Source organism: Xenopus laevis, chromosome 4S (assembly GCF_017654675.1).
Source record: "Xenopus laevis strain J_2021 chromosome 4S, Xenopus_laevis_v10.1, whole genome shotgun sequence".
Classification (NCBI taxonomy): Eukaryota; Metazoa; Chordata; class Amphibia; order Anura; family Pipidae; genus Xenopus; species Xenopus laevis.
Window position 1 is genome coordinate 102,749,278 of NC_054378.1, and position 144,179 is coordinate 102,893,456.

Consider the following 144,179-nt stretch of genomic DNA (forward strand, 5'->3'; position numbering starts at 1 on the left):
ACACATACATTGAATTTTGAGGCTATGATTTACAAAGGATTCAGTCTGTCTTTAAAGCAACCTTGCTTGCTTGGGGGTGAAAATTTTTTTTCTGTTTTTTACTTTTAAAAAAACTGACTGCAGCTGTGCTTTATAATGATTCCAAGTATCTTACATACCTAGTTATATATCTCTAAAAAGAATGTTTTGCAGCCTAAACGCAATGAACTTAGTGAGATAAGAATCTCCATTACAGACTGTGTTATGTCCATTTTCAACACCATTATACAATGTAGTAGATGACCATCTCCAATCATGAGATATCAGGGGTATAAAATACTCAGAGTCATTATTCAACATAGGGTGTCATTGTATAGAGATACATTGCCTCATTATAGTCAAATAGAGATACTCAGTATCATTTTAAAGTGCAGTGTCTAAAGACTGTCATCAGCATGAGCATTATTATACTGTGGTATTGTATTGGCCGATTCAATATGACGGGATGTTATATATTGTTAAGAGGTAGCAGGTAAGATGTATTTGGTGCAAAATTGTCATTATTTTCCGAGAGAATCTTCTCCCCCATGCAATCAAGCTGTTTCACGTAAGCAGTGGGTAATGGTGCGACTGCAAGATGACAGAAAGGGCTAGTGACCCAAACGGATCAAGAAATCACAAGTTTGAAGAAAGAAATGATGGGGAAAAAATCAATGGGAAAAAAATAAGATTTCTTAAAAAAAAGACAAAAAAAAGTTCAAAACACATTTAAAAAAAAAAATCCCCGAAACGATAGAATGAACCAATGAAAAAAAAATGCATGAAACCCTCTATGTACCCGTTCATTTTACTAAACCATTTAAATAATGAAAAAAAAGGCGGAAAAAAAAACCATTTAAAAAAAAACTGAAGCTAAAGGACAAGAAAATCTGGGGAAACCAATGGGGACTGGGGCCAGAATATATCACAAAAGGGACTAGATTTTTGAGACAAAAAGAAATTTAAAAAAAAAAATCGAACAAACTGGGAATATGTATGACCAGGAGTGTGGAGCAGGGGGTTAACTTTTTTTCTTTTTCCTTTGTTTGCATTTAGTTTCTTTTTTGTTGTTGTTTTTTTTATACTAAATTTATTAGGGGAGGTGTAAAGACACAGAAAATTCCAGGTCAGGCTTTTTTAACCTTTCTGGGCTAGGGTGCTCCAACATTAGGCTCTTTATAAGAATACCAGCTTTGCATACCAATTATATGTTTTCCTTTCCTTCATGCCAGCTACATAAAAGAACAGTAAAGTACACACATATGTTTATACCTACGCATAAATTCTGCCTAAATTAAGATATATGTATATAGAGACACAAATACATAATTATTTTATTTTTATATTCATTAGAATTGTATATTCAGTGCAAAAAAAGATTTATCTCATATGGTTATCTTCAGATAAAGATTGAATCTGATTTTATGCTTTACTATTAAATATTTTCTGTATCATATTCCCCTTCTAATATATTACAGAACTATAAAATAATAGATATTAAGTGACACCTGCTGGTCTGTGAATTTCACAGATCAATATAAGTAGGAACCACTGTATAGTTTTATTTCAGAAAAAGCCTTCTCCATAGATAGAAAGAAGAAGAAGAAGTAGGCCTTGATCATGCAGTGGTAGCGTTTATGTAGACCTTTAGCCTTATCATATACAAATCAAACAAGCCAGTAGCCCCCACTCTTATGTAGAAATGCAAATCTATAGAGATAAAATGTTCTACAGAAGCAATTGCTTCTACTTCACTGTTTAAAGGTGTAATGTCATGAACTTGCCAAAAATGAGTAGAAGACATCAAAGACAAGCCAACCCAGTGATTATCATGTTGTTGAATTGGTAGTTCTTATATGTACCCTTATCAGCAACAGTTGGTAACTGCCCACTCAATGATCTGTATGTTCCTCGCCCATTTGTTGAATGGGTAGTGTTTGTAATTTATGAATTAAAAGAAGTTGGGGATTGGGAGATGTTCATAGCATTGAGGAAGCATTCGAATCCTCAACTTGCTGATTCTACTTAAATTCCAAGTCGATTCAGGCTAAAACCTGACATTTATTCAACATAAAATTAATATAATATAGGATATATTGATAGATTTAACCTTTAATATCTGTGGTGAGCTTTAGGGTCAGGGCACACGCTTAGATTTGGGGAGATTTGTCGCCAGATGACTAATCTCCCCGAATCTAAGCGTGTGCCCTGAACCTTAGGGTGAAGACACACAGAACTATTAGTAGCAGCTTTTTTTTGTGGCTACAAAATGCCCTGCCATAGACAATACTGGGAATTGCCTCTGCTAAAACACATGTAGCATCTTAGCAAAGACAATTATCACTATTGTCTATTTTGTAGTCGTGACAAGTAGCTGTTACTATGAGCTCTGGTGTATCTTCACCCTTAGAAAAATGGTCGAGCAACAAGAAGAGTAGAAAGAGTAGAGGAATATTTTCTATTTTGTTATACCAAAAGGTTACATCTCTATTTATTTTCAGAATGAGAGAAAAGTTTCAACAAAAGGTTCTGGGGCAACAGCAGTATAAGTGGCAATGGTAATGCCCCAATAAACCCTTATAAAAACCATTATAAAAATTGAGGGTTTATTTCTTTTTTAAGATTTGGTTTGGCCCATAATTGCTCTAAAATTTGATCCAAATTTTTGTTTTTATTACGACGGTAAATACTGTGTCTCAATTTAAAGAGGGATTAAAGAAAACATATAATTCTTATAATATTGTATAAGCACTACATAAGCTTATTGTGTACGCAGAACATTCCTACATGCAAGTACAGGACCATCAGAAATGTACTAGCAAATATGCATCCATGCATAGTCTACATAATACAAAAATATTAATTAATTAAGTAAAATCACAGTGCCCTCTATAAAGAAAGTAAAGCAATAATTTAAGCAATTATATATTTCTTAATGCTGGAGCTTGCCAACATCATTGAATTGTCTCCAGGTCCCTGTCATATTCCAAACCCTTACCTGTTAAAGGGATATAGTTATCACAAAACAACCCTTCATATAGTTAAGTCTTTTAAAGGCCAGTAGTTATGCTTGCTTTAAATTAAGCTGTAAATCAGCCAATGGTTATCTCCTGGCAATAGTGTAACTGATCCATACCAGACACTTGTTCTGGACATGAGTACCATAAAGGGATTTTTTTTGCTAGAAATAAAATAAAAATGGTGGTCACATGAGTGCCAAGAAACAAACCCCCACATAAATAACCCCCCCTGTACATGGAACTTTCTGTGTACATAATGCGCTATGATTTACAATCGCTTTATGGGCAAGACTGCAAATTAAACATAGGGTGCATTTGCCTTAAAGAATTAAGTAGCAGAAAATAAAATCAACATACATGTATAGATTGGATCCATTTTCCTTTAATATGGATATTTGATGGGTGCAAATAATATTGACTATTTATTTATAGATGCTAAATCTTATACTGAACATTCTTTAAGACAATTTAAGTCTATGTTTCTGCAGTTTGGGTCAAGTCAACTGCACTTTTCGTCTCCTACAAGCTAACAAACAAACAAAATGGCTTTCCTAGGTACCACACACAACTGATTGTCAAATTTACATTGTATCTCAAACCTTCAAATCACACTAAATCATTGCTGGGTCCATAGATACAACACATCTAAAGTTCCTGGGCAGCAAAACGTAGTGAAGAAAGCATATATAAATATAATAACCAAAGTGGCCTGCTTAAGGCCAGGGGTATAATTATATTGGCACCAGTAGCTTCCAAGTGGAAGACACATTTATTTTCGGCATCTGTCCTTGGGATAGGACATCTCCCAGGAAAAAAACGCTGTAAATGTGATGCTGGGAGTTTAATTCCATATCAGACAGCGAGACCCAAGTAGACTCCTTGTTCCAAGTAGATGTTGCAAAGAGTCTATATAAAGTGCCAAAATTCTATTGGTTCCCATTACTTTTTCTGTAAATGACATATGTCTACACAGACACCCACAGACATATCTATCATTTAGTAGGTGATTGTTTTACGGTCTATGATAAGCAAGTGAGGCCTGGGTGGTTAATGGTTGGGAAACACTTGAGACAGAGCATCACATCTATATCTCTGATCTGTAGTTTTGCCATCATCAGCGTTTCTATCTAATTTACCTAAACAGTCATAATTTACATTTTTTTCCTCCTGACAAAAAGAGGTTTCTCCATCGTTCAAAGGATACATTGATATACAGTTACATTTTCCCTTATTTTTCTCATAAAACCTGGGGAATATGAGTGTGATATTGAACCATTATCTAACCCACTCAGTAAATGCCATATATCTGGTTATAAAAGCCTGGCCTGTCTGTATTTTAGTGTCTATATATATATATATATATTTGTATAATATGGTTTCAAACCTCCATGGAAGGAAGTGAATGATGAGCACTGATTGATCGACATCCAACAAGAACATTTCTGAGCCAAACATTAGGGATTTTCCTGATTCTGTTTCATTTTCTAGATTTCTTTTTTTTTTTACTTTTCATTTTTTTTCCCCTTTTTTAATAAAATAACCTCAAGATATATAAATAAATGTAAATATGTAACTGATGTCCTGGAGAGAAGTATGGGTATGGTGATTTATTTCATTTGCTGGATGGTGGGACAGAACATGATTGTTATAAAAAAAATTTTTTGTTTCCGCTAAACACTGTGACATCCAAACAAGAGATGCGTTTAAAAGTATCCATTGGCCTTGCTGTACCTGTACTGTGTATACCTGTTGTCGTGTCTGTGTGTTTGTGACTTTTACTGTTTATACACCGTGACCATTTCGCTTAGAGGGGAAGCCAATTGGAAGCTGGTTCTGACACTGCCAGTGCTGCTATTTGACCTTCAAGGGTATTACACTAATTGGTACTGCGACACAGCCACTGTGTAAGGCAGGGAATTCAAACATTCAGCCTGCCAGTTGTTGGGGAATAGAAATCCCAACATCAGCAGCAGATGAGTTTTGCATTGTGGATATACAAACTGTACGAGGGTGTGTGGCGTCTTCAGTGCCCCTGTGTGTTAGCTCTGAGGAATAGAAGCTCTGTTCAGGCAGAAGGTAGCTGGAGAAGAAGGAAGCTCCATTAAGTTCAGCGAGTGCTTATGGTTGAGGAGCCAGCAGAAGGGTAAAGCAAGTGTTGCAAGGTCATTTATTGCCTTCTAGCTGCATTGCCTCCATACACTCTCTGCACCTTTTTAACTAGTCTCGGTGTATATACATACCCAGTAATATGGTGCTAAGCCCAAGCATTAACCCCTTTCTAGCCTTCCTTTTGCCTGCATTGCTAATAAGTCAGTCCATATACCCTGCGGCAGTCAATCCCCCCATTATACACAAGCACACAATTTTTTTTCCCTCTCGTTTCCCTGCCTGTCTCCTTCCCCCACTCAATCTGTCCCACTCCATCAGTCCCTATCTCTTCAGCGCTCTCTCTGTCCTTCCTCTCTCCTTTCTTTCCCTTCCTATGGTTCTTTCCTTTCTCCCACCCTCTCTCTCTGTCTTTCCCCTCCTATTTCTCTGTCTATCTCTCCCAACCTCCTCCCTCTCCACTTGTGCTCAGCCGTTCTCTCTCTCCCGCACTGCAGGCCTGTTTATCCCCTGCAGTCCACTATCACAGTGAGAAATGTACTGCACCTAGCTTCTCATGTCTGCCTGCAGCAGGATCTACTATGTGGGGGCAACTCAGTGTCCACCCACCTGCAGCGTCCGCTTCCATCAGTGTGCAACACACATCCTATATGCGTCTGCAACAGACAGCGATACAGATTGTATGGGCCATACGGGGATGTGTAAAGCAACTGAATGCAAGGCTGTTCATAATCCATATCTACTTTTGTGGCTGGACACCATTACGTTTATATTACACAGAAGAAGCCTAATTTTTTTTAATTTTTGTTCACCTATAATTATATTCATGCTCTCTATGAAGACGAGAATAACTGAAATGGATTATCCTTGCTATGAAAGTGACGTTATCTTTCTGAAACAGCCATTTAAAAAAAAAAAAAACAATTCTTTACCATGACAAATATTAAGGGTGGTTCATTGAACCTCAAAAGCTGATATATCATTGCTGAACTCTTTCTATGCATACTGTATGTAAAATATATTTCAACTCACTGATTAAGTTCCATGATCATAAAAAGCCACAAGGCTGAAGGCTTTTATACAGGACACACATGTGCATTGTCTATAACTTACAAAAGTGCAGCTACAGGTTTCATTGAGCCATTTAAAACACAATTCATCAGTAATCGTCAAACACGGTTGGTTACAACACAGAATGCACAATAACAATCTATTGTTTGAGCACATCGAACCCTTGTAAACTCCGATTAGAGTGTTCTATTGCAGCACACTTTCTAAGGTTTAGGGTCATTTATACAGTAAGGAGTAACTGTGTATCACATAGGTGTACTAGTCTAGTGGCACTATAGTTGACAAGTTCATTGGCAGTGCCTTAATCCTAATGTGTGTTAATATGCCTTATTGAGTAGCACCTTATTATAGGGGCACTACAGTGGCCTCTTTCATGCAATTCCTGACCAGATATATATTAGACAGGTTTAAAAATATCTGTGTTATGCAAACAATCAGATCAGCCCAATTTAAGTGATGAATGAGAAAATACAGAAGAGGTCCACATTGGCTCTTTATTGCACTTCCCTAGGCACCTGCTATGATCCGATCTCTGGACCAAAGACCAAATAATGAGCCACCGTCTGGGTAGCCATATCAGACAAAGTTCAACTTCGCTCAGTAACCTTGCTAAATTCTCAGATCTATTCCTGTATGCTTTCATTTAGATATGATTAGACTTTTTGCAGGGAGAAGAACTTAAAAAATCACCTTTTCAGCATTTAGTTCTTCCTTACATTTGTATTTATACAGCACAGATTCTAAAATGTACAGATTTTTTTATAGATGTTACAAAGTATGAAAATACAATATGTTTGCAAAGCATATTCTGATGAGAAGGTTTTAGCGCAGGATCAAGTTGCATCGTACAGAAGAGAACTGCTTGGTCTGAACAAGACAGAAAAGAAGAAACCTTTTCCTGCTCAAAGGAATGGAGGGTGAGTCCAGGTCCCAGTGAAATGACAAAGTTGTCTCCTCTCTGAAAGCTTACAAAGCAAACAGCCTGTTTGCACTTTTGAAGAAGAGCAGTTGAGGTTACTTGGGGCAGGTTTCTTTGGCGTTATGTGGTACATCGTACCAGAGGCCACCCCTTTAGACTAAAAGAAAAGAACTTTCATTTGAAGCAACGTAGGGGGTTCTTCACAGTCAACACAGTGAGGTTGTGGAATGCACTGCCGGGTGATGTTGTGATGGCTGATTCAGTTAATGCCTTTAAGAATGGCTTGGATGATTTCTTGGACAGACATAATATCAAAGGCTATTGTGATACTAAACTCTATAGTTACTACAGATATGGGTATATGGAATTTATGTGAATGTACGGAGCAGTCAGTGTGAGTGTATGGATGGATGCTAGGATGCTGGAGGGGTTGAACTTGATGGACTTTTTTCAAACCTTTCATTTGTTTTGTTCATTCAAAATAGTTAAAGCAAAAATCAGATTGGTTGCTAGGCCAAATTCGAATTATATTGCTTCATAAGCCCAAGAAAAGAACAAGCAATAGACATTAGAAATATAGTAATGAGCTATAAAGCTAAGGAGGACATTCCTTGGGTTGCAAAGACACATTTGGACAAATACTAAAAACTGTAGCACCTCTTGTGGTGGTGGTGGTGACTAAATGATGGAATCCAGGAAATAAACACTGGATACAGACAGAGTTGTACTGGGCTGATGGGGCACCAGGAAAAACCCTGTTGGGCCCCGCTGATCCAGAATCTCTTCCGCTGAAGTCCTGGTGCTGCTGCCTGAGCTCCCCCTGGCCCGGAAAGTGACTCCAAAAAAAGATACCAAGGTATGTGTTGGGGGAAAGGGAGGTGGAGGGGTTTGCACTGCCAGGTAGACTTCATCGCTGGGATGGTGGACGTAGGGGGTGTTGGGGCCCTAAGGTGGCAGCCCCAGTGGGCTTCAGACCACCTAGTCCAACACTGGAATATAGAGCCTGGTGGCTGGGATGGTGGGCGTAGGGGGTGTTGGGGCCCTAAGGTGGCAGCCCCAGTGGGCTTCAGACCACCTAGTCCAACACTGGGATATAGAGCCTGGTTCTTTATAAATATTAAAATGTATATGGGAATGTACTGTACAGCAAAAAAAAACCAGAAGGATGAACTAAACATGTAGCTTACAGCAACCAAGCAGATGGTCATCCTAATAATGTAATTTAAACCAACTAATGAAATGGATGCTTTCATTATGCTAACTGCAAACTAATTGGTAACTATAGGGCAAAAGCAAGGGCAAAATTTCCCATGTTAGCACTTATCCTTAGGGCTATGAAACACTGGCAGATAGACCTTCCATTTGTAGTCCAACTGCTATTGCTAAACTATATTTTCTGGCATCAATTCCTATTTGGAAGTTTGAATTTACAAAGTTACAAAGAGCAAAGGGGGTAATAGTCAGCCTTATATGCCTAAAAATGGAGGGGGAGGGAATCTTAATTGCTGATGACGTTGGATTAAGTTGGTTTTAGCGAATAGCCATTGATTATCATTGTTACTGTATATCTCATCTGTTGAAGGCGTAAGGGAGCATTTTAACTAATTCCAGGCACTGCTGGAACTGTGCCTGAAACTGTTAGCGACACTCTAACCCCATTCAGAAAGCAGCTGTTAGCCTCCTCCCGATATATATATTGATAACATCATAGATGAGGAACATTATAATAAATAGTATATAGTATATTTTTTTTCTTCTTTACTTATAAAGTGCATACTTTGCAATGCTTAATAGAGATTATACACAATTCATATCAGTCCCTTCTGCAGTGGATTGTATCATTTAAGGTCCCTGTAACATCAATACATTCTATGATCAGTTTTATCAGGGAACAGACCTTTATGTTTTTGGGGTATGGGAGGAAACACACACAAACACAGGAAGAACATACAAACTACTTGCAGACAGTGCCTTGTTTCTTTGGCTGAAATCAATTCTAGTTTTCCTGTTTTACAATATTGTTTAGTATGCAGGGTCGGACTGAGCATGGCGGGACACTGGGCCGGCCCAGACCCACTCCCCTATCAGGTCAAACGAAATAAAAATATGTGCAGCGATGTGTGCGCTGTGCATGGACGTTTGCGCATGCGTGCGCCAATCCAGTCTCGTGCATGCGCATAGGGCCCCTCGAGGTTAGGAACCCAGTGGGCCCCAAATGTGCCAGTCCGACCATGTTAGTCTGCAAATAAAAGTAGTCCAGCTTGCACTCCTTCAGACACTGATAGTGTTGCACTGGGATGGTGGGATACCGGAAATATAAACCTGGGGGCCTCTAGACATTTTTGGGGCCTGAAAAATTATTTGCTGTGGGGCCCAGCAATATCTAGGTACACCACTGGGACCCACCAACCCAGGCATGATCTACAGCTCAGGCCGCTCCCTTGTTGGGACCCAACCCCGCTCTCCTGCCTGGACTGTCCCCTCTACTCAATGACAGGAGATGGAAGGTAAAAGGTATGGGGCACATGGAGGGGGAGGGAAGATGTCAGCAGGAGGGCCCTTGAAGTCAGCCCCAATGGGGCCCAGACACCCCAGTCTGACCTTGGATGAACTGCAACAAAAAATATTCCATTGGTTGGAGTGCAACACTTGGAAACCTGCAGCTTGGACATCCCTGATATCAGCGATTACGTCTGCATTTCCAGGGGCCCAAATTCTCCAGCTCTGGCCCTGTTAATACTAAATAAAACATGTCCACACCTGCTAGTTTGTGCAGATATATTATGGGAGTGTGATTTCAAAGCAGGTTTGAGTTTATGTGATGAATCCAGCAACAAGGCTGCCCTCTGCTGGCTAAAATTGTCTCTGCAAGGTTAGACTCTCAGACCTCTAATCAGCAGAATGATCCTTTATCCTCTTTGGATTATTATCATGATTTTAAAATGAATCCAACTGGATGCAATTACCCCGATGAGTAAATCATCTGCCTTCAAATCCCAGAGCAGAGTTGGCAATATTATGCAGCTCACAATTAGCGAGCACGCCAGCGGAAAATCTGCAGTGTTAATCTGGCCACACTGAGATATAGAGGCAAATGAAAATAAATCTAGGAACAACAGTAGGACTTGATTCATATCATACCTGTTATTAAGGCTGGTTAAATACACATGCAGCAAGCGGTTTTTAAGTGCTGTTGATACTCAGTAATCCTCAAGTACATTTATATCACTAATATGGTAGCAAATATAATAACAGCTTGCCTGCAGTCTATCGTACATTCTACAGTGTTTCTGAATTACTCTGTGATTTGCATAGACAACATGTATGTGATAAAATGATAGAGCCCAGGCAGCTGAAGGGTTAAAGAGGGCCTAATATGATAACTGAAATGTTTATTCGAGGTCAGTGATGGCCAATTAATTATATCTAGTGGGACATTTATTCGCATACAGCCTGTTCAAAAATCTCTTGGAGGACCACATCGGGTACTGTTGCCCTGCACTGGAAAAATGCAAGTGTTTGCTTCAGGGATACAACTATAGTTTATATAAACAAACTGCTGTGCAGCCATTAGGGCAGCCATTCAAAGCTGAAATAGGAAAAAAGGCACAGGATACACAGCAGATAACAGATAAGCTCTGTAGTATACAATGGGATTCCTCAGAACTTATCTGTTATGTACTTTGTATCCTGTGCCTTTTTTCCTATTTCAGCTTTGAATGGCTGCACAGCAACTTGTTTATATAAACTATAGTTGTATCCCTGAAGCAAACACACGCGTTTTACCAGTGCAGGGCAACAGTACATTGCATTATAGTTCCTTTAAAACACTTTAATTTTTTAGTGTTACTGTTCCTTTAATCAGTATTGGATTCCTGACCTGTAACTCCCAAAACCTTGTTGTTTTGTAGTTACTGGTATTATCTCTTATATCAAGAACCCAGTTATCCAGAAAGCTCCAAAATACAGAAATGTCATTACCCATTCAGTCAAGTTTCAACAAATAGTTCTATATTTGGTATTGTCCTCTACTAAAACAGTGCCAGGCACTCAATGGTAACTAAGCTAGCTCAGATCCATGTTGCAATATATCTGTCACTCTGCCAATGAGCTTTGATGTATATGATCATCTGCCAATCAAAGCTGAGTGCATATCTCAACATATGTTACAGTAGTAGAGGAATACCCTTATAGAAGAGGGGGATGGTGTCAGCACAGCTTTTTCAAATGGTATGCGTCCAATTCCTTAATAGTTGCTCTGTGCTGCAACTGCTGCAAATGATCCAAGTATAAGAGAAGGAAGAGGAACTCCAGCAGTATTACTGCAAACAACTTTTTATTCCAGGCAGTGGTAAACACAACATGTTTCGGGTTCAATACCCTTTATCAAGATCACTTTATAAAGGGTATTTCATATACTTATTTTATTGTACCAGCCTAGAGGTTTGTGTTTAGCCTAGAGGACATTCAAAGTTGGCCACAGCAGATGACTGTCTATGGATGTTAATATGGCGTCTTTTGAGTCTTGGTGGAACTGCACATGCTCAGTGTGCATCGGGCTGCTGTTTACAAGTGAAGCTTAGAGGTCAACAAATATATATATATATATATATATATATATATATATATATATATATATATATATATATATATATATATATATATAGGCACTCACGATAATAAAGATAATGTGCCTGGGTGCCAATAAATTAATCCTAAATCCTATGAATATGATCCGCACAATCAGGTTTTAAGAATAATAAAAATGTATTGTTCAATCACAGACTAATATATATATATAATATATATATATATATATAGGGGCATGGAATGGGGGCCGACACAGAAGCCCAAAACATAAGATGTAGCATTTTTAGCTTGATTCTTTTAAGTCGTAGGTTTTAGGGATGTCGCGGACTGTTCGCCCGCGAACTAGTTTGCGCGAACATCGGGTGTTCGCGTCCGCCGAATGTTCGCGAACGTCGCGCGACGTTCGCCAATTTGGGTTCGCCTTAGCTGGCGCTTATTTTTGCCCTCTCACCCCAGACCAGCAGATACATGGCAGCCAATCAGGAAGCTCTCCCTCCTGGACCACCCCCACACCCCCTGGACCACTCCCCTTCCATATATAAACTGAAGCCCTGCAGCGTTTTTTCATTCTGCCTGTGTGTGCTTGGAAGAGCTAGTGTAGGGAGAGAGCTGTTGAGTGATTTGAGGGACAGTTGATAGTAACTTTGCTGGCTAGTAATCTACTTGATACTGCTCTGTATTGTAGGGACAGAACTCTGCAGGGATTTGAGGGACATTTTAGGTTAGGTAGCTTTGCTGGCTAGTAATCTACCTTCTACTGCAGTGCTCTGTATGTAGCTGCTGTGGGCACTGCTGCTGATCTCTCATCTGCTGACTGCTGCCTGTAACCCAATAGTCCTTGTAAGGACTGCTTTTATTTTCTTTTTTTACTTTGCTACTATAAAAGCCCAGTGCTATTAGTCTAGCTGTGTTGGGGAGTGGGACTGGTGTGCTGCTCCTAGTAGTTCAGCACCAACCAGAGTAATTTTTTTTTTTTAATATATATATATATATTTTTTTATTTTACTTATCTCACTGTTCTTTAACGTGTCCAGTGCTGTTTGCTGTTCTTCATAGTAGTGCACCAATAGTAGTGCACTTGCAGGCATTATTTGCCCAGTGTGTTCTTCAAACAACTGCCAGCTAGCTGTGTGAGCTTGTTCACATTCTGTCTAAATATCAATAATAATACCGTCTCCAGAAACACCACCTGAGTGACGTTTTTCAATCAGCAATAATATATTCCGTATCCACTGCTGTAGTGTATACGTTGACCTTGCAGGCATTGTTTCAATTTGTTTGCCCAGTGTGTTCTTCATTTTCAAACAACTGCCACCTAGCTGTGTGAGCTTGTTCACATTCTGTCTAAATATCAATAATAATACCGTCTCCAGAAACACCACCTGAGTGACGTTTTTCAAGCAGCAATAATATATTCCGTATCCACTACTGTATACGTTGCTCTTGCAGGCATTGTTTGCCCAGTCTTTAACCAAGTGCCACCTAGCTGTGTGAGCTTTTTCACATTCCGTGTCCAGAAACATCACCTGAGTGACGTAGTGTGATTTCTGCCCTTTACAGCACAAAACGCAGCGCTGTGTCAACAATGTATTTTTCAGAAACATTTTTGCCCTTGATCCCCCTCTGGCATGCCACTGTCCAGGTCGTTGCACCCTTTAAACAACTTTGAAATCATTTTTCTGGCCAGAAATGTCTTTTCTAGCTTTTAAAATTCCCCTTCCCATTGAAGTCTATGGGGTTCGCGACGTTCGCGAACCGTTCGCATTTTTGTCCGGAAGTTCACGAACATGTTCGCGAACATTTTTTCCGACGTTCGCTACATCCCTAGTAGGTTTTCTTTATGGATTCAGCTGAATCCCAATCTGGCAAAAAGTTTAATTCTAAATCCCACATTCAGTGCATTCCAATCCAAGATAAAACAAAACCATCCAGTAACAAATTAGACTTCACACTTATATCTAGGAGAATGACTATGTTGTTGCAGGGGGATGAACCAACCTGTATAAACAAGACAAAGCTGGGCAAATTGATGGCTAGGCAGTCCAACGCTACTAGATTAATGACTGGCTGTTTCTACATCTGCCAGCAACAGACACTGAAATGAAGATGCAGTGGTGTGTACATAGTCACTGGAAATCAAAGCTCAACAGGAAGGACAAGTAAACTGCTTCACTGGGGAGACGGGCCGGCAGCTCATTCCAAGGCTTCTCTTGCTGCAGTTAAATGCTAATACTGGAGCCAAGTTTGTGCTTATTTCAGTACTCCAGCACTTATTAGCAGATTCTGGAAAGCTGATATAATTGGGCTCATTTGCCAACCCAGACACAGCATGCACAGTGCAAAAAAATACTTTAATCAGCCATTTATTTGCATTGTGCATGCTGTGTCTAGGTGTGCACAAATAGCCACTAACCTCTGCACTCCATTTTGGAACGTAGAGACCTTCGGCAACCTTCTCTAATACAGAGCTGAGTTAATCACCGCTATATAAGGAAGGGGGAGGCGCGTAGGCAGATTTTTCATCCAGCCATCAGTACAAAGGGGCGCAAGTGCTCCTAAAATGAGCACTTAATGTTACCCTCTTGTCCCCCTGGCATCATAAATGACCCCTAAATTCAGTGACTGTCACCAAATTTTGCTTAATGTGCTTTAATATCTGAAAGAATCCTGAATTCATATGATAACAGAACCATCAGCAATTCATTAGGCAGCATGTCCAAAAAGGCAGCTATATCCTTGTAATTTTTTCTAGACAAGGAAGTTACAGGTGGATCTTTGGATGCTGCTGCAGTTGGGCAGCTAAACGATTACAATATACCGCTCATTTAAATGACGAAAAACTACTTGTGTTTCTGAAAGCCTGCCTATAGCTGCCTTTGACTAGAAGCCACCATCTAGCCTCCAATAGGGTCAAGTTCCTTACAGCTGACGTGCCAATGGATAAAGGACACCTGCTAGCTTCTGTCTAAAAGGCAGTTTTTGAGAAAGTTTTGAGAAAGTTAGTAAGGGGCATTATATTATTATACCACGGCACTTCCCTGAGGAAGTGCCTGGTATAGAGGCACGAAACGCGTAGGATTTTCTTTGCACACCCACTGCCGGATTGATATTATTTAAAGCGACTTCAGTGTGAATTGGTCTGCACTCAGAATGGGAGATTATTGCTGCTAATATTGGAATCTTCGGGTGAGTTACCGAAGTCTCGAGAGCTTCAACCAGCCTGAAGACGCTGAGTCCTGGTGCACCCCGCTATCAGCGCTTCTTATTGTGAGACGCTAGGGGTATTATATGGCCTGATCTATTGCCAGAATAACCTTATTCTGCAATGACAGTAACAAGTGATTTCTATAATCAAATCCTCTGGCTTGTGTCAACTGCTGTAGCAAAAAAAAAATCCCTATTTTTGGCAGCCTCCCAGTTCAGTTGCTGGCAGATCTCAGCAATTTGCCTTTAACAGGGAAGTGACTCACAGTTACATTTAAAGTGCTGAGACACAGTTTGTGTAGCAGATGAGCTAGAACTGGCTAATCAGACAAGCTCTCCAAGAGAAAGCTATTCTGATCATCAATTAGCAAGCTGCCCAGAACATGCACATTTCAAGGAAAAAACGTAACAATTTTGTAAACTGCAAATAAGTAATAAATAATGCTCTTTTGCCAGGAGCCTACAAACCATCAATCAGTGTTCAGGCATGCATTCCCTTGCAGCTTCTCCCTTGGACCAAAAAAAATTACCCTTTCTCCATATCTGCCATTAAATTCATGGCTCTCCTCTATATCTGCCAATTTCCAAGCCCCCTCCAACAATGTATCCTATATGTCTCTCTATGAGAAAATATATGTGCTTCCAAGAACCAACTGTAAAAGGACATAATACATCCTGTTCCTCCATTTCTCCAATCAAGGTCCCATGCCGTCGGTTGGTCCTTCCTTCTTCATCCCCTGTTGGTTTGAGGGTGAAATAAGCTTCACTAGCGGATAATTAGGAACCCAAAAAAAACCAACGACTTATCTTGGTGTTGTCATACGTTGTTTCGCTACCTTGAAGGTCTGTGAGGGCATTAGAAGAAATTGATTTATAGGTACTGTGTGTGATTTGGTCCTCTATACACATCGGTGGTAAAGAAGAAGACTGCAAAAGATGCAGGAGTTAGATACCCCCTGCAACACACAATGAAAGGCATCTGCTGGCTAGATTTTCGGATTGGTGAAACATATACGGAAATCTTGAAAATGCCTTCAATCAGTATTAAGAGGTAAAATATAATTACTTGATGTCCTGATGTTTTCTCCTTAATTCCTATGAATTTGTCAACATCAATGGCCTTGCTTGCACAAAATTTCAATTATCAGAGAAACAGCCTTTCTGACATTATCCCTCGACTGTGACATAGTGGTGAGACTTCAGTAAAGGAGCAGAGATTCTTTTTTTTTTTTAAATATTTTTATTTATGAGACTTTTCATACAATAAAATAGTTGCAGAGTATAAACAAGCATAGAAAGTGTATAGTGTAGAAATAAAAAAGTGTAGTATATAGAAAGTGTAGTATACATAGCTCAGGAATGGTACAGTACATCCAATAGAACTTTTTAATCGCAGAGATTCATTTTTATAAATTGTATTGGTTTTTGCAAATCCAAAGAATGAAGTTGTATTGGGAGCTATACTATGGCTACACTGTGCCATACCGCTTGTTCTGCATATTGCAGTACTCTGTGTCATTGTGCTTTGTTCTAATTTGTTGTTTTTATGGTTACTAGGCACATCTATAAGACTAAAGCAAAGCTAATTTCTCAGCCTCATGGACTCAGGTTGGTGATTGAAATTAAAAGCTAGAGCACTCACACCTTTTGTCATTCACTACAGAGGTTGAAAGCCATACTACGATATTGTAAAATCACACTGAATAGTGATGTGTGATCAACACCCTTGGAAGCATGGTCCTATTACTTTTTATTTAAACACATTCTGTGTAACATTGCCCTTAATGGGTTTGTGATTAACCACCGTGATGCTCAAAATTGTGCCTCTAGCATTTTTATACTGATGCTACCAAGTGCAAACCCTACATTCTCCTATGAGTATATAATCTTCCTCACCTGAACTGCATCAATTATACTGTATACAGTATATCCCCTCTGTTGGCCAGCATCGTCTCATTTCCCTAAAACAAATCATAAAGAAGAATAGAATGGATGTCAGATGCCAAATTTTGACCCAAACAAATAAAAAAAGACATTTATATTATGAAAAATAGGAACACCCAGTGTTTTGGGTTTTTTTTTAATAGAAAATAAGTGTTATTTGTGCTGGTGGATCCAATATGTTTTAATAAGTGTAATAAGTAAGTAATAAATAAATAATAAGTGTGGTGGATTCATTCTGTCAGTGTGTTAGCACAATATAGGTAGAATGGAGCGTCTTGTATGCACAGCGCTGCGAAATATGCTGGCACTATATAAATACATGTTAATAATAATAATAATAATTATGACAATCCATATTTTCCCAGTCTCATATGGCACTGAAAGAAATAGGGGTGGTTCACTTTAAGTCGACTTTTATTATGTTATAGAATGGCCAATTTGAAGCAACTTGTCAATTAGTCTTCATAATTTATTTTATATAGTTTTATTTGCCTTTTTCTTCTGATTCTTTCCAGCTTTTAAAGGGGGGGGGTCACTGACCCCATCTAAAAACAAATGCTCTGAAAGGATACAAATGTATTTGTATTTCTGCTTTTTATTACTCGTTTTTCTGTTCATGCCCTCTCCTACTAATATTCCTGTCTCTTAATGAAATCACTGCACGGTTGCTCGGGTTATTAGGACCCTAGCAACCAGATTGCAGAACTTGCAAACTGGAGAGCTGTTGCATAAAAAGCTAAATAACTATAAAACAACACAAATAATAAAAATATTCTCTATTTTTTGTAATTTTAAGGGTTTTTATGTCCTAGAAAAATCACAGTAAAAAAACCTTTTTCGAAAAAGTCAGTTAAGTGCTAGCTGTAAATAAAAAGTCACCAGAAAAAACATATATGTAAAACTATATAAATATATAAAGATAAAAGCACATGTAATCCTCTATATTAAGAATGTACAGAATGCTTACATTTGAATTTCATTGCAGAATGAATGCTGAGTATAGAAAAAAAAAACCTCCCAATGTCAGTGGCGTCTAATTACATTCATGGGAAGATGACACTACTCATATTCAGGATTAAAACCTATAAAAAGGGGGTACAAATACAGTGGCAAGCGTTAAAGGGGTTGTTCCCCTTTGAGACAACTTTTAGTAGGATGTAGAGAGTGATATTCTGAGACAGTGTGCAAGTGGTTTTCATTTTTTACTATTGAAAGTTTCTGAGTTATTTAGCTTTTATTCAGCAGCTCTTCCATTTGCATTTTAAGCAATCTGGTAACAAGGGTCCAAATTCCCCTAGCAACTATGCATTGACTTAAATAAGAGTCTGGAATATGAATAGGAGAGGCCTGAAGCATAGGCCGGTGCCTAGGGCGGCAAAAAAATAGGGGCGGCATGCCGCCCAGCCGCATTATGGGGACGTGTGCATCCCCATTCAATTACAGCAGCTGCGTCGGCGTTTTTTCGCCGGTGCGCTGGCAAGGGGAGGTGGGGTGGGCGCTAGGACCGCGCGGCCGCCTGGTCGGACCGCGCGGCCTAGGGGCGCCCCTCATTGAAATCCGCCGCTGTAAATATGCAAAGACAATATTATGATAGGTATAGAAAAGGATATTTTCTGGTGTTAGTATCTCTTTAAAAGGTGAACCGTTTTAAGAGCAATATATACTTCCTTAAAGGGGTTGTTCACCTTAAAACAACTAGTTGTTTTCAGATAGATCACCAGAAATAACGACTTTTTCCAATTACTTTCTATTTTCTATGTGTGATCATTTTTCTAATATTGAAGTGTAAAGTGTGATTTTTCACCTTCTATAGCAGCTCTGGGAGGGGGGGTCACCGACCCTGTAAACTGTTCTGAATTGATACATTTAGTTGATACATTTCTTATCTTTGTCCCTGCTGAGCAGAATCTCTGGGTTTCATTACAGGTAGCTGTTAGAATTGATACAATAGTTGCTAATACTCCAGAGCTGCTGCTGAGAAAAGTATCAACTAAAGCTGGCCATAGATGTTGAGATTTTTAAAAGATCAAATCCTCATCATGAGACCACGATCTTCTCAGAACAATCGTACGAATTTACCATCACCTAAAAAGACCAATTTGCCAGGAAAACAAAGGGGAGCTGCCTGCTTGGCCCTGCAAACATAGATAGATTGCACTGGGACTGACAAAGATTTTTTGACCTGGCCGATCAATTTCCTGACAGATGTCGGCCGAAAAATCGTAAGATGTACAATCGTTCGAATCCCACTAACCGCACAATAATTTCGAAGGATTGGTCGGACTTCCCTAAAATCGGTCGTTTGGCAAGAAGAATCGTCGCGTCTATGGGGAGCTTAAGGGGGATATTTATCAAGGGTCGAATTTCCAATTGAAAAAACTTTTAAATTTGAATTCAAAAAGACCAACCGAAATTAAGTCGTAGGTTTTTTTTTTGGTCGAATAGGTCAGTTTTCGATCTAATAGGTCCTTATTCATCCGAATTCAATTCGTATGAATTGAATGAATAGCGCATTCGATCGAATTCGATTTAAAGTTTTTCCCCAAAAAAACTTAGATTTTTCAAAGTCCACCAATTGACTCCAAATAAGTTCAAGGAGGTCCCCCATAGGCTAAAACAGCAATTCGGCAGGTTTTAGATGGCGAATGGTCGAATTTTTAAAGAGACAGTACATGATACATTTTCGATATTCTTATTTTTTGTCAAATTCGAATCTAATTTGGAGTATTTACTAGTCGAAGTACACAAAAAATAGCTCGAAATTCTAATTTTTTTCATTCGAAAATTCACCTTGACCTTTGATAAATATGCCCCTTAATGTTGCAAAATTGTAACAGTTTAGAATCTGCCCCTGAATTACTGAGCTGCCAGACTCAAACACCAGAACATTCAACTTTAAACTTAGATTTTGGAAAAACAGTAAAAAATAAATAATGGAAAGTAATTGAAAAAAGTCTTTATTTCTGGGGAATCATCTAAAAACAGGTGGAAGGCAAATAACCCCTTTAAATTATCTTAGCATAAACAATTTTGTATACAAGGTAAATGATGATGTCACTTCCGGTTTGCAGCAACATCGCTTCCGGTTTGATAGTAGTCGGCGGGCTGCGTTGAGGATAAGGCAGTTGCGGGTCCGGTTCAGGGTAGCGGATCAAAGTGGGAAAATCACCCGCTATGCTAGGTATTTATGCACCGCCGACATTTGTTAGCAACTTTTTTCAAGAATGAACACACTTAGGGGCAGATTTATCAAGGGTCGAAGTGAATTCGAGGGAATTTTCGAAGTAAAAAAATTCAAAATTCTAAGTAATTTTTTTGGATACTTCGACCATCGAATAGGATACTATGACTTTGACTTCGATTCGTAGTAAAATCGTTCAAATATACGACCATTCGATAATCGAAGTACTGTCTCTTCGACTTCAATACTTCGCCAAATTAAACCTGCCGAAGTCTATGTTAGCCTATGGGGACCTTCTAGAGCATTTTTCTAAGTTTTTGGAAGTCAAAGTAAAATTGTTCAATCGATCGCTGAAATCCTTCGAATCGTTCGATTCGAAGGATTTAATCGTTCAATCAAACGATTTTACTTCGACCGCAGGATACCCAAATTCGATGAAAAAAACTTTCAATTCGATGGTCGAATCAAAAAATAAATCAAAAGCTAGCATGTGTTTGTGTATATTTCGAGTGTGGACCCAGAATTTTTTTCTTCTTCCAGTGTGGCCCAAAAGGTTGGACACCCCTGCTGTAAAGCATCCATAGCAGCGTTCACTCTCTCTGACAATGGTTGCAGTCAGCACAGCTGTCAAAGTAGACCCAGAGCAAAGCTTAATAGTGCTGCTGGCTCTTTAAATTCACATTTTCAATTATTTTCTCAAATTCTTTATATACAGTAGTTATATTATAGCAGCACGTCTGCTTGTCTATTTTTTTATTAGACTTCATATTCTGCTATTTTCCACCCTGCAACGGAAATGTAATCCATTTGTTGGGGTCACTGACCCTATCAATCAACTGCTTGCCTGCTTATCTTTCTGCTCATCTTTTATTCCTTTTCCATTTTGACTTCCAAGCAGTTGCCTGGTTGCAAGAGAACTCAACATAAACCCAAAAATGTCTTATTCATGCCTATTGCCTCCATCATTCCCATTAACAAAATTGTCACCCATGTTTTCTCATGGCTTCCTCCCAAAATATGAAGTCACCTTGATTTTTTTCATGTTTGATTTTCATGAAACTATATAAAATATGTATAGAGTGATCTGCAGTACAGATATACAGAATGCCATTTGATCCTTTTGACATTGAAGGGTTTATGTATTCTGAGCATTCAGTTTCCACAGTATCACAGCTGTAATGTAAGAGTGTCACGGTCGGCACCCTAATCCAGAACCAATGCTAAGCACCCTGGTCTCGGCTCTTTCTTCAGCCTTTAACAGCCGCCTTTCACCTCGGGAGGAGCCCTCGGCTAATCGGATGCCGCCAGGTCTTAATAAGAGAGGTGCCAAGCGATGGGTTTTGGACAGGCAAAGGGGTACGACTATAGAGCAAAGTCTTTGGGCAGAAGGTCAACGTACAAGGCGTTCGGCAACAGTACTCAGATCAGGCCGGGTCGAGGCAGGCAGAGTATAAACGTAGTGAGGCAGGCAGAGTATAAACGTAGTCAGGCAGGCAAGGGTCAAAACCAGTGGATCAATCAGAGGGATTATAAAATAGGCGAAGTCGAAATTCAGGCAGGGGTCAGGATATAGAAGTCAGGATCGTCAGAAAACCAGGCCGGGGTCACAACAGGTATCAGAATCAAGAATTACAGATAGCACAACGCTCAAAACAGCACCAGGAACAAATCCTATAACGGGCAGTGAGAAGGGGTACATTGGCCCTTTAAATTCCCTGAACCAGGTCCGGACTGAGAATTAAAATAGGCCCTGGCATTTCAGGTTCACAGAGGCCCAATCAACCCACACAGCCCAAACAGCCCCCACCAGCCCACTAAATACTGACTTTCTATGGCACTTTATCGCAGCCCCTCTGGCATTTGCCAGAACCCACAGATTGCCAGTCCGGGCCTGCCCTGAACCTTTCGCGCCATCACGCATGCGCCCATAAATACAGTAGAGGCGCGTCCCCGCCGCACCGCTGGACCACTAGTGTAAGCCGTTACAAAGAGTTTATTAGGAATGCTCACACAGAACATACAGTACAAACAGAACATTACAGGGTGGGGATTCAGCCAAATCTTAGCAGTATTTGCAGGATTTAGATTTACAAAAAGTGCAACTAAGTTCCTGAACTTACTCCAAATGGATTTTAAAAGAAACACACGTGCCTTTTTTTCACAAACAGGTTCAGGAACTCGCTCGTGCTTTCTAGAACTGATTATAACTTGAAAAATGGCTGTGGTCATGCCTGAAACATCATTTATTGTCAGAGATCTGAGCCTTATGATACCAATAAAGGCTTTTGAAATTTGGAATCTTGGATGGTGCTTTAGGACCGCAACTAATCTAGAACTGATTGGATTGCTCAAATCCAGGGTGTTCAGCTGAACCTAATCCATACCCATGGGGGCAGATTTACTAAGGTTCGAATGGTAAATTTGAATTTTGTTTTTTTTTGTCAAAACTCAGAATTACGAGCACCGACTAAAATCTGAATTTGATTTATGACACCTAGACCCTGGAAATAGTTCTAATTCGAATATTCGCCACCTAAAACCTGCCGAGTTCATGTAGAAGTCAATGGCAGAGGTCCCTTGAACTATTTGAAGATGTTAATAGTAGTGATGTGCTAAATATTTCTCAATTTTCGCTCTGAAAATGACGGCCCATAGACTCCAATGGGAGAAAAATTTCGGAGGAAATCTCGCTCCGAATTCGATTCGAGTTTTCAAGTTGGGACTATTCAATCGAATTTTAGATGTTCACATTTTTTCATAAATACCATGCCATTCGAATTGGGAATAAAATCTAATTTATTAGAGTTTAAAAAAATTCATATTACTCGCCCTTTGATAAATAACACCCTTAGGGGCAGATTTATCAAGGGTCGAAGTGAAAATTCAAAGTAAAAAAATTCAAATTTCAGGCTATTTTTTGGAGAATAGTCCAAATTTGATTAGAATTTGGAAAAAACCCCGAAAATTTTAATATCGAAATTTATCATGTACGGTCTCTTTAAAACTTTGACCGACTATTTGCCATCTAAAACCTGCCAAATTGTTGTTTTAGCCTATGGAGGACCTCCTAGAACCTATATGGAGTCAATCAAAATGTTTTTTGAAAATACTTTGAATCTAATTCGAACGAATACGATCTCACTTCGGGTTGAACGATCGAATACTGCTTATTCACCCGCAAAAAAAAAAAGATTTTTTTAATTTCGGTTGGTCTTTTTTATTTGAATTTTGAAGTTATGGGAGTTTACAAAAACCTCCCATTACTTTAAAATTCGACCCTTGATAAATCTGTCCCTCAAAGTTAGATGATTTAAAAGTGACAACTAAATGCAATAATTAATTTGCTCGCTATGCAATTTTTGCATCGGGGTTCAGTATGCTGCCAAATGCAAAAATGATGGATTCTGCAGATCCCTAGAAAGGAATAGATGTGTGGCTTTTGGCCCAGTGCACTACTTAGGCATTTCTGGGTGATGAACAGACACACTATTAAGCAACAAATTCCTTAACCTCATTCATCCCACTGAAAAATGTGGCAGTTAAACACCAGTTGAAACACCAGCAAAATCTCTTGTGCCTGTGTCATAAGACATTGAAAACAACAACCTGACAAAAAACAAGTTTAATAGATGAACAAAGCGCCAGACAGCACTGCAGCAGCTAAAAACAAAACTTACTGCCTTCCTCTGTTAGAACAAGAGGATGATAGGTTTTTGCCCTATGACCAATGAGATGGCGGGACCACACAAATCTGTTTGACCAGATATATCATCCCATCACTCTTTACTTCTCTGAATTGCAGTTTTGGGATGTTTCAGTAATATAATACATTTCTGAGTTCTCTACCTCAATGGGGATTGGGCAGTGCAAAAGAGGACCGCTCATCTATATACAATTGCAGCTCCCTTCAACCTGGTGCTCAATCTTCAGCGTCCCCACTGGATCTGTACATCAAAAAAAGAGCAATTGGATGGCACTCTGGTTAAAAATCTGGCACTCTGGTTAAAAACACGTTTTGGGTACAACTCCCTTAATCATAGGCAATCAGTGCAACAGAGGGGTCCATTGTAGCGCCCCTTTGCCCTACACCCAACCGGGTAGGTATGGCAAGTCCCTTTAATTAATAAACTAGTTGAGTGAGACCTTTAACAGTTAGGGGCGCTGCTACAATGAGGCGAGTTGGTAACTTTAAGAGAGGAATTTCCGTTCATTAAACCATAAATGTGTCTCTTTTACTATGGAGAGTGCAATTGCGCTCTTTGCACCAGCCATGCAGCCCCCTCCTGAACCCGCTTCTGCTCAAAAAAGAATTGCCCTTGTTTACAGTCACTTCTAGTTCTCCTCGTCTGTTTCCATAACATAAATAGCATGAAAACCCTTTTTTGTGTGTCAAAAATACAGGAAACAAGTCATAATTTGAAAACTATTGCTCAAGCAGAGACCAGTGGTATATAAGAAAACTGGGGTCAATTGTACTTTATATCAGTTTTGTATTCCAAGGAAGTATAATCATTCAAATATATGTCAGACAAAGTGGAGCCAACCTGCTGTTTTATCAGTATAAGTAAGATATCACACTGCTATACTAAGATGAATGTATACCATGTATTGTGTATTTATATAAATAGATTCTTTAAAAAAGGATATGGATTTTTTCTTTATTTTATATAATCACATGATGGATGTACATGCTGATGATACTGGTGTGTAGTACAAAGTGATCGTGAATGTTACTGTATGCCATGATATATGTACAATAAAGGTTATGATGTTACAAAAAAATGTTTCCAGAGGAAAATGGCTTGGTGGCACACTAAACATCAGCATCAATGTGTCTTTCATTCTGTAACCCTATTCTTTGGCTGCAGAGATTTACCCATTCCCAGACTGCTCCGTGCCTGTTACTCATCACAGGTCACAAAATATGAGCAGATGTGGCTGCTGGAATAATTTGCCTGGACCAATATGCCTCTCCCACTCCACCCGACTCTTGAAACCCAACTACCAGCCAGTAAGCATTGCTAACTCCTATTGAACTTATGGCCAGGATTCTAAACTGCCAGCCTGCTCTATCAACTACATTTACTTTCAGACCGAAAAGCTTGACTTATTTGCTTAAAACAAATCTTCAAAACATTAAAGGACTTGTAAGCCTACATTTTCCTACCATGTATATATGTGGGGCACATCTCCCCCACCCAAGCCACATCATTTGCACTGCATATACACCCTCCATTTGCCAGTGCCATCACATTTTCCTAAAATAAATAGCAGCTTTTTCAGCAGCCATTTTCCCTCTGACATCAGTAACATTAACATGTGCAAACAGGACATGTATGCTGTAACGTTCATGCAATGCAGAATGCAGGTTTACACACGCACAACATACTTTAATAAAAGGTTCTGCTGGGGTTAAGCCCAGTAATGGATAAGCTGAGGTCAGGAGAGGTGGTTAGGAGAAAAAATAGGATCAGATTTTCTATGGGAACCAGTAAGGTTATCTCTTCATTGGCTGTTAGACTGTGTGTGTGTTTAGCTTCTGAGCTGAGAAGAACTGAGCATGCTCATAAGTCATCAGCCAAAGCAAATTTCTGAGGGAGGGGGCTGAGTGGGTTAGAGGAGGAGAAGGATTTCTTAGTGATTAAAGAGATGCTGTTAAACTTTTAACAACTTGAGTGGCAGTTATCTAAAGAGGCAGTCCATTGATTACATTTTTGTGGGTGTGGTTTACATGTCCTTTAAGAGAGGACTGCTGAACTGAAGAAGAATGTGAGAGCAGTGGAAGACTAACTTAAGCATCAACTCAATGCACTTTGAAGATAGGTAGCGCAGAAGGACACAGACCCCCAAAAGTACTGTATTCACTGAAGCTTGGCTCAAAGACCTCTACGATTTCTGCTGCCTCGTTTGTTGGAAGGGTGATTATTGTTATTAGGATGCCAGGTTTAAAGCAGTCAGGAAGAGGGGGAAGCTAATACTGTATATTCTGCGTTGTTTCTGAAATAATCAAGTTTATCTTCACTATCCCTCTCTCAACATCTGTTTCTCTTCATTCTGTCTTCATGCAGGAGTCAGATATTAGTTAGATCCAATATATCTTACTAGACATTAAGCCCGTTAAATTAACGGGCGCTAGAGGTCCGTGGGGCACATGCGCAGTAGCGCAATCCCACGGACACAGGGACTGGACGCAGAGACACTTCAACTTTATTATATAGGATGGGGAGGTTTCCTTTTCCTAACAGATGTATTATAGTTCACTCAAATAACTGATTCCAGTACAAACAAAATCTAACAAAATAACTGCCTTTTGCACAAATTCTTCATGTAGAGAGACAGGATTTCTGGTGATTTTAATAAATTGAGCTCTAATAAAGTGAAGCCCCTCTTATAAGATATAATGTATCTAACGGTCAATTGATATCTAACATCCAACTCCGCATGAAGAGAGAATGAAGAGAAACAGATGCTGAGAGAGGGATAGTGAATATAAACTTGACTATTTCAGAAACAGTACAGAATTTTTAATTCTTATTCTATGATATGACGGATGATGAAGCTTATATTAAATTTTCTTTGCGATAGTTCCCCTTTAAGTAAGGAGGCTTAGAGAAACACAGATACTGCACTTGCCAGAATGATGAAGAACATGGATGATGCTGAGTAAGAAGAAGTCAATCATTCGTCATGGGCAGGATGCAGAGAAGAACAGACCTTTTATACACTAAGATATATTCTCAAAGGTATTTACAAGGGGTTGCCTACTGGTATGATAAAGGAGGAAAAAAATTGGCTGGCTGTCAAGGAATTACATTATACATACGGCATTCCCAGGGTTAGTGGGGGAGGACGGCTCTGAGATTGATGATTCTCTCAGTTTGTGGGATGTTTCAGGGAAATCTATGAAAGAATATACTGTATACCCCAGACAATATGTTTTCTTTAAGTTACTTGCCAGAATAGGAATACTGTATCTTAGAGTAGGTTGAACACCAGCTTTCCATCTGACCATTCCCCAGGTCCAAAAGGCATGGCAACAGTATTATAATGATCATGCAGCTTTATAGCTTTTATCTGGACCCTTCATTAATCCTGTTACACGGCTCATTTCTCTTTTACAAACAGGGTAACATAATTAATGAAGTGTAAGTCATATGCCAATGTCCCTAACCTAAAATATTAGAAAAAATCTTGGCCAAGAAACTTAAAAGAAGAGGTGGGCCTAAAATCAGTAATAAATAAATAATAACAGTTTGCACAGTACCAGAGTTGTGGTATCGTTAGATCATCATCATTATCATTTATTTATATAGCGCTGTCAAGATACGCAGTGCTTTACTGCAGTTATAGCAAACAGGGAATAAATGGTGGATAACAAACAAGGATTACAGAGTACAATAGGGTTAGAAGGACCTAGAGATTAGAGTTTACAAACTAAAGGTTAGGGTCCAATTGAGACATTGTTGTATATAAACACTTTGTCATTTTTGATACAGCAATGATTAATTAAGGTACATCGAATAAGCCTCTTTAAACAGGTGGGTCTTTAAGGAGCGCTTGAAAGTTTGGAAGGAAGGAGAAAGTCTGACAGCTTGTGGCAGAGAGTTCCAGAGAAAAGCAGAAGCCCGAGAGAAGTCTTGTAGACGAGTATGGGCAGAAGTGATCAGAGGAGAAGTGAGGCGAAGATCAGAAGCAGAGCGAAGGTTTCATGAAGGAGTGTATTTGGAGATTAGAGATGAAATATAGGGAGGGGTTTCATTATTAAGGGCCTTGAATGTGAGTGTAAGTAATTTGAATTTGATTCTAGAAGAGATTGGGAGCCAGTGAAGGGACATACATATGGGAGCAGCTGATGTTGAGCGGCGAGCCAGATGAATGAGTCTAGCGGCCACGTTTAGAACAGATTGGAGTTGTGAAAGGTGACTTGTTGGAATACCTGTGAGGAGTAAGTTGCAGTAATCAAGGTGGGAGATGATGAGAGACTGAATCAGTGTTTTAGTTGATTCTGAACTGAGGTATGGTCGTATTCGAGCAATGTTATGCAGTCAAAACTTCCTACCTGGTTTTCCAAATAAGGAAAACAGGGCTGGATTCCCTTGATTGACATGGCGACCGGCCAATCGCCTACTGATGTCATGGCCCCGCCCCCTGCCCGGTCTCAGCCGTATGGAAAAGTGGCAACCCTATACAAGGCTGATTATTAAATTCTGATGCTAGTTGCACTGGTTTCTGTGCTGCCATGTATTAATTATCTAAATTAATTACTAATCAGCCTTATATTGTGACATTTATATTCTATATGTACTGTATATTGTGAGTTGGTCCCTTAGCTCAGTAAGTGACAGCAGCACAGAGCATGTGCAGTGAATCAGCAGATGGGGAGCTACTGGGGCATCTTTGGAGGCACAGATCTTCTCTACTAATTGGCTGTGGTTGCCTTGGGCTGGTAAAGAAGCCCAAACATAATGTACAACATTTTGTCCCTATTATTTTTTTTTTTTAATTAAGCTTAATTTCTCCTTTAATGCTGGATCTATTCCTTATGCTACAATGATTTGTAGTGGCATGTCTTCAGTGGTCACAGAAATTAATTAACCCATCAGAAAAAGGGAGCAAGGCTTGCCACTGTTCTTTGGTCTAACTAGTGAGCCAATAGTTATTATTCAGGGTCTACCTTTGGGGAGAGTCGTCGAAAATGTTCTCTTTATGCAAATGACTCAAAGTGCTCCCCAACTAAGTGTCTAAATTTGACTTATATTCTGGGTTATATGTAAAATGAACAGTAAATCAGTAATATTCCCAAGAGACCCCGTCCTGGAGGGAAGTCCACCGCTACTGATCAGTTGCAAGTGGTGAAATCACCAGGGGGGTTTTAGGTACCTTCTCTTTCTTTTCTTTCCTCTCTTTTGTTCTTATTTTCCTTCCTAAATCATGTTTGAAGGTTTCTAATACTGCATAACAATAAGTGAAACATCTCCTGCAAGCACCAGCCTATCCTGCCACCTGGCAAAGATACAAATAATATACTGCAGGCCCTGAAATGAAGCTCCCATACTGCAACTGCAATTTCTGTAATATGCAAGGAACTTTATGGAAAATGTTTACAGCAAACGATTTAAGGATTATGTACATACTGGGTGACATTACCTTTAAATACAGCAGTGCCAGATGAACCATATGAATTACAGTACATCTATTATACAGTAGAAAATTGTTCACTTTAGGCAAATACTACAATATACAGAAACATTATTGTAAAGCTGATTCCTTGTCCTGTATCTATTTACACTAATTTCTTTTTATATGACCATGAAGAATGGAGCTTATTTATTAAAAAGTCTCCCCAGTATTAAACACAGTTGAGTTTGATCGGGCCAGTATTAGCCACAGGCTATATAACTGCAGCTGGAATATTTTAGTTCCCATTTATTAGTTATGAATTATTTCATTTATTTTATGATTTATTGTGGATGGATGATGAAAGCCTCATGCCGTAATCTCTGATTGCATCCTGATTACTTTCGCTTCCATGCAGTAAATAAATCAGTAGTTATGCAAATTGTACAGACACCCGAATCAGTCACAGTTTGGGGCCAAAAATGAATATTATTGCCTTCATTTTACAAAAGCCACACAACCTGCTCCCACCACATATATAGGTATTTGGCTGTGTGAATGCCTGAAGCTGGACTAATATGCATGTTGTCCTGTAAGTGCATTAATGCTGACTAATCCGCAGAGGAGAATTCCTTAACTGCCTGGGGATCAGAGGCCACACTCACCTCTATCCTACTAACAACTCTATACAGATATTAATGTCAATTCATGAATGTGGGCTTTATTCTCAGTTTAAAGCAGATGTTCACACTCAAAAAATTATTTCAAAATAGTACACCACAAATAATGACTTTTTTCTATTGGTTTCAAGATTTACCGTTACTTAAATTTATTTTTTAATTAAATAAATTACCACTCTCATATTTCCCAGTAGCAGCTTAGCAACACAGATCACTGACTTTCTAAATGTTTACAATTTAACACATTAACCAGTGAATATATTACCCAGAAGCAGCTTCAGTTCTTACTGAGCATGGCCCCTGGGCTTTAAGGTGGCCATCGTTAATATCGTACAAAAAAAAACTTTTGTACAATATTTGGTGCAAGTATGGTGGGAGATGAGCCGGCCGATATAGGCAAAAGACTTGGCTTATCATCTAATTCAGGTAAATGATCTATTATACAGTATGCTTGGGACCTGGTTTTCTGGATAAGGGGTATTTCTGTAATTTGGATCACCATACATTAAGTCTACTAATAAAAACATTAAAACATTCAATAAACCCAAAAGGATTGTTTTGACCCAAATTAGTTACCGATACATCAAGTATCTGAAGCTATGGTATCAAGCTACTGTTTCATTATAACTATGTAAACATGTAAGGCTATACATTATTGGAATAATAAACTATCAACTTGGTTTTACTTGCCTGGTGGAAGAATTCTTTTATCTGACTGCCCGCCCTTCAGTTTCCTGGTTTGATCCACTCTCTTTGCTGAAAGCTCAGGGCGGTGCACCTGGGCCTCTTCCCTTATGTGGTGAGTTACTATGTGACCTGGGACCTTCTTTTTATGTACAGTACATCTTCACTGTTTCATTTTTACAGAGAAAAATTAATAATTAAAAAAATATATATATTTGCTTATAATAAACTGTAGGATATGGCTTTCCCATAATTAAGAGCTTTACGGGTAGCAGGTATCCAGATAAGGGACCCCATACTTGTATATCAACAGCATAGAAGCTCATGGAAGGCTAAGTACTGCTGCAAGTACAACATGTTATACTCCTCCCCTGTTCATGTTTAAAAGCTAAATTTTAGAAAAAAGGTAGGAAATAAAAATTATAAGGTAATGGAAAAAAGTTATTAGTTGTGTTGTACTATTTTAAAAGTTAGATTTTGTGAAGATGTGATTAAAATGAAACCATTTTAAATGGGAAATAACCCCTTATCTTTCAACTGCATTCTGCCATGCACAGGGCCCACTGCCCCACCCCAACTGCCCCATGATGCTGATCACTGACACGGCCAAACCACTGCACAGCTCTGCAATTCCCAAGCAGGTACAGAGCATTATGTGACTTTTATGCAGTGCATGTTCCAGTTGGGTCAACTTATAATGGCACAGTAAGCCCAAAGGTAAGGAAGAAAATTACCGGCACTCAGGACTTAATGCAAGCGGGCTAAGCCCCACGTGTTTATTGCGGAGTAACGTTTTGGGGGCACGCCCCTTCGTCAGGGTGTGCTGATGGTCTTTTTCTTTTGGACAGTACGGTAAGCCCAACCCCATTCTTTGTGATTCAAGAAGGGACTGAATAATGACATGCAACCATCAAGTTCAACCCATTTGTGTAAATTAAATTTAACTTACTGCTAGTTGTTATATCAAACTTTTTAATATGTGAGTATATGTTTCTAGATTCCTGAAAAAAGAAAAAAAGATTTGCCAGTTTCCTAAAACTCCAGAAGGGTCATTTATAACTGCAAGAGCAGTTGTGCTAGGCCGAGGTCATTTGTGCGAAAAATCTCATCATTAATGGAGCTTGCATCAACATTTGCTCTTTGTACTTCCAATACTGTATAGTTGTGTTTGGCAGCACTACCTGCCTTCTGTTCTGAATTATCATGCAGGGGAACCCTGAAGCTGTAAAAGAAAAGGCTGCACTAAATCTGAGGTCCTTAAATGACATTAACTGGGCTGGAACATTTTTCAGTGCATTTGAACATGATCCGTAAATGACCCCTCAGATCTCTTTAGTCAGCCTTAATTTGTTCAAATAAGCATCTAAATAAACATTATGTTAATAATAAAGTGTTCCTATTTAATATGTGAGTCTATCTGTGCAGTAATTCTATTTCCTATTCTTGAGTTATTTCATTTTGGGATAATGCAAAGTTTTGTTGTAGCCTTAAAGTGATATGGACACTAAAAAAAAATATTTTCAAAATATTAATCTACATTAAAAGTTGCCTATAGGCAGGGCTGGATTTACACAGCGGGCACCCCTAGGCCCGCTGTCATTTGTCTCCCCTGTCCCCTCCCTTTTATTCCCTAAATTTTCATCATCGGGACCGGAGCAATGAAGATTGGCGCATGGGAGATTTAAAAAACAATCGTATCTCCTGCTCATCCCCAGTATTTCTGAACAAATGTGGGTGTGGTTGGGCAGCATGCCACCCCCTAAAATCCTGCCACCCTAGGCCCGGCCTTGGTGGCCTCTCCACAAACCCAGGCCTGCCTATAGGTCATATTGATAATTTTTTGCTGTTAGTTCTGCTTTTATAAGTAATTGTTACTTGAAGTTTCTAAATCAGACTGTTTTGCCAACTCGACTGTACCTTCTTAACCTGTCAGAGTTGCTAATGCTAACGGACTACTGCTGCACAAATATGGCAGCCTCCTCATAGAGGAACAGGGTAGTAATAAAGGTAATGTAAAAGCATCAGGCAAATATTTTTATGGCACAATTTTAAATCGCATTCAAATGTTATGATGGATAATAAAAAAAATGGTTATTTTCTGATGTCAGCTGGACAGGCATTTACTGATAATGTTGCATATAATTTTTCGGAATGTGTATGATAGAGAGGACAATGCTCACCAATATGTTTGTGCCATGGATGTTGACTAGCTAGTTGAGGGAATAAGGGAAATTTTAAAACATCATCTGTTGATAAATCCTGTTCGCAAAGTGCATCAGCATTTCCTGCAGTTGGCCCAAAAAAACAGAACAATACAAAGTAGGCCATACTGTTTATGCATACCTCTCAACCTTTAATAAATGGAAAGAGGAACAAAAAGATCTACCGATCTGAGTTTTACTAATGAAGGTGAACTTGCCTTTTAAGCTGTGAGACAGTTTTCCCAAGAGACCTGTCTATCATATTAGTTTCAATTGTATCATTGCTTATTTTAAATTGTAACAAGTGCAGATGTTGAGTATTCTGGGCTCTCTGCCAAAAAGCATCTTTCTTAATTTTCAGAAACTTTGTAACTTTTCCTGGCATTAGTGCAGATCAAAGAGAAACTTGGGACATTTTAATAAAAATCTGGGACTGCGGCTGAGCTGGCAAAATTGGGACTGTCCCGCAGGAAACGGGACAGTTGGGAGGTATGGGTCATGGTTACTGCTAGTGTCCCAGTCAGGAGCATTTACCCCTTTAAGCACTAGTATTACTTTCCCTTACTAGCAGTGCTTTACAGAATAATTGCTTGAAAATACCGGAATAGACATTCTAGAGCAAGAATCAGAAACTAGAGAAACATCATACATTTACAATAGTGATGCATCAAATCCACTATTTTGGGATTCGGCCGAGTACCGAACGGAATTTGAATACTAATTTGCATATGCAAAACAGGGACAGGAAGGGTGAAAGAGAACCACATGCTCAGGGTCGACTGGGCCGGTGGGACACCAGGGAAAAAACTGCCAGATCTGCAATTTCCAGGCTCCTTCATGCTGTGGTGGTCCAGAAAACGTAGTGGGCGCACACACGCATGCACACGGCGGCTCTCCTTCCTGCCGCGGCCAACTGGAAAATGCAGTGCGCGCCTGCACACGAGCGTGCTTGGCGGCAGGGGGGGCCGGGTGGGTCTGGAGGAGGGCCCTGGATAGCAGCACCGGTTGGCCCAGGGCCCCCCAGTCCGACCCTGCATTCTAATTTTTTTTACTTCCTTGTTTGTGTGAGGGACTGTCATGTGATTGTAAGGATTCTGATTTGGTTCAGCCAGACACAATGATTCTGGCAAATCCTAATCCTGCTGAAAAAGACTGAATCCTGGTCGAATATTGAACCAAATCCTGGATTTCCAGTGCACTAGATCTGCTATAAAAAGAGGGGCAAATGGTTGTTTTCATTATTCTGGCAAATATAGCTGCCCTAGAGTTGATGCCCACTTGCAGATTCACACATACAGATTGTTGCACATAGTACTTATTGTGGGGCGCCAATATATGTGTTTGGAAGAGGTTACATTCAAAATGTCCACAGATTCTAAAATGATTTTTAAATATTGTTGCAAGTGAAAAGCAGCATCTCTTCATGGCTTTCTGTACTCTGGCTCTAAAGCTACAAACAGTGTGGCACAAGCCTGTTCTCCACATACACTTCAGAGTCAGCTCAAAAAATTCCCCCAACTTTAAATCACAGGTACACGTACCATCAGTGGTCCATCCTCCACCAGAAGTAACGTCATAGAAATTTTCCATACAGCACCTTATATTAAAAAAATGGCTTTATTCAAGTTTTCATGGTAGAATCTGGTCAGCAACGTTTCAGGCCTTTGTGTGGCCTTTTATCAAGCTTGATTCGCCACAAATTCGCGCCTGGTGAAAAAATTCGCCCATCACTACTTGCTCAGAATGACATTAGGCAAAAAACAAAAACCTACGTTTGGGTCTGCTTAAAAGGACAGCCTTATGTGCAACCAGGGCCACCACAACCCACCCACCCCAGATCCCAGGCACACTACAGTTAAAAAAACACACAGACATCAGAGCTAAAAATGGTTAACCCCCCCCCCCACACACACACACATTATAAAAAGCCAATGATGGTGAGGGCCCCCTTATAAGTTAAAAAAAAAACTGTGGCGCCAGGGCCCCCATAAATTTTTCTTAAAAAACATTGGTGGTCAGGGCCCCCCCTACAAGTTAAACAAAATAATTGGTAACCAGTGTCCCCCTATTAGTTAAAAAAAAGCATTGGCATCAGGACCCCCCATGAAAAGTTTTTTTTTTTTTTAAAAAAAAAACATTGGTGGCAGGGACCTATATCGTATTAAAATAATACATTGGTGGCCAGGGGTTTAAAAAAATAAAACACATTGGTGTTCAGTAGAACTGAACTTGTGACTTCAGGACTTCAAATTCGGCTCCTTTCAGGGGCGTAACTACCGGGGGAGCAGGGGGTGCAAATGGGCCAGGGCCCGCACCCCCGCAGGGCCCCCCCGGGAAGATCGTGCGTGCTGCAGCCGGCTGGAGTCGGCTGCAGTGGCAGAGTATAATCGCGCACACGAGGGTGGGGGTGGGCCCGTCTGCACGGCTCGCACCAGGGCCCGCCCCCACCAAGTTACGTTACTGGCTCCTTTCTTTTCGGCTTCAGGTCTTTCCTCAGCTTTGGGACTTCAATTTCAGCTCCTTTGGTGGCTTCGGTTCCTTGGGACTTTGGCTCTTCAGCATTTGCCTGCAGGCCGGGATTTGTGGAAGGGCCACCAAGGCCCGGGCCTAGGGTGGCAGGATTTTAGGGGGTAGCATGCTGCCCAACCACACCCACATTGGTTCCGAAACATTGGGGAGGCGCAGGAGATACAATAGTTTTTAAAATTTCCTGTACATCAATCCCTAACACATGACATCCGCATGTTTACATCGCGTAACATTAGCGAGCACGACATAGGCGTGTTTAAATACAGCCCTGAGTACCCTGTGTCCCTTGATGGCGGACATTGGTGGCCCTGTGGGCAACTGCACCGGTTTACTGCCACAATATTATAAAACGTGTATAAAGTATTTAGTCTTTGCCACAGAGGTGGTGTATAACCCATACCTCCCAACTGTCCCTTTTTCGGAGGGACAGTCCCTCTTTTGACAGCTCAACCCGCAGTCCCTCATTTGTACTGGAAAGTCCCTCTTTTCTCTGCACTGAACAGCCAGAAAAAGAAACAAAGTTTCTCACTTAATTGGCTTTTAGCAGAGAGCCCAGAACAGCCAACAGGTGCAAATAAGATACTTTGTAACAATTTTGAGACACAAAAACACAGTTTAGATAAGGAGAAATATTTTCAAACTTTCATAACCTGCCAAATTTTGTAAAACAAACATGGTAATTAGGGGGTGTGGCCACAGAAAGTGGTGTGGCCAAAAAATTGCTGCGCTACGTGCGGGAAAAAAAATGTTGTCCCTCTTTTTACTTCCAAAATGTTGGGAGGTATGTATAACCCATTATCCAATATAAAATGCAAATTCACTTTGCACAAAAAGCCGATTTTATAGGTTATGTGTGTAAGCCAGGGACAAATTAGGTTTTCAAGTTTAAACTATCTTGTTTGTTTCCATCCTTATTCAACTACAACTCCCAGAATGCTGCAACAGCTGGAACAAAACCATTAAACCCTTCCGCTTCTTCGTACCAAAGAGGATATCGGCAGCTCTATGATCGGAAAATCTTCTCTCTGGTACTTACGCTTCAACTCTATAGTAGGAGCGTAAGTACGTAAGCCGTAGAACGCGCCTTCTTTCGGCTTCACTGTAGCCTTGGGTAAATGGGTACATTTGCGACAGTTCTGGCAAATTTGCTGACGTGTGACTGGTTTTGCTTTTTGGCCGGTCTTTGCAAAGTGCCGGTTGCCGCGAGTAGACTGAATTAAGGCCTAGGTGAAATCCGCTGACATCAAGCGGAGGATCCGGCGGGGAGTCTTGAAACACGAGGTAAGTGCAGAGCGGGGAGCAGCGGGTGCGTGTCACGGTATATTGACTGCGAAGAGGCCTCTGTTGAAACGGGGGAGATTGAAGCCTGGAGGATCGTACTGGGGCCTGCTCTATGGGCGCCATAATTGAAGCGCAATATATTAGATCTTATTATTGTCTGGGCCAGAGCCTGGTTTATAAGTGGCAAATAGCACGAAACCATGAGACGAGTCAGAGTTGTAGTTCAAGTACTGTCATAACTCAACTGAGCCTTAATCCACCATACTGAGAGAGTAGTAGTTGCACTCAGTACAACAGATCTCATCTGTGAGGCCACTTACCTCTTCTTTCCCCGTCAGAATCGATAAGATCTATTTCTTTTAGCAGCAGCTCAGAATCTGCCTTTGTAGCTGGAACGTAGAGAAGCCTGTGGGTGAGTCCAAGTGCAGAGTTGTACAGGAAGCCCTTGCTAATTGTTACTGAGGACTGATTGGGAACTCAGTGGCAACAAACTGTAGGGTTTTTTTGGGGCAATTAAAGGGGAGATGCAGATTAGTGCTAAGCCTTTGTCTCTTGATTTCCCAGTATGTTCTGCATCCAATCAGCTTTTCCATTTTCGCCTATGATGTACCTTGAATTTGCAGCAGAATTCAGTCCTGCATAGACATTAATTTAGGGGCGCTGCTTCTCGGCCAATCAGGTCTTCTCCTCAGGTTTCTGCCTGGCTGGTGGATTATTTAATAATGTATTGAATACTTCTTTAGTCTATCCCCTGTATTACTGCAGTGTCCCCAGCTTGCAACAGCAGCCCTACAGGACCAGTGTCTACTAGGGTTGTGGCCTGGCCGGTAAAAATGATGGTTGAGCCCAATAGGGTTAAAAGATAAATATACAGTATAGGAAGACCCCTTTTTTTTCATTAAAAGGTGTGAACCCTAATGTCTACACATCTGTATCTCCTATATGTAGCGTTTAAATGGAAAGGATCCCATATCTGCCATTTTAAGGCAAATTACAGTACAGGTATGGGATCTATTATCTGTAAACCCAGTATCCAGAAAGCTCTGATGGCCGTCTCCCATAGACTCCATTTTATTCAGATAATTCACTTTATTTTTTCTCTGTAATAATTAAACCATGCCTTGTACTTGATCCCAGCTAAATTCATCTTTACTGAAGACAAAGCAGTGTTTATTTCTTAGTAGAATTAAAGATACTGACACCAGAAATTAAACTTTTTTTTTTTTTTTACATCTATCAAAATATTGTCTTTGTACGCTATCTATAATTTTTCCATAAAAGTATTGGCAGATTATTTTACATTACCCATCTGATCCCCCATGTTCCTCTATGAGGGGGCTGCCATATTTGAGCTCCAGCATTAGAAACTCTAACTGCCAGGTTAGGAAGGGACAGTCAGGTAGGCAAAACAGTCGGGTTTAGAAACTTCAAGTGACAATTACTTACAAAAGCAGAACTATCCGTGAAAATTTTTTAGTGTCCGTGTCACTTTAAAGTACAGAGATTGAAATTAGAGAAAGAAAACCCCCCGGTCCCGAATATTCTGTATAACCGGTCCCTTACCTGTATTACTAGTGCACAGCATAGTGGCCTCTCAGATTGTCCGTTCAATTCAAGACCAGGCCACTGTCTGAAAGGAGAGTAAGTTCTTCCCATGTTAGTGTGGGTTTCCTCACACCCCCCGCAACATACAGGCAGGTTAGTTGGCCATGTATCTGAATGTGACGGGGATCTTGGATTGTAAACTCCATTGTGCTGGGACTGATGTGTTATTGGAGACTAAAACCCTATTTAGTTACACCAGCGATATCTCTGACACGTATTTGCATTCCTTCCTTCAGGCCTAACAACATGGCAAAATTTCAGGCTCCAGTAATAAATGACAACGCATTGGGATGGGGCCCGTGCGCCATACCTGATCAATTCAAAGACATGCCCTACCAGCCTTTCAGCAAAGGAGATCGTCTGGGCAAGGTACTTTTATTTTAAATGCCATCTGAATCCTATAGAAAAACGGTTAAGTGCTAACGTCAGCTTGCTGGCATAGTATGAGGCTCTGTGCTCACACACAAATCAAGGGCACACGTACATGTTACACCAACCAATGGATATCCAGAGCTCTCGCACTACTTCCTGTTACTACTAGAGCTGCATTATTTCCTGTCAGGTGATCAGTAAATGGCACATTGAACACAACACAGTGGTGGCTCAAAAGATGCTAGAGGGCAATATATATATAGGGGGACATATATGCCTGTTTGTTAGGACTAGCAGAGTCTTAATACGGTATTTGTACAGCACAGTCCGTTTTCACCCATGATCTACCATGTCTTCTCTCTCTCTTTCTCTCTCTCTCTCTCTTTCTCTCTCTCTTTCTCTCTTTCTCTCTCTCTCTTTCTCTCTCTCTGTCTCTCTCTGTCGCTCTGTGTCTCTCTCTTCGTCTCTCTCTTCGTCTCTCTTTCTTCGTCTCTCTTTCTTTGTCTCTCTCTTCGTCTCTCTCATGTGTATTTCTTGTTTTCATTGATAAGGTTGCAGACTGGACTGGGGCCACATACCAGGACAAGAGATATACCAGTAAGTGTGCTACTCTCCCATATGATAACCATGTGCTTAATGATAAGCCTTCTTAGAGCTTTTCTCCTGCTTCAGTGTTTCTTTAACCATTTATTGACTCCTTATGATTGTGCAGTGTGCTGTCAGCAGTTGCTTTCTCTTGAACATGCTATGGACATTGTCTTATTACAGTCCGTTTGAGACGTTCTAGAGATCCAGCTTGCTTTTAGTTAGGAGAGCTGAGCTAAAATCAAATATCAACTCCATCATTTTGATTAAGGATCTCTAAAACTGTACAAATCGCAAAACGGTTTGTTTTTAGGGATTCACAGAGATTTGTTTAACATTGTATTCCGGTTTTTCATTTTTTCTCTGCTGGCCTGTCGGGCACAGGAGATGTGGTAAAGCTCTGTTCTCCAGCAGCCGGGGCAGTGGCCTGTGTTCTTTGAGGGTCTTCGATCTTCAAGTGGAAAATCTGGAGACTATTTTGTGGAAAGGATTATTCTACATTGGAGTATCAGAAGTCTGATACTATCCAACACCTTTCATGCCAAGAGTACCAACCAATATGTCAGTCGGGTCTTTTTATAGTAGTCTGCAGTGAGTGGTTTTGATCAGTCAAGACACCTTATCTGAAAATCCTGTACCCCCACCCCAAGTAGACTCCCCACCCTCCTTCCCCCAGGCTAACTTCCCCCCGGAGAAATGCTCCAAACTTTATACTTACCCCTTATTGCAGATTCTGGCAGCGGACTTCATGGCATCCATCTTCCGGGTCTTCGGTAAGCTGACTGGGAGAATGCGCAGTTGTCGAAAACTGGCAAATTGCTCCGACATAACCAATCTCCCAGTCAGCTTACCGAGGAAGATGGATGCTGTGAAGTCCGCTGACAGAATCTGCGACGAGGTAAAGGGTTGGATTCTCCTTTAACATAGCCCTGTTTCAGTATGCCCAATCTCCAACAAAGAGGAAACCATCTCTACCAATGACTGTTCCTTAAGATTCAAGAATCTTTTGGTAAATGGTTGAATTCTCCTTTAAGGCAGCCACCTTAGGGTTAAAAGGTCTGAATGGAAAGCACGCTTCTAACAAATCAACACAGTTGGAATGGTATAATTTTGCTTAAAGTAAATTAACTAATTTGTATGTATAATATCTGCCTATGCATTTAGTTTGTATCCTTAACCCGATTCTTTTTGATTTTATAGATAAATACTCTTCCCAGTTTGGAGGTGGCAGCCAGTATGCATATTTCCACGATGAGGATGAAACCAGCTTCCAACTTGTGGATACCACAAAGATGCAGAAGACTGCATACCAGAGGAACAGGATGCGATTTGCACAGGTAAATAGGAGGGATTTTATATTCCAGTTTAAGGGGTTGTTCACCTTCCAAACGGCTTTTTCAGTTGTTGTTTTCAGATAGTTCACTATAATCAGGCTTTTTTTAATTGCTTTTGTTTTTTACTGTTTTCCCAAAATTTAAGTTTAATGTTCTTGTCTCTAGTGTCTCAGTGGCAGCTCAGTGATGCAGGAGCCGATTCTGAACTGTTACAATTTGCTACACTTCTTTGATACATTTCTCGGCAGCATCTGTGGAATATTAGCAACTATTGTATCCATTCTAACAGCTGCCTGTAATGAAACTGGGAGAATCTGCTCAGCAGGGACAAAGATAAGAAATGTATCAACTAAATGTATTAATTTAAAACAGCTAAAGAGTCAATGCCCCCCCCCCATAGCTGGTTTAGAAGGTGAATAATTAAAACTTGCAGTTCAATGTTATAAAAACAGTCACAAATAGAAAGTAATTGGGAAAAGTATTGTTTTTCTGGTGATCTATCAGAAACCAACTGAACTGAAAAATGTGTTTCAATTTGAACAACGCCTTTAATAGTTATCCCTGTGACATTCAATTTAGTAGTTTCTTCATAAACCAAATCTGCATCATATTTGGCATCTGCAGAAACATGTTTCAGGCCTGGTGGGCCATTGCAAATACGATTACTATTCTATGACATATCTTATATCATGTTATAAGAAATTTTAGAACCTTGAGAGAAATGATTACATAAGCACTATATGTCGGGGATTAAATTCTGTATGTTTTCCTCCATTCCTGCAGAGGAATCTCCGTCGGGACAAAGACAGGCGCAATATGCTTCAGTTTAACATGCAGACGCTGCCCAAGAGCGCCAAGCAGAAGGAGAGGTGAAGTTGTTCTCTAGCTACATGCTGCCATTTTAGGCTTTACTTTCATGTGGTGTGACAAGACTATGCTCACGACCATTCCAATTTTCAGGGATCGCCTAAGACTTCAGAAGAAATTCCAGAAACAATTTGGTGTACGTCAGAAGTGGGATCAGAGATCTCAGGTACCTGCCACAGCATCATTCATTTTTTCTCTTTGCTGTTTTATTCTATTACATACAAGTAACGTGTTACCTTTTTTTTCAGGCCCAGTTGAAGCCCCGTGATTCCTCTGTAGAGGTGCGGAGTGACTGGGAAGTAAAGGAGGAGATGGACTTCCCACGGCTAATGAAGATGCGTTATATGGAGGTGGCTGATCCAACAGACATGTGAGTAATTGGTTTGATTTATTCCAACAAATTAAAGGGGACGTTTCTTTTTGTTCTGTCTTTTGGATGGGCAGCAACCTAAGCAGCTGGTTTATATCTGCTTCTCTCCAAAGAGATATTTTTGGCTGAACTATAAAGACTAGTTGGCAGCTGAATATCAATGTATAGATCACACTAAAATGTACTCCTATGGCAGTCTTCCACATTGACAAGGCACAGCAGAAATAGTGGCCACATCAGTCTCCTTATTTATTGTGCTTTGTAGGAAATTTTCAGAAGGTTTTTGTGCTAAGGCATAATCATATATTCAGAAGTTGCAAGAACTGTGTCAGTTACACAATCGTGCTGCTCTGTAGGAGGCCGCCTAAATGCAATATTAATGTTGCTTGCTAACCTACATAAAATGCTAATTATTTCTTGGAAATCTTGCACCAAGAGTGTAAATCTTGTCATTCCTCATGCCAGAGAGTGCTGTGGGGCCGTGGAATACTATGACAAAGCATTTGATCGAATTACCACCAGAAACGAAAGACCTTTGAGGAGTATTAAAAGAATATTCCACACAGTGACTACCACTGATGATCCTGTTATTCGCAAGGTGAGGTGCCATGTGGCTTGGCATTTGTTTCTCCACTGAATTGATATCTAGTAAGTCTTCTCACATATTAATCACCTAATGACCTGTCTCTTGTATTCTTTCCCCATAGCTGGCCAAAACCCAGGGCAATGTCTTTGCTACTGATGCCATACTTGCCACGCTTATGTGTTGCACACGTTCAGTCAATTCCTGGGACATTGTGGTCCAGAGAGTGGGGTCGAAGATCTTCTTCGATAAGAGAGACAATTCAGACTTTGGTAAGTGGGCAAGAGTAGGCAGCTTTGGGCTTGATGTATCCAATGAACAGGGCTAGTGTAATAGCTTGCAGGTACTGAAATTTGCTAATAGTCTACATCCATGTCTCTGAAGCTTCCCCCTTTCTTAGTGTTCTATGAGAACTGAGCTGAGTGTGTAGAGAGCAAACTTCTCCATAGTGGAGAATCCCCAGTAAGACTGGTATGCAGTATTTTGCATCTTTGTGGTATCTGCTGTGGATCCTCACTGCTGTAGGGTTGCTGTGCCGCTAATACAGAAAGTTCTTTACTCCAGATAGCTTTTTTACCTTTACTATGCCAATTAGGGGTGTAGAGGAAAATCTCGTGACTTTTTGTCACAAAACAAGGAAGTAAAAAATGTTTTCCCCTTCCCACACTTATTTGCATATGCAAATTAGGATTCGCTTCAGTTTTTGGCCGAATCCAAAATAGTGGATTCGGTGCATCCCTAAGAATAATGCAGATGTCATAAGGGGGTGCATCCAGGTAACTTTTTTTTTTTTTTTTCCCTGGGTGAATCCAGGTAACTTTTCCTGGGTTAATTAAAAACAAGTTGCACTTAATGGATGCTAACTATTGGCTATGACCTGATCTTGAGTTATATATAGTTAAGAGTGAGCTAGGAAAAATAGCTGCTATAAAAACACAGTGATCTGCAGGCATAGCCAATCACTGCTTTTTCTGGACAACTTGGATATTGTCTTGTTCAGGTTGTAAAGCTATAGAAACTACATTTTCATTGCATGTCATATATACATTACCGAGTGTAGCAAGAAAAACAAAGCCAAGACCTGCTATACATATTTATTTGTGTGTCTCTAGATTTGCTCACAGTGAGTGAAACTGCCAATGAGCCTCCTCAGGATGAAGTGAACTCCTTAAACTCCCCCCGGAATCTGGCCATGGAGGCCACTTACATCAACCACAATTTCTCTCAACAGTGTCTACGAATGGTGAGTGTTTGGCAATGGAGTGTTTAAATAATGTAGGGTCTGTAGGCCATTCGTCGTGTGTAAATGATGTGCTCAGGCTGGTATTTTTTTTCATAGTATGATTTAATTTGCCTGTAGTTGGCTGGAAGCATTCTGTACAGCAGGCTGATCATTATAAATAGGCTGTGCTAAGGTCTATGAGATGATGCAGGCTCCTGTGAAATTGTGTGAAGTTTATATTATGATAAACTATTAAGCACACTTATCACATAATTAATTATAGTATATAAAACAATCGATTATTGGGAATCTCAAAGTCTGGGAATTTAATCTTTTTAATTAATGTATGATTTCTAATTTTTAATTTATTATACTTCAAGTAACAGTGTTGAAAGTCCTGTGGGCAAGTAGTGAATTAATTGGTGGTTAAACATATTTAATAGTGAATTAATGACTTATCCTACACAGTGAATTTATGTAAATTAAGAAAATTCTTTCTTTCTTTCTAACTCCAAGTTAAAGTAATTGTTACGCTGACTTGTGTCAGACCCCAATTATAATCAAGGAGGTAGAATTCTAATTGGTTGGACCAGGGGTGATACACAAATCCGTATCTTCTAAAATGTGTGAAGTTCTAATGGGGCTTTTTTTCTCCTAATTTTTCAATACAGAGCAGATGCCTTTAAGTAAAACCTCTGTTATTTTTTAGTTGTACAGTGTTATCTAAAATTGTAATGAAATATAAGTAACTAGTGTTTGATTTCACAAGGATTTCTGCATTTTCTATATATGTTCGCCTATAGTAAAGCGTTAATTTTAAAATCTATATTCCTCAAACTCAAGCCATTACAAAGCACTATGGAGTGAGAAAGTAAAATACCGGTTTCACCTGTATAACTAAGAGTGAATGTATTTTTCCTTTTCTCTTATAGGGAAAAGAGAAGCACACATTTCCCAACCCAAATCCCTTCATAGAGGATGACGTGGACAAAAATGAAGTGGCATCTGTTGCATATAGGTGGGTGGTCGTTTATGAAATATATTTGTAGTATTTGTTGTCGCATGTTTTAATATAAAATGTAGTAATATACATTACTCCTAACAGGCACATGACATGAACCTGTGTATTTTATCTGCTTATACAGTTGACTGTAATAGGAGATAGTTTCTTTAATAACTGGCAGTTTGGCTTACTGTATAACTGGCAGTTTGATTGGCTTACTGTATAGACAGAGTAAGGTTTAGTTTAGAACAATGGTTGCAAAACTGTTGGGCTGCCTCCTGATAATGTCTGCCCAGAATATTATTTTGCAGCTGCATTAAGTGAATACATTTGTAAATCTCTAACCTTCTTATGAGCTAAGAGGCCCCCTGGCCAAAAGGAAATCCGTAAAATTGAAACAGAGGGTTAAAAAGATTAATGATTACAAATTATCATTCTATTTAACGTTAAATGTGAGTTCTCTGACGTTGGTACAAAGTTTACTTCACCTTTAATCCGTGATTTAATTAGTTCCTTTTGCTTTATGTAGGTACCGGCGATGGAAGCTTGGAGATGATATTGACTTGGTGGTGCGATGCGAACATGATGGAGTGATGACTGGGGCTAATGGAGAGGTGTCATTTATCAATATCAAGACTCTAAATGAGTGGGATTCCAAGGTGAGTTAGACTAAAGCCATACACCACGAATAATTCCACTTAACTACATTACTCTGTGGGCTTTATATATTGTGCTTTTCTTTTTTTTTGATAGGATGCTCAGAGCATCCAAATCATTATACAACGCTCTTGTAGAACTGCAGCAACAACTGAACTTTTTTATGTTCATTCTAGTATTGTAATGGTGTGGACTGGCGACAGAAACTGGACTCCCAGAGAGGGGCAGTGATTGCCACTGAGCTTAAGAATAACAGCTACAAACTGGCCCGTTGGACTTGCTGTGCTCTGCTGGCTGGATCAGAATACCTGAAACTAGGGTAAGAGCAACTGGGCTTCCAGTGAACTTATGTTTTTATATTTAAATTATCTGTCCTTCAGTGAGACCTTACCAGCTTGGAGCGTTGCACAACAATATGTAAAACATTAATAAAAGCCATTTTTATTGGTCTGCACAACCGTTGTGTACTGTTTCTTGCTGTAAAACGACAGTAGTTCTCACTTATATCTGTGTTTCTCATCCTAGCTATGTATCCCGTTACAATGTAAAGGATTCCACTCGCCACGTGGTCCTGGGCACTCAGCAGTTTAAGCCCAACGAGTTTGCCAATCAGATTAATCTGAGCATGGAAAATGCATGGGGCATCCTTCGCTGTGTGGTGGACATCTGCATGAAGCTGGATGAGGGAAAGTACCTGATACTGAAGGATCCAAACAAGGTAAGACTTATTAACTTCTCTCACTGCCACAGTTTGTAGCAGGGCTGTTGGGCAACATTACATGACCTCTGATGCATAGCCGCTGTAGGCCTCCAGTTCAGCACAGTGGAGTACACAGTCATGATGCTTCTCTACTGCTGCCTCCAACAATGTCTTTTGCAAACTCACAGCATCTCCTGTTTTCTTTTATCTCTGTAGCAAGTTATTCGTATCTATAGCCTACCTGATGGCACTTTCAGCTCCGATGAGGAGGAAGACGACGATGATGAGGATGAGGAAGTTGAAGGTACTTGGTGGGATGGGAAGCTACAACTGCTTAGAACTACTTGCATAAAGGAACAATAACATCAAAAAAAAATTACATTTGTTAGAATACATCGGAAAAAAAAACACCAAGACAAATGAAACGTTAAAATAGCAAAGTCTTTATTAAGAAATAACTTACCGAAACTCGGCTTGCCCTGCTCTTCAGAAAGCGATCGGGCAATCCATTGTGCGGCGCTCGATTTTTCCTTATCGGAGATAGCGAGATAGCCAGGGAGGAGAAATCGAGCGCCACACGATGGATTGTCACCGCGTTGCCTTTTCTGAAGAGGAGCGGAAGCGGAGTTTTGGTTTTTTTTTTCGATTTATACTAACGAATATTTTAAAAACATTTTTCGATGTATCTTGTGCTTTAAAGGAGAAAAAAACTGTAATGGCTGGGAGGAGCCAAAATGTTAGGCAGCCCCTAAGTGATTATAATTGCTCATCTGAGACCCTGGACTTGGGGCTCTTGCTTACTGCAAACTGCACTGGCCCAAGGTACTAGTGTGATGTCATTGTCTCTAGTGATAACATTTGGCATTTGTCAGTGATTATATCTCTGTCTAGGACAGAACAGCCACCATATAGATGTATATAAATAAACGCATTGCAAAAGCTCTAATGATGTTAAACTCCTTAACTGGATTTTATTTAGGGGTGCATATCGGAGTTTTGCTTATTGGAAGGGGGAATATGCAACTTATTGAGAAACTGCTAAATGAGACTATTTTGTAACTGCTGTTTTAGACGCTTGTCTATTGCGTGTGTACCTGTTGTTTGTTCCATCATACAGTTACTTTCTGTTTTCTCTATTGAAATGTAATTAGTATCAATGTAAACTAATTTTGTCTTGGTTACGTGAGCATTGAGAAAATTCTGAAAAAAATCTTCCCTGGATAGTATTGTGTAATATATTTGCTGGTTAGCAACTGTATACACCCAGAGACACGTACTCCATTGTTATATTCTGCATCTACTGATAGAGGCCTCTGGCGTGATATTCATTTCTTTTTTTTTTTTTGTTTTTTCCCCCACAGAGGAGGAAAGTTGAAAAGCTCTGATGGCTCCAACGTCTATTTCCTTCATACAATTCCTCATGGATCCTCCATAATTTCCTGTTAAACGAGAAACTAATAAAGATTATTCAACTCCTATTACTTATTCTGGTGAATTTTATATGTATTTCAAAATATATTGTATAAGAGGTTGCAGCATTTTGTATAAAAGAGAAATTGTATGTCGCTGTGGCCCAGCTTGGTGGTAACTAAATGGGTGGACCGCGATGTTATAAGGGGTGGAGCCACGGGTTGTGCCTCAAAAGAGGGCGGCCACATCACGAGAGGCGCAGAAGACGAAGAAAAGGTAAGTTTCCACCCAAGGGCCAAGGGCATTAAGGGTATTACAAATTACCAGTAGCTACATTTGTAATATCGGCCCAGGCAGGTGTTTTACAAATCTCCTCTTCTTCGGGGCGACTTATCTCTCTGAACTGCCTTCCTGCCTGCTAGAATGTAAATTGCCGGCGGGGAGCACTTTGTTTCCAAAGTCGCCCGAAGTTTTCTCGTTGGCCAACTTCGGGCGTCTTCGTGAAACGAATCGCTCCGTGTGCCATCCCACTGGCAATTTACATTCTAGCTGGCAGGGAGGCAGTTCGGGAGATTTGTCGCCCCGACGACGAGATTTGTCGCCGGGCGACTAATCTCCCCGAATCGCAGCGTGTGTCTCTGCCCTTAAGATCTTCCTCCTTTAACACAGGCCTCCTCTTCTTCACTGGGACATCCTGACAAACATGCCGGCATCAGAGTCACTTCACATACACACAACAGCTTTACTCAAATATTTTCTCAGTCTCATCAAACACAAGACATAATCAGTAAAGATGGTCAGTATAGACAGTCAACATTAGAGATATCATATTATTGTCCTTTCAGCATAATACTCCTGTTAGTGGAGCCACACAAGCAATATGATCACAAAGCTTGATGAGACAAAAGCAATCAATATATGTTATTATAAGCAATAAGTTTAGTTCCCTCATACAACCTATGGAAAGCAATATAGTCATTATATTCTACTCTACTTTTAGTATTTTAAAGAATGCCCTTTTTCTAGCAACTTTGCAATTGGCCTTTATACCTTATTTTTTTATAATTTTGTAATCATTTGCTTTTTTTCATTGCCTCTTTCCAGCTTTCAAATGGGGGTCACTGGGGTTACTGCCTTCACTCCTCATATCCCATCAATAACTCAGTCATGCCACTTTCACCTACAGACTGTTTCTAAAATAAGACCATCCATCTCACAAGATTCCACCAAATTCTAATTCACTCTCCGTGTCATGTATTGATTACGGCAACTCCCTATTGATTGGCCTTCCCCTTTACAGACTGCCACCACTGTGGTCCATAATAAATAAACATGCACCTCACCATCCTTCTTCTGCCACTCCCTACACTTGATAATATTTGTTCCACATCATATATCTGTAAATCTACTGCCAAGTATTCACCACACTCTCCATTATGCTCTTCTAATGATCTGATTGTTACTCCCTATAGGGGTAGAACTAGGGATCCCTGAGCTTGAGCTGCACCTCTTCCCTTTCAGCCTTAATTAGAATTTATGCCAATCTTTCAGCCTCCTAACAATCTTTTAAAACAAATAACTATAGGGCATATCTCCCAAATTTTGGAAATAAAAAAGCAGGACAGAGCAGCAAATTTTTTGACCACGCCCATTGTTGTGGCCACACCTCCTAATTACCATGTTCATTTTACAACATTTGGCAAGTTATAAAATTTGAACATATTCCTGTGTTTTTCACCCCAGTTTCGCTAATGAAGGTGAATTGCCCTTTAAGCTTTTCCCAAGGGACGTCCTTATCTAAATTATTACAATTACTTATTTGCTTATCTCTAAATTGTTACAAGGTATCCTAACTGCCCCTGGTAGCTGTTCTGGGCTATAATCCAAAAGCCAATGAAGTTTTTTTCTGGCTGTTCAGTGCAGAGAAACAAGCCCGGATTTGTGGCGAGGCCACATAGGCCCGGGCCTAGGGCGGCAAGACTGTAGTGGCACGCCGCCCAGCCACCTGCCTGTGCACACACACAGGGGGTTGCGCATGACATTTTATGGTCACTAGAACTCAGCGGTGCGCCATTAGCGGGCTCTAGGACCCTGCAGCGCAGAGCTGCCTCGGGGCGCCGTCCCGAAGGCATAAATCCGGCACTGCTAGGGTGGTCCCTGGAAGGATGGCGCTAAGTGCCCGGGGACTGAAGCTCGGCCGTCGATGCAAACTGTTACCTGGTGCCGCGCTTGTACTTCTGCCTGGTGGTGTGGAGCTTCAGTGGTCTGCAGGGGGACAATGTTGAGGTATGTGTTGTGGGCAGAGAGGGAATGTGTGTGGGTGTCTGCTGCTAAGAGGTGGCTATGTGACTGATAGGGAATTAAGTGGGAAAGTGGGGGAATGTGGCAAAGAGAGGAAAGTAAGTGCGGAATGTGGCAATAAGTGGACATAAATGGCTCATGTGGAAGGAAGAGGACAATAAGTGGGTTAAATGGGAGAGATGAGTGATTAGCGTTGGAATGAATGGGACATGTCAGAGATAGATGAGCATGAGTGGGGATTAATGATAGAGATGGAGACTGAAAGGGGTGGAAGAGCAGCGAAATGAACGCAAGTTTATGGGTGCATAAGTAGGGTATGTGGGATAGAAAGGCAGAGACTTCACTTATGAATCTGTGCATATGCACCTGGGGTAGACGGGGGGGGGGGCAGACAGACTGCGGCCTAGGGGCGTCCGAAATAGAAATCAGGTCCTGCAGAGAAAGTCAGGACTTTTTAGTACAAACGTGGGACTGCGGGTTGAGCTGTCAAAAGCTGGACTGTCCTGCTGAAAACAGGACAGTTGGGAGGTATGCATAGGGGGAGTAGCCCCTACGACTGCACTGGGGCCTTGTAAGGACATAACGTGCACAAGAGGATTTAATAAGAGAGCAGTGTTTTTTCTTTAATGTTTAATGACTTCCCCACCTCCTTTCATGGGTCTCTTGGCTCTCTCCCAAACCACATCAACAGATCTTCCTTCCACAATATGACTCCTTCTCACTACCCCTTGGGCAAACGTTTGTCCATGTCACACATATCTGGTGCCTTGGCTACGTGGCAAATTCTAGGATGCCCACTGGAGACTGACCTGGTCCATCTTCTAGTGAGCATGCTCCTAGTATAGGATGACCTAGCAAATCAGAGCAATAGAACAAGTAGCCAATCAGAGTTCACAGTTCAAATTTTAGCATTGCCATCTGCCAACTCCAGTTGTAGCAGCACCCGTGTAGGAATACAAGTTCCATCTAAGCCATGTGCTCCTACAAAAGATTTGAGGCCAACAAATTATGGTGAACTCCAGAAGAGGAGGAGATATTTTTGGTTGGGGAGACTACCGATACATGGCTTTGCATGGCAGAAAGTCTAATACTTGTGCTTGGGCATAGAAAAGAAATGAGAAGGAATATTTGTTCATATATTCAACTTATTTCTGGTTTTGAATTAGTTAAGATATCCACTTGTTTACAATCCAAACAGTCTGTCTATTGCACATGTCAATATAAACCAGTGAGATCATTGCTATATATTGAATGAGACCATTGCTTTATATTGAATGAGATCATTGGTATTTATTGATGCATGCAACAGACCGTATAGTTAGAGTTTTCCCATAATTGCTGTAATGGTGCCTTTACAGCACTGAATTGGCTTACCCACAATTCCAGATGATCCCATTTGACTTTCCTTTTCAAGATTAATTTTAAAAATGAGACCCAATGGTGAATAAGAATGTCCTTGGGTAAATATCTTCTATATTCTCCACATTATCTCACTCTAGGATCTAACAAAAGGCAAGGAGTATTTTAGCGGCACTCAATTTATCCCTGATTTGATCTCCTCATGACTGATGTTCTTGCGCTGCAGCTAATTGCTGGGCCTCCCCAGGGGGCAATGGATTTGCTCTCTGCACTAGAGATTTAAGATATGAAGGAATATGCTGAGGAGCAATTACTCAGAAGTCTTATCCACAAGGCCGATTAGCCAGCTGGGGACAGATTATATTTATATTGAGGAGAAAAGAGCTTTCTTTAGTTGAAGTATAGATCACAGGCCAAAATCAATAGAGTTTGACTTTGCTATCTCAGATGTCTTCAGAGAAGCATCTTCTCAGGCATTTAACATGATCAGAATAGGCGGAAGATGTAAAGCATTGAATTACTGTATTTGATCAGCCGTTTGGTCTACTACTTCCCACCATACAATGAATTACTTTAAAAAATGTTATCATTTGACAGGATAGAGGGATACAGGAACTGATCATGGGTGGGTCCAAGCAAGTGCTGAATTACATGTGTGCTTAGAAAATGTCTTGGGTGCTCTAGTGTCTGACCCATGAGAACATTGGGCTTATCAACACCTACCAATGCTCTCTTGGCAACTAATGTCCTATATTATATGAGAAATTGATTTATTCTATAAAAATCATTAATGGGAAGAGCAAGAGACCAAACATAGTTTGTCTGTTGGAACTAGGGTTGCCACCTTTTCTGGAAAAAATATCAGCCTTCCTATATATTTAGCTTTTTTCCCTGTTAATAACATTGGGATCAACCATCATATCGGCCAGGTGGCAACCCTAGTTGGAACCTAAAAGGTTCCCACAAGGCCCAAGAGCCTAACCACAGGGAAGATATGGTAAGCCCAAAAAGAAACCATGAATCCAAGATGAGTCCTCACAAGACTGTATGAGGATACTGTTGTGCTGCACTGAAAAAAATTGGTGGATTTGCTTCAGAAGCACAACTATAGTTTATCTTACTAAGTTGCAGTTTAACCATGGGGGCAGCCCTTTAATCTGCAAATAGTCTACTGAGCCCAGGTTTGCAGAAGTCACTGTAGAATGAAAACAGCAGATCTGCAACAACAGCAACACACTCTTGTGTATTTGCGGATACAATGTAAAATGACAAGATAAAACCTACAGTATAAAGAAGTCAATGTAATATGTCAGCAGGTCTATATTAGATAAACGAAGATCTCAAGTGATCATGTGATTAAAAAGCAGATAAGCCCAAATCTATATGAGGTCCTTTGGGATGTTGTTTTGCCAGTTTAAAAATCCAATAGTTTCCCTATGGCAATGTCTCTCAGACCTGTGTCCCCCTTATTGTGACGCTTACAGAAATGTTTAACGTGAAATCGGAATCTTTTCTAGTTATATTATTTATCCTTTTGTATATACTTGAATTAGGCAGTGTCATTATTAAAAGAGACAAGTGAAGCCAGTACTGACAAAGCACACGTGATGCCACGTTATTTATGTCATTGTGTTGATTTTGGCACCACGTCTTTGGTGTTTAGATGCTTTATTAGGGATGGGAGAATTTGATCCATTTTGTTTCTCCAAAAATTCACCGCCGACGCCCATTAAAGTCTATGGCGCGGCAAAATTTTTTTGACGTGTGTCTTTTTTTTTTTTTTTGATACACAAAGCCATTCAAGTCTATGGGCGTCATTTCCACTGCTAAACAATTTGCCCATCCCTATTTATAATTATTTCATAGGTATTTACCTCCTCTCTGGCTCCTCGTGGGAAGTGGAATAGTCCAGTGCGTTGGGAATTTTGGTTTCTCCAAGAATCTGTTGTGGACAGTGGTTGTTTTCATATTTTGAGATATCCTCTACTTTTGTATACCCGGATTAATGGATCCTGGAGCTGTTTTCAGGACAGACCTGTGTTCTGATGTTAATGTTGAAGTAAATACCTTCAGAATAACTTTTGAGTACAGTTTCACCTAAGGTGTTACTTTGTGGCTGGGCTACTTGGGCCTTTGCTAGGGGAAGTGGATTGTGTGGGACAGTCTAGATAAAAGCAACACTCTTGATTTCTTGTAGTAGTGCCAGTATTTGTCTTTGGCATTAACATGGGCTCAGTAGACCCAGGTAACAGCACATTCCATTTAAAAATGTAGTAAACCCATTCTTTTATACTGGATGTGCTATGGATTCCTAAAAATAATGCCTGCATGCAGTACATGAGCCAATGGGAAATATGCCTGGGAGGAAAGGGTGGTGACCAGCTCCAGTGTTTTCATTAGCTACCCCACCTGTTTTCATTCCAATTTTAGCTTTGACAGAAGAAAAAAAACATCAACAAGCAAAAATTCAATGGGCTTCCCCTGCACTTCTATGGCATCTCCATAGATTTGTATCAATGAGATAAAATTCACATTTGGTGGATTACATACCTCAAAAATCATGGAATTTGGGATTACAAAACTTTCACCATCTTGGAAAGTGTCTGTGACACTCACATGCTCAGTGGGCTCTGAGCAGCTGTTGAGAAGCTAAGCTTAGGGGTTGTCACAAATATCAAGCAGAAAATGAGGTTGGTCTGTAATATAAGCTGATGCTACAGGGCTGATTATTAAATTCTGATGCTAATTGCACTGGTTTCTGTGCTGCCATGTAGTAATTATCTATATTAATTACTAATCAGCCTTAAATTGTGACATTTATATTCTATGTGTACTTAGGGACCCCTTGGCCCGCCCCCAATCCGCTGAAAACGTAACTGTTCTCTTCCTTTTGGCCATTGCTGCAATGTAGCTCTGCCCCCTTTTACATCACGGCCCGCCCCCTTTTGTTCACACCCCCACCACTGGCCGGTAGAAAAGGTGGCAACCCTATGTGTACTGTATATTGTGAGTGGGTCCCTAAACTCAGTAAGTGACAGCAGCACAGAGCATGTGCAGTGAATCAGCAGAAAAGAAGATGGGGAGCTACTTGGGCATCTTTGGAGACACAGATCTTTACTGCTAAAGGGCTATGGTTGCCTTGAGCTGGTACGGAAGCCCAAAACATAATGATAATGTACAACATTTCTATCTACTTCTTTAGTTAGGCATTAGTTCTCATTTAACAAACATCGGCTTCAACTTTCCAGAGATGGGAAACAAAGAAGACAATGGCAAAGGGAATAAAGAAGAACAAAGTTTTCCTGAACTTGCACATATGAAATCATCCATGGCCGGTTAGGGGTGAAGAGAATTAGGTTTGTCCTATGTTTCTCTATTTTATAGGCAAACTTCGGTTGTAAAATGCAAGCTTTCACATATATAAACTATGCCTGGAGCAGGGACCTATGAAGTCCAGGAAGGTCACAATTATAATCGAATAATTGATATTGATCTATTGGCTAAGGCAGAACAACACTGTTAATTCTCAATTCCAGGTCAAACTAAGTCTGGGAGCATCACCAGAATGAAAAGTCCTGGTGGTGCCAAATAAGGGCTGTGATTGGCTATTTGGAAGCCGTTGTGTGGATTGGCAGCTTACAAGTGGCTCTCTAGCAGTTCACACGGTTTTTATGCAACCAAAACTTGCCTCCAAGCCAGGAATTTAAAAATAAGCTGCTTTGGGGCCACTGGGAGCAAAATACAAGGGGTTGGTGAGCAACACTGTTTCCGTATTTGGACAACATATGCCCAGTAAAACATCAAGTACTGACTCACAATATCTGTCACTATATTAATGAAACGCACTAAATACATGGAATAAATATACACGTACACATGCTCACCTTTTGAAAACTTGTATTTATAGAGAAGAGACCAAAGCAATAACCTCTGCTGATCCCTCCCCACCCCTTTCACAAGTCAATAAAAAGTGCATCCATCTGGCATACACTTATGTTATAAAAAGGGAAAGCACTTATCTGTGTAACGTATTCCTATAATCGTCAATCATTTCAGTGTTGAAGGGCCTGCAATCATTTGTAAGGTAACAGATTAATATACTGCAGGCTGATCTGGCAGTTAAGGGTTACAAAGCGAAAAAATAAAAAAACGTAACAGACCTCTGCTGAATAACCAGCGATACAAAATAATGCAGAATATGTCCCTTTAAATGAGGATTTCTCCCATAGTACCAAACCCAAAATATAGCATAGAGTCCTGCAGACACATACATTGGAGAAAAAGTAGATATTGTGCAGTCAGTAGGAAAGTCATTATTGTTATGTACGTAATACCAATAAAATAAAATCTACACAAACAATTGTCACCTTTTTGACCTTTTGCAGAAAATAGCTTTTAAAACGTATGAAAATATAAATTAAAAAGGTGCACAAAAAGCAGGAAAAAAAAAAGCAGAGAGACTCGGGGTAATTAATCTATTTTGGACACTTTGTTTCCAGTAAGGACCACAATTAGTTGTGCAGTAGAACTGTAGTTCCTTCTGAAAGCAAAGGGATTAAGGAATGACTGAACCCCCCCCCCAGTCATCTGTAAGGAATAGAATAATGTTAAGGCAGAGTCTTTCCTAAAGATGGGAGAAGGGTGAATATTTTGGTACTGCCGAACAGTCTGGCAGCAAGAGCATTAGAGATACACACTTCTTCCTCTTCTGGCCCCTTCATTCATGGTCTGCTCCAAGCGGAGGTGCAGCCTCAGTCCCAAAGAGAGTCCAGCTTTGTGATTAAGTGTGAGACTGTGAGATTTAGAACATCAGAGCCGTCAGTGTGAGAAGAAAAACAAAGAGTTCTCCCTGAGAAAGGAAGGGTTCTTTAACCTTAAAGGACCAGTAACATCAAAAAATTCAAGTGTTGCCCTGCACTGGTAAAACTGCTGTGTTTGCTTCAGAAACTCTACTATTGTTTATATAAATAAACTGCTGTGTAGCAATGGGGGCAGCCATTCAAAAGAGAAAATGCTCAGATTACACATCAGATAAACTCTGTAGAACATAATGGTATGATCTGTTATCTACTATTTAACCTGTGCCATATAGGCTTTTTTCAATTGATGCCATTGCTACACAGCAGCTTATTTATATGAACTATAGTAATGTTTCTAAAGCAAACATCAGTTTTACCAGTGCAGAGCAACACTACATGATATTTTCATTACTTTAAAACCCTTTATTTGTTTGGCGTTACTGTTCCTTTAATGTAAGCACTGGATTGCAGCTATAGGTTATCTACTACACCTTACTTCTGGTTTAATCTGCCATTTGCAATACTAGATCATTTACAATTTTCAGGCCAGTAGCAAATAGCATAGCTATACCATTATGGTCATTTATACGCAAGACATGAAACATTCTGGGAAGTTGGGGGGTACCAAAAGCTGAATGAATGTTTTACCGTATAGCTCTGGAGACAATTTTTAAGAGCAGCTACAGATTACAAGGGAACGTATGAATGCATAGAAAAGAGACATCTGTAAACTCAAGTGTTTTGCACAGCTCATAGCACCCGCGACAGGCGACTCTCCCAGATGAAATACCAAGTGAGCATATTCACATTCTCCGTCGGGCTGATGTGCGGTAGTGACAGTTGCCGAAGTCGGTCATTAGTATAGGTTAGTACAGAGACAGGTCTTGTTCGTGTTAAATTACGAAGATAATCCCATCCATTTTACATATTTGACAGAGGCAACAGGAGCTGAATGGAACACAATTGGAACAATGGAAGGTGAAAAAGAAGACACTTTCAGTAAGAAAGGGCCATCAATCATTAAAGTCTTCTCAGCAATGAGCAGAACTGCAGAAACAGAATTATTTGTAAGACTGCTGATAAAGTAAGGGACTGTCTCTGCTTTTCCACCATCCACAGAACAGCAGTTGAACTTAGGTTGTCCTTTAATGCACCTGCTTTAAGGTATGTGCGTGCAGCAGCCTGTAGTGCAAAACAAGCCTCCCGTGCCCTTATCCTTAGCGTCCCCTAAGGAGAGATCCCTTCCCATCTTCCAAGTTAACTGGACAGTAGAGGTAGAGGCTACATAACAAACAGCCAAACACTATCCTGTTCCTCTTGCAAGGCCTTGCTTAATGGAGCCTTTGTTCTCCTGAGACTGGAAACCGCATCATACAGGAAGGCCAAATCTGTGCTTCTTTTTCTTAACCGGCTTGGAATTGGTAAGTCTGCGCAAGTCATCCTCCCCATCTGACTCTTCCATTTCATCATCTGCTGATATTAGAATCTAGACGGGCAATAAAGCGGAAGGAAACACTGATTGTTATTTTTTTGCCTCTGAAGGTAAATTAACATGCATGAACCCATTGTAATTGTAAGTATGTTTTCTTATCTTCCAGAAAAAAAGGGCGTGATCCACAATTATATTGTAATATACTCATTATAAGGAACAGTATTTCTGGATAAAGAGCAGATGCATGATTGTGTATACATTCTTCTATAGAATCAGTGAGTGTTTGATGTGATGATCTTTTAAAAGGTACTGGGTAAAGATCTTTTCTCCAAGGCCAAATGGGGACAATGTGTGTTTGCCAAGGGTCAGCCATGACAGATGGCAAGGAGGGGAGTCAAAAAAATCAGTCTTTTATCTGCAGTGTTATCAACTGGATGAACTGTACCTTGTAACACCCTTTTTTTTTTTTCTTAATTAAACTATCTCCTGGAAAGAGCAGATTTGGGGAGATTAGTCGCCCCTATCGACAAATCTCCTCTTCTTTGGGCGACAATCTCCCCGAACTGCCTCCCCCCTGCCCTCTGCCAGCTAAAATGAAAATCGCCTGCGGCAATGCACATGCAGCTCTTCGTTTTCCGAAGTCACTCCAAAGTTGCCTCACGAGGAAACTTTGGGTAACTTCGGAAAACGAAGCGCCACGTGTGCATTGCCGCAGACGATTTTCATTTTAGCCGGCGGAGGGCAGGCAGTTCGGGGAGATTGTCAATGGGGCGACTAATCTCCCCGAATCTGCTCGTGTGGCCTGACCCTTAAGGCTTGTTTCTTAAGCAGTCCTTTTTAGGCAGAAACATAAATAAAAAAATTAAATAAAAAACAGTAGCTTTGGAATTGGTTACTCTTATGCAGTTTATAAACAAATGAACCTGTTACAGGCAAAAAAAAAAATCAGTTTTCCAGGCAGCAAACTTAAAAGGGAAAATATAGGTTTGAAATTAGATGTGCATCTTGGTATGAGAGTGGTGTTTATGCTACAAGGCATGTTTCTATCTACATCAATCTGCTTACTATTATATCTATAAACTTACTTCGGATTCTGATTCGTCATATGAAGCCGTCCGCCGGTATCGGACCGTGGTGCCATTCCGAGAGTCTGGGCTGCCCTCCCTTTCTTCCGTCTTGGCCTTTGTCTTGCCTTTCTTCATTAGAAAATTGTCCACGACCCAAAACATTAATGCCTGTCAATATTACATGGACTGTTATTCACATTTAGGCCCAACAGCACACTATACTAACTCAACTGCATGTACCAAGCAAAATAAGAAACTTACATTAACAAAAAATGGAACAATCAGCATGACAGTTGCAAGCTCCAGTTGAGGATTTTTTATAGGTTTTACCTTGGCAACCTGTGGATGAAAAAAAATAAAATGTAGGAGTTTTCCACTTATCATAAACAAAGCATTAATATAACTACTTTATTACTATTATCTCCATCTATTTTTCCATACTTCTACATGTCAACTGGCCAATTAGAATGCTGTCATTTAAATGAGAAGTGTTCTCAGCCTCTGCACACGTATGGCACATACACTATAGTACAAAAGTGCACTTAAAGGAACAGTTCAGTGTAAAAATAAAAACTGGGTAAATTGACAGGCTGTGCAAAATAAAAAATGTTTCTAATATATTAAGTTTAAAGGCTGGAGTGACTGGATATATAGCAATAAAAAAAGCCGATACTTCCTTATGCATCAAACGGGGTGATCCCAAGCTTTATTCCATGGTGCTCTCAACACTGTTCACAAGATAACTGGATATCTAACATAACAGAACACAACTTCCTGAGTTAGTCAGCGACTTTAAGGGGGGGAGGGTCACGAGACATAACTGTTCAGTAAGTTTGCAATTGATCCTCAGCATTCAGCTCAGATTCAAAAGCAACAGTTATAACCCATGTGCCCCCCTCAAGTCATTTATTGGTTACCAGGCAGTAACAAATCAGTGGAAACCAAGAGAGTAGCAAAGCAGGAAGTAGTGTTCTGGCTATTATGTTAGACATCCAGTCACTCCAGCCTTTATACATTACATTTTTGGCTAACTAACTATATTAGAAACATTTTTTATTTTGCACAGCCTATCTATTTACACAGTTTTTTATTTTTACACTGAACAATTCAATTAATTTGAGGAACAATTTGTGAAAAATGTTTTCGGGGGGGAGAAGTCTCCCCTCTTCATATTTGAGCCCCCAGATGCCTTAGCACAATGGGTTCTTACCTCTTTGAGATGCGGGATGAGCAAGACAAGGACGATGGCTGTTTTCTCGAACATCATAATGACAATGTAGAGGGCACACTGCCCAACCCAGGCTTTGCACTGCACAGGATCACCTATTGGTAGAGTAAAGTGGCTTTAAATAAATGTCATTTATTTCATGTCATGGTAGCCTATAATCTGCTAATTAGTGAATAAGTGACAGCTATTAGTTACTGTCAGAAAGACAAGCAGGGCACACCCCACTAAAATCTGCATATCAAATCGTTTACCATCATATTCTTATTTGTTGTATAAACAATTTCTGAGAATGTACCATATTCGCCGAATCGCAGGGACTCCCACTGCCTCCACTCCACGATGCAACTCACCACTCGAACACCAATATAGATAAGCAACATCCCCAATGTAGCGTCCAGGAGAAAGTTAATAAGATATCTGGTTGGAAAAAGAGTAAATTAGACAGTTACAATGTTAGAAAATGAACATTATCCAAATACAGTAAGAAGTTTACATGAAGGTAGCGATGGCCAGTAGCGATTGCCTGAAAATTCCACGGATTGCTGAATCCGACCATCTATCACCATTTTAATGGAATTCATATGACAGTTAGCTATTAATAGATATAGTTGTTTACTAGCATACAAATCAAATACTCTGGACATCAACACAGGAGGAGGACTCCAGAATGCTAGACAGAAATAGGGACAAAAACTTGTGGAAGCGGAACACCAGCAAAACAAAGTCATTTTTTTTTCTTTAAAGCAGTAACTCTTCTTTCTTTAACACAAAGGGGAATTCACAAAATTGGTGATTAATGAAAATTTAGTAAAAATGTTAAATAATAATTACGCCACCTAATTCACAGACAGGTTGTCACAGAGAGAGTTTACACCAAAAAGTCTATGCAATAATGAAAACGACACAGAAGAAGGTTGATAGCTAAAAGTCCAAATAAGAGAACATTTTTTTGGCACACAATCTTGCCGTTTTTATTACACAAATTTGGTGCAATTACAACAAATCTATAACACTATAAGGTACAGTTGTGTTCAGAATAATATCAGTCTGGCATCACTAACCTGATCAGTCACTGTTTTTGGTAGAAATTATGTTATATTTTATATTTACATTGCAATTATTTACTAGTAGGTGTAGTAGAGTAATAGAAACCAACAGACCCAACCAAAATGTCATGCATGCTGCTGATTCTGTGTAAATGAATCATTCATTGAGGCTTGTTCCAAATAATAGCAGTGCTCGAAATAATAATAGCTTGTTCCAAATAATAGCAGTGTGGAGTTCAATTAGTGAGATTATTCAGTCTGTGAAAAAGTTACTGACCTTATTTAAGGAAGGAAGGAGCAAATGAGTGTGTGTTGGTTACAGCTAAAATGATCTCAAATGCTTAAAGCATGGCAAATGGTAACCAAAACCTGAACGTTGAAGAAAACGGAAAAAGACTATTCGAATGGATAGAAGAATAGCCATAATGTTAAAGACTCAGCTAATGATCAGCTCCATGAAGATCAAAGAAGGTCTAAAATTACCTGTGAGTAATGTTACAATTAGAAGACGCCTATGTGAAGCCAAACTATCGTCAAGAAGCCCCTGCAAAGTTCCATTATTGGAAAAAAGACATGCTGAAGAGCTTACAATTTTCCAGAGAACACATTGACTGGCCTAAAGAGAAATGGTGCAACATTTTGTGGACTGATGAAAGTAAGATCAAAAAACTTGTGGGGTGACATCAAAAATGCTGTTTGAAGCAAAAGCAAGAAATGCAGGAGAATTGTGGAATGTAACAGGTGCCAGAAGTTGGTGGACTCCATGTAACACAGATGTGCAGCAGTTCTCAGAAACACTGATTATACAACCAAATATTAGTTCAGTCATTCAAAGGAAAGCAGAATCTTTTCAGTTTATACAGTGAATGTTGGAGTTTATAAAGAAGAATACAGACACTGCTATTTTTTTTTTTTTTTTTTGGAACAGCCTAATATTCCCTTTTCTTCACTTTCTGTAAAGCAATAACACAAATTTTATACATTTTCTTCATGTTTTGGAATAGAATGTGCAGTGTTCCCAATGCATTTGCTTGTATGGGAATAAAAGCTATTATAAGGATTTTGAGCTTTATTCACTTTTTTTTAAACACACTGCTATTATTCTGAACACAACTGTACCATCTGTGACTCTGTCGTACTTGAAAAACGTTTACAATTAGTTAACCGGCACTTTCAGAACGGTGTACTTACTAATACTTTTGTAAAATCCCCCAAAGAGTTACTATTGGACCAACCTTCTTATAGCAGCAATGCATTATAAATGACATATAGTTACATACCTCCCGAGCAGTCTTACAGCACTGAAATACCTGCTCAAGCACACTTTTTCACCCCAAAATCTCATTAAAGCAGACCAACTGCCCCCCCTAGAGTATAGAGTAGTCATAAACCACTGACCCCATGCCACTTCCCCATAGGGACGGTAAGAGGTAAATAATAAAGAGCCACATACAGAGCTTTAGTGAGGGCTACATTTGACAAGGCTCTGGCTGGACAATCCTTAGCTAGTAAAACAATGGGACTCGGAGGATTGATCTGTCAGTGAATTAACTGCAAAAAAAGGCAAAAGGGCATTTTATCCTATGAAACAGAATAACAATCATATTTGCTAGAAGACATACATAGAGCAAGGGTCTTCCCCAGTAAGGTCCGACAAGTAGACATTTGCAAAATGGATAAACAGCATCCCTATAGCTTGCTTGGATGTGTCCAAGAACCTACAAAAGAGAAAACATTGTGTTAAAGTAATTGTAATATTCAGTGTTCTGTAGGTCCAACAAAACACACAGTATCTTCTATAGGGCTGTTTGCCCATAGCAACTGCACTTACACAATTTAACCCCTGTATGTATCTTAGGAGATCTTCATAGCACTACAAAAGTTTGTAGTACTGCTACAGTCTTAATATTTCACAAAGAAATCCTATGGGATTAAGAATGGATGCCTTTTTGTTATCCAAACCATTTCTGAGTAGCCGAACTACAAGTCACACTGAATCTATGTGGATTCCTGTTCTGGCAGTCAGTGTCTGTTTTTTTCTCTCAATGTGGAAAAACAAGTCTACAACTGAATTGTTACAATCATAACGGCTTGAGTTCCTATTCATTATTACAATGACTGTTTGGTACTGTATAGACCAGTGATCCCCAACCAGTAGCTCGTGAGTAACATGTTGCTCTCCAACCCCTTGGATGTTGCTCTCAGTGTCCTCAAAGCAGGTGATTATTTTTGAATTCCAAGCTTGAAAGCAAGTTTTAATTGCATAAAAACTAAGTATAGTGCCAAGTAGAGCCTCTTGTAGGCTGCCAGTCCACATAGGGGCTACCAAATAGCCCATCACATCCATTATTTGGCACCCCAAGGGACTTTTTTATGCTTGTGTTGCTCCCAAACTCTTTTTATATTTGAATGTGGCTCATGGTTTAAAAAGGTTGGGGACTATGGGGGTCTCTAGATTTTGAAACAATGTAACAGAAGCTAACTCATTAACAGAGCTGTCTTGCTGGAGGAGACTGGCTTTTGCGACACTGTTTAAAAAGTAACAACCAAGAGTTGAGCAACTGCTACTTTCGATATCATTTACAAATAACTTTTAAGCACTGACAATTTTTAATACATTAATATTGGAAAGTTGCTTATAATTGTGTGTTTTTTTAGCAAGCAAATTTTTTTGGGTTGACATGTCCTTTAACCTTTTTTTCTCCTCAGGGAACCCCGATAACATATTAATTAAAAATGTAACCATTACATATTTCTTCTCAAACTCTTTCAGTGGATTTCCTTTGTTTCAACCCTTAATTCAACCCTTCAGACATTCTTAAATCCTAGGATATGAATATTAATGAAACTTAGGTTTTGAAGCGGTCCTTTTGCTTCTAAAAATGGTTTGGAGGCAAAGCTGTGAGCTATTTAACTGTTGCGTACCATATTAATACCCATGAAATGCACAGTTTATATGACACTGTGTATTTCAGTGATTATACAGCGTATGTTAATGCCAGATAAGAGTACCATCTTGTGGTAGGTTGTGGTAAAGTGTGCATTTTTGCCTAGAATTTTTCTCTTTGCTTGTGTTTTTTACATGTTAAAATGGCTTGTGCCAGCCTCTTTTGAAGTTCCCTATATAATTATATGAATTTCTATCATTAATATCAATGCTCTTATAGAACAATATACTATTATATAGCATGCACATGTTCTGATCTATGGAAAGAGAACACCCTGCCTGTGCAATAAGGCTAATGGGTCAGAGTCTATGAGTAAATGCCCACACAGGCACAAAACGTGTTAGGCCTATGAATCTCCTAATAAAGCCTTTTTAACTTAATGAAAACCAGAGCTACTGCTTTACTTGAATATGGGTATCACCCGATTTGGGTTTTTTGCATAATGGGTCAGAGTTTTCTACCTTAAATATATTTAAGTTTTAAGAATAAGGTTGTTGTGCGTAATCCAAAAAGTAAAGTAGAGTAAAAATATATCAGTGTTGGCAGCAGTAGAGACATAGGTGGAGATGTACACTCTATTATAATAATGCAAAGCAAGAGCATTCAAACCTAACAGGGAACCCATACATAAGAAAATTGCCAAACCGTTTTCCCAAAGCAAAGCTACAGAGAATGCTTCCATACTGAATAAAGGGGGCCCTAAACCTGAAAGCTGGGAATCATAATAACTGTGCCTAAGCCTCAGTAACAAGAGTATATATAATCATATTAGATGGGACTGCACTGCCTTAACCAAGGGCTGCTATAAATATAGGAGAAGTAAGGCCCAAACTGGAGCATGGCTTCTCAGCGCACATTGAATTAATATATAGGGTTTAAACAACTTACCAGATTTTCCAAGGACGTCTTTCATGCTTTGGTTCTCGAAGGCGTTTTACTGAAATACAATGGGGATGGGATTAGCTTTCTTTAGACATACATTGGAACCTCAATTTTACATCTCCTGATTTCACGGTTGGCCCTAATTTTACATTGCTGTCTTGTGGCCCCACCATTATATCGTGCATAATACATTTCCCTGATTTTACATTTTCCTATATTTTATACCATTTTTTTTTCTGGTCCCCTGAAAAATGTAAAATTGGGTTTCTACTGTATCGTGAAAATGCTCATAGTTAAACAGCTCTGAAATGCTGCATGCCTGTGTACATAGTGTGGATTTCATACTGAGTCACGCAATGTAATACTGTCTGACTCATTAAACTTAATGATATCCGTGGTTCACACCATGCCTGTCTCCATCTGTTTCCTTCATTAGCTGATCACAATTCTGCTTAAAATTTCATTAAAAAAGGAAAAGAAATCCTTGCTGGTCTGTTCTGGGTTTCCCTTCGCCCAAGCACCATATGTGTCTAATGTTGATTTATTGCCCAATATCACTTGCAGCTTCTCTTTGTACAAAACAGCACAGGGCAGAGAAAGGGAGGAATTGATTGTGCATGTTCTGTTTCAGCCATAGAAATCCCAAGCCCTTCTGGGTGCAATTGTGATATAACATATATTTGAGGGATACAGCTGGGAGGAGCACAGGTTGCAAACCCTTTGTTGAAACCATGGGGTCCGCAGACGGGAGCAAGGAAGAAAACATATTACACAAATTACTTGTAGTCTCTATAACACACACACAGGGTTTGTCAGACCTTCTTACACACAGTTGCCCTTACACACATTAACACTAAGGGGCAGATTTATCAAGGGTCAAATTGAAATGTTTAACTCAATTTTCATGGTCAAAACTGTCAAATTCAACTAGGGGGTTATTCAAAGTTAAGGGGTTATTCAAGTCCTGTATTAGCAGGATGAGCAGCAAAACTGGCCTTTTCATACATGAGTGGCAGCACTTCCAGGGATCACAGTCCCTAACAATACCTTCAATCTAACCAACTAAGTAGGGCCTTATTGATAGTATTACTATCTCTAAAATCATTAGCCATTTGAAATTAATTTATACTGGAAAGCTGCTTAGAGTTAAATTAGCTTTACTTATACCACGTTATGGAGTCTTTAATGCAGGGCTGTCCAACAGGCAGCCCTTGGTCGCAGACCCCCCTTATGTGGCCCCCCCCCCCACCTACCTGCTATGTCTGTTTACCACGTGGCCCCTGCATTGTTTAAACCTCATATTCAGACTAATCCTCTGTATTGTTCACACCTGTGTTCCCCCTGCATTGTTCACACTTGTGACACCTCTATTGTTCATTCCCCTAAAGCCTGTACTGTTCACACATGAGACCCAGACTGAAACTGCCCACATTGTACACACTTTATATAAAATGCTAATGGGGCGCCAGCACTGTGTGACTGTATGTAGTACATATTAGACTGGTCCTGATTAGTGGAAATGTCTCCTGAACTGTTTTGCCTGTCCTATGCTCCCTGTGTGTGCCATGCTCTGCCCGTGTGTGCCCTGCTCTGCCCGAGTGTGCCATGCTCTGCCTGTGGAACATAAGCTTGGTATTTGTTCTGGGAGTTTGTTAGCATTTAAAAATATATTATTGTTAGGGGCCCTTAAGGTGTTGGAGATGCTGTGTTATCCAAGGGGAGGAGTAGGCATATGGGGGCAAATTCACTAAGATTCGTATTAGCGCCAGGTGTATTTTCGCCAGCGCTATGCAAAGTCACTATAATCCGAAGTTGCGCTCAGGGGAAGCGTAAGGTTGCGAAGTTGCGCTAGCGTTAAGTTACGCTAGCGATGCTTAATTTGCATACGCGCCAAATTGAAGTTACAATGGAAGTATATGTAGCATCACTACACAAGCCTGGGAAACCTTCAATCAGCAATTAAAATTTTTATTTTGCCCTACACATGTGCCCACTGTATAGGTAAGTTGCCATGAGTTAGGAAATGTAGGGGGGAAGGAGGGTAGCCCCAAAAAAATTTTCAATCTTTTTCAGCCTATCACCCATAAAAAAGAAAAAACGCCAGCGTTTTTTGGGACTTAGAAAAATTGTTAACTTTTTTTGAAGCAATCCCTAGCTACTCTATTGCACTTCGCCTGGTCTGAGGTGGCGAAGTAAGTCTGGCGTAAAAGGTAGTGTTCAGAATAATTACCGCGTCAGTGAATTTGCGTAGTTACGTCCATTGTGCAACTTCGACAAGGGTGTGAAGTAACACTAGCGAATTTACGCCAGCGTCCGTTAGTGAATCGTCGAATTAACGAAAATGTGATACGCTAGCGAATTAACACTAGCGTTAGGCGCTTCGTCGTTTAGTGAATTTGCCCCATGGTTTTACGGGTATGTCTTAACTTTTTTCACATATAAGTGATATCCCTGCAGTGAGCACCAACCATTTGGTTTTTTTGTGTGCTATCACAATGAATGCAGATATGGTTATGTGATAACAGGGGTGTGGCTTAAAGTGGGTGTGGTTTAAAAAAAGGAGTGGGTAACACTGGCTTCCATTATCTGCCCTCCACTATGTAGGCTGGAAAAATTTCGGTCCTCGGTACCACAGAAGTTGGGAAGCAGTGGAGTTTAATGGATTCAGTAGAGGCAATGAATACATCATGTGATGCCATTGGATTACTGGCTGGAATTCATAATACACTCTGATGTCAGCTCTTGTTTGGATCCGTGATATAATGTTCGCACTGGATACATTATGTCGTCTAAGGTTTAAACACAAACTTGCAACAACATGAGCAAAATGAAAAAAATGTCATTTAAAAAATGTAATTAAAAAACTTTTTTAATTACAAAGTGTTAAAGGGGTTGTTCACCTTCTGACACTTTTGTCAGTTCAGTCGGTTTCAGATAGTTCACCAGAATTATATATTTTTTCCAATTACTTTCTATTTTCTATGTGTGACCGTTTTTCTAATATTGAAGCGTAAAGTTAGATTTTCTCCTAATTCTAAAGCTGCTCTGGGAGGCGAGGGGTGCAGACTAGTGATGTGCGGGTCGGGCTTTTCACAACCCACACCTGCCCGCCACCCGAACTCCCACCACCTGCGCCCGCCCGAGCCCGACTTCCGGGTCTCTTTTATAGACCAGCGCCAACCCGCCAATGACATCACAAAAGGGGCGGGCGAGAGGCTCGTGTCTATAAAAACTCAGCCCGGAAGCTGGCATTTGAAAGGTCGCGGGCGGGGAGAGCAGTAAGAAGAGCTTAAGTGCGACCAAATCCGAACCCTACTAACTGCAAAATATTAGTGTGTGCACTATAGGTATTTCTGCTGGTGTGCCTACAGAAGAAGGGTTCAGATTTGATTTGGTATCTCAAGAACCAAAGCGAGCACTCTCAGGTCTTATTATTCCAATAAAAGTGTTTTTATTTAGCAAACAGAAGCTGACGTTTCGGCTAGCACTCTAGCCTTTCTCAAAGTGAAAAAACTTAACAACAACCAAACATTTAAACCCACAAAGGCGGGAAAAGGGAAGTACTGACATCACTAAGTGTCAGTAGTGAGGGGGAAGGGAACACAATAATGTGCAGGGTTAATTAAGTGCCCAAAGTACCAGAAACATGTATCACTAGCATATTGTTTTTGGGGAGATTTGGTCGTCTGGCGACTAATCGCTCAGCACTTGGTACCCAGAGGACCAACACTTGCGTTTACTCAATTTGTGCTCAAATATTTATATGAACCCAATTTTAGTATGATGTAGAGATTGATATTTTGAGATAATTTGCAATTGGTTTTCATGTTTTATTATTTGTGGGTTTTGAGTCATTTAGCTTTTTATTAATCAGATCTCCAGTTTGCAATTTCAGTAATCTGCTGGGGGTCCAAATTACCCTAGCAACCATTCACTGATTTGAATAAGAGACTGGGATATGAATAGGAGAGGGACTAAATTGAAAGATGGCTAATAAAAAGTAGCAATAACAATAAATATATTATAGACGAGTGTTTTTAGTTACGCTCCCCTGCATTCCAGTTTCATGTGTTCAGCCGCAGGGGAGCGCAGGAGTAGACGCACTGAATTCATTTCAATGGGGCTGTACTCACACAGACACATGTAAACATTGAACGCAGGAAAAATGCAACATACTGTGTCCCAACCTGCATTCGGCTGTGGCTGAGCGTATGAAACCGGAACACAGGGGAGCACAGCTAAAAACGCTCGTCTGTAAGAGCCCTTACAGAGCATTTGATTTTTAGATGGGGTCAGTGACTCCCATTTGAAAGCTGGGAAGAGTCAGAGGAGGAAGGTAAATAGTTAAAAAAATAAATAATGAAGGCCAATTGAAAAGTTGCTTAGAATTGGCCTTTTTGTAACATACCAAAACGAGGGCACTGCACAAGATGTTGCCTAACAGATACACTGGCAACATGTTACAACATTTCCCAGAAATGACGTGCTGTGTACAGAGTTTCTTTAAGACAATAAGAAAGCAACAAAATCGTACAAAGTTGTCAAGACCCAGCACTAAATGAATTATGGCAAACATACTCAAGTGTTACAATGTTTAAATGCAATCTATGCGATTTGTTTTGTCACTTAACCCTCATGTTTAGTAGCAATTCCTGGATGGTTGCAAGTGAATATTCCCGGGTTGGTTATTGTCAGGGAAGCACCTGATGAGACTGAACTCACACTACTATACGTGATGTAATAAAGTGGTGCTAATTGCCCCTAGATATTTAGCAACCATCCATGCAGTGTGCAGACACCTGGGTGACATCACAAACCTAAATAAAGAAAATGACATTCCAACATACTTCAACTAAAACGTTGTCAGTTTTTTTTTTAAAGATATTTGTACATGTGATTGCTACTGAGAGCAATATTTGTCTGGCTGTTTATATTTCCTACACTACTGGCTCTGACTAGTGATGGGCGAATAAATTTGGCAGGCATGGATTTGCGGCGAATTTCTGTGTTTCGCTGCCCGCGAATAAATTTGCGAAACCAAGATGAAAATTTGCACAAAAAAAAAAATTTGTCACGTGTCAAAATTATTCGGATGCCTATTGACTTTAATGCATTTGGACAAAATAGTCGTGCGTATAAAAATTGTCACTCAAGTCAAAATTATTTTGATGCCCATTTGAAATGCAAATTAGGGGCAGGGAGGGAAATCACATGACTTTTTGTCACAAAACAAGGAAGTAAAAAAAATGTTGCCCTTGCCATCCGTAATTTGCATATGCAAATTAGGATTTGTTTTGGTATTCCGCTGAGTTTTTCGGGAAGGATTCAGGGGTTTAGCCGAATCCAAAATAGTGGATTCGGTGCATCCCTAATTTGTATTGACTCTTTGATTGATCAGAAAGTTGCCTACATTTATAATTTTGCACACAAAAAAACACAAAATAAGCAAGGCCAACACCAGCACTAGAAGTAAGGAATATGCATGGTCTCCAAACCTATAGTTTGGGCTAGCAGGCATAAATGAATTTAGCAGGAAGCCAGAACTCGACATCCAAGGGGATTACTAGTCATTACTGTTCATAATTCATTCATGATTAATCAGGCAGTAGCATGTGATACATGCTAAGCAAGTCTGCTGATTAAAAACATTCACGTATCTACATGGATCTGGAGTGCTGGTTTAGGGTAAGGCAACACTGGGCGTTTTGGGGAGATTTGGTCGCCTGGCGACTAATCGCCTCATATTTGCGGCGCTGGCTAAAATGAAAAAAAAAAAAACGCCAACGCTAATCACACGCGGCGGTTCGTCTTCCAAAGTCGCCCGAAGGACGGGCAACTTCGGAAAAGGAATCACCGCATGTGATTAGCGCCGGCGTTTTTTATTTTAGCCGGCGCAGAGTGAGGGATGGAGTTTGGGGAGATTGGTTGCCGCAAAGACAAGGCGATTACTCGCCAGGCGACCAAATCTCCCCAAAAACACCCAGTGTGGCCTTACCCTCATGTTGCAACGGCTGAAAAATCCAGGTGGAATTGCCTTAAAGGAGAAGGAAAGCTACGGAGGCATTTTATTGCCAATAGATTAGCTTCAATAGTGCAAGCTAGAATGCTATATTTATTCTGTAGAATGTTTTACCATACCTGAGTGAAAAGCTCTAGAAACTCTCTGTTTGTTGAGGATAGGAGCTGCAGTATTAACGTGGTGTGACATCACTTCCTGCCCGAGTCTCTCCCTGCTCTGGGCTCAGATTACAGTAGAAAAGGGAGGGGGGTGGGGAAGAGGAGCAAACTGAGCATGCTCTTGCCCAGGGCAATGAGGTTTAAGTTGAAGGCAGGAAGTCTGATACAGAAGCCCATGTGTACACAATAGAAGGAAAGAAATGCAGTTTTTCTTTTGACAGGGGACTCAGAGCAGCATTACTTTGAGGGTTTACTGGTATATTTAGATGGACCTTTCTGATAAGGCTTACTTAGTTTTAACCTTTCCTTCTCCTTTAAAGGGACAGTATAGAAACCTTTTATCAACATGAGCAAATTATATAGAACTAATGATAAATATATCAAAGTCAAAGAAAAAGTTAACTTTATTGTCATCTCAACAGTATACAGATACACAGTGAGACGAGACGACGTGGCTCCAGCTAGTACAGATATCAGAGTGTCACTGAGGTAGTCCAGGTGTGATATAATATATATATTATACTTGTTTTATTATAAATCAGTAAATGAACATTATTTTGCTTTCACACTTACACTTACTTACCATTAGCTGAGTTAGTTTAATTTAAAAAAAAACAGAGCTCTATATATAAACACCCCTTTACTCTTTTTTCCAGTGGAGTAAGTAGATGCTACTGGGCCCCACAGCAAATTAATTTTAGGGCCCCCAACATTTCCAGAGGTTGTCCTGTTTTACCAATATATATTGACATTTCTCATTAATTAGGGCCTCATAGGCCCCCTATACCTCCTGGGCCCCCCCTGCAGCCGCAGGGTCTGCTTCCTCTGTAGTTACGCCCCTGCTTTGTTCTGTTTTGTTTTACAGAATTCCATTATGCAGGGGGATTACCTGTGAATGGATAGTCTCATTAACTACCTCACATGTACCAAACATAGAGTCTCTTCAGTTTCCCTGTTTGGCCCAAAAAATACAAAATACCCACTTCAACGACTGGTGCGACCAAAAAATACAAAAACATAGATTTTTTTGTGATTAAAACAATAGGCAGAAAGTATGTTTATTGCATGTTGAACAAGGTTCCCTGTAAAATGGAAAACCTTAAAGCAACAGTTCAATGTAGACATAAAAACTGGGTAAATAGATAGGCTGTGCAAAATTAAATTTTTTCTAATATAGTTAGTTAGCCAAAAATTTAATGTATAAAGGCTGGAGTGACTGGATGTCTAACATAATAGCCAGAACACTACTTCCTGCTTTTCAGCTCTCTAACTCGGAGTTATTCAGAGACTTAAAGGGGGGCCACGTGGTACATACAGTAACTATTCCGTGAGTTTGCAATTGACCCTCAGCATGAAGCTCAGATTCAAAAGCAACAGTTATGACCCATGTGCCCTCCCCCCTCAAATCACTGATTGGTTACTGCCTGGTAACCAATCAGTGGAAACCAAGAGAGCTGCAAAGCAGGAAGTAGTGTTCTGGCTATTATGTTAGACATCCAGTCACTCCAGACTTTATAGATTACATTTTTGGATAACTATTAAAAAGATTTTTTATTTTGCACAGGATATTTACTCATTTTTTATTTTATACTGAACAATTCATTTAAGAATAAACTCAGAAGTGAAGGCATGCTGTCCCTTCCTACTCACGTCTGCTGTATGACATACAGTTATAGACATAAGAAACAAAAGTCTCTGCTAAAAGCTTTTCATCCTCAGAGAATCTGCTATGGACCATTCATAGGCTGTAAATCTCCACTCTTTATTAGGCTGACCATGCACAATGTAGCAGATGCAAAGTCTGTATAGTGACAGGACAATGGGAATGTCTGACACAGTCTAATGGAATGTGGGGAACCATCTGAATACAGAGACACAATATACATATGCAGGACCGCCACCAGAAATCACAGGGCCCCAAATGACAAAATTTCCGGGCCCCCTGGGCTGCGCCCACTGCTAGCCCCACCCCCACCACACAGTAAAAAAACAAAAAAAAATATTGGTGGCTAGGGTTCCTACATGTTAATAAAAAGATATTGGTGTTCAGGGCCTCCCATAAAAAAACATTTGTGGCCAGGGCCCCCCCACATTATAAGAAAATTGGTGGCCAGGGCCCCTTAAACGTCCATGCCTTCCCGAAGTCAGCAGCTCTCAGAAAGATGGGGGACCCGTATAATCAAGTAAGTGTGGCGTGGCAGGGCCCCCCTTACCCTCGGGGCCCCCTACAACTCTCCCCCCTGATGGCTGCCCTGTACATATGACAGTTGTTTCTGTGCTAATTACAGCTTCCAACTAATTGTAGGGACCTATTGATATGCTGGCAAGTCACAGATTTAAGCAGTAAACAAAACACAATGTTGAAACAGGAGAAAATTTGCCCAGTGCTGATAAGCCCTTTAGCACACGGGCAGATTCGGGGAAATTTAGTCGCCTCTTCTTGGAGGAAACTTCAGGCGACTTCAGAAATCGAAGTGCAGCGAATGCATTTACGCAAGCGGAAGGCAGTTTGGGGAGATTGTCACCCGAAGCAGAGGCTATTAGTCACCAGTTGACTAAATCTACCCGAAACTGCCGGTGTGCTAAAGCCCCACGTTTCCTTGTGAGGCGACTCCGGAAATCGAAGCGCCGCGAGTGCATTAACGCAGGCGGAAAGCAGTTTGGAGAGATTGTCGCCCTGAAGAAGAGGCGATAAGTCACCAGTCGACAAAATCTCCCCGAAACTGCACGTTTGCTAAAACCCGATGTTTCCTTTTGAGGCAACTTCGGAAATCGAAGTGCCGCAAGTGCATTGCCGCAGGCGATTTTTCATTTTAGCAGGGGGCGGCAGTTCGGGGAGATTGTCGCCCCAAAGAAGAGGCAATTAGTTGCCAGGAGACTAAATCCTATGGCTATGGTTTGGAAATAATAGGAGTTACACGGGGGAATGTAATAAAAGTTGGTAACGGAAAAAAAACTATTCGCAATGCGAAAAGTTATGCCTTTACGCAAACAAACTTTGCATGAATTTAATATAGCTTTTGCGAACCCGGAAACTGTTTAGCGACCACCTCCGACAGTGGAAGACTTTTAGAGTTTGTGCCAATGCGCAGTAAATGTAATAAAACTTCTTACTGAAAAATTTGTTCTGTTTGCGCCAAAAGATAACGACACCTTCAAGCCCTTTTTAAGAGTGTGCAATTAAAATTCGATATGCGCAATTAAAATTTGCGATGCAATAAGTTAAAGGAACAATATTGCATTGCGAGATTTGGATTTTTATTCTTATTGGTGCAAATTGTTTTTCTCTTTGTGACTTTAATTACATTCCCTGTCTGATTACTGATGTTTGAAAATTTTAGCTCTTACATATATGCTCTATATTTTAACTATCATTTGGCCAAGTACCCCTACATTTCATATATAAATCCTGTTCCCTTCCCTCAATCTCACACTTTAATTATCATACCACTCAAAACAAGAGCAGGGTAAAAGGGACACTACACATCTCTCTCATGTCCTATAGTAGCTACACGGGACAGCCCTGTCCTCATGAGAAAGACCAACATGTCCTCCTTTACTCCACAGAGCTAGTGTAGATGTTGGCAGCACATAGGAGAGTACACTAGAACCTAACAGACTGGGCAGCTCATATTTCCACCTTCTGAATAACTGAGTGAGCTGAGGAACATTGACTAAGCAGCAGATGGTCACTAGCTGGGAGTTTGTCAAAAAGCCAGAACTGGAAACAGAAATAATCACAGGGGAAAAGGTACAAAACAAATACTATATTATACCATAGACTCCATTATAATTAAATAATACAGTGTTTTAAACATGATTTCCTTGTTCTCTGAAATAATAAAACAGTACCTTTTACTTGATCCCGGCTAATTTATAATTAATCCTAATTGGAAGCAAAACAATCCTATTGGGTTTATTTAATGTTTACATGATTTTATAGAAGAGTTAAGGTATGAAGATCCAAATTACGGAAAGATACGCTATCCGTCAAATCCCAGGTCCCGAACATTCTGGATAACAGGTCCCATACCTGTACAATAACAGACTAATTACATTTATGTACCATATTGATGTTTACATCAAATGTAAAAGGAATAATCCCGCTGGCATCATAGTGTGTTTGCATGTTAAAGTAAACATGAGTGCCTCCATTTACTCCCAATTAGACAATGATAATTACCTTTTTCAAATGATCTGGCATCCATAATTAGAGCAAACCATTCCCTGAATAAATATTGTATATACATTAAGGCTTATGAGTACAAAGGGCAGTTTCAAAGTATTTTATAAAGGTGTTTGTCATTAAATACTACAGGTATGATTTCCTTTTTCACTGTAACAATAACGTACCTTATACTTCAGCCTAACAAATTAATTACTCCATATTGGAAACAAAACAATCCAATTGGGTTTATTTAATGTTTTAAATGATTTTTTAGTAGACGGGGAGGCACATTTATCAATATTCAAATTTCATGTGAGTTTTTTTTAACTCACATGAATTCGATTCAACTCGAAATTGGAATTGTTTTTATTTATTATTAAAATCGAATATCTTAAACTCGGACTAATTTTACAGAGTCGAAAACTCTTTGAATTTGATCAACTTCGATTCCAGTTTTTTTACCGAAAAAAACGAATGTCAGGAAGGCTGCAAACATCTACAAATTGATCCTTGGACCTCTCCCATTGAATTATACAGCAATCCTGCAGGTTTTAGGTGGCAAATAGTATAATTCCAATTCTTTAAGGGCCAGAGTATAATAAATCTCGAAAATTTATTTAAAAAAAAAAAAATTAAGAATGGATAATTTCCTAGTCGAATTTGACCATAAAAAAATCAAAAATGAAAATTTTCAATTCAACCCTTAATAAATCTGCCCCCTAAAGTATGGCAATTCAAATTACCTAAAGAACCCTTATCTGGAAACCCCACATCCTGAGCATTCTGGAAAACAGGTCACTTACCTATACTAGGAAACATAACAGGCAGAGGGAGTGTTTGGCCACAGTTGTTCCCCACCACAGGGCAGCAGAAGCAGTTAAAGGAACAGTTCAGTGTGAAAATAAAAACTGGGTAAATGGAAAGGCTGTGCAAAATAAAAAATGTTTCTAATATAGTTAGTTAGCCAAAAATGTAATGTATAAGGGCTGGAGTGAACAGATGTCTAATAAAACAGCCAGAATCCAACTTCCTGCTTTTCAGCTCTATAACTCTGAGTTAGTCAGCGACTTGAAGGGGGGCCACATGGTACATTTCTGTTCAGTGAGTTTGCAATTGATCCTCAGCATTCAGCTCAGATTCAAAAGCAACAGATATGACCCATGTGGCCCCCCTCAAGTCTCTGATTGGTTACTGCCTGGCAGGCCTGGATTGGAAATCAAAATAGGCCCTGCCATTCCAAGTACACAGAGGCCCAAACAGCCCCCTACCAGCCCAAACAGCCCCCTACCAGCCCACTATATGGTAACTTTCTATGGAACCATACAGCAGCCCCTCTGGCATTTGCCAGAACACACATATTGCCAGTCCGGGCCTGCTGCCTGGTAACCAGGGTAACCAGTCTGTGTAAACCAAGAGAGCTGAAAAGCAGGAAGTAGTTTCTGACTGACATGTTATACATCAAATCACTCCAGCCTTTATACATTACATTTTTGCCTAACTAACTATATTAGAAACATTTCTTATTTTGCACAGCCTATCTATTTACCCAGTTTTTATTTTTAGACTGAACTGTTCCTTTAAATGCCCCATTTGCCATTACCCTAAACTTGGCCAGCCTGCCTCAAAATTTTAGTATGTAAAACTAGTACAGGTATGGGATCCGTTACTCATCATAGAGAAAGCTCCAAATTACCGAAAGGCCGTCTCCCATGGACTTCATTTTATTCAAATATTTTAAGTTATTAAAAACGATTTCCTTTTTCTCTGTAATAAAAAAACAGTTCCTTGTACTTGATCCCAACTAAGATATAATTAATTCTTATTGGAAGCAAACCAGACTATTGGGTTTATGCAATGTTAAAATTATTTTTTAGTAGACTTAAGGTTTGAAGATTCAAATTATGGAAAGATCAGTTATCCGGAAAACCCCAGGTCCCGAGCATTCTGGATAACAGGTGCAATGCCTGCAATGGCAAATTAGAAGAAGCAGGTATCTGTTGCACCCTGAATTAAACCTTGATGAGCAATGTCAACTTTGGGATATTAAACTACAACTCCCAGAATCCCATGACAGTCCTGTAATGCATGCTAATTGTGACAGCCCAAGGTAGATACCGAATCCTGATTAGACCAATGGCAGTTAGTGCACACAAAGCACAAGGTTAGTGCAATGACAGCAGATATAGTTGTTGGGGGAAGCCAGTAAATTTCCAGCCAGTTCTGGGGCCACACCCTTTGGAACAAGCAAACAGTAGCTGATTTTGCAGGGCCCCGAGGGCAGGGGAAAGTTGCAACGTAGCTCAATTTGCAGTGTTAACTCAAACACACTGCTATGCCTGGGTCACATCACGACTAATCACCTCTTCTGCGGGGCGACAATCTCCCCAAACTGCCTTCCGCTAGCTTGAATGAAGAATCGCCTGCGCTAATGCACTCGCGGCGCTTAGATTTCCGAAGTCGCCCGAAGTTTCCTTGTGAGGCAACTTCGGAAATTGAAGCGCTCCGAGTGCATTAGCGCAGTTGATTCTTCATTCAAGCCGGCGACTAAATCTCCCCGAATCTGCCTGTCTGCCCCAACCCTAACATCTTTCAAGATATAAACACAAATGACAAATCTCCTTGTGTGCCAGTACCCTTATAGGGGCAAGTTGCTCCAAGCTTTATGCAATTTAGTAACCATCAAAGTCTTCAATATCTGTACCAAAATCTTTTTGAGCTATGCATTAACCATACAGAATGCTCTAATGACGAGACCCAAGATGTGGCTGCTTTTTGTTTATATAAACCACTCTCAGGGGCTAGTAAATCAAACAAAACAAAAGCAGAGCACAGATGGGAGTATTGGGTTATTGATGCATGGATTACTAGGGGAAATGCGATACTTCCTTTATCCCTAAAGAATACATCATTTAAGCACAGCTTGTGTTGATGTCATTCTATTGGTGGGTCGGGTGTTTGACTAAAGCTCAGATACATGGCCACTTCTGATCAGTGAAAATTCTAATGATTTCCTCCAAGACAACTATGTATTTTTTGGTCTAGTGAGAATAAAATATTTTCATACAATTGGCACATGACAGATCCCCATTAAATCAACGATGTACTGCTCTTGACATACTAGTCAGTATATGTTATACCATAGCCATAAATAACCTGTACACATATACTTATTAGTACAAAATAATTTATTAAGACATAAGAAGGGGACCTAAGGCTTCCTTCTTATGTCCTAATAAATGATTTTGTACAGGTATGGGATCCCTTATACGAAAAACCGTTATCCAGAAAGTTCCAAATTACGGAAAGGCTGTCTCTCATAGACTCCATTATAAATAATCCAAATGTTTAAAAATTATATCCTTTTTCTCTGTAATAATAAAACAGTACCTTGTACTTGATCCCAACTAAAATATAATTATTCCTTATTGGAAGCAACCCCAGTCTATTGGGTTTATTTAATGTTTACAAGATTTTCTCGTAGACTTAAGATATGAAGATCCAAATTACAGAAAGATTTGTTATCCGGAAAACCCCAGGACCCAAGCCTGTGCTTTAATTTGCTTTTGTTTTATTTTTTAATTTTTTTTTTCAGAAATCTCACTATATACGTTTTTCCTGTTCATAGTTTCTGCCCACAACCTTCCTCTACTGTGTTAATCCCTTACAAGTAGCCGGCAATGAGTGTGGTCAGTCAATAGAGGCTGAACTGCAGTAAGATCAAGCAAAACAAACACAGTGGAAATTTGTTCAGAGCTTGTGCAGTTATGCTTAAGATGGTGCAAAGGTTTGCTTTAAATTACAAAGCAACAGCAGTAAAGCTAAAACATGTGTTTGGGTTGGTCTTTGTGTCAGTGGCATATGCAGGATACTCAGCAAAGGTAACGTGGACAGATTCCAAGGATGCTTTCAAAGACACGAGGAAGTGTAAGGGGCCGATTCACTAAGGGTCGAATATCGAGGGTTAATTAATCCTCGATATTCGACTAGGAACTAAAATCCTTCGACTTCGAATATCGAAGTCGAAGGATTTAGCGCAGATAGTACGATCGAACGATCGGAGGATTATTCCTTCGATCCAACGATTAAAAATCCTTCGAAACGAACGATTCGAAGGATTTAAATCCAACGATCGAAGGAATATCCTTCGATCAAAAAAAGTTAGCCAAGCCTATGGGGACCTTCCCCATAGGCTAACATTGACTTCGGTAGCTTTTAGATGGCGAACTAGGGGGTCGAAGTTTTTTTTAAAGAGACAGTACTTCGACTATCGAATGGTTGAATAGTCGAACAATTTTTACTTCGAATCCTTCGATTCGAAGTCGTAGTCGAAGGTCGAAGGAGCCCATTCGATGGTCGAAGTAGCCCAAAAAAACATCGAAATTCAAAGTTTTTTTACTTCACTCGAAGTTAGTGAATGGGCCCCTAAATGTCTTGGTTTGCTGCTTGCAAAGGTACCAATGCACTTATAGACAACTGTTTATTGGGTATTTTTATACAGTATATGCTGGACTATTATACAGCTTTCTTACTTCCTATAATATGGAGGCAATTCAGATCCACTGTAGTATTAAAACAGGAAATGATTTCAAATTATTTGCTGGCTAGTATTTTCTCTTCTTCTAGTCTACTTTGTTATTTCTGATTTTGTGCCAAACAGGATTTGGTCAGACAATGAAGCTCTATTATAATGTGCTATACAGCCTTACAAATCCAGTGAAAAACCAATAAATCTCTCTCCTCCTTGTTAAGGTGGCCATACACGGACCGATAAAAGCTGCCGACAGACTGTGTCGGCAGCTTATTGGCCCGTGTATGGGGGCCCCCGACGGGCTTCCCCGATCGAGATCTGGCCGAAAGTCGGCCAGATCTCGATCGGATGGGGTTAAAAATCCCGTCGGATCGCGGTCGCATCTGTTCGTTGATGCGGTACCGCGATCCGACCGCCCGTTTGCGAGCGCTAGGATCCGATCGATGGGCCCTAGGGCCTCAAGGTGGGCATATCGGAGGGAGATCCGCTCGTTTGGCGACATCGCCAAACGAGCAGATCTATCCGTGTATGGCCACCTTTACACCATGCTTTTTTTTACATACACTGTATCCACATACAGTAGATCATACAATTCCTTTGTATCTGTACACTTTAACTTCCATAAACTTGATCAGATGAATTTGTTTGTCATTTCTATTCTGGTTATCACTCACCCACCTCTGATTCTTTGTTGCATTTGTGAAGGGAAATAAGAGCAGAAGCAGTGACCTCGAGGGCCCCTAAAGTATGGGAGGTATCTCTTGGATAGGGGGCAGTTTAGGCTGCATTAAGATATTACAGTAGAACCCCCATTTTACATTTTTCAGGGGACAGAAAAAGATCAGGGAAATGTATTATGCATAATATATAGGTGGGACTACAAAACAACAATGTAAAACGAGGGAAAACTTAAAATCAGGGGATGTAAAATTGAGGTTCCACTGTATATGTACCACCATGACTCTTTAAACTTCACTTTTAACCTTTCAGCATCTCACATGGACACATCTTCTGTACCGTCACAGAACTGGTGTTTAGATCAGAAATACACAGCATGGGTGTGGGGTGTATACCAGGCAAGTTAGAAACTATTTTCCCCGCTCACACCAGACTGGAACAAGCCCGATGACTAGATATGAGTATCTGATGTATATCTATCTATCTATCTATCTATCTATCTATCTATCTATCTATATATATATACACATCAAATGAACTTTATTTTAAAAAGAGGTACAAATATATTTTGTTGCCTTTTATAGCACCTGCCAATGGGACTCTGAGAGTTGTAGTCCAACAGCCTTGGTCCAGCCTACAGCTCTTTTTACAACACAAATTGTAGTTGCCAGCTCAGGGCCACAACCCCAGTGTAGCTGCCACCTCACCTTCCTGCATTCCTATCTGACCCATACAAAGATTGCACCATCAAGTCGGAGAGAGAGAGCGAGAGATAGATTAATGATAAGTAAAGACCATCCGGACAATATTTGCCAATGGAAATGTAAATTCTACAAATATTTATAGAGTGAGAATGGGTGTGGATGTGCTGTCAGTGGAAAAATCTGTGCTGCACGCAAAGTGGTCAGTGCTGACAAAGCACAAGAGTGAACGATACGCAAGAAACAATTCTATATTTTTGGGCTCAACTAAATTATTTAAAATCAGAGGTTGATGGGGGATGGACTACTGGACAATATAGTGAATTTTAAACACTGCAAGGCCTATGGGGCCTACAGGGCATTTTGCCTCCCAATGCTTTCCAGCACAAAACAGAAGCAGAGTGCCTTTACCACATTTGGGGGTTATTTATTAAAGCGCAATTTTTTCACAGCGTACATTTTAACGGCAAAAATGTTGAGGTAGAAAAAGACGTGATTTTTCTGTGATGTATTATGCCCTGAAGCTTTTCCAAGTCCGAATCCGAAAATATGCCATGTAAAACCTGCTGAATTCATGTAAAAGTCAATGGCAGATGTCCCCTTAACCATTTGAAGATGTTTTAACCCTTGCTGGTTTTTCCAAATTTTTTAACTGATAAATAAGGGCAAATCGTGGATTGTAGTTTGGTTTGACTTTTTTTCTTAAAAATGAATGTTATTTGGTGAAAGCGCTCTGGCTAATGCAAAAAAAAAAATAGATAAATAAATAAAAAAAGATGACAGCAAGATCTCCGTGTTGCTGGCTGGCAGACAAAATGCCCTGTATGCTATTAGCCAACATTAGTCCACCAGTGGAAAATATTCTTGGCAGACTAATAGGAAGCCAGACTGGCACAGCTGACACAATCATTAAGGAACACCACTATAAAACCGATAAAGCACTGGTACCACTACCCCTTTAAATACCTCTCTGCTAGTCAGAAACAACTGCGAGTGATACCAGGGCACAAAAGGGGGCACTCTGGGAATGATGAGAAATTAGTAAAGAGCAGAGGAAAGCTATGACATATAGGCTTGCACCCCGGCCTGGCCGGTAAAAATTATGCCTGAAGCCAATGTTATTAATAGTAATATACGAAGGCCAGTATTTTTTTTCAAGAAAGGGTGGCAACCCTAATGACATAGGAGGCATCTGGTGGTTAAAGTGTAATTGCTGGGCCCTGAAAAACATTAAGTACAATTGCTCAGCACTGAGGGCTCCACATATTAAACCTGAAGAAGAACACCAAAGAGAGAAGCACTGCGTTCTTTTAGCTGTCTTGAATCTATTCACTGGACATTTGGCTTCTCCTGATCCTTCCCTAGCAGCCAATATTGAGTTTCACTGCCCCATGGGCTGGAGTTGGAGCATTGGTTGCCCCAGGCAATACATAAAGGCTGAAAGCTGAAGGACATGATTCTATAAGCCAGTGATATCCCTCTGTCCTTGGTCTCCTGCTGAATTCAGGCTTATACGTTTTCCTACACACCCAGAATAAGAGCAGGGGGTCCTTTGGGGATAAAGTAGCCAATGTGATATGTATGTGTATCTAGTATTACATGTACTTTATACTTTTCTCTAAATCATCTCCCAACCCAACAAGCCCCTCTATTGTTGGAGGTGCCAGGGCAAATAGCTGTACTACAACAGAAATAGCCCTGATCAGAGTCATAAGAGGCCACAATATAATCTGAGCCAATGTTAAACTACAGCCTCCGGCTCCCTACAAGCAGAGCAGTAACAAACACAAACACACAAACACACAAACACACAAACACACAAACACACACACACACACACGAGGATACTCACACATGAGGATGCTGAAAGCCATCACAGCCAGCAGGCCTTGCAAGAAGATCCCGAAAGAGCCCATCATTGCCCCGTTGCCACAGCCCGGAGCAGTGGGGCTGGGGTCGGGAGGGGACGGCCCCGGGGTCAGGCTCTTGCTGCCATTGCTCGTCCCCATGGCTAGGAGAACCCGCTACCGGGCCCGGAGCCAGCTCGCTAGCCGGTCACCGAGGCAACCAGCGACTGGAAGCCAGGAAGAGGACGTGTCTTGACGTCACAGCTTGTGCCAGCGAAGAGCACGGAATATGGTGTGACACGTGACCATGCGGTGGGCGGGGCTGAATAGAGTTGAAGGGGCGGGCGTGTAAGACTGACAGAGGGGACAGAGGGTTCGCTTCTGAAATGGCATACAGGTATGGGACCTGTTATCCAGAAGACTCGGGACCTGGCATTTTCCGGATAATGGATCTTTCTGTAATTTGGATCTTCATACCGTAAGTCTACTAGAAAATCATGCAAACATTAAATAAACCCAATAGGCTGGTTTTGCTCCCAATAAGTATTAATTATATCTTAGTTGGGATCAAGTACAAGCTACTGTTTTATTATTACAGAGAAAAAGGGAATCATTTTTAAAAATTAAGATTATTTGGATAAAATGCAGTCTGTGGGAGACGGCTCTTCCGTAATTCGGAGCTTTCCGGAAAACGGATCCCATCCCTGTATTTGCGATTGTTAATGCACGGAGGCTACTGAGGTCTGTTTCTTATTCAGTCAGTGGAAGAGTAACAATTTAGAGAATTGAATGAGCTCGGGCCACAGATTTCACAGTACATATTTAAAAAAACAGCGGGATGATACACCACACATTGACAGGCTTCAACTTTCAAACATAGGAACAAAGTGGGGTTTGGGGGCCTCCTAAATTAATAGTTATAGGAGACATTTTGTGTAAAAAATAAGAATGTACCAGTGCCTTATACTCATTTAGATATAGAAGAATTGTGCTTAAAAAGTAGTGTTTCAGGCTGATTTATTGAATATTTCTGCAAAAACCCTAAAAATCCCTCCCTCCCTTCCCTTCCACTTCCTGCTCCCTGAATTCCCAGGCTGTGCAGGCGAGCCGGCGGCTCTCAGCTCACTGCACTGTAGGTCAGGAACCAATCAGCAGCTAGCGGGACCTGATAGGGAAGGGAACTGAAGCCTGTCTGTGCTTGTGTGACTGCAGGGCTGTGATTGGCTTTCCCCCCCTCTGTGCTTCTGGCAGGGACCGTTAGGACACGCCCACCCCTCATTTGAAACACAGACAGGGACCAGAGAACATCTATAGGGAGCTCCAATAAAGGGGACATTTTTAAAGACAATATTAATTTTTAGTACCATGTAAAAGCAACACCATGTGTTACTTGTAATTGTCTACAAATGTAGGGTTTTTCATGTATCCTATATGTCTCCTTTAAGAACACCCCTTTTGGCACAGACCACAGTCTGTAACCACCTTCTGTATCCAGCTAGGGGTCTTTCAGTTTTTGCACACTTTTCATTGCAGATCACGTCTAATTCTGCCATTTCCTTGGGCCATCTTGCATGTTTAAAGGGCACCTGTTGGTAAAAATATTACTTAATAGGCTAATAATGCCCACACTCCATTGGGGTAACAGTATTTTCTTTTTTTTTAATTACCCCCTGCCAGCAAACTCCTGGTGTCAACGGCGATGTCACACATAATGTGCTTCTTCTGATGTCACGTGTATGCACTTAATGAGCAAGTCTCGACATTCACTCATTATGCACATGCATGTCCCCCAAAATGGCTGCCTCCCAGAGCAGGTGGCCAAGTACTGGCGGTGGCGCAATTGTTATCCCCAACCAGAGTGCGGGCTGTATGAGCAAAAGATGTCATGAGCAAAGTGGCGGGAGGCAGTAGCGATCGAGTGGCGGCCCATTAAGGTCAGGTCCCTAGGTAGGCCCAATGGTCCTCAGTCAGACATTGCTATCCACAGATTTTCAATAATTTTTTAAGCAAGACACTTGGGGATCATTCTAAAACTTGTTTTTCATCAAGTAGCTCATTGTAGCTTTTCAGGTATGTTTAGGATCATTGTCTTGTAGAAGCCAACCCCTTTTTATCCACAACATCTTCTCTTACCATTTCATATTGGCATCCAGAATTTGCTTATATTTCATTCTTCCTTCTATACATAGACATGTTTGCTGCCACTGGCTGCCACACAGGCCCAAAGCATAACAGAGCCTGTTTTTAACAATTGGCAAAGTGTTTTGCTTTTCATGAATAGCTGCTGCTTTTTTCCTCCAAAAAAATTGTTTGACGATTGTGGCCAAATAATTAAAATTTCTCTACAGCACTTGGTTCCAACAGGCATCTAGCTTGTCTACAGTGTCAGACTGGCCCATCAGGATACCAGGAAAACTCCCGGTGGGCCCAGGTGTCAGTGGGCCCTTTTGCTCCTAAACATTTGGCCTGTTTCATGGTCATTGCCTATTTCTTTATGGGAAAAAAATCCATAATAATGGAAGAATATAGTTAGTAGATATAAAGACTAGTAGAATAAAAAGGTTGAGTGAGAAAAGGAAGAATAATAGTTTGGAAAGTGGGCCCATGGTCTAAGGTTTTCTGGTGGGCTCCTGGCATCCCAGTCCGACACTGCTTGTCTAGAGGCTGTTTTGAATACCTGAGAAACGGACGATTTTGATGAGGTTGCAGTTAGGTCTTTCTCTTGGTGACTCCTCCATGCAGGTCATGTTTGTGCAAGAAACAATGACTTGTGGAACAGTGCCACACCACCCCTGTGCCAGACTAACATACAGGTAGGTCTTTTGCTATTACATGAGGTTTTGCATTTCCATTTCCAGGCAGTATATGAGCAGTTTTCTTGGTCTTACAGATCAGCGTCTGACCAGGGTACCTGGGGCCCACCAAACCTTACCCAGGCTGCCACCACCACTTCTCTCTGGGGATGCCACCTGCCCGGTGTTTTACCAACTTAATCTGTAAAAATTATTCTTAGTGCCAATGTTATTAATAGGAAAAAATTATAAAAATAGAATAAGTACAGAAAAGGTAGCAACCATACCCCTCACAGCTTACACCACCCACCATGCCTGCCCAATTTACATGGATGAGCAAGGCTGCCTAAAGAAAACATGGGGCTTAAGCCAAAAGTGAAGCATGAGGCCCTAAAAATGCACCACATCACCATTTCTTGATCCTTTGCCATTCCCTTTAGCAATAATTACCTGTTTATACCAGTAAGATCTTTGCAGAAAATGGGCCTATTAACCTTGGACATGATAGTAAAATCACTGCAGAATTGCAGTATGAACACATTAACCCCAGGCATACCAGTAAGATCATTGCAGAAATGGACTATGAGCATGTTAACCCCAGACATGGCAATAAAATCACTATAGAAAGTGGATAGACTACAACCATTTCCTCACCCACACTTGCACAAGCAAATACCACAATTTTTTCTTGTCTTCCTCTGCTACCACGCTGCTTGCCTTACTCTGATTTAGATAACAGAAACATAACTCACTGTGTAATTGCAATGTTAATAAAACCAGCAATGTGTCAGTATCACTAAATCAATTAAATCTCAGACATCACTTTGACATTTCAATTTACATACAAGTATAGAACCCGTTATCCAGAAACCCGTTATCCAGAAAGCACTGAATTACGGGAAGGCTGTCTCCCATAGACTTCATTTTATCCATATAATCCAAATTTTTAAAAATGATTTCCTTTTTCTCTGTAATAATAAAACAGTAGCTTGTACTTGATCCCAACTAAGATATAATTAATCCTTATTGAAAGCAAAACCAGCCTATTGGGTTTATTTGAAGTTTACATGATTTTCTAGTAGATTTAAGGTATGAAGATCCAAATTTCAGAAAGATCCATTATCCGGAAAACCCCAGGTCCCAAGTATTCTGGATAACAGGTCCCATACCTGTATTAATAAACTACCCCATATGCATTTACATTTTAACATCAATCCCAAATACGCTTTTACAATTTTAAGAAGCAATAAAGACACACAAAGAAGAATAAATATAACAAATTTATTAGAAACTTAAGGGAAAAAATCCAATTCTGATTCAATTATTAAACAAATTCATCATCTAATTCATTGTTTGCTTTGTACATTGTATTTACACAAACCACCCAAATGAAAATCAGTTAACCCTTGAATTTTCCCAGGTGAGTAATGTAAATTCTGCAGTTCACGGTTTTACTTAAAAAAAAGAATTCTGGCAAGTATATATATTTTATAAACCCACAAAATAAATAATGCAAATATACTATATTTTTTCTCCCACCATCCGGAATAGGGGAGGGGCAGTATTTTGAATTTCACTTCCCCTTTTAGTTTATTAATAGAAAAAAAAGTCTACAAAAAGTCCATACCCCAGAAAAGTGAAAGGCATAGGTTATCTCAAGCGTGTAAAAGCCCAGGGTGATAATAGTGCTCAAGGGCTTTCCTTAGTGGTGCAGGGGCCCATGGCAAAATAAAGTGGAGGATGAAAAGAAAGTAATAAATAATAATACGCATACAAATTCAGCCTCAAAATCAATCTGATTTCTAGTTGCTGGGCGTCACTGACCCTAGCAACTGCACAGAACACATTTTTGGTTATAGAAAAAAAATAGAAAAACAAAGAATTCCAAAAACCACAATAAACTAAGCAATATTATGTCTCGAAATATTAGAGGCACATTTATCAAGGGTCGAATTTTAAATTCATTCAAGTTTTTTTTTTAACTCACATGAATTCGATTGTACTTGAAATTCGAACATTTATTAATAAAATCGAATATGTGAATTGAATTCAACCAAACTCGATTCGAGCTGATCTCCAGATCGATCCCTGGACCTCTCCCATTGACTTATACAGTAATTCGGCAGGTTTTAGGTGGTGAATAGTCGAATTTGAATTCTTAAAGGGCCAGACTATGATAAATTTCGAAAATCGATTTTTTTTAGAAAACTCAAATCGAGTTTGGATAATAACCTAGTTGAATTTGACAGTTTTGACCATAAAAATTAGAATTTTTAATTCGACCCTTAATAAATCTGTCCCTTAATGGCTGAAAACGGGCCTGATCCGCTATGTTTTTTGCACAATATGCCCTGCTCGGCACCCTATAAAATTGCTGTAGGCCTTTGAAGCCTTGGTGGCACTGTATTCATGGTGGGCAGTCAGGGAAAGCGTTTAAATGGCCCTCATCCTAATTTGCATGTCACTCAATTCAAGTGGTAAGGACAGGGCTGATTTGTGCCCATTTACAAACATATACATGGCAAGGCAAATGTTGTCCATCTCGCAGAACTACACCTGTCAGCAGCCTGGATTTGTAGCTCTGCCACACACAGAGGGGCAAAGGCTAGACTGGCCCTTTGCAGACCCACTTGCAATTACATGAATTTACTAATCATTGTAAATTGAATCAGGAGTCTACTGTCCCTAAATCAGGTTGGTTAGGGAGAGTCCTTTCAAGAAATATTAGAATTTCTGGCTATAATGGAAAGGTCTAGGCCAGCTCTGTTGCTGCAGTTATAAGGACTGTGTTAATTCTGTGTCCAGCTTAAAAAAAGGTAAATTATATGCTTAGCTATAGTTAAGGAAGTATAGTTTTTTTTGTAGTACGTTCACAAAGCACTATGGTTGCTTGCATTATACTGTGCGTGAAAGCTGCCATTCTACTTGTCTCTGTTGGGGCACAGATCACAGCAATAGCAACTGTTCAGTTGTTTTCTGTGGTTGATTTCCTTGCTTACCTTGGGATGTTCTGAGACACACTAAAAGATATCCTCATACATATACTTCATTTCCATTCACATAAGAACTCAGATAATTCTTGTGCATTCCAAGTGATCTTCCCAAGAGCAAGTGTAAACACCATGACAGTACTTAGAAAAGTGCAAATCACTTAAGGCAGCAATATTAAACTAGTGGCTTAATACTGCAGCTGTTGATAACTACATCCCCCAGCATTCTCAGCTGGCGAGAGCACAGGGGTGATATCCCTGACTATAGGCTTTTAATCTTAAGCCAGAAGCCTCCTAGTCAGGACATTTGAATTCCATTTATTCTGCAGTTGTTTACATAAGAGTGATTGTTCAACCACTTTAATAAAAAAATATTTTTTAAACAGCCTATAGCAGAGCTGTGATTATCAATAAGCTTCCTGTAGTAAAGAGATGGCAATGGCAGGCTATGATGCCTTCGACATGCCCTAGCTAGACAAGCTCTGGTAGAAAGCCAGCTTTACCCTCTCTATATGGTAACAGAGCCTGACAGCAGCTGCGAGCTTGAGATCCATGCAGTCCTGTACCACAGGCAGAGTGAGGAGGAGCAGAGCCTTCCCATCGATTTCCTGTTAGGAGGAGGAAACAGTGAAAAGACAAGAACAGGAACATGGAAGTCATGTTTTTGGATTCCTAAGAGAGTACACACTTTTTACTATATGTATGAACTGCATATATGGAGCCAAAGCAAGAGCTCACTGCACCTCTAGACTCCTCTGCGCAGCTAGGCACTGAGATTCAAAACAGGCCCTGGCATTTCAGGTACACAGAGGCCCAAACAGCCCCAATAAATAGTGATGGTCTATTGCATTTCATATCAGCCCCTCTGTCAATTGCCAAAATTCACAGTTTGACAGTTGTTGCGAACCAGGAAATTGCTCCAACTGCGCATGTGCCGCTTCGCTGGTCTCAGTCTCAGATTACCGAAGACCTGGAAGATGGCTGCCATGAACTGTGATCCCTGAATCTGCACTGAGGGGTAAGTAAAAATTTAAGGGCATTTCCCAGGGTAAGGAGCTAGGATTGGAGGGAGGAGGAAGGGGGTCTACATAGGGTAGGGTTTTTTTAGTTAAGGGTTGAATTCTACATTCTACAGTCTGATAATTTTGCTATCTGTGCAATTTAAGAGCAATGGCACTCAAGACATTTTGCCACCTGAGATAAACTGAAGGGAAGACATACATGTCAATTCTTGTTTCCAAAGTAGCCCGAAGATGCCTCCCAAGGAAACTTTAAGATACTCTGCAGCAGTTATGCCTTCCCACTGCAATCTACATAATATTATCAATGGGAAAGAAACTAGGAACAGTTTATTGTCAGTGGTATCGCAGACTTATCACAAATGGCAAAACGTTCCTAAAGCTTGACAAGTGGAGGGGGGGGCAAATGCTCAAATCTGCCTCTTTATGATGATCATTCTGACTCTTCCACTGCATCTGTGGTCAAGTGATTATTCAGAAACACTCACTGATGCATTTCAGTAAACACCTCATGGGCGGGTGCACTGGGAGGGATCAAGTCTATGAAGAGGAAAATGTAAGTGTTTTTCCATCTAACTACCAAAGCAGAAGTCCCGCTTACCAGAGCCCAATTATTTTTTTAACGTATTCGTTTAACATCCACTCCTAATTATTGGATTGTTATTATAGCAACATTATTATGGTATACCTGTTCCTGAAAGTGCTTTGTCAAGTTAGCACAATCTGTGGATTTGATGTACTGGATAACATCATTGACTGTCCAATCCAAAGGACTACTGTCCAGGATGAGAGGTTCTCTCAGCTCTATCCGAATGTCCTGCGGGATGAAAAGAGTAAAGCTTACATATGTACCTTCTCTAATAGAAATAAATACAGAATGGTTAAAGAGGCATTTTCAGCCACATATAAGCCTACTGGTAAAAAGATGTTCAATGAATTAAGACCACCTTTCAGCTGAATATTTGGTTATATTAAGCTGTGATACCCTAAATGTATTGTTCACATGACAAACTTAAAGGAGAAGCAAACCCTAAAGTTAAAAAACTCCTACCCTACATAGACCCCCCAGCCTAGCTGCTACCCCGGGCAAATGTCCCTAACTCTTTACTAGGGATGTCGCGGACTGTTCGCCGGCGAACTTGTTCGCGCGAACATCGACCGTTCGCATCCGCCGAATGTTCGCGAACGTAACGCAACGTTCGCCAATTTGGATTCGCCTTAGCTGGCGCTTTTTTTTGCCATTTCTCCCCCAGACCAGCAGATACATGGCAGCCAATCAGGAAGCTCTCCCTCCTGGACCACCCCACACCCCCTGGACCACTCCCCTTCCATATATAAACTGAAGCCCTGCAGCGTTTTTTCATTCTGCCTGTGTGTGCTTGGAAGAGCTAGTGTAGGGAGAGAGCTGTTAGTGATTTGAGGGACAGTTGATAGTAACTTTGCTGGCTAGTAATCTACTTGATACTGCTCTGTATTGTAGGGACAGAACTCTGCAGGGATTTGAGGGACATTTTAGGTTAGGTAGCTTTGCTGGCTAGTAATCTACCTTCTACTACAGTGCTCTGTATGTAGCTGCTGTGGGCAGCTGTCTGTCCTGCTGCTGATCTCTCATCTGCATCTGTTCTTCAAACCACTGCCACCTAGCTGTGTGAGCTTTTTCACATTCTGTCTAAATATCAATAATAATACCGTCTCCAGAAACACCACCTGAGTGACGTTTTCCAAGCAGCAATAATATATTCCGTATCCACTGCTGTAGTGTATACGTTGACCTTGCAGGCATTATTTGCCCAGTGTGTTCTTCAAACCACTGCCACCTAGCTGTGTGAGCTTTTTCACATTCTGTCTAAATATCAATAATAATACCGTCTCCAGAAACACCACCTGAGTGACGTAGTGTGATTTCTGCCCTTTACAGCACAAAACGCAGCGCTGTGTCAACAATGGATTTTTTAGAAACATATTTGCCCTTGATCCCCCTCTGGCATGCCACTGTCCAGGTCGTTGCACCCTTTAAACAACTTTAAAATAATTTTTCTGGCCAGAAATGTCTTTTCTAGCTTTCGCCTTCCCATTGAAGTCTATGGGGTTCGCAACGTTCGCGAACCGTTCGCATTTTTGTCCGGACGTTCGCGAACATTTTTTCCCGACGTTCGCTACATCCCTACTCTTTACTTACCCCTCGGGCAGATTCTGTCCAGTGGAATTCACGGGTGCCATCTTCTTCTCTATGATAATCTTCAGGAAGTGCCGTATCGGCGTATGCACAGTTGGAGCACTTTTTAATTTCGCAACACCTTCGCATGTGCCGAAACTAACAGAAATTGCAGAAGCCCCGGGAGAAGACCCGAAGATTACTCGAGCAGCTGTAGATGGCGCCTGAAAACTAGCAGCTAGGCTGGGGGTGAGGAGGGAGGGGATCCATATAGGGTAGGGGGTAGGTTTTTTTTTAACTTTAGGGTTTGCTTCTCCTTGAAAAAAAATTGTAATTAAATGTTTTGGTAGAAAGCAAACCTAATGTGGTTCACAAAGAACCCATTTTTCTAAATTTTTACTCGGGTCGTACCTTTGTCATATTTAGTTTCTCATTGTCTGAGAACAAATGTTTTTTCTTCTTCTCAGTGTTTAGTGAGCGCTCACTCCGAGTAGGGGATGTGGAGGAGGATCCCTTCCCTGAGATTTCCGACCCTTCCTGTTGTTCCTGGATGCTCCCCTCACTGGGAGAATCTTCTTCACCCTCGTCTTCCTCTTCATCACTCCCCTGAATAACATGATAATTATTATACAGAAGATTGCTAGTAAAACTATACACTTCCACACAATTATCTTACTTTGTAGCATATCCACACATGCTTCTCTCAACAAATATTTCCTAATCTTTTTGATAACACTGGAACCTTTTACTTTTAGTCTTTAGGGCAGAGACACACACGCAGATTCGGGGAGATTAGTCGCCCAGCGACAAATATCCTCTTCTTCGGGGTGACTAATCTCCCCGAACTGCCTCCCGCCAGCTAGAAAATAGATCGCCGGTGGGATGGCAATCAGTGCACTTTGTTTTCCGAAGTCGCCCAAAGTTGCCTCACAAGTAAACTTTGGGTGACTTCGGAAAACAAAGCACTCCAAGTTCCATCCTGCCAGGGCAATTTAGATTCTAGCCAGCGGGAGGCAGTTCGGGGAGGTTAGTCGCCCCGAAGAAGAGGCGATTTATTGCCGGGGCGGTTAAATCTCCCCGAATCTGAGCGTGTGTCTCTGCCCTTAAAGGGACAATGACAGCCAAAAGATAATTGTATTAATACTGGAAACCCACTTTACTGTGCAATAAAGTATGAAAGTATTATTAAATATGCTGAAAATATATAATTTATAACCCTCAATGGGTCCTATTGAAGCCCCACCTGCGGGCTCCCTACAGGTGTGTTATCCACTGAAGTTGACATGCGCTTCTTTTTGTGAACAAAGAAATTTTTCCTCCTTCTCCTTTTCTTAGCTGGTTTTTTCAGGGCAGCTTCAATGCTTCTCAGAATCCCTGTAGGATTGGTGAGGTTCTTTCCGCGTCTCTTCCCATAATAATGAGCTATGAATAACACATACAGAAAGGGGCTGTTATAGATCAGTACAACTGGGTGGGTTAAATTACAAACACCGTGCCATATACAGATGGTCATAATCTGACCAGTCCAGTTAACTGTTTTGTCACTTTGAAAAGCTAAAGATGTTTATTTGCCCAAAAAGGATTATTGGGGCTCAGTCTTAAAGGAGAAGGAAACCTAGTCGGCGCAAAAACCCTCCCCCCCTCCAGTGTGTGTTGCCCACCCTCCCCCTGGCCTACCTGTCCCGCTGGGCAAATGCCCCTAACTTGTTACTTACCCTTCTGCGCAGGTCCAGTCTACGGAGTTCACCGACACCATCTTCTTCCAATCGATCTTCTTCCTGCTTTGACCGGCGCATGCGCAGTAGGAGCATTTCACTGGTACGATCTACTGCGCATGCGCCAAAAGTCATCGGAAAACTTCGTGACTTTTGGCGCATGCGCAGTAGATCCGTACCAGCGAAATGCTCCTACTGCGCATGCGCCAAAACGCCGGTCAAAGCAGGAAGAAGATTGCGTGGAAGAAGATGGTGCCTGTGAACTCCGTAGACTGGACCTGCGCAGAAGGGTAAGTAACAAGTTAGGGGCATTTGCCCAGCGGGACAGGTAGGCCAGGGGGGAGGAGGGAGGGGGGGCAACACACGGGAGGGGGGGAGGGTTTTTGCACCGACTAGGTTTCCTTCTCCTTTAAGCATGTTTGCAACCCGTTAATAAAAAAAAAAACACATTGCTTTACCTCCATGTCTGGACATAGATTTAAAATAAGCCCCGGCATTTCAAGCACAACATGGTGCAAAATGATACTGTTTACACTGCAAATAATTCACTCTACCATGTAAAATTTCATTCCTAACCCAATAAGGTTATCTTTTATTGTTGTAATATTGGTGTAGACAGTCATCTCAGGTCATTTTGCCTGGTCATGTGCTTTCAAAAAGAGCCAGTGCTGCACTGTGGAACTGTTTTCTGACAGGCTATTGTTTCTCCTACTCAATGTAACTGAAGGAGTCCAAGTGGGACATGAATTTTTACTATTGAGTGCTGTTCTTACATCTACCCGGTACCTTCCGACTGTTCTGCCGATGGGCTGTTGGAGGGAGGGGAAGGGTGATATCACTCAAACTTGCAGTGCAGCAATAAAGAGTTATATAAGTTTATCAGAGCACAAGTCACATGACTTGGGGGCACCTGGGAAACAGGCAATATGTCTAGCCTCATAGATCAGATTTCATAATTAAATATAAAAAATCTGTTTTGAAAAACGTATTTCAGTTTCAGAAGTCTGCTGGAGCAGCACTATTAACGGATGCATTAAAAAAAAAAAAAAAAAAACCATATTTTCCCACAATATCCCTTTGAACACTAGTATATGACAGCTCACAGCAGTCAATCTGGCATTTTGCCAGAGGATCCATATTACCAGTTTGGGTCTGCTTGCTACCATAACTAAACTTTTCCCTGACTTCATAATGTGACAGTGATTTCTGATTTAATATTAGTGGGTGCAACATCCCATAGTATGCACACACATATAAATGGTAACCTTGCATGAATATTACTTACTGTACTTGGTCTTTGTTAAAACAGAGCAGTTTTCTGAACACTGGTCCAGCACCATTAAAGGTCCAAATAGATTAGGGCAGCATTCCAGTCTGAGGCAGGTTTTCCGGCAGAACTCAGGCACTTGGTCTGATGTTCTCACAAGCTCCACTGTGGATCTGTAAGTCTTCCCCTTATACCTGAAACAAACCGCAGCAATACGGTATGAAACGGATCTTGGAGACTGATTGTAGCCTTACCCTAACTGCACACTCTATGCATTTCTGTTTTTACAGATGGAGTGGGTAGTGCCCTCACATTGGTTTCCATCTCAGCAAGTCACTGTTATAATTAAAAAGCCAACAGTACCACAAATGGCAGTCCTCATTCTATCCATTTATACCTAACTCCAACCATCACTGCAGTGACTTATTAACTCCCGTAATTTGGGGACAGACTTTTGAATTTCAAAAATGTAGTTCAGTTTATTCGCAGTTCCTCATATTAACTGTGAAAGTATTTTGTGGTCACAGCCTCATTGCACCCCCGTCTAATGGTTTTAAAAATTAGTGGTGAGCACAACTTTTCCTTGTTTGTTAAAGTCAGGAAACCTTTTAACAAATTCTTATTTAACAAACCAGATCAGTCGAGTCAAATTCACTTCTTTCTTATAGGTATTCGGCAACCAATAAACTGCCTAAAAAGTGAGAACGAGCACTGCGGTTAATTGAATGCAAAGCTGTTCTTTGGGCACTTTCCAAAATCCACTCGTAACAGAAGCAGACCTATATAATTCTGGTGTGAAAAAAAAAACAATAGGCAAAAACCTCTTTATTATTTATTATTTCCACTCTGAAGTATATTAAACAATTTGTGAATTCACTTTAATCTTCTTCTTTCTCTACAATCACCACCTTCTTTACCAGTTCCTAGCCAGTAGTGATGGGTGAATAAATTTGCCAGGCATGGATTAGTCATGAATTTCCACGTTGCGGCGTTGGCGAAAAATCCTCTGCAACAAAAAAAATTGTTGCGCGCATAAAAAATTGCCGCGCGTCAAAATTATTCGGCCGCCCACTGACTAATGCATTTGGACAAAATACTCGTGCGTATAAAAATGTATATAATATAATAATATAATTAGAAATGAAACAACCACCAATTGCAAAGTTAAGTTACAAAATTGTGCCTGTCTAAAGGTGAAGTGGTAAGCAATTGCTTAATTGTGTTTGTCTCTCTATTCTGTTAAACTTTAAGGTTATGCAAATAAAAACTAAAATCTTTCAACTGAATGTCTGCTGTTGCCTTGTTACTTCCTTAACTGTCCATTGACCTTACTCAGAGCCAGAACTAGGTGGTGAAGCAGGTGCTATTGTGATGGAAGATTAGATTAATGCTTTAAGAGGGACTTGGATGACTTCTTGAACAATCATAATATCCAAGGCTCTTGGGATCTTAACATCTACAATTCGCTAGTAAAGATATTGGTATACAGGTATGTTATCCAGAATGCTCGGGAACTGGTGCTTTGCGGATAACAGAACTTTCAGTTATTCATGTGTAAATCACATGTTATATTGTGCTCATTTTTTAAAAAGAACATTTTGTTTCCTGCTCATTTTTGCCTGGTTTTATGTGTCAACGTTTATGTGAGATTTAGAAGAAAAAGCAATAAAAAAATGAGAAAAAAAATCACTAATTTAAAAAGAAAAAATAGTATGGTATTTCTGAAATGATTGCCAGATTCCTGTTCTTTCCTGCAATTATTAATGGATCAAGCCCTAAGTCTTGGCCTTCCAGGACAATCTAAATCTAGGGGCCAATATACAATATACAGCCAATATATTTGATGGGAGCAAGAAGATGGCTTACTTTGCTTTGATAGTTTCCGTGTGCTGCGGCCATGAAGAATTTTCCTGCAGTTCCAGTTCCCGCAACACTCGGCTGGGTTTATAAGCAGCGTTTATGAGCAAAGACAGGACCTGTCATCAGAAGAAAGACATGGGTAAAGAGAATGGAAAAATCTGCCAGTGCATGTCAGATAAAGTGAAAAAAAAAAGAGAAAAACTTTGTGAAGTTAGTAGAATTAACCCATTTTTTTTTCCTCGGGGTATACCTAGAAGGTTAATGGAAATGTATCGCTACAGGTAACAGTGATTTGCATGGATCCTCTTAGCTAGAAGGAATGGCTTAGCTGTCATGTACAGGAATTTTCTTTGAACAGCTTCTGTACATAAACTTGAGCTCTGAAGAGAAAACCAACAAACCTGAATGGAAGATAATAGATTGCAAGGCTCAACTGCCCCCAGATTCTGCTGCTGCTTCAACTGCCTACAACTACCTCAGCTAAAGTAAACAATAGAGCTGTGCTGTTAAAACATTTCAATGCAAAGTTCAGAAGTCCTAATACTTTGCTGTCTATTAAAGGGAACTAAATGGATTTGTACTGGCCCACCAGGAAAACCCCTCAGTGAGCCCAGGTTTCAATTGGCCCTCCGGCTGATCCAACTATTTGACCATGCCTGGCTAGCCCATGGCTAGTCCCCATTTCTATATGAGGAGGAAAAATAGAAGGAAAGACAAATTAGAGTATGTAAGTTGTTGTTTACGGAAGTCCAACACTGACTAAATGTATATAAACATTTTTTAAAAGAATAGATACAAAAAATAAAATAAGAAACCTGTCACTATAAAATAACATGGTATGAAAACTGTACCTCTTTTAAGACCAAAACACAACTGCCAGGCCCAACAGACTTGGGCAATTCTGCTATTCTTCCCTTGTTCAGATACGGTCCCGAAAAACATCTGTGGTTGAAGTATATCTTTGGGCAGAGGTACTTCCCGTTGGAGTCTGAGTGGCAGGGAGAGCAAAGTAAGGATACCGATATAAACCATTCAACTGCAAGTTCCCAGAGCACCCACTTTTGTTTTGTGTTTTTTAATTTTGACAATTAGTAATTGTTACAAAGGCAGGGCACTTAAAATTGAGAAACTCGCCTCAGGCAGCAGCAGCCCTCAGGTTACCAGAGGTGGCAAAAAGCCCAAACTCTGACTTTTAAATCGGAATTTCTGCTCTTCCAGTGCAGAGTGCAATTGCGCTTTCTACAATAGTGATTGGACTCCTCCCCCATGACCCTAGATGTGTACGGGAGGATATCCAAAAGGCTACCTCAGGGTGGCCAAGACCCCTGAAACTCCCCTGCCCATCACAATTATCTATATCCCCCAGAAAAGCTTTTTGCTTAAATGTGTGACTAAAGCGTTACCCCAGAGAATAATGAATCACTCTCTTCCCTTGAACCTACTGTCCTATTTAAACAAGACTGAATGAAGTGTAAATATAGTCCATATCATTGTTTATATATATATATATATATATATATATATATATATATATATATATATATATATATATATATATATATATATATATATATATATATATATATATTGCATGTTTATAACTTTAGTAAGAATATTTTTAGCAAACAAGTCAGATCAGCTACAAACTCTTTTATGCAATGGTTGCTTGGAAAGGGGAAATCCACATTTCCAAGCAGGTAGGGCCCAATTTTTGGATATTTGGCCCCTTCCCCTGAGCTACTTAACCTCACAAAAGCGGCCTGTTCCATTGCCCCAAGGATGAATTTGTTTCTATTTACTTTCCATTTTACCATTTGTTACATGAAAGATCGATGACTACATTAATCAGTAATGACCTTTGAAGGCGTATTTCCTTTAAATTAGCTTTTGTTTTTTTTAATTACTTCACTTTTTATTCAGCAGCACTCCAGGTTGAGATTTCAGCAGTTATCCGATTGCTAAGGTCCAGATTATCCTAGTTACTAAGCAGTGGTTTAAATATGAGACTGGAATATGAATAGGAGAGAGACTGAATGCAAAGAAAGTAAATAAGAAGTAAACATTATAATAACTCTGCATCATAAAGTTGGATGCTGGGGTCCGTTATCCCATTTAAAAGCAGGAAAGTGACAAATGAAGAAGGCAAATAATTTAATAACATTTAAAAAAAGGGATATTAATAAAAAAAATAAGTTGGCGTTTATTCCTGAATCCAATCGGCAAAAAAACGTGAATGCAAAAATACAAGCAATAATTTTCTGAAACTTTGAATAGTTGGTATTAATTAAAGGGAAAAATTAGAGTACTTGTGTACTTGTGTTATATTTCTGAGATAATTACTAATACAGATAAGATAATTGCATGGATTCACTTTCAAAATTAGCTTTTATCATCAAATTTAAAGATACGGTACTCTAAAATACAGTATAGTTATAGGATCTGTTATCTAGAATCCTTGGGACCTTCTAAGCTCACAAAAACATTTAAATATTAAATAAACCCAATAGGATTGTTTGCCACCATTATGGATTTGTGCAACTTAGTTACCATTAAAGTGGACCCGTCACCCAGACATCAAAATCTATATAATAAAAGTCCTTCTTAAATTAAATATGAAATCCAATTTCTTTTTTTTATTAAAGCATTCATAGCTGTTGTAAACTCATTTAAAAGGAGGCGGGGCAAGCAATTACTTTCACTTTCCATTCAGCACTTCCTAGATGTCACCGCTCTCCCTACATTTCCCCCAGCTCTCTTAACCATTTAATTGTGTAACCAGTGCATGGGGATGGACATTGGGTCCCTGTCCCCTGGTGCACAAACAAGATTCTGAGATGATACAAGACTTGCCTAAATAACAGTGTCTACTAAATGGCTCCTTCCTGGTTGCTATAATTATGAATTCCCAGACTGATGGAAACAATATTCAAATAATTTATACAGTGCAATTAAAGTTCATTTTGCTTGACTCACATGATAAAATAGGATTTGGATCATTTTGTTTGGGTGACGGGTCCACTTTAAGAACAAGGTACTGTCTTATTATTACAGAAATCATAATGATTTTCTATGAGAGATGGCCTTCTGGTAATTCAGAGCTTTCTGGATAACGAGTTGCCAGATATGAGATTCAATACCAAATAGAAGTTCGCTTACTAAATTTGCAGGGTGCAGGCTCTGTCGTGCTTAGACCATTCACATTCTTGGAGGCTTGGATTCTACAAAAGAAGATGTATTCATGTTGTCACCAAATAAAGCTAAACATTAGGGTTAACATTTTCAAGAGGAACATGCATGGCTGGCAGCAGATCAGTTAAAAACAGATAACGTGGATAATGGAGAAAGGCTTTCAACTTCCATCTATGCATTTACATAAAACTGAGCACGGGTTACCAAATGGGTTATCCAGTTTTAGCAGCAGTGTATCAGTTTTTGATGGGTGTCCTGCAGATTTGGCATATATCGTAAAGCTTATATAGTGTTTGAAACAGTATATAAAGTACTTACTGATTTTCATGCTGACTGGCAACTGTTTTCTTAGGTTGATTTACTAGAGGATTTAAAGGGAGAAAGTCATTTACATTATAGGAACAGCCCTAATGTGAGCCATACTTATTAATAATGCACTAATTTCTATCTGCTTGGCAGCTATGTTTATGTTGCATCATGAAGAGTAAACACACAAATCTGTAAGAAAAGGAAATATCCCTTTTGCCAATATTGAAATTCCTTCTACTTTTAATGGGCGTATGGTAGGGTAGAACTTACAGGAAACCTATGCCCCCTGAACAATGTAGGTCTCTATAAAAATATATTGCATAAAACAGCTATGTGCTATTGGGTATGCCTTTTAAAAAAAATAAGGGCCTTCCCCTGGGATCCTAGGATTCACGGTGCACACAAACAAACCATAGTTCTGTCTTTTGGTCCCACATTTCTTCCTGTTACAGTTAGAGCTGCAGTATTTCTGGTCAGGTGATCTCTGAGGGAGCACAGAGACTATCACAAATGGTGGTTCAAGGCAAAAGATGTAAAAGGGCAATATTTATTTAAATATATATCAGTTTGGTAAGATTCTTTAATATGCCACTTAATTTGATATAAACTATCTGTTGCTTAAGTATTCATTTTGGGGGTATAGTTTTCCTTTAATGTTATGAAAGGGACAATGCCATAAAAAACTTTAAGAATACATAATACAGGTTCCAGTATTGTACCTATACAGCAGAACTGGCCTGATCTATGATTCTTTAGTAATGTTATAATACACACAATAAATATTCCCAACTGAAACAATGTGGGAGTAATATAATATTATCTGTAAAATTTGCTTCAGGACTTGAAAACCAAAGCTACCAATCAGCAGATAGTATTTAGTGGTTGCTATGGGTTACTAGACCTGAGGAAACTGTGCAGTTTTGAGGGGACTGTATTATAATAACTCAATGGCCTTGGATTCTTAGGTTCCAGAAAACGTATAACTGGTGGAAAACACGGTTGTAAAGGAGCATGGATACAATAATTCTTAGAATTCTGAGAAAGCACTATCCGATGAAAGGTTCAAAAGTTATACTCTCCTTTATATACTAAACATGAATATAAATAAAGATCCCACCTTTAGATCGAGGTGGGGCACAAAGAAGGTGTCCGTTGGTCTCACACCACCCCATTGGAAAGATGTTCATGGATTCCACATGCACAATGCATTCTGGAATTGGCATCTTAGAGCCTGATGGAAAAGGAGGGGTAAAATGAACACAAATCAAGTATGAATCATTATATATATGCAATATATCAGGTAAAGACACAACCCCTAGTTTGTGTGTGGGGTAAAAAGACACAGACTATATAGTAAAAGTAATTTATGAATACCAAAGGAGTGGTTGCTCTAAATTGGACACAAACGTTGGGCATGTAGATGCCATTTATTAAAGTTACTTGTGTCAAAACACAGTCCTTGCACTTTTACATAGTTGAACTACAGTAAGTACCATTAAGTCCACTCTGCCTCTTCTGCTGAAAAGTCCATCTAACTGAGCCTGGGGATCCTTGTAGCTACTACTGTCATGGGTCCCAAAGTACAATAGAACTGCTCCAAAAGAATCAAAAGTTAATGCTGTTTTAAAGGAGAACCAAACCCTAAAAATGAATATGTCTTAAAATGCCATATTTTATCTACTGAACTTATTGAACCAGCCTAAGGTTTCAGCTTCTCAATAGCAGCAATGATCCAGGACTTCAAACTTGTCACAGGGGGTCACCATCTTGGAAAGTGTCTGCGACACTCACATGCTCAGTGGGCTCTGAGCAGCTGAGCTAAGCTAAGGGGTCTTGCAAATTATCAAGCAGAAAATGAGGTTGGCCTGTGATATAAGATGACGCTACATCGCTAATTATTAAATTCTGATGCTAGTTGCACTGGTTTCTGAGCTGCCTTGTAGTAATTATCTGTATTAATTACTAATCAGCCTTATATTGTGACATTTCTATTCTATTTTTACTGTATATTGTGAGTGGGTCCCTAAGCTCAGTTAGTGACAGCAGCACAGAGCATGTGCAGTGAATCAGCAGAAAAGAAGATGGGGAGCTACTGGGGCATCTTTGGAGGCACAGATCTTTAATGCTAAAGGGCCCAAAACATAATGTACAACATTTCTAGCCTACTTCTTTAGTTAGGCTTTAGTTCTCCTTTAACACCACAATGCAACCCCCACTCTGAAAACACAAGCCACAAGTTGCAACTGATTTTTGAACATCTGGGGGCCGATTCACTAAGGGTCGAATTTCGAAGTTAAAAATACTTCGAAATTCGACCCTCGGATTGAAATCCTTCGACTTCGAATATCGAAGTCGAAGGATTTAGCGCTAAACGTTCGTTCGATCGATCGAAGGATTTTTCGTTCGATCGAACGATTAAATCCTTCGAATCGAACGATTCGAAGGATTTTAATCCAACGATCGAAGGAAAATCCTTCGATCAAAAAAAGGTTAGCAAACCTATGGGGACCTTCCCCATAGGCTAACATTGACTTCGGTAGGTTTTACCTGCCGAAGTAGGGGGTCGAAGTTTTTTTTAAAGGGAAAGTACTTCGACTATCGAATGGTCGAATAGTCGAACGATTTTTCGTTCGATTTCGTTCGTATTCGAACGAATTTAACCAATTCGATGGTCGAAGTACCAAAAAAATACTTCGAAATTCGAATTTTTTTCATTCGAATCCTTCACTCGAGCTTAGTGAATCGGCCCCTAGGAGTGACTCCCAGGGCAAGCACATTTATGCTGGAATTCTGAATTAAATGCTGCAATGTGGGTAAAAAAAAACAACCGTTTACATCCAAAATTGCACTTTACACACTGCACCACATTTGTAAATGATGCTAAGGTTAAGGGACATATAAAAAACGTTTCAGGAAAAAACTAGCAGGATAATAACAAAAAGCAATCTTTTCTATAAAATGTATTTAAAAATTATCAAAAAGTCCTGGCCATAAATTTAGATTTTGTTCTTTGCTACAATTTTCCCAAATGCAGCTAAAAACAAAACACAACCAAAAAAAACTTTTTTGTGATTCCAGTGTTCTGATCGTGTTCCTTGACTTTGCCTGTCACTGATCATCCCAAGTCTGCAGCCTGTCCTGACTTTTACATGTATTTTGACTACTCTTTTGGATTCTCCTCTGTACTGCAATACTGTTGCTTTTGGCCCGGCCTGTGACCCAGACTACGTACTTGTCTCCTGATTCAGTACTGCTCTTTCTGATTGGTCTCAACCCAGCCTGTCCCTTGACCAAGCTCCTTGTTCCCCATCCCTCCTGTAAACATTTGGTTCCCTTGACTGCCCAGAACTCTCTCATTGGTCTTCTCACATTAAGACCTGGTGGCATCTGAGTAGCAGAGGGTGGCGGTTATAGGCAGAAATGTAAGCTGAGCCAGGGACCTTGGGGTTTGCTCTGGGTTTGGGATACCACACGTTACAGGATACACAGGGCTGCTATTACGTTTTTTTAATACAGTACAAATAGAACATGCTTTTTTAATACTTTCTTTCCTAAGTCATCCTACACTACTCTTAGGAAATTTTGCCACACACTTCCAAGGGTAGAAGGGAAGAGAAGCAATGTACCTTCCAACTGCAGCCTTATATAAGGGCCCATGACCTGGGTGACTGTAGCTATGCAGATATCCTCTTGCTGCAAAGGGTTGACAGCCTCTAGCTTCATTCGTTCCTGGAAGACATGATCACTCTGTGGCTGTGGCTAAAAAGCAGAGAACATGTGAAGGTAGAAGAGAGAATGAGTAAATAATGAGTAAATAATTACAATAAAAGGCCTGTACTAAACCACACTCCCAACAATTTCTCGTTCCCAGATCCTTCTTTATATATCTTTTTTGCACTGCTGTAAAGAATACGGTGCCCTTAATCCTACAGTAAAGGTTTTTGTACAGAAGGACAGGATTAAGGACCTACTGGCAGAGATTTTGTACATTATGTTTTGTGCTTCTGTACCAGCCCAAGGCAACCACAGCCTTTCAGCAGTAAAGATCTGTGCCTCCAAAGATGCCCCAGTAGCTCCCAATCTTCTTTTCTCCTGATTCACTGCCCATGCTCTGTGCTGCTGTCACTTACTGAGCTTAGGAATCAAAGCACAATATACCGAATATATTCAATATTAATGGCACAATATATGGCTGATTAGTAAACAATTTAGATTATTGGTACGTGACAGCTTAGAAATCAGCACAACTAACATTAGATTTTAATAATCAGACCTGCAGCATCAGCTTATATAAGAGACAAAACTTATTTTCTGTTTGTTGATTTGTGACAACCCCTAAACTTAGTTTCTCACATCTGCTCAAAGCACACTGAGCATGTGCAGTGTCACAGACACTCCTAACAAAATCCAAGATGGTAAACTCCAGTGATGGCTTTGAAGGCTTGGATCATCACTACTATAGAAATGCCAAACCATTAGGCTGGTTCAATAAGATCTGTATATAAAATATGGCATTTTCAGCCAGGGCTGTATATAAATATGGCATTAGCGCAGTGATCCCCAACCAGTAGCTCGTGAGCAACATGTTGCTCTCCAACCCCTTGGATGTTGCTCCCAGTGGCCTCAAAGCAGGAGCTTATTTTTAAATTCCAGACTTGGAGGCAAATTTTATTGTATAAAAACCAGGTGCACTGCCAAACAGAGCATCAATGTAGGTTGACAATCCACATAGGGGCTACTAAATGGCCAATCACAGCACTTATTTGGCACCCAAGAACATTTTTCATGCTTGTGTTGCTCTCCAACTACTTTTACTTCTGAATGTTGCTCACGGGTTCAAAAGGTTGGGGATCCCTTCATTAAGGTTTAGTAGAAGATCATATTGTGTGTCAGCGATAAAACACACATCACTGTCTAACAAAAGCAGCTCTGTAACGTGTCTGTAAGCTTGTTGTAAATGTTTATTTGTACATCCTTTAAGAGACACTATAACTTTTTATTTTACCTCTAGATTTTCCATGAAAATATTAATAGCTAAATGTACAGTTAATTTCCTTTACCTTTTTTCTCCATAGCTTCTCATAAGTCTGGTTAACTTAGGTGCTAAACTGCACCAGTGCAACTTTTACAGTATCTCAAATGACTATAGTGATCAATTGCCAAACAATTAAAGAATTGACTATACATAAAAATCTGTAGTTTATTGCCCTTAAATAGTAACTATGGGCTACTGGGAATTATAAGAACACAACAAGCTCAAGTTGTAACTCACCATAGGAAATTTACTCTCAGTAGCAGCTGAGCCCTTGCACTGAGTCAAATATTTATCCCAATCAAATTCCTCCTCTGAGTACCCTGCAGGAAGAGAAAAGGACAGCAGCTTGTTATTTACATTAATATCACAGCTCAGCACATTAACTCCCAAAAATAACTATCACACAATCGAATGGGAGATTGAATGGTAGTCCCTAAGACACAAAATAAGATTGGTGTAAGTAAGAAGTGTAATATAATTACATTCTGAAACAACTGTTTGATATCCTTATTATTTGCATTAGAGATGTCTCCTGTCTGGTCCAAGCATAGAAAAAATATTGGACTCAGAATCTCAGCTACAAACCAAGTTTTGCTTTTTAAAGATTGGAAGGGAGCTTCTGCATTTTTTACATTCATTAGAACAACCTGAGAAAACGACATTAACTTAAAAGCAGTGGTGTAACTTGTTTGTAGCAACCCGCATGACCAGGTGGGCTTAGATCCACATTCCACCCACCCTGCACCTCCCTCCTGTCTACAACTTTTCCATCAGTCCCATCCTCACTCCAGAGCATTTTTGAGGTACCAATAGCCTCAGGGCAAATATTTTTTGATGTTTCCAAGAAATTTGTGGCAGTACTACTCTCAAGCATCAAGATCCCGTCAAGAGTCATCTTATGTTAAGCTGAACCTCACAACCCCTTCATATTGGACACCACAAGAAAATAAATTGTGTATTATTATTTTGTTAAATTGTATTTTTCATTTTATTAAAACAACCCTGCCTCCCTCCATACCCTCAGATGCAAGTAAACTAAGACGATGCATGTAGGGAGTGAGCAGGGCAGGGGGCAACAAGCAGTAGATGGGCCAGAAAATGTTATTGGTGGGGAGGCCAATTTACACCACTGAAGGGAATTTGAATTTCAGATTTATGTTAATGCAAGCAAACTTTTCAATGCAAACCAGTGGTTGAAGGCAAGTTTGCATTTGCCGATTTTGCCGAATTCAACTATTTACTGTACAAATCGTCTTCAAAAATGTTTCCGTTTGATGCAATTTCACTGCAACTTCTACTTTGACATTTTATTGTTTTATTATGTTTTTTCTCCTAGTGCTACAGTCATGGCTACAGAAGAGATAATGTTTTTAGACAACTAGAAATATTACTCATACCAAGCTCACTCTTTGCAAACATACCAGGTGGGGGGCGGAGGGGCACCCCCATCTTCTGACTTGAGCCAACAGGGAAGATTTCAGTGCTATTACAGTGGCACAACAAAGACCGGCTCGTTTTTGAGTCCAAAGGTCTGAGGTCGTCGAACACAATCAAGAAGTACCGTTCACTGAACACCTGGGGGCAGTGCAGTCAGATTAAACAGTAATACAGCAAGGGGAATAAGCAGATCCTAAACCTGGCAAACAATTTATACATTCACTGCTGCATCCAACCTACACTTGCTCACTAACCTGAACAATAACAGACAACAAGAAAGAAAATGATAATATCACAGCACTTAAAGTTACTACCTTAGTGACTGTAGCTGGCATAAAGTATGATGGGCTGGATGGATCCAGGGCCTCTACTTTCATCCCTGCCGAGAACGAATGAACTGGTAACAGAGGCTGTTCCTGTACAACAACAAAAAATGTATCTATTTGCAGCTCAAAACTTAAGGAAGGCACTAGATTTCATGTCTCATGACTCCAATGTTTAATTTCAAAATATATTTACAAAACAGATCATCTTCCTGAATTTTGGGGGGCGGGATATATGTTTCCAAGGCTTAAAGATAGCAAGTGAGTAATCTCAGTTGCTTCAGTCTATAACCCATTTTGCTTCAGTCTTCTCTTTTCCACCTGTTATATTCCCAGAACTGCAGGCACTGTAGTTACCTATATTTCTCAGTGCACGCAGAAACATTTTTAAATTCTGTAAGGGAACTAACCAGGAAAAACTCAGTTGGTACGCATTCTCCAGGGTCCATTTCCCACTTGGTCAATATTTCCTTCCACTCCTCTTCACTCCTCAGGTGTGTTATTGCTGAAAGCACAGTAAAGGCATTGGTACAGATTGTAATGTTACCACCTGTATGTACTGTGAAAATCTTCATAGTCATAAGGCTTTGTCAAAATTCCACTGCTGGCACCACAACCAATAAGCATTAGCCACACTGCTTTATAGTGAAGCATGATTGTGGGAACGTGAGTGAGCACAGCAACTTTAAGTTCTATTGAGCAGGATTATCTACTTCCTGTATTGATTAGTATTTAAATGTAATTTGTATGTTGAAACTTTATGAATTATCATTATTTATAACAACAACCATTTTGCTTCGCTTCCATTGAGCTGACAGTCAAGAAAGATAGTCATGCTCTCTATTATAGAGTCATTATAATGCTCCCTTATGCTCCGTCAAACTGAATAATGCAGGTGCCACACCTGGAGACCTTCTTAGTAAACTCTTAGGCACAGCTGCATTTCTATGAGATTTAAAGGTTTTGTTTAAAGGTAAAGGCATTTTTAGTAGTTTAAGGCACAAAATGTTTCAATGTCCTTAATATTTTGATAATGGGTTGAGTGCAGACGACCTCTTGTATTTGTCTATAGAAAGCAGATGTACCTTGAGGTGGTTGCATATTATATTCATGCTGAGCTGCCCATCCGACCTGGTGAAGAGATGGATGGAGGTAGAAGAGCCATACACAATCAGGTGCCCCCTCATACTGGAGCTTGAGCCTCCCTCCAATGTTCTCCAGCACCCTAACAGGCCAGACCACAAGAGAATCCCGACAATGTTGAAGTTCTAGCTTGGACCCAGGGCCAAATACGTCCAAAGGGTCTTTCCCCCGGTGAGGCTGCAAAGAACACAGAATTATAGTAAAAGTTTAAAGGGGTGGTACACCTTCATAATAAAAATTATATTTAGCATTCTCACACATTTTTGCAATATTTACTTATAGGGGGTTCAGAAGATACTGAACTAGCTATTTTCCTGTTAACGTCGACACAATTTATGGGTTCTTCACCTTAGCAAATGCAGTTTTGGCACAGCAGGCTTCAAGGGATGATGAGGTCCAATGAATGACAACTCCCCATGAGGCACAGGGACATACACATTAGCACTTGAAGTGACTGTGTCCAAACAGCGTAAACTTTTGAAAACTCAACAGCTATCAAGCTGTAACACCCTGCAATACTGCCTTCTGGATTGGCTTTCTTATCCTATATTACTGCTGAATATCTCAAAGAAGGAGTGATTTTTCTAGAGGGTAAAGTGAGCAAACAGTAGAATTCAAGCCAGAAACAAGACACTTACCCCCTCTAGCAAGTGAGCGGGTGCACTGCTGACTCCAGTTGAATTTTCAGCCAAGCATTCCTCCCAATTTTGCAGCTTCTCTTTAATTCCTGAAATGTTATGTTACAAAAGGAGGACATTTAGAAAGCAAACATTTAAAAAATAGAGGGAAAGCATATTCATGATTCGTATACCTATGGGATTCTTCTGATAAAGATAATCAAGGGCACTCACAAATAGGACACAATGGTCATTTCCATCGTTCTACTTTAAAGAGGTGGTTCACCTTTAAATTAACTTTTAATCTTCATCAGTTATTTTTTATTTTATTATTATTATTATTTTTTATAGTTCTTGAATTATTTGCCTTTTTCTTCTGATACTTTCCAACTTTCAAAGGGGATCACTGACCCAATCTGAAATTAAATGCTCTGTAAGGCTAAACATATATTGTTATTGCTGCTTTTTATTGCTCATCTTTCTATTCATATTACAGTCTCTTATTCAAATCTGTGCATGGTTGCTGGGGTAATTTGGACACTAGCTACCAGATTGCTGAGATGCGGAGAGCGGATAAAATTAAAAATTGTCTTAGAATATCACTCTCTACTTCATACTAAAAGTAAACTCAAAGGTGAATAACCCATTTAAATGAAACAAAATCTCTAATATAAAAGGACAGAGAGATGGAGGTAAAGGTGGCCATACACGGGCCGATAAAAGCTGCCGACAGACCGAGTCGGCAGCTTATTGGCCCGTGTATGGGGGCCCCCGACGGGCTTCCCCGATCGAGATCTGGCCGAAAGGCCAGATCTTGAACGGATGGGATTAAAAATCCCGTCGGATCGCGGCCGCATCTGTTCGTTGATGCGGTCCCGCTATCCGACCGCCCATTTGCAAACGCTAGGATCCGATCGTTGGGCCCTAGGGCCCATGATCGGATCAGCCCGATATTACCCACCTCAAGGTGGGCATATCGGAGGGAGACATCGCCAAACGAGCGGATCTATCCATGTATGGCCACCTTAAGGCAGTCAGTGGGAGGTAATGCTGCACCAGAATCAATGACTGAGAACATGCAAGTCCCCTACTCACTCAAGGTGATGCCTGCTCAGAACAGATTTAAAATAAGTGCCCTGAGATAGATAAAATAGAATTTAAAGGATTTCCATATACTACACAAAAGAAAACATGTAGATATATAAAAGAGCTGATAAGCGTAATTTAAAAATGAATGTTAATGACATTTGCCTGCATCATCCTTTGTGTACACAAGTCATTCTTGTAATTCATATGAGCATAACAGGGCTGTGATAGTTTGCCTTGAAAAAGGGTAAATATGCAAAGGCTCCACAGACAAATGGAGCATTCCTAGTCATTAAAATTAGATGTGGCTCAGGGTCAGAACTAGGGGTAAGCAGAAGAGGCACCTGTCAAGGGTGCAATGATTGGGGGGCCTTCTGCCTACCCCTAGTCTGTGATTTCTTGTTGCCACTGGCTCTATTCAAATCTGCTTGCTCCCTCTGTGACATCACTATATGTGCGGCCTGATTAGCTTGGCCCTCCCCTGATGTTGTTACTGGAAGAGTTGTATGTGAGGAATATCCAGATTTTAGTAGGCAAAATAGCAGCTATGATTTCTGTCTATAAATTAATCAGCCCTGGGCACACTGATGGTGTTTAGGAATCCTACCCAGGGCCGCCATCAGTGGGGCACAGCGGGGACAGTTGCCCCCGGCCTGGCAAAATGTAAGGTGAAAGAGGGACCCGGTTATGCTGCACTCTCTGAAAAAAAGCCCCTTTAAAAAAGAAGATGCGGTGTAAAAACCCGAAGCGGTGGCGGCAGAACGACCCAAAGTTGTAGAAAGACCTGAAGCCCGAAAGAAGCCAAATGCTGTAGAACAAAGCCAAAGAATCTGCCATCGCCGAGGACACGGAAGAAGAACCTAAGGTAAGTTCCACTGAACCCCAATGGTTTTGTTTTTTTTAATTAAACCCTGGCCACCAATGTTTTTATTTACTAGTAAGGGGGCTGTGCCCACCATTTTTTTTTATTTTCTATGGTGCCCCTTTTGTTTTACTTGTAAAGGGGGGCCCTGACCACCAATATTTTGTTTTTTTTTTAAATTTATGGGGCCCTGACCACCAATTGCATTTTTAACTTGTAAGGGGATGGAGCTTGGCCACTAATGTTTTTTTTAACTTGTAGGGGAACCCTGGCCACCAATGGGTTTTATCGTTCATGTTTGGTTTTACTTTTACTTTAGTTCACATGTTTTACTGTGGTTCAGGGATGTGTGGAGTCTGGGGCAGGGCTGGTGGTGTTGGACGGGGCCCAGAAAATTTTGTACAGGGCCTCGTGATTGCTGATGGCGGCACTGATCCTACCTGTTGGCGTCAGTCAGCCTTGACTGGGTGGGCATAGGGTATGTGTATTACTCAATCTTAAATGAGAACTATAGCTTAACTAACAAAGTGGGGCAGAAAACGTGTAGAATATGATTTGGCCTTCTATACCAGCCAAGGCAACCACAACGTTCTTCTTTCTCATCGCAACTGTGCAAGCGCATCAGAGCGAAAAGCCAAACTTTAACGATAAAGTTGGCTATTTAGTTCTACAGAGCATGTGTCTGCCCCAGAAAATTGAAGAAAGAAGTAGCCGGGAGAGGATCCCGGGGGTTTCAGGGAAGGATGCACCAAATCCACTATTTTGGATTCGGCGGAACCCCCAAATCCTGAATCCTGGATTCGGTGCATCCCTAGAGGTAAGTAAATACAATCACTTGGGGGTGCCTAACGTTTGACACCCCCAAGTGGGACACAACTTTCCTTCTCCTTTAAAGTTGAATTATGACATGGCGCTAGACATATTATCAAATTCTCAGGTGCCCTCAGCCATGTGACGTCACTTTTTACTGCTGCACTGCAAGCTGGAGTAATATCACCCTCTCCCTCCCCAGCAGTCCATCCAGCAGAACAATGGGAAGGTTACCAGATACCGGCTTCCTGATAAATATAAGAGCAGCACTCCATAGTAAAAATTCACTGCAACTCCTTCAGTTACATTGAGTAGTAGAATCAATAGCCTGCCTGAAAGCAGTTCCATCATGAAGTGCTGGCTCTTTCTGATAGAACATGAAAATGCAAAATTGAGATGGCTGCCTACAGACCAACACTACAACTAAAAAATACACTACTTGGTTTTGGAATGAAATGTTTTATGGTATAGTGAATTATTTGTAGTGTAAACAGTGTAATTGAGAAATAAAAACAACACCATAAAATCATGACAGAATCTCTTTAAGGTACTAGCAATCAGCAAAGGCTTAAAAGACCTACCTTCTGGTGGTCTCAGAGACTTTCCATTCTGCTCGGCCCAGCCAAGAGGATGAAGGTCAGCAGTAACAATATCACACCAGAAATCAGCAGACCGGTCTTCCCCACAGCCAAGATATCTTAGAAGCAGCAGCTTCCCACATGTGGTGATGATGTTGGCAATCCAGTAAACCTGAGATTCTGTTCTGTGAGGGACCTCTAACCTCATTCCTGGAGACAAGCCATTCTTCAGAGATGTGTCAACCTGTCCAAAACGGGCAACAAGGTATGTAAGCAAAGATTATGCAGAATGAAAAATGAAACATAGACAATAAGTGGTTCAGGAGCAGAGACTAAAATCTATTTAGGATTTACACGTTCGCTCTGATGATACAAGAACAAGATATTGTGCATTAAACTTACATGTTTGAAGAAACTGTGAGGAGCAGCAATGCACCCTGTCTCCTCCAGATATTCTTCCCAGTTAAATTCTGCCTCCTCCAGGCTGAGGTCAGCATCTGGCAATGAAAGAAACAGAAAAATGTAAGTGCAAATAGTTATGTGTAAGTCGGGACAGATGAACCCCTATACTCCTACATAGACAACCACTAAGCGACAATTTGATTGGTTTAGTCAGAAGCATATCATTTTAACTGGATGATATTACAATACCCACAACACCTGGATTGAACGTTGGCACACACTGCCTCATGAAAAAGTAACATACCTGTGGTGGGCTGTTCCTGGAGGCTCATTGCAGTAGGATGTCCTAAAGGGGAGCAGTGACTAGTTACAAGGATCTTTTTGAGACCATGACATCAACGAGGATCCACAGGCTGAAGTCCTTCAAAGGTAAAATAAATTAAAAGTACAATATTATCCAAATTGCGATTAGGCAACTTTCATGCCATTTCAAACAGACAGACCTATACATTAACTTATTAATTGCCAAAAGGGGACTTTTGTAGGCTCGGTTATTAGCAAAACAAATGCTATCTTTCCAAAAAGTTTTTTCTGTTATGCAGAGCCATTGGCGTCCAGAAGGAACACATAGCCGCAAAATAGTTACAACATATGTAGTATAGAGACAAAGGATATTTTCAGAAACTTCAGTAGCTCAAGGACTGCAGGTTGGCCACTGGGGGGGGGGGTAACATAAATAAAAATCCAATGGCACACAGGATTGATGTAAGCAAGATTGCCTTGCGTGTTTAATGTGAAATGCAACGTTTCTGGGTCACGCCCCTCTATCAAGGCTGAACCTCTACCTCTGAGCACCAGGTATCTTTACCCTTCATTACGTTAGGGTGTGGGAGAGCCGAATTTGTTGTAGGGGGGGTAACATAAGACACATTACACACTTAGGGGGTTATTTATTGAAGTCTGAATGGTTAAAACTCAAAAAATTCAAGTTTTTTAACTATAAAATCCAAATTTTTGGTGGAAAAAAATTGAATTTTTCGAGATTTATTATACCCCAAGTCTGCAAAAAGTCAAAATCTGAAAATAATCCATCTTCAACCTGTCACGGTCCTGTACAAGTCAATGGCAGAGGCCCTTTTTGCAATCTGAAGATATTATTGCCTGTGCTGGGTTTTGTATGATAATCCGAACATTTCGGTCTTTTCCACCAATTTCACGAAAAATTCTGACTTTTCGGCGTCAAATCTGAAAAACTTGGAATTTTTCTCACGGCAATCTGAAAAAGTTGCAGTTTTCATGTGACAATCCGAAAAAGTCACTGTTTTTGTCAATGTTAATGTTGTTTTTAGTATAGGTATTCTATTGTACTAAGTACACTTCCCCAAGCACATTTTATAGCAGGACTGCCCATACTTTACTAATATGAGGTCTACTTTCAGAAGTGTTGTCCCAAAATTGTTTGGAGAACAACTTTCAGGCTTTTGGCCTTCCCTGGCAGAGGTGATTTCCCTTGGCCAACAAAACGCTCTGTGTGCCAAAAACAGCCAAATTTCTTCCCCAGTCCCAAGACACTAAGGGGCAAATTCACTAAGATGCGAAGCGCCGAACGCTAGCGTTAATTTGCTAGCGTTTGGCATTTTCGCTACTGCGCAAATTCACTACGAACGCTGGCGTAGTTTCGCTAGTGTTACTTCGCAACCTTATGCCAGGCGAAGTTTCGCTAGCGACGAAACTACGCAAATTCACTAACTTGCGCAGTGTACTGAACGCTACCTTTTACGCTAGACTTCCTTCGCCACCTCAGACCTGGCGAAGCGCAATAGAGTAGATAGGGATTGTTAAAAAACAGTCAATTTTTTTTCTAAGTCCCAAAAAAACGCTGGCGTGTTTTCTACATGATGGCTGATAGGCTGAAAAAGATTGAAAATTTTTTGGGGCTCCCCTTCCTCCCCCCTACATTTCCTGACTCATGGCAACTTACCTAGACAGTGGGCACATGTGTCCTCCATTGAAATTTGAATTTCGCGCCGTATGCAAATTAGCCTTCGCTAGCGTAACTTCGCTTTATATAGCGAATCAACGCTAGCGCTACTTCGCAACCTTACGCTACCCCTGTGCGCAACTTCGGATTTTAGTGAATTTGCGGAGCCCTGGCGAAACTACGCCTGGCGAAGTGAGGCGAAGTTGCGCCTGGCGCAACTTCGCATCTTAGTGAATTTGCCCCTAAGGCGGTTATTTGTTAAATCTGATGTTTTCTGATTAATTAATTAATAAAAAAAATCCAACCAAACTAAAATCCACGATTTACCCTTATTTATTATTAAAAAAACACGAAAAAAATCACATTGACAAAAACAGCGATTTTTCGTATTGTCACATGGAAACTGCAACTGTATCCTAGTCAAAATCAAGTACAAGGTACGGTTTTATTTTTATAGAGAAAAAGGGATTTTTTTTTTTTTTAAACTGTGAGATGGCTTTCCTGTAATTCAGGGCTTTCTTGATATTGGATATCTGGATAAGGGATCCCATACCTGTATATCATAACCAGAAGTTATTATTGTGTCTTCTTTGGTTGTTTTTTTTACCAATATGGATTCATGCTGCTTAGTTACCAACGTCAAGTAACGGATCCCATACCTGTATAGGTATTCTATTGTACTAAGTACACTTCCTCAAGCACATTTTTGAGCAGGAGTGCCCATATTTTATTAATGTGAGGTCTACTTTTAGTAATGTTATGATCTACATCCATAATAACATTCTTAGCATTCTTTTCCATGGAAAATATTACTTAAATACTGATTTATGGGGAAAATGTATTTTGCTATATTTAACAAAACTATTTCTTAAGTAACCTTAACATAATAAATATCTGAATGAAAATCATGAAACAGGAGAGTAATTTAGACAAGCGGTTTGTTGACAGTGTCTTGAGATCTACTGATCACCAGCTAAAGGTCTACTGTTAGATCCCGATCTACCTTTTGGGCACCCCTGTTTTAGAGGATCATTTTCAATTTGATGTTTAATTCTGCAAGTGGACATGGATGAGCATAAACTTTTTTATTATTTTGATTAGCATGGTTTGATAAAAAATAAAATAAAATAATGTATAACATAACGTACATGTACGTGATGTTTTCGAGGGCTTCATCAGTTATTTATATAGCACTAGCAATGTACAATAATTTATAAGAGGGGTATTACATAATGTAACAAACAAGGACTACAGAATAAAAAAAATGAAAGGAAAAAAAAAGCAGTGACATGGCATCAAGTGTGCAAGGTGACAGTAGTCACATAGATGGATTTGCAGTTACCTGTACAATATCAAAGCAAATTTTTAAAATTCCATGTGAAAGCATCAAAGGCTTGTACATCCCTGCATTTGATATGCAGAAGATACACTTCAAACCCTTTCTGCTTTTGATTCCCATGATTGGATGCCATCCTAGCTGCTCGTGTGGCTGTGTGCTGCTTATGCAGCATTCTACATCATTCTAGATTTTGGTCATGAACATAGCAATCCATTTCTCTAATCAAGTTAAATTAATTGAGCACCATGTTATATGCAGTGTCAATATGGAAAGCAAAAAAAAATGTTCCACCCATGAATGAGCTGGCATGGATATGGTTATCCCCTTTATAGAGTAGCTTGTAAAGAAGCATTCAGAGTCGAGTATGGTAGGGTGGAGGTTAACCCAGAAGAAAGGGGGTCCAGGTGCTCAAGCCCCAGACCTTCAGCTCTGGGAGGCAAATGATATTCAAGTTGATAATGAAGATCTGGCACATACCAGACCACACTCTTTAAATTGATGTAGTTAAAAAGTATTTACCGTATATACTCGAGTATAAACCGACCCGAGTATAAGCCGAGGTACCTAATTTTACCTACGAAAACTGGGAAAACTTATTGACTCTAGTATAAGCCTACACACAACTACAGCCCTGTCTCCCAGCAGCGCACATTCTGCCAAAGCAACCCCCCCATCGATCAACCGGACTTCTTTGCAAAGTTGATGGTGACAGAGAATTGCCAAACGGTTTACTGTGTGCATTGTCCCACTGTCCCACTACCATGTGCAGAGGGTGCTGTTTGATATTGCCATCACTGTTAATCTTTCGTATAACCAACAGAGGGCGCTGTGTGACATTGCAGTCACTGTTATTCTTTCATATAACCAACAGAGGGTGCTGTGTGATATTGCAGTCACTGTTATTCTTTCATATAACCAACAGATGGCGCTGTGTGATATTGCAGTCACTGTTAATCTTTCATATAACCAACAGAGGGCGCACTGTTATTCTTTCATACAACCAACAGATGGCGCTGTGTGATATTGCAGTCCCTGTTATTCTTTCATATAACCAACAGATGGCGCTGTGTGATATTGCAGTCACTGTTATTCTTTCATATAACCAACAGATGGCGCTGTGTGATATTGCAGTCACTGTTAATCTTTCATATAACCAACAGAGGGCGCACTGTTATTCTTTCATACAACCAACAGATGGCGCTGTGTGATATTGCAGTCCCTGTTATTCTTTCATACAACCAACAGATGGCGCTGTGTGATATTGCAGTTACTGTTATTCTTTCATACAACCAACAGAGGGTGCTGTGTGATATTGAAGTTCCTGTTATTCTTTCATACAACCAACAGAGGGTGCTGTGTGATATTGCAGTCACTGTTATTCTTTCATATAACCAACAGAGGGCGCTGTGTGATATTGCAGTCACTGTTAATCTTTCATATAACCAACAGAGGGCGCACTGTTATTCTTTCATATAACCAACAGAGGGCATTGTGGGATACTGCAGTCTCTCCCCAAGTGTACTGTTGGTATAGGAATGATTAAAAGTGACTGCAATCTCAGCTACTCAGGTCGGGTACCGCTGACCCGAGTATAAACCGAGGTAGACTTTTTCAGCACATTTTGGATGCTGAAAAACTCGGCTTATACTCGGTATATACGGTACTTAAGCAAAAAACATCACAGCAAAGCCTTACACTTTTCGTGCCTTAGGGGCACCTATGACTAGGTGCCCCTAAGGCACAAAACGCATAAGGCTTTGCTGTGATGTTTTTTGCTTAAATAAATACTTTTTAACTACATCAATTTAAGGAGCGCGGTCTGGTATGTGCCAGCTCTTCATTATCAACTTGCATCCCCTTTATAGACCCTTACTAGTGGCATAGTGACAAGGTTGTAGAAAAATTTACACATGACGTTCACGGTACTCCTGCACCATTTCTAGAAAGCATAACATTTGTATTTGATATTACCTTTAGTTCTTCTGGTAAGCACTAGCGATTTTTCCTGTGTTTCAAATGTATGAATATGCAAAGAACAGTTTTAAGGGAACTGAATGTTTCAATTTAGGTGTTACTGGTCCTTTAAGCGAAGCAAAAAATATATAATTGCTTTGTGCCTACATACATTATGATAATGAAGGGAAAATATGCTAAAAAATTTGCTATTTACTTTCACTCAACGAAACTATAAAATATTTTTATTAGAAAAATAAATTATGTGGAATGGTATTGCTGGTTTTAATATGTTTTTCTGGATTATAGGTTTTGAGTATCGATTTGTCGATATTTTATGAAGATCATTTTTCACATTAACTGAAAGTGAAACATAGCGTGAAAGTGAAACATAGTTCAGCAGATAAAATAAAGGGTGTGGAACTCTTGGAAAGAACTGCATACTCCTCTCGCCCTGAGGACTTTATACATATTTCATTTTCTCTTACAGATGTTACTGCTACTGTTGATTAGGATAAGTATATTATGTGTTGCACTTGCACACTCCTTTCTCCCCACCATATTATGTACCAGTTCTTGCACCCCATGTAGACCCCAAAGAGAAGGGGCTTAACCCCACCATACAGTGACACTTTGAGAGCTTTATACCAAATTGATAGCAAATCGGTGTGCATGTTACCAGTTGATCAGTCTTGGAATTGTTTGGAAAACAACTTTCAGGCTTTTGATCTTCCATGGTAGAGGTGATTTCCCATGGACAACAAAACGCCAGGTTTGCCACAAACAGCAAAATTTCTTCCCCAGTCCCAAGCCATTAAAGGGGTTATTTACTAAAATCTGATGTTCTCTGATTCATTAATAAAAAAAAAATCCAAACAAACTAGAATCCACCATTCCACAGCGACTTTTTCAGATTGTCGTACGAAAACTGCAACTGTATCCTAGTCAGAATTAAGTACAAGGTACGGTTTTATTTTTATAGAGAAAAGGGATACAATTTTATTTTTATAGAGCAAAGGGATTTTTTTTTTTTTTTTTAAAAAAATCCCTTTTCTCTATAAAAATAAAACAGTACCTTGTACTTGATTCTGACTAGGGTACCATTAATCCATATTCCTGGCAAAAAAGACACTGCACTTTGCAAACTCCACATGCCTTGCTAGTCCATAATATGATTTAGCAATTTGGACCATACTGGGACGATGATGTTACAATCAAAGTCATGTCATAAGCAACCAAATCAGTACATTTAAGAGCAAACATGAACCTATGGGACCTGTCATTTGGCACAAAAGAGTTGACAGTAACACTCAATCCCATGCAGCTATCTCTACATGCCAATGAAACACTTAGGAGCAAACTTATTAACACTAGAGACAACATCCCCGGTGATTGTCCATAGCAATCAAGAAGATCTTTGTTTTTGTTTTCTAACATGTAGGTGACTGTTCAAATCAGTGATGCTGATTGGTTGCTATGGGCAACATCACAGATGATGTTTGTCTCCATTGTTAATAAATGCACCTTTTAGTACAGGCATTTGTTATAAGGCAATGTCTTACCATCGCTAAGACTACATCCTAAAAGAGGCACGGAATTTCCTGCACCCATTATTTTGGAACCAATGATATGATAAATATGGGTCAAATGGAAAAAATAAATAAAGACAATTTTATTTCAAGTGAAATAGTCACTTGTCTCTTACTTGTGATTCATGGCAATGTGATGGGAGACAAGATGCCATCAAGTAATGTAAATAAACACCCTGTCTAGATTCCTTATAGCAAACCTTATCATCTGCACTTTTGGATTTATCAATATACAGCAGGGTTGGAGCATTGGGGGGTTCATCAGGTTCCAAATACAAAAAAAATATGATCCCATATACAGAATAGTTATATACAGACTAAAGAAAATTACTTTTGAACAATGCCCCCTCTAAGACATATGAAAACACCAATAGTTTATTTTAATCAATGAGAAAAAAATGAACATCACAGCGGCTCATTAATTAGCACTGCTGATTTGCAGCTCTGGAGTCTTGAGCCGATTACTACGTGCAAGGAGTTTGTGTGCTCTCCCTTTGTCTGAGGCTTCTGACAATACGGACCTGTGTTACATGAACGTGTCAGGGACTTTATATCATAAAGCGCCATGTAATTGAATCAGCTCTATTGGATGATAATTATATCAATTGGTATTTGAATGGAGAAAAAAGGTTTCTTTATCAGCACAGGAAGGGCTTCTTTATAGTCAGTGTGGTTAATACCGAGAGACGCACCGTTAGGGTGAAGACACACAGAGCTAATAGTAGTGGCTATTTGTCACGGCTGCAAAATAGGCAATAGTGATAATTGGCTTTGCTAAGACACTATGAGGGGTTATTTATTATTATTAATATTATTATTATTATTATTATTATTATTATTAAATGCCAAACTTTTTGTAACTATAAAATCTGAATTTTTAGTGAGGGAAAAAAAACTCGAAGTTTGGAAAAAGTCAGAATCCAAAAATTCGCCATCTCAAACCTACCGAGATTGTACAGTATATATAAGTCAATGGGAGAGGTCCCTATCCAATTTGTAATTTTTTAATAACAAATAAGCTCCAATCGTGAATTATAGTTTTGTCTGACTTTTTTTATTAAAATACTTTGATTTTGATAAATATGCCCTTCATTGTGTTTTGGCAGAGGCAATTTTCAGTAGTATCTATGGCACACTATTTTGTAGCCACAAAAAGTAGCTGCTATTATAGCTACAGAGCTAAGGGTGGTGCCACATGCTGCTACTTGGGGAGTAGTGATGTGTGGGCCGGCCCAATACCCACAGGATCCGCGGGTCGAGCTCTTCTTTGGCTCTCCCCCCCCCTCGCCCCCGTCAAATGCCTGCTTCCAGGTTCTTCTTTTATAGACGCTGAACCTGCTCGCCCTGCCCCTTTTGTGCGCGGGTCTATAAAAGGAATCAGGAAGTCGAGCGTCTTCAGAAAGCCAAAGCGATCCGAGTGCCATCCCGCTGGCGATTCACATTGTAACCGGCAGGAAGGCATTTCGGGGAGATTAGTTGCCCGAAGAAGAGGCGATTTGTCGCTGGACGATTAATCTACCCAAGTAGCGGCGTGTACCACCACCCTTTAAGCATCAGCTACATTTTGTGTGGCTACAAAATACCCTGCCTTAAGCTGGCCATAGATGTAAAGAAAAGATCCGATCATCATCGTGAGACCACGATTATCTCGATCGTACGAATTGTCCATCAACTAAAAAGACCAATTTGCCAGGAAAACAAAGGGTAGCTGCCTGCTTGGCCCTGCAAACATACATAGATTGCACTGGGACCAAAATTTTTTTTTTAACCTGGCCGATCAATTGTCTGACAGATGTCTTTTTTTTTATAGCGCAGCACCTGCTCGCCCTGCCCCTTTTGTGACATCATCAGTGGGGCAGCGCGGGTCTATAAAAGGAATCCGGAAGACTTCAGAAAGCCGAAGCGATCCGAGTGCCATCCCGCTGGCGATTCACATTGTAACCGGCGGAAAGGCATTTTGGGGAGATTAGTAGCCCAAAGAAGAGGCTTTGAAGAGGATTCGAATAAGAGCCTGGAATATGAATAGGGGAGGTTGAGTAAAACGATGAGTAATAAAGTAAAAAGTAGCAGTACATAACAATACATTTGCAGCCTTACAGAGCATTTGTTTTTCTACATGGGGTTGATGACCCCCTTTTGAAAACTGGAAAGAGTCAGAGAAAGAAGACAAATAATTCAAAAACTTGAAAAAATGAAGACCAATTCAAAAGTTGCTTGGTAATAGCCATCTCAGCAAAGTAGTCAGACATCATCAGCAGGAGAGTAGGGGGGCTAGGCTTAGGGAACTGTCAGAAACCTTTAAAAGTCATGAAAAGTCTGCATATTTTTTAATTGATGTATATTGCAAATTTGCTTGAAATTATGTTTACTTTTCAAAAAGCTTACTTTAAGTTTTTGTGGAGTTCCCCCTTTAAAGGTGAACCACCCCTTTAAAGTAGGTGGGCCAGGCAGCCTTAGACAGCTTAGGCAAGGCTAAAAAGGTAGCGATTAGGGGATGGCATGCAAGGACTAAAGCTTTAATAAAACTCAGTAGGGGAGTGACAATGTATAAATATAATACAGATGGAAGACAACTGATCACATGGAAGAGAGATTAGAAATTGGTTACAACAGCTGAAGCGGAAAATGAATATGGATGAAATTATACAGCTGGGAGTTGTAGTGCAACTGGATAGGAAGGCTCTCACTTAGGACATTACTGCTTAACTGTAATAAAGAAAAATCACAGAGTTTGGCATAAAGCAACATCCCTTCTTTCCAATAAAATCACCACTACGCAGGCCTCAGGTTTCTTCATGGCACTCAGTAAATGGGATTCAAGTGTTTATGCATATTTCTGTAAGCCTTTCCTCTGTTTAGGGATATAACATTATAGTAAGCAACAAATTCATTAGTCAAGCGAATGGAAACACAAGAAAACTTACAGCATGGAAAGTTGGGAGGGAGTTGTATGACACACAGAGAGCCAGTGCTTGCAGACACACTGCAGCTGAAACAACGTAGCTTGTAGGTGTATCCTTCCCTTCCCAGTCTAACGGACCTTGATAAAAGGCCCTGGACTCTCAGAGCAATAATAATACCTTTATTATGGGACGCATAAGGAAGAAAAGAATGAACCGTTTTCAGTTATTATTTTCAGTACTTTATTATGATTTACGGGAATCTATCATGTCTTATGACACTAAAAATGTACTGCAACGGTTAATGCTATTCTAGCCTGCATAACCTGAACAATTTGGCAAAAACCCTGAGATTTCTGACAACCTACAATTCTCAGGATTATTAGAAATATACAGTACAGGTGGGCCTAGGGATTTCTAATTTTTTTGGGCCAATTTCAGATGATAACATGGGTATAAGCAGGCTGTTTGATGAGAACCACATTAACGAGCCCCCGACGGGGAACTTCAAACCTGCTTGATTGATATCGATTGGCCGCGCGATCCGTGGACTGCTGCCGTCTGAGGCAGCAACGCTGATGCCACCCCCCTCAAAAGGGGCTGCATCTCTAGCGCAAGAGTGCGTACTGCGCTTTCTGCACTAGCAGAGTCGAATTTCCGGTTTTAAAAACAGAAATTCGGCTCTTAAAGTTACAGGAGGCAGCTTTTTGCTGGCCTTTCACTGCAGCCTGAGGTAAGGTGCTCACCTTGCCTCATGGCAGGAACGGCCCTGTCGATTGTGCAGGTCCTTTAGAGACCAATAAGTTGTTGACTTGCTCTGGAAGGTCCAAGTCGGCATCTTTCAGTGGCCAGAGTCTTGCCACCTTTAGGGTGAGAATTGTGAAAAATGCAGTGTTCTCCCCAGGAAAAAAAAGTGGTGGGCAAGGAAAAAACTGAGCTGGCAAGAGGAAAAAATTAGGTGCCTCCCCCTAATTTTTGTACAAACTGGTAGGGCTGGGCAAGTATGAAAATGAAGTGCTCCAGCCTACTGTTTTCAGAATGAAAAAATCTAACAAGGCGTCTGTAGTCAGCCAGAACTGAGCCGGGCAGGGGAAAACTGCCAGGTGATGGACCTGGGGAAAACACTGAAATGGCAATTTTTCATATATCCACATGAGCTAAAGAAGTTTGATAAAAACTAAATTAACAAAGTTCCCATGACCTTTGGTCAGACCATCTAGCAGGACAAAACCCCTGTGGCCCTCTCAAGCCAAACCCCAAGTGAACCTGGCAGCTGCTCTCTCTTCTACCTGCCTCTCAATACTGATTGTGCTTTCTATTGTGTCAAGAGGTGGGGCATCATCTATTACACAGGATATGAAGTGCGCCATGATGGAATTGGGAGTTCCATCATTCTATTTATATCAAAATAAATAAAACATATTGTTTCTTTATATAGCATCAAAATGTTATGCAGCACTTTACAGAAATGGTTTATATATCGATTCATATGCACAGTGCACAGTTATTACAAACAGTGTTGTGAGGAATGAATGCATTAATAGCAGAAATCTGGAATGCACTTCACGATTTGGCTGAATCCCAGTAGAATTTTCAGCCAAACCAAAACATTAAATTCATGTGACTTTAAAGCTATGGACAACTAAATGTGACTTTTTTTTTGCTCACAAATTGTAATTTTTCCCCTCAAGTTTGAATATCGACTTTGGTTTCTCATACATGAGATTCCATAATAACCAGAATCTAAACATTTGGAATTCAGTGCAACCCTAACTAACAGGTACAAGTATGGGACCTATTATCCAGAAATGGTCGGGACCTGGGGCTTTCCGGATAATCTTTCTGTAATTTGGATCTTCATACCTTAAGCCTACCACCAAATCATGTAGAACATTAAAAAAAAAAACCAGTAGGCTTCTTCCAATAAGGATTAATTATATCTTAGTTTGGATCAAGTGCAAGCTACTGTTTTATTATTACAGAGAAAAAGAGAATCATTTTTAAAATCTGGATTAATCGATGGGAGACGGTCTTGTCGTAATTCAGAGCTTTCTGATACAGGTACAGTATGTTATCTGAAAACCTGTTACAGAATGATCCAAAGTACAAGACCATCTCCCAAAGACTCAATCTTAATCAAACACAGGTATGGGACCCGTTATCTTGAAACCCATTATCCAGAAAGCTCCGAATAATGGAAAGGCTGTCTCAGATAGACTCCATTATAATCAAATATTCCAGATTTTCAAATGGATTTAATTTTTCTCTGTAATAATAAAACAGTAGCTTGTACTTGATCCCAACTAAGATATAATTAATCCTTATTGGAAGCAAAACCAGACTATTGGGTTTATTTAATGTTTACATGATTTTCTAGTAGACTTAAGGTATGAATCCAAATGGATCACAATTATGGAAAGATCCGTTATGTTGAAACCCCCTCTCAAACATTCTGGATAACAGGTCCCATACCAGTAATAATATTTCCATTTTCTCTGTAATAAGAAAACAGTACCTTGTACTTGATCCAGGCTAAGATATTGGAGGCAAAACAATCCAGTTTTCGGTTTTATTTAGGGGCAGATGTATTAAGGGTCGAATATCGAGGGTTAATTAATGCTCGATATTCAACTGCCGAATTAAAATCCTTCGACTTCGAATATCGAAGTCGAAGGATTTTGCGCAATTCGTTCGATCAAAGGAATAATCGCTTGATCGAGCGATTAAATCCTTCGAATCGAACGATTAGAAGCATTTTAATCCATCGATCGAACGATTATCCTTCGATCAGAAAAAACTTGGAAAGCCTATGGGGACCTTCCCCATAGGCTAACATGGACTCCGGTAGCTTTTAGATGGCGAACTAGGGTGTTGAAGTTTTTTCTTAAAGAGACAGTACTTCGACTATTGAATGGTCGAATAGTCGAACGATTCAAAGTCGTAGTCGAAGGTCGAAGTAGCCCACTCAATGGTCAAAGTAGCCAAAAAAATACAAAGTTTTCGAAGTTTTTTTTATTCTATTCCTTCACTCGAACTTAGTGAATGGGCCCCTTAATGTTTAAAATTATTTTTAGGAGACTAAGAAACTAACTGCACAGGAGATTTTGATCATCTTTTGTGGGTCAGATTTTTCTAACCCACAAAATCTTGTCAAACAACAACAGCACAAGAATTTGTAGGATCAGGCTTGTTGCATTGGATGGCAAATCTTCCATGCAGTTTAAGGGTAATGGCACACACTTTGGGGAGATTTAGTCGCCCCGAAAAGCCTTCCTGACAGCTAGAATCTAAATCGCCGGGGGGGGGGGACCCAGAGCGCTTTGTTTTTCGAAGTTGCCCAAAGTTTCCTCGTGAGGCAACTTCGGGCGACTTCGGAAGTGGCGGAAAAGGCTTTTCGGGGAGATTAATCGCTCAAAGAAGAGGTAATTTGTTGACAGGCGACTGAATCTCCCCGAAATCTTAGCGTGTGTCCTTACCCTAAGGGTTAAAACTAAAATGGAGATTTTGTAGGATGGTGTTGGCAAGTCAGATGCAGTTGCATGGGTTAAAATATTATGGGACTGATAAAAATTCTGATGTGTAAACTACATGGAAGATTTGCCTTGTTGAAATACATTGAAAGTCGAATATAGATGTTTTTCAATTATTTGCCTTCTTCTGACTCTTTCCAGCTTTCAAATAGGAGTCACTGACCCCATCTTAAAAACAAATGCTCTCTAAGGCTACACATTTATTGTTATTGCTATTTTTTATTAATCATCTTTTTATACAGGCCTCTCCTATTCATATTCCAGGCTCTTTCTCTCAAATCAATGCATGGTTGCAAGGGTAATTTGGACCTTGGCGGCCAGCTGAAATTAAAAACTAGAGAGCTGCTCAAACCAAAAATTATTCAGTGTCTGGCCTCAGGTAATTACACCGCAAATAGAAATTAAAATGTAAGTTGCACTATTTGCTATCATAGGTGAACCAGTGCAGCTGCCTAGCCTATAGCAACCAATCAGATTTTCAAACTGATTAATTTCAAACTAATTACGAACGGTTGCTATACACAACTGCATCAGGTCTTATAAAATGTGAGGTTTCACTCCTACACCTTTTGATTAAGTCTTTACAAACCCTGAGGGGCAGATTTATCAAGGGTCGAATTTCAAAGTAATGGCAGTTTTTTATTTTTTAACTCCCATAACTTCGAAATTCGAATAAAAAAATACCAACTGAAATTTATTTTAAAAGAAAAAAAAAATCTATTTTTTTTTTGCGGGTGAATAGGCTGTATTCGATCGTTCGAATCGAAGTAAGATCGTATTCTATCGAATAAGATTCGAAGTATTTTCAAGAAAAAACTTTGATTTTTCAAAGTTCACCAGTTGACTCCAAATAGGTTGTAGGAAGTCCCCCCCCCATAGGCTAAAACAGCAATTCGGCAGGTTTTAGATGGCGAATGGTCGAAGTCGAAACAGACAGTACATGATAAATTTCAATATTAAAATATTCAAAATTTTTTCAAATTTGAATAGAATTTGGACTATTCCCTAGTCAAAGCACACAAAAATAGCTCAAAATTCAAATTTTTTTACTTTGAATTTTCAATTCGACCCTTGATAAATCTGACCCTAAGGGAAGTGAATTTTCGAACTTGGAATTTCAAAGTAATTTTTGGGTACTTCGACAATCGAATAGGCCAAAATTCATTTTAGAATATTCGGCTATTTGAAAATCGAAGTACTGTCTCTTTAAAAAAAAACTTTGATTTCGACACTTCGCCACCTTAAACCTGCCGAATTGCTGTTTAGCCTATGGGGGACCTCCTAGAACCTATCTGAGGCTTTTGGGCAAGTTTTGAGAAGTCGAAGTTTTGGTTTGTAAAACCCTTCGAATCGTTCGATTTGAAGGATTAAATCGTTCAATATGTACAATTTTACTTTGATTGAAAACGGCAGTTTTCGCTGGAAAAAATACTGACTATCGAAGTACTCAAATTCGATGGTCGAATTTCGAAGTTTTTTAACTTCGAAATTCAATCCTTGATAAATATACCCCCTAATGTAAATTGCTGCTGGAAGCACTTATCCCATGGCATGTAAACCCAAATATAATGAAAGAATTTTTTTTTTTGTTATAAAAATATAATTTTTTTTATACCAGATTCCACAGATTGAGAGGAAACCATGATAGTTATCCTCTGACTCACAGGAACCATTTCCCAGTCCCCTTAGGCTGCCAGAGTCATTCAACCCCTCCCTCTTTTTGTTCTATTTTGAAGTAATGGATTCTGGGACTTGAAGTCCCTGTCTTCCATAGTTGGTGCTGCAAAGAATCTTTGTAAAGCAGACAGACTTCAAGTCCGAGAAACCATCAGTTCACAATGAAACCAGGGAGGAGGGGGTTCTACGACTCTAACAGGGAAATGGTCTCTGTGAGTCAGAGGCAGATTATCATAGTTTCCTCCCAATCTGGGAAATAACGTATGTCTACATACAAATATATTCCAGAAATGTTAATCACCTTTTTTACATAAACCCAACTGAAAATGCTCATGTCAAAAAGGGGATTTTTTTTCCATTTAAAGTGATATCAACACTAAAAATGTTTTAAAACTAATTAAAAAATTAATTACTTAAATGATCCGCTTTTCTAAATAATGGTTACCTGAACTTCCCAAACCTGACTGTTTTGCCAACCTGTGCCTTCCCAACATGTCAGTTAGCGCTTCTAATTCTAACAGACTACTGCTGCACAAATATGGCTGCCCCCCAATAGAGGAACATTTGGGATCCGATAGGTAATGTAAAAGCATTGCAAAAATACTTTTTATGGCAAAATTATGATAGATGTAAAAGAAGAAGTTTCATTTCTTTTGCCAGCATCTCTTTAATTAAACATTTTGATTTGTTTTAAAATATAATGTACATGTACATGTTCAATTGCAGTATTTATTTTCCCCTTTCTTCACTAATGGTCCTGACATTTGAAACAATGTAGCAAGAGTCAGCTATCCTGCTGCCATGCCTTGCATTATTTGTCACAGAACTTTGCGACTTCTGCTACTTCATTTCAAGGGTAAGGACCAGCAGTGCAGAGAAAGGCAAGGGACAGATAGATGTTGCTTTCACTAGCAGTTACATTTACAAATAGCTCTATAACATCCCTGCTCATTCACCTGTTTCTCGTGTGCCTTATAGATTACGAAGCAGCAGCGCTAATTAGGTTCGCTTATCATGATGTGTGGCAAGGCTGGGGGCAAGAATGGCAACATGAGTGAGGAACAGACACCAAGAATGGATGAATATTACTGTGCTGCCGATCGGTGTCTGTGTTTAAGCTTGGCGCACAGGTTACCATACCAACCGCTATTGGTTCACATTTTAAAGAAGGCGGGCATAGCTGGGTAAAGTATGTGAGCGATCCTGCTCGTAATGGAGAAAGCACGCTCATGAAGAGGATGATCTGCGCATGTGCCTATTCGGAAACTACACACTGCCGTACTTCCCAACATCTTGGAAACAAAAAGATGGAATTTTTTTGACCAAGCCATTTTTGTGGTTTTTGTGGCCACACCCCCTAATTGCCGTGTTCATTTTACAAAATTTAGCAAGTTATGAAAGATTGAACACAATTCTGTGGTTTTTATGTGTTATTACAGTTTGGCTAATGAAGGCGAATTGCCCTTTAAACTGCTGTTTCCCCAAGAGACTTGCTTATCTTAAATTGTTACAGTTGCTTCTTTGCTAATCTTAAATTGTTAGAAATGTATCAAAGTGCACCTGCCACATATTCTGGGCTCTCTGCCAAAAGCCAATTAAGTTTTAGGGGATTAAAGTCGCAAAGAGCAAAACAATTCACACCAATAAGACTAAAAATACACATCTCGCAATGCAATATTGTTCCTTAAACTGTTATTGCATTGCGAATTTTAATTGCGCATTGCAAATTTTATTTGCGCACTCTTAAGAAGTGCCTGAAGGTGTCGTAATGTTTTGGAGCAAACATAATGACTTTTTCAGTAAGAAGTTTTATTACGCATTGGCACAAACTATAAAATTCGCAAACGGTCTTCCACTGTCGGAAGTGGCCGCTTAACAGTTTCTGGGTTCGCAAAAGCTATATTAAATTCGCGCAAAGCAAAATTTGTTCGCGCAAAGGCATAACTTTTCGCATTACACATAGTTTTTCCGTTACCGACTTTTATTACATTCCACCGTTTGTATCTTTCTCTGGCTGTTCAGTGCAGGAAATCAAAGAGAAAGTCGGGACATTTCCGTAACAATCCAGGACTGCTAGTTGAACTGTCATAATTTGGAATGTTCCATAAAAAATGGGACAATTGGAAGCATGCGCACTGCGCATGCACATGCTCAGTGGGGTCTGGGCTTCTGTTGGGAGGTTAAGCTTAGGGATCATCATAAATTATCAAAACAGCACAAGTCTAATAATATCTGACAGAAGTCGATACAGCAAGACTGATTAATAATCACAATATACAGACTGCACTGGGTCTGCGGGTACAAATCTCTACACGGTCGACAGCTGCTTTAGGGCTCTTACAGACGAGCGTTTTTACCTGCGCTCCCCTGCGTTCAGCAGCAGATGAGCGCAGGAATAGACGCATTACATTTTTTCCAATGGGGCTGTATTCAAACAGGCACGTGTAGGCGCCGAACGCAGGTTGAGATGCAACATGCTGCATTTTTCCTGCGTTCGGCGCCTACACGCGCCTGTGTGAGTACAGCCCCATTGGAAAAAATGTAATGCGTCTATTCCTGTGCTCCCCTGCGGCAGAAAAACGGAACGCAGGGGAGCGCAGGTAAAAACGCTCGTCTGTAAGAGCCCTTACAGGGCAACAAACAAAGCTGCTGGAGTTTTTTTGCAGAGCAGTTAGGGACCGTCTCCTATCTGCAGCAGTCAGAGCAAGTAAAACGAAGGGAGAATTTCACTGCATACAGTCAGGTATCTTATAAAAAACGGTACACATTTTTTAAGTAAAGTATATTGGAGATAGATTTCTTTCATTAAAGTAAGTAAAATTGGGATTTTATTTTTTTTGACTTTACATCCGCTTTAAGCTTTGTGCCCTATATAAATAAATGGAAAATTGCTCAAATTTCTTGACACACTTTGTGTATTTCATCAAAAACAGTGTACATTCAATATTTGATCAGGAAAACATTTCTCTGTAAAGTAGTCAACTCCGAATGATAGGTCACAAGAAAAACTAACAGTGAATTACAATTTCCAGTACAGTCACAGTACACCCTAAGGCATGCTCAGAACTACAGGTACAAAGTTTGATGTTATGTCCAACTTAAAGGGATTCTGTTATGGTAAAACATTAAAAATGCATCAGTAAATAGTGCTGCTCCAGCAGAATTCTGCACTGAAATCCATTTTTCAAAAAAGCAAACAGATTTTTTTATATTTAATTTTGTAATCTGACATGGGGCTATACCTATTGTCAGTTTCCCAGGTGCCCGCAGTCATGTGACTTGTGCTCTGATAAATTTCAGTCACTCTTTACTGCTGCACTGCAAATTAGAGCAGCAGCCCTTTAGCAGAACAATAGGAAGGTAACCAGAAAGCAGCTCCCTTATACAAGTTTACAGCTCCTGTAGATATGAGAATTGCACTCTACAGTAAAAATCCAAGTCCCACTGCAACTCCTCTAGTTTCAGAAAGTGCTGTCTCTTTCTGAAAGCACAGGATCAGGCAAATGACATGAGATGGCTGCCTACACACCAATATTACAAGTTTCAGGAATAAAATTGCATATGGCAGAATTAGTTATTTGCAGTGTAAACAGTATAATTTAGAAATAAAAACTACACCATAAAAATCATGACAGAATCCCTTTAAGGCCCTCTCTTAGCTATCAAGTATAGGTGGCAAAACACCTGAAAATACCTTTATATTGTAGTTAATAAGAATCTCCACTGACAAAAAATATTGAAACTTGTAATCACAAGAAAATGCAGGAGAAGGCAATCTGGCATCATTCGAAATATTTATCAGTGGAGATTCCGTTTCAGTTCAATGCAAAAGGTACTTAAAAGATATTTAGCACAGACAACAAAACTACAAGGGAGACTTTCATCAGATTTTGTGGGTCCAACTTTATCTTACCCAGAAAATCTTATCATACAAAGGCAAGAGATTTTATGGGATGATAGGATATATGACTGGGGACATATAGTTTCATGGTGTGGTTTCCTCACACATCTACAGCCAACAGTCAATGTATTTCAATGAGAAAAATAGGGTTCCAATCTCCATCAGATTTTATCTTGCAAATGCAAGAATGCAGTTTTTCCCTTCTGAAGGTGGTCATATGCTATACACGAAGATCCGCTCACTCGGCGACCCGATATGCCAACTAAAGGCAGAGATATAGGGCTAATAGGGGAAGTTTAACCTGTCCAACTGATAACTAGCCGATATTGGTGTTGGGAGGCCCAAAACAGATGAGCTGCTGAATATGTCTAAAGAAACCGTATCGTCAGCCTAAATTTGCCTGTGTATGGCCACCTTTACAGGTGTGTTTTGGCAAATCCTTTATGTAGTTTGCACATCAGATTTTTCTATCGCTTCTATTTTTCTTGACCTGTGCAACTACATCTGACTTGTAGAATGCGATTGGTTGATCCGACCAACCTACAAAATCTCCCGTGTGGTTTTAGTCCTTAGTCCCTTGGATCACTGTAACAGTTATGCCGACTCAGCCTTTCAAAAGTAGTGACTGTATGTAAAATGCAACTCCTTGCAACAGTCTGGTCTGGCTTGGAACAGGAACAGTAACACCAAAAAATGAAAGTGTTTTAAATGACAATATAATGTAGTGTTGCCCTGCACTGGTAAAACTGGTGTGTTTGCTTTAGAAGCACAATTATAGTTTCTATAAACAAGCTGCTAGTCACAGGGGGCAGCCATTCAAGCACAAGACACATAGTAGATAGTAGATAAGTTCTGAAGAATCCCATTGTATACTACAGAGCTTATCTGGTATCTGCTATATATCCCGTGCCTTTTCTCCTTTTTCCAGCTTGAATGAGTTACACAGCAGCTTGTTTATATAAACCATTGTAGAGTTTCTGAAGCAAACACAGTAGTTTTACCAGTGCAGTGCAACACTACATTATATTTCTATTACACTTAAACCATTTCCATTTTTTAGTGTTACTGTTCCTTTAATGCTGTCCTTTATAAAACTATACTACTGCTACAAATTATTAAGAAGTTATAAAAATGACACCTAAGAGTAAATTAGGTAATTTTAGCATAAGGAGCCCTGAAAGGGGTAATTCACCTTTGCACCTCTTCTTTAAAGTTCATTTGTTTTCACAGAGTACACCAGAAAAATGTTTCATTTGGTTTCCATCTGTTTTTGTTTTTTTTCACCATTTTTTTTTACTGAATTTCCTACCCTCTGGTATTCCACAGTTGCAGTTCAGTATCCAGGTCACCAGTCCTTGAAACTGCTACAATTGGCTGCATTTGTTGATACATTTCTGGGCAGTGTCCAAGGAATGCTGCCACTGACTGTATGAATTGCAACAGCTGATTATAGTAAAGCTCGGTAGAACAGTATAACAGTTTAAATAGTCAATGACCCCTTTTACTTTGATGCTCCAAGAAAACATAAGGTGGTGGCATTTAAAGGAACTTTCTTATTTTTTTACTTTTTCTAAATTCTAATTAAAATGTAAGTCTATTTCTGCTGTACTTCTGATGTGAAAACACATCTCAACTATCCCTTCCATTTTAAAGGGGAAGTTCATCTGTAAGTTATTTTGTATGTAAAAGAACATCTTATTCTTACCAACTTTTTAATTGGTCTTCATTTTTTGTTTTTGAATCATTAACCACCTTCTTCTTCACATCAGCTTTCAACTGCGGGACCCCAGTTGCTCTTGCTATTGTTACTCTTTATCACTTATCTTTCTGTACAGGCCCTCTCCTATTCATCTTCCATACCTTAAGGGGCAGATTTATCAAGGGTCAAAGTGAATTCGAGGGAATTTTCGAGGTAAAAAAATTTGAAGTTCGAAGTAATTTTTTGGATACTTCGACCATCGAACAGGATACTACGACTTTGATTCAAAGTAAAATAGTTTTAATATCTGACCATTCGATAATAAGTACCGTCTCTTTAAAAAAACTTTGACTTCAATACTTTGCGAAATGAAACCTGCCGAAGTACTATGTTAGCCTTCTACAACATGGGGACCTTCTACAACATTTTTCGAAGTCTTTAGAGGTCGAAGTAAAATCGTTCGATCGATCGCTGAAATCCTTCGAATCGTTTGATTCAAAGGATTTAATCGTTTAGATTTTACTTCGATCGCAGGATGGCCAATTTTGCTGAAAAATACTTAGACCGATATTCGAAGTCGAACTTTTTCAATTCGATGGTCGAATTTCTAAGTATTTTCTACTTCGAAATTCAACCCTTGATAAATCTGCCCTTAAGTATACTAAATAATATTTTCAGCATGAATTAAACCCAATTGGCTTGTTTTACTTCCAGTAAGGATTAACTATATTTTGGGATAATGTACAAGGTACTGTTTTATTATTACATAGAAAAGGGAAATTATTTTTAACAATTGAGTTATTTGGATAGAATAGAGTCTATGGCAGACGGCCTTCCTATATTTCAGAGATCTTTGAATAACAGGTTTCCCGATTTCCTGTAATAGCAAATCTGAAAGTGAACTATCCCTTTATTTCTTCATATCTACTTTAAAAATAACATTTAAACATGAATTAACCCCAGTTCAGCATGAAATTTATCTTGTTTGGGATAACGTACAAGATACTGTTTTATTATTACAGAAAAAAGAGAATTTTTAAATTGAGTTATTTGGATAGAAGGCCTTAATGTAATTTGGAGATTTTTTAATAACAGGTTTCCTGATAATTGACCCCATACCTGTAATTACTAATTTGCGAGTGAAAATTAATTAATTAATTAATAATTTAATTATCTGGATTGAATGGCCTGAACGTAATTCGGAGATTTTCGAATAACAGGTTTCTAGATAACAGAGGTCAATAGCCAATTTGAAAGTAAATGACCCCTTAAGGCAATGCTTAATATTTATTTTAAATTTTTTTCTCATATAGTTGTACTTCACACTTCATATAATGCAAGAGAGAGAGGTAAAATAGGCAAAAATGGTAAATGATACAAGTATTACAAAAATGAAGTTGTAAAATACCAGGTTAATGCATTAGCACATGAGCTTACATCTCAGAATTCAATTCACTAATGGTTCTTCTCTGTAGATTATTAAACTTTTGTTTCTTAAAATGAGCTCATATTGACTAATTACCTAAGGTAACATAACTATGCATTATACTCAAATTAAGAAAAAATACTTGTATTAAAAGTATAACAAATCGGCTAATAGTCTCTTACCAGAGCTTTTTGGCTGTATAACACCAAGTCTGACCTAGAGTTAGTCTTAATAAAGGTATAGGATCTACATTATCCTTGGGGCCTGAGACTTTGCAGATAAGTTATCTTTTTTGATGTATTTTGGATTACCTACGTTAAATCTGTTAAATCTTTATAATTTAAATATTAAAGGAGTGGTTCACTTTTTATAGTTTTTGATTTATTTGCCTTCTGCCTTATCACTGACCCCATCCAAAAGGAAATGCCTTGTAAGGATACAATTGTATTGTTATTGCTACTTTTTCTTTCTCCTCTTTCTATTCAGGCCCTCTCCTAATCATATTCAAGTTAATACATGGTTGCTAGGGTGATATGGACCCTAGCAATCAGATTGCTGGAATTGCAAAGCAGAGAGAGGATAAATAAAATGCTAAATAACTGAAAAACAACAAATAATAAAAGAAATAAAGCCAATTGCAAACTGTCAAGAATATTGTTCACTACATCATACTAAAATGGTGAACAATAAACCCAATAGTATTATTTTGCCAACAAAATGGATTCAAGCAGCTTAGTTACCATCATTTTTAAAAATTAGAATTATTTCTTTATAAAGGGCTCAATGGGAGATGGCCTTCTTGTAATCTTAGCTTTCTGGATAATAGGTTTCAGGATAAAGGACGCAATACCTGTATAAATAAAATACCAGGAGTGATGATTTAGTGTAGTCATGATATAATTATCTCAGAGATCATAGCTGCAATAACCTCTAAGTGCCAATAGTAACCGCTCTTAAGTAAATCTCTGGACCACTGAGTTACATTTTACATTACTAACACCCTGCTGGTCTGATAAAAGGGCCTTGGTGCCCGAAACATGTTGTGTGGACACTTAATAAATCCTAAATGCAGTTATTCTGCCTACAGCGTGTGATTCCCATACTTTGACAAAACCGTGATTTACAAAAGGAGGCCAGGGACGGAGCTTCCAGGGAAACACATAGTCTGGCTATACTAAAAGTGCGGCTAATGAGTGTAAACTTACTATAGAGATATCACTGGTCTGATCACCAGGCCAATCATATTTATCAAGCTGTGTACCGACTGTGTAAAATCATGTCATTAAAAAGAACAACTGCTTAAAACTAAATGTGCCGAGTAAAAACAACATTTATCCATCACAAATTTTTTACACCAGAATTTATTGGCACCGTAATTTTTTCAATTGCCATTAATGGTTTTCACGAGGTGGTGTATAATAATGGTGTAAAATATGGCAATAAAAGATAATATACACCTTTAAAAACATGCCATTTATATTATGCCAACCAATTTTCAATGTAAATCATTTTACACAATCTGATAAATGGGCCCATTAGTGTGTTATAGAGCAACCTATTCTAAAAAACTTTTACGTTTATTTTGTGTGCTTTTTTTAAGAATACATATTTTGCCTTCTTTGCTATTGTTATTTTTTTATTGTCTATCTTCCTTTCAGGCCCTCTAGAATTCCTCTTTTATTCTTTGCTGCCTAATTGCTTGGTTAACTAACCCCTAGCAACCAAATAACAGTTAAAATTACAACCCAGAAAGTAACAGGACATAAATATTTTTTTAAAAATTAAGAAAACAAATTTTAACACTGTGTTAGAAAACTGCTACACCACACTCCAAGTAATTTTTAGGTGACCTTCCCCTTTAAAACTGTTTCCAAACTCCAACTGAGGTTGGCTTAGGGAAAAACAAACCTAAATAGATATATGCCAATTTTTGGGTGGGCATGTACATATGATATTTTAAAAAAAATGCAGTTTAAATTAAAATTTCGGTCCTAAAATAAAATTTGAGTATTGTGAAGGCAAGTCAGGAAGAGCAACCCACTCCTACCTACATCAACACACTAACATGACTTATTATTTCTTATTGGTAGTACTATTTTGCAGGAGACAATACTTTAGCATAACTATATTACACCTATATATATTTTTTTTACCAATCCCTGGGGATGTCTCGGCAGCCAATGATTATTCTTTTTTTTTTTATTTACTTTTTTCCCCCTTGTTTTGCCTAAAAAATGATAATTACAGTGAAATAATGTGAGAAAAAGTTCATCTTAATGGGGATAAAAAATGCAACTGAGAAGGAGATGAATCTATACAAAAGAAAATGATATAGTATAAAGCAAAGAGATGATTTAGTGGCCATAAAGTAGGAGATTTGTCAGCAGTGGCAGTGTAAGAGGGCACAGCACACAGCCTATAGAAGAAGGAAAATAACATGAAGTATGGATTGTAGTCCATGCGCAGGAGGCATTCCCTTGCCATTTTCCCTGCACAGTAATTCTTGGGAGGAATATTGCTCATACTCACATAGACACATTATGCTGAGTTTGCATGAAGTTGTTGATCTTAATGTGTTCTCAATGTTATTGTGGCTTTGCTCCTGGCAGTGGCTAAAATGTGCAGAAAGTGAAGGGGGGCAATGGGCAGCCCAATAGATCTATATTGCCAGGTAGACAAATGTCCATGCACTGCTGCTAAAGTGCAGCCAGCTGCCCCCTCCCATGCACACACACATATACACAACATCCTCCTACAGGGATACAGTCTTGCAAACTTGGGAAGCTCTTAAAAAACCTCTGAGCCCATAGAAAGGCAAGAAACCGGCCCCAGCAGGTAGCCCAGACTCCCCCCTGTCTAAGGAGACCCGTTGCTGAGCTTTTTCTTACCCGTCCGGACTTTTTCCAGGCAGATTTGCAGGGCCCGGTGCGCTGCTCTCTTCCCCTCTGCTTCTCAGCTATTCACCCCCCACCGCTGCTCACTGCCTCATTCCAATATGGCACATCGGCAGCCATTGCGCATGCGCACCACTCTCCTCTCTCTCGAGCTCACACTGTCTGCCTTCTTTAATTTTTTGGGGCTTTTTTTTACTCTTCCTCCACCCACTTTCTCAGCATTCTTTCACCACTATCTTCCTTCAGCCTCCCCACGTATTTTTTTTTACTTTTTCTCTGTCACCACGAGCTGACAATCTAGCACCTGTCTATTCATGTATTGTCCTTATTGATTTACTTACAAACTGAGAGTAGATTTAATGCTTCACATGTAAATGTGACCCTACATGGAAAGGTGCTTTGCATATCCTCGCAAGCCTTATTATTTATACTTTCTATTTTTCATAACATCTCCTGGAATTATTTTAAAAATCAACACAGGGAATCTAATCCTTCCCCAAAACAGATCACTAATTTGCACCTTTATTGCATATAATTAAAGTCATGAAACTGAAAGCAAATAGCTGGTGAACTGTATAAAAGCTTAAGAAAAATCTATGTTTTGGTTTAAACTTAAACAGCCTTCTTGTGTCCAGGAGGGCATACATGGCTCTGATATGGTAAATACAGCCAGCAAGTGAACTGCTGCTCCTCCCCAAGTACAAGGCAGCAAAAATAAGCAGATCTGTGTGGATTACATTTTCAAGGCTTGTCTTTTGGGCAAGCTGGGAGAATCAGTTGCTCTTTAGCTTCTCACTTCCTGGTAAGGAATTTGTTCTCTTCTGTGAATGACACACATACACATCAGGAAATGAGTGCAAGAAAAAATACTTCCCCATGACTTCTGACAAAGAAAAACCACAAGCAGCACATATGTTCAAAGCACTGTCAAGGTAAGGGGAGCTTTTTTTTTTTTTATCACTTATGTTTTGCATATTTGTAGCTTTATTAGCCAATTCAAACTGATTGGTGTGTCAGTATTCAAACAAAAAATAAAAACTTGTTCTGCATTTGGATTTACACCTAATTATGAACATATTCACAGATTTTTTTTTTTAAATGTAAAAAAAAGTGCTAATGCTACAAATTAATCTTGAATATCTATATACCAGTGTGATCACTGTGCCCAAGAGGCATTTAAACCATTGCACCCCCTCCCTCATATATAGGGGCAAATTCACTAAAGGGCGCATTTTCGCCAATGAAGGCTTCACACTTCGCGCCACTTCGCCAGGCGTAAATTTGTTACCACTATGCTAATTCTTTAGCTTCGCTGTAGCCGAACGCTGGCGAAGTTTCACTAGCGTTATTTCGTCAGCATGAGCATTTTATATTGAACTCTCGTTAACATTCATTTCTGCCTAGTGAAACTTCGTTAGTACTTTTAAGTTTAGGTCAATTTGAATAGGTACATATAGGTCATATAGACGTGGCCACAAATGCTTGACGTGGCCACTTATTATTACAAATGTTCAATGAAGCAAAATAAAGACAAAAGAGATCCTCTAATGAACCCACCCTAAAACAAATGTGGCATGCCCCTTAAATGGTTGTAAAAAATGTTAACGCAAAAATCTTTAATAGTTAGGACTTTTGAAGGCAACCCCGCATTAAGATATGAAAAAACGCCAGCTTTTTTTTTAGAACTTTTTATGACTTTCCAGCATACAGGATATGATTTTACTGACAAGATTAAGGAAGATGTAGCTTCATTTTATTAGTTTGCTAGGTATAAGGTGGTGAAGGAAACTGTGGTGAAAGGGATAATGTTCTGTAAAATTTGCACTTTTGTGAATTTGCGGAGTAACGTTCGTTCGGTTGAGTGAAAATTCGCCTGTTGATAGGGCGCAAAACTACGCCTGTTAGTATATTGGTGATGTACCTGCGGATTGGATTTGTGGCGAATTTTCACTAGCAACGGCCACTTCACCCTATAGTAAATCTGCACCATTGAATTTTCTATGCTATGCTGCCTACTTTGCACAGTTGCAAGAAAGTTTGGCACTTTATTTGTCACTGGTATTACTAAAAGCTTAGAGATAAATGATGTAATGTCAGTCTGCCATTTTGTGACATTTCTGCAGAAGTTTGATGGAGTAGACTAAAACCAGAATAATCAGTGAGATGTGAAATATTGTAGCATTTTTTCACAATTATGTATATGTGTGTGTGTATATATAAATATATAAACACATTATTAGATTGTAAACTCTTGAGCAGGGCCCTCACCTATTGTCTCCTAGCAATATCAGTTGTACAGTTGTAACTGTAATTCAGTTCTGGAAAAATGTTTATCTATACAGGGTTGGAACCTGTTATTCCAGATAATGGGTCTTTCTGTAATTTGGGTCACCATACCCTAAGTTTATTAAAATAATTTAGTAAACATAACAACATAATAACATAAACAAACCCAACAGGACCCAAAAGTTTTGCCTCCAATAAGGATTTTTTATATCTCAGTTGGAATCAAGCACAAGGTACTCTGATATTATTGCAGAGAAAAGGGATTTTAAAAGATTGAATTATTTGATTGAAACGTAATCTATGGGAGGTGGCCTTCCCATAATTCAGAGCTTTCTGGATAATAGGTTAACGGATAACATATCCCTTATATATATAAACTGTTATGTTTTGTCTTTTTAGCCCTTTACTTTGTAAAGCACTGCGGCAAAAACAATAATGCTATATAAATTTTATATATATATGATATTATGCCATGTTGGAATAAAGACTTTATTGTTTTAAATAAAATCCCAGGAGTTTGCTACTACCTTTGTTTGTATATACATAGATAGGGATATGGTAGGGGAACATATTCTACCCTTCCCCCTCTTAATAATTGTGAGCTGTTAAGGACATTAGAGGGCATTGCCACTGCCCTTTCTGTTGTGGGTGGCAATAACTTGTCCTTCGCCCATTTTCCCATTTATAATTCATGAGACACACACACATATTCTCACTGACTATGGAATATAATACATTTAAAAACTCTTCCAAATATTATTGTTTGTTGTGTCTGTAGATCCTGTCTAAAGGGGCCATTGCATCCCTACTGCAAGATAGATGTAATTCAGTGACCATATTATTGCATGTAGAAATAGGCCTTGCCAGTCAGATTTATTATTTTCAGTAGGGGGTACAATATCATACAGTATGTATACATGAGTAAAGTGATATCCATCAAGAAATTATATATTTGTGTGGATAATCAGTATCTATTTTCAGGGTGTGACTCAGTATGAGGATGAAGCAGACTTCAACTCTGACTTTGCAGAATATAAAAATATGCTTGTGACATATAAAAATATTATTTATAGTCATTATATATGCTCTAAAGGGACTGTACATCTAGATCCCAGTACCTAAAGTACATTGGTTACAACTGTACAGGGCACTCTGAAACCATTAAAAAAGCATTAAACCGCAAAAACAAGCAGTTCTGTTCAATAAGTCACTACAACCATATTCTTTACTTGCACAAGATCAAAGGTGGTCAGGTGGCTTTCAGAAATAGGGCTTATATAAAAAAATAAACATATTAAGCACAGTGTTTATTAAAAAAGGTATAGCTTAACTATATTTAGTTATAAAAGACTGCATTTTATTGTTGTGAAAACTAAATATAAATATATGTTAAAAAAAGGCTACATTTTTTCCTAAAGTTTTCCGTTGACACCACAGAGTTACTGGGGAAGACAAATGTGCTTTAGTTCTTTTATTCTTAATTATAATACATTGCTCCTAATGTATTGTCCCATGACAAATTATACTGCATAGAGAGAGTAACCTGCCTGGTACTGGGAGAGAAACTGGGACTAAATATTCCCTCCTATCACATTAACTCCAAAAGGAATTAGTTAGCTTGTAAAGTTTCCAAAAAATTGCCACTTACATGTGCGTTAGATTCACATGACATTAGACTTTAGACTCAGTTCTGCCAGCCTGGCACTCATAGTTCAGCCCAATCCAAATCCCTCAACAGTGTTTGGACTGAATGCTGGATTCAGTGCATTTCTATAATTAACAGGATAAATAATACTGTAAACTGAAAACGCATTCCCATGCATTTCAAAGCAAAGGGGTACCTGGGCCCACTATAAACAAGTTACAAGTTTTGCATTTTGGGTGAGGAGTTCCTTGTGTTCTCACTAGTTGGCAACCCTGTTCTTACAGACAGTGAACAATACCTTTCATAAACTGTGCATTTTAATTATTTTGCCACTACAAAGGATTGTCGCCAAAGAGACAAGAACATAATATAATGCAGAGCAAAATCATGTAGTGTGATGTTGTCAGTGCAGCTAATGCATATTTACGCCATTATACACTACATCAGGGCACACAGATATCTGTCTGGGTCTGACTGAACTAGGTGGGTAGGAAATGACAAATTAAACCAAATAAATTGAAAGGGCAAAGAACATTTATTTAGCATCTCTGTTAAATAGTGCTGTGAAATATGTTGGCCCTTTATATATAAGTGTTAATACTACCACTGCTACTAATAATAATATTTACTGCATGTCATAACTGAAGTTTCACACAAACAGTAACATACACTATAGGGGAATATTTATAAACACTCAAGGGATAAACATCATGGATGATGTTGCCCATAGCAACCAATCAGATATTTGATTTTGGTTTATTTGTAGGTGTCTGGTAAAATCTAATAGCTAATTGATTGCTAGGGCGATGTTTGTAAATACACCCCTATATATGCAACATAAAAACATAATTTTACTTAGTGAGCCCTGGGGCAGGAGCTGAGACCCTGTAAATGTTAGTGTACTCTTAAAGTGCTAAATAAATTAATAAAATAAAAAATCACTCAGAAGCAAGAGATGTAAGGAACCACCACTAACCCTGACACCCAATACGGGATAAATATAGTGTAAAACAAAAAGAAATGGTGGAATTCCGTTTCTCTTAAATTTATTATGACTTTTTATTATATTAATATGTTATCATTTTATTATAAGCCTGAACTGTATTGATGTAACAGCAACAAAACTCTCCCTTCAATAAATGAAGCATAATAACAATAATAAAGTATGTATATTTTATTTGAATATATCATATCTTTATATAGCAGGATGTTTCCCAGCATCCCTTGGGGCAGTGTGTATGGGATATATAAGTATATGGATATACACATATGAATCGTATTCTGTTTCTTTGGGGTAGCAATTAGCATTGTGTGTGTAGGTCGAGTGTAAAACCTTTTTCTTGGGAGATTGTGCATAATCCAGTCTTGTCTGGTTCTGCCCTTGTACTAAGCTGCTCTCCTTTGCACCATAAAATCAATACACACACAAACATATATATATTCATATATATATTTGTATGATAGGGTCATTAGGCTTATAAAGTAAAACCCAGGGAAAAAAGAATCCAAAATGGCTGCTGGAAGCAGGAAGGTGCAGATGAAAGTCAGTCAGAATGTGCTGGCAGAAAGTGTAAAAACTTCCAGTAACTGTCAGTGATTCAGAAAAGGCTGAGCCTGCAGAAAGAGAAAGGAAATAGCGCAGTGCATATCTGGCTGCCATGGGGAAGGAAGGAGCCTTTTTCCGTGTGAAGGAGTTTTTCTGCCATTTCTACTGTTGAGAAAACACGTCTGTTATAGAGTTAAATCTTTTAAACTGAAACCTGCCTGCACAGCTCTGCTGCCAGACTTCGGGAATTCTTCTCCTGTTGCTTAGTCTTGTGATATACACTTAATGCTGGCTAGCGTTTCTATTCACCTGCTGCAGATCCAGTACCCAGTCGCCTCCTTGGCACAGCCTGTCCATCGGAGATTTGCTGCTGCATATACACAAAGACATTTACACTCAGCCTCTAAAATGGGGAATATTGTCATTTTTCACTCTTGTATTATTTTCAGTAATGAAACAGATTAACATTAACCCTGGCAGGGACACATATTCTGAAAATTATTGTTTGTAGACTCCTTTGTGGTGGGGCATTCCAGCAATTTGCCAGTGTGTCTTTTCAAGAAGGTGTCGTAAATTGGACCCGTCACCCTCAGAAATAATTCCAGCACTTTTTGTTATGGTGTTAGTCAAACCAAATAAACTTTACTTACACTATATAAATTATTTCCTTCATTCTTGGAATTCACAGTCACAGCAAGCAGGCAGTGGCCATTTTGTGGCTTTGCATCTTTCCAAAATCTTGTTTATGTACCAGAATTAGGGACCTGATACCCATGCCCAAGCACATGCTACACAATTATAGATTCTGAGGACAAAGAGGTAATGCGAGAGTTCCATGACATCTAGGAAATGCAGAAGAGTGCAAAGTAAATTGCCTGCATCGCGTCTATGCATAGAGGAGGAGCAGGTAGTATGGGTACAGGTATGTTATCCGTTATCTGAAAACCCGGAAGCCGTCTCCCTTAGAATCCATTTTATCCAAATAATCTAAATTTAAAAAATGATTTCCTTTTTCTCTGTAATAATAAAACAGTACCTTGTATGTGATCCAAATTAAGATATAATTAATCCTTATTGGAAGTGAAACCAGCCTATTGGGTTTATTTAATGTTTATATGATTTGATTTTCTAGTGGACTTAAGGCTTGAAGATCCAAATTACAGAAAGATCCATTATCTGGAAAGCCCTAGGTCCCGAGCATTCTGGATAACAGGTCCCATACCTGAATATGACTTTTTTTTTTTTATAACTTGTTTTTATTTGAAGTGATAAAGCAAAATCACAAGACATACTTTTACATGTTTACATGGAGTAGATATTACAGTGATTATGGTATCAAACATAAACATTTCAATAACAATTTAAACATCCAGCTCAGTTATGATTAAGAGCATGGGGGGTAGATCCTATAATGGTTAATTCAGATAAGAGGTCAGCAATCTGTTAGTTTGGTGACTTCTGGGAGGTGCGGTATCGGGTTGTAGTGATTCTTGTTGTAATGCTGCCAAGTATTGGGATGATTCCATGATCAAAGGGTGGCCTTTGAGAGTTTCCATATCATACCATGGTGTATGTCTAAAGGTGTAGATTGTGAGGCATTTGATCCGTTGTGGGAGGTGTGCTATATAGGTAGACCAGGTGTTGAAGAATTTTGGTGTATCGTGTTCTTTCCTGGTTACGGTTTCCAACCAGTCCATATGGAATATGTGATGTAATTTTTGTTTTACTAATATCAATGGTGGGGGATCAGTGTGTAGCCATTGTTGCAGTATTGTTTTCCTGGCTGCTGCAGCCAGTCTTCCCATGAGGT

The 144,179-nt window shown here is 39.7% G+C and overlaps 3 protein-coding genes across 3 annotated transcripts; 1 reads left to right on the forward strand and 2 right to left on the reverse strand.

The window, feature by feature from the left end:
- Window positions 1-36,481: 36,481 nt before the first annotated feature.
- On the forward strand, window positions 36,482-47,321 carry eif3d.S (eukaryotic translation initiation factor 3 subunit D S homeolog). The gene is made up of 16 exons (NM_001087118.2): window positions 36,482-36,545; window positions 38,387-38,519; window positions 39,074-39,119; window positions 40,308-40,444; window positions 41,225-41,310; window positions 41,402-41,474; window positions 41,557-41,678; window positions 42,144-42,276; window positions 42,386-42,533; window positions 43,374-43,504; window positions 44,416-44,501; window positions 45,016-45,145; window positions 45,320-45,462; window positions 45,669-45,861; window positions 46,060-46,147; window positions 47,205-47,321. Exons 2-16 carry the CDS (start codon window positions 38,397-38,399, stop codon window positions 47,216-47,218), a joined length of 1,653 nt encoding a protein of 550 aa, NP_001080587.1. The 5' UTR covers window positions 36,482-36,545; window positions 38,387-38,396; the 3' UTR covers window positions 47,219-47,321.
- Window positions 47,322-54,793: 7,472 nt separating this feature from the next.
- Window positions 54,794-82,711, reverse strand: stimate.S (STIM activating enhancer S homeolog). The gene is made up of 8 exons (XM_018259681.2): window positions 82,420-82,711; window positions 64,322-64,370; window positions 62,108-62,203; window positions 59,735-59,856; window positions 59,422-59,534; window positions 58,473-58,550; window positions 58,230-58,379; window positions 54,794-57,198 (listed from the first exon to the last, which is right to left on the reverse strand). Exons 1-8 carry the CDS (start codon window positions 82,574-82,576, stop codon window positions 57,082-57,084), a joined length of 882 nt encoding a protein of 293 aa, XP_018115170.1. The 5' UTR covers window positions 82,577-82,711; the 3' UTR covers window positions 54,794-57,081.
- Window positions 82,712-88,537: 5,826 nt separating this feature from the next.
- sfmbt1.S (Scm like with four mbt domains 1 S homeolog) lies at window positions 88,538-137,347 on the reverse strand. The gene is made up of 21 exons (XM_018261277.2): window positions 136,887-137,347; window positions 112,308-112,424; window positions 112,004-112,098; window positions 111,605-111,845; window positions 108,287-108,375; window positions 107,591-107,825; window positions 106,916-107,010; window positions 106,497-106,598; window positions 106,167-106,320; window positions 104,983-105,065; window positions 103,337-103,469; window positions 100,828-100,941; window positions 99,720-99,762; window positions 99,369-99,430; window positions 97,064-97,200; window positions 96,219-96,328; window positions 94,371-94,546; window positions 92,614-92,792; window positions 91,782-91,976; window positions 89,904-90,032; window positions 88,538-88,804 (listed from the first exon to the last, which is right to left on the reverse strand). Exons 2-21 carry the CDS (start codon window positions 112,333-112,335, stop codon window positions 88,664-88,666), a joined length of 2,541 nt encoding a protein of 846 aa, XP_018116766.1. The 5' UTR covers window positions 112,336-112,424; window positions 136,887-137,347; the 3' UTR covers window positions 88,538-88,663.
- Window positions 137,348-144,179: the final 6,832 nt, after the last annotated feature.

Coding starts and splice junctions, on each gene's coding strand:
- eif3d.S (NM_001087118.2), top strand. CDS start 38,397: ATGGCAAAATTTCAGGCTCCAGTAATAAATGACAACGCATTGGGATGG. Junction 41,475..41,556: donor AGTGGGATCAGAGATCTCAG/GTACCTGCCACA, acceptor CTTTTTTTTCAG/GCCCAGTTGAAGCCCCGTGA. Junction 45,463..45,668: donor TCAGAATACCTGAAACTAGG/GTAAGAGCAACT, acceptor TTCTCATCCTAG/CTATGTATCCCGTTACAATG.
- stimate.S (XM_018259681.2), bottom strand. CDS start 82,576: ATGGGGACGAGCAATGGCAGCAAGAGCCTGACCCCGGGGCCGTCCCCT. Junction 62,204..64,321: donor AGACGTCCTTGGAAAATCTG/GTAAGTTGTTTA, acceptor TCTCTTTTGTAG/GTTCTTGGACACATCCAAGC. Junction 57,199..58,229: donor ATGACGAATCAGAATCCGAA/GTAAGTTTATAG, acceptor TTGCCCGTCTAG/ATTCTAATATCAGCAGATGA.
- sfmbt1.S (XM_018261277.2), bottom strand. CDS start 112,335: ATGAGCCTCCAGGAACAGCCCACCACAG. Junction 111,846..112,003: donor CTCACAGTTTCTTCAAACAT/GTAAGTTTAATG, acceptor CGTTTTGGACAG/GTTGACACATCTCTGAAGAA. Junction 105,066..106,166: donor GCCCCTCCGCCCCCCACCTG/GTATGTTTGCAA, acceptor CTCTTCCTGCAG/GGTACTCAGAGGAGGAATTT.